This window comes from Oryctolagus cuniculus, chromosome 11 (genome assembly GCF_051225735.1).
Source record: "Oryctolagus cuniculus isolate XC-2025 breed Fujian yellow rabbit chromosome 11, ASM5122573v1, whole genome shotgun sequence".
NCBI lineage: Eukaryota > Metazoa > Chordata > Mammalia > Lagomorpha > Leporidae > Oryctolagus > Oryctolagus cuniculus.
This window is the reverse complement of record NC_142877.1, coordinates 30,133,356-30,276,988: the sequence shown is the minus strand read 5'-3', so window position 1 is coordinate 30,276,988 and position 143,633 is coordinate 30,133,356. Positions and strand designations below refer to the sequence as shown.

The 143,633-nt window shown below is 48.0% G+C and overlaps 3 protein-coding genes across 3 annotated transcripts in view; 2 read left to right on the top strand and 1 right to left on the bottom strand.

Moving 5' to 3' along the window:
- Positions 1–7,810: 7,810 nt before the first annotated feature.
- On the top strand, positions 7,811–16,569 carry PROKR2 (prokineticin receptor 2). Its single transcript, XM_002710839.6, has 3 exons — positions 7,811–8,035; positions 9,971–10,574; positions 15,543–16,569. Exons 2-3 carry the CDS (start codon positions 10,117–10,119, stop codon positions 16,237–16,239), a joined length of 1,155 nt encoding a protein of 384 aa, XP_002710885.1. The 5' UTR covers positions 7,811–8,035; positions 9,971–10,116; the 3' UTR covers positions 16,240–16,569.
- A 52,415-nt stretch (positions 16,570–68,984) lies between these two features.
- CDS2 (CDP-diacylglycerol synthase 2) lies at positions 68,985–136,215 on the bottom strand. Its single transcript, XM_008256281.5, has 13 exons — positions 135,852–136,215; positions 89,811–89,947; positions 88,243–88,339; positions 85,765–85,862; positions 85,484–85,623; positions 84,349–84,407; positions 82,461–82,543; positions 79,887–79,974; positions 79,336–79,404; positions 78,377–78,529; positions 77,619–77,738; positions 76,581–76,684; positions 68,985–76,343 (listed from the first exon to the last, which is right to left on the bottom strand). Exons 1-13 carry the CDS (start codon positions 135,906–135,908, stop codon positions 76,211–76,213), a joined length of 1,338 nt encoding a protein of 445 aa, XP_008254503.1. The 5' UTR covers positions 135,909–136,215; the 3' UTR covers positions 68,985–76,210.
- A 6,378-nt stretch (positions 136,216–142,593) lies between these two features.
- Positions 142,594–143,633, top strand: part of PCNA (proliferating cell nuclear antigen) — a 4,647-nt gene continuing 3,607 nt past the window's right edge. The window contains exon 1 of the mRNA XM_017341762.4: positions 142,594–143,000. Within this exon, the coding sequence (XP_017197251.1) occupies positions 142,780–143,000 (221 nt within the window). The 5' untranslated portion in view covers positions 142,594–142,779. The remainder of the gene's footprint in view (positions 143,001–143,633) is intronic.

The following is a 143,633-nucleotide window of genomic DNA, read 5'->3' as shown; positions in this document are numbered from 1 at the left end:
CTCTCTGCTACAGCCTGGGAAAGCAGTAGAAAATGGCCTTGGGCCCCTGCACCCGCATAGGAGACGCAGAAGAAGCTCCTGGCTCCTGGCTTCGGATCAGTGTAGCTCCAGCCGTTGCGGCCATCTGGGGCATGAACCATCTCTCTCTGTCTCTACCTCTCTCTCTAACTCTGTCTTTCAAAAAAATAATAAATAAATTTAAAAAAAAATAAATAAATCACTACGTTTTGGGACAATTTGTTATGCAACAAAAGCCAAAAGCCCTAAAAACAATTTGGTTCAAGACATAAACTGTTTCTTGTTTTTTAAAATGTCAGATTCCTTTTCATAAATTATAGCTTTAAGTCATTTCACAAGCTAAGTTCAATTGAAAGCAAAATCAGTACCTTGTGGATTTCTGTATACATATTTATTTTAGACACGTGCAACTGAAGAATATATTGAAGCATTCTAAGTGTTCTTTGGCTGCATTGTCAACATAAACACACTGTTAAGTACAAACACCAGGTCTCCACAAAGTCCAAGTAATCCAACCTCAATGAGTAAACTTGTTAAAAAGTTTAAAGAAAGGGTCACCTTCGATGCTGGCATCCCACATAGGCACCCGTCCCTGTATGGGCTGCTCCACTTCCAACCCAGCTCCCTCCTAATGTGCCTGGGAAAGCAATGGAAGATGGCCCAAGTCCCTGGGCCCCTACCACCCATATGGAAGACCTGGATGAAGATCCTGGCTCCTGGCTTTGGCCTGGCCCTCTCCTGGTCATCATGGCCATTTGGGGAGTAAACCAACGGATGAAAGATCTCTCTCACTGTTTCTCCTTCTCTGTAACTCTCTTACAAATAATTTTTTAAAATTTTTTAAAAAATAAAAATAATAAAGTAATCTGAATATGTCACATGAAAATACTCAGACTTGACTGCATATTGGAATCACCTGGGGAAGCTTTTAGATGTCCTGATTCTGGAGTGGGTGTTGTGGCACAGCTGGTTAAGCTGCCATTTGGGACATCCACATGCCCTGTTAGAGTGCCAGTTGAAGTCCCCACTCCTCCACTTCCAATGTAGCTTCCTGCTAAAACCTCCTGATCGGCAGTGGGTGATGGCTCAAGCACTTAGGTTCCTGCCACCCATGGAGGAGATCAGGATAAGGGTGTAGGCTCCTGCCTTTGGCCTGGCCCAGGGGTGGCTATCACAGGTATTTGGTGAGTGAACCAAGAGATGGATGACCTTTCTTTCTCTCTACCACCCCCCTCTCTGCCTTTCAAATAAATAATAAAACACACAAAAAAGCCCCTGGTATCCAAGCCACTCACCACACCACTTAAATCAGAGTCATGTGATTGGGCCCCAGGTATCAGCTTTTTATTTTTTATTTTTTACTGCTCCTTGGGCGAGTCCAATGTGCAGCCACACTTGAGAACCAGAGCCACGGAGTGTGCCTGTTTATAGGTGATCAGCAGATGCGAGCTGTTCTGAGCAGGCAGACCCTACATGAGCTCCTCACTAACAGGTGTTCTCCACACCCTTCCCAAAGGTGCCAGGGGACAAGTTCCTTCATCTCTGGTTTCCACTCCCAGCAGCGCCACACCCTGGTGAGGACAACACCAGTGCTCCGATGACCAAACTTCACAATTCTCTGATAGCGCCTAATTAGATTTTTCTCTCCCAGGGTATCTGCCACCCTCTGGACACTTAGTAAAAACACCCTGGAGGTTTCTCAGCTGTTTAATTAGAGGATTAAATAATTTAATCAGTTTTTTTTTTTTCAACAGCCCATTTCACTCTGACTCCCTACTCCTCTGTCTCTTTCTACCTGGCAGGAAACACTTCTAAACCTTTGTAAAGGTTGTTCTTGGCTTGCAGTTCTGGCCCCTACATCCCAGCAGTTTTATAGCTCAACCAAAGTACTCCTAAGCCATGTGCACGAAAAGTCATTGCATTACGTTGTGACTTTCCCATAAGGGTCTTTTGTTGCTCAGCGATCCTGTCTGCATTTTACAACCTGGCTCCCACAAATCCTCCACAGGTCTTTAAACCAAGGGTTTCTAACATGGTTCAAACTCGTTTTCTCTCTAGACTTTTAAAACTTTCCAAGGCACCATTGAACGGGTAGTTGCCTAAGTTACACCTACAGCTTTAAGACATGATGTATAGCCCAATAGTCCCCGAAAAAGAAAATAACACACTGGGATTGGAAGAGGTTCGAAGAAATTCAGAGAACAGTTACGCCCAAGTTGCAGATCTGACCGCGAGCACCCCCTGCTGTGATTGTCCCATCCAGCCCAAAGTTGAGCCTTGAACTGAATCAGACTGGAATTATTTTTGTAGCAGAAAATTGGCAATAAAATCTGAAACTAGAAACCTAGGGATAGCCTCAATACCTAAAGGATATTCCATGGTCCATTGCACATCGACCTCCAACTGGGAGAGGAGAAAGTGCCCTGTCATTTCACAAAGGCCAACGGACTGACACTTGAAGAGTGTGCCTGGCCGCATCATCGCATCCAGTGCAACAGTGAGGAGTTGAGGGATGGACCCTCAGGGACATTCGCAGACGAGGGAAATGTGGAAATCCCACGTCACCAGGAGGGCAGAGAAGAGAAGCGCGGGACGACCCGGGGTGAGCCTGCTCTGCAGGGAGAGGCGAGAGCCAGGCTCCAGGACACAGCCCCTGGACACAGCCTGGAGTCTCCCCAGGCACGGGAGAGAGGAGGGGGCGTTGAGAAACAAGGGAGGCGAGAGAGAAAGCTGCGGCTTTCCGGAGATGCAGATGGGTTTTTTATGTCTCACACGGGAACAAGGTTGACAATTACAAACAGATTTCAGAAAACCGCGATCCAGTTTCTAGGGACTGGGTTCGAACAGAGTTCAAAGAGGAAAATGCTGACTGCGTTCTCTGAGCAGGGTTTCCTGGCGCAGAGAGGCCTGGAGAAGCCATCCAGCCCCTGCCTCGCAGCCGCCCCAGCTCCCCTTTTCAGCAGACAAAACCCTGTACCACGAGGATGGTTCCAAAATGCAAACTCCCAAAGAACTTCTATTGCTTCCTTTGGTGAGCTATTTGTTTTTCCGTGGCAAGGCAAACATCACCTCGTATTTCACTCAGTTTTTTTGGTGCTGCAAGTTGAACCTCAGGAGTTCTATTGTTTTTCTTAGCTACGCATAGTAACATACTGATCAGCTTCTCCCCATCAGGTTCTCCAAAGTTAAACACAAGGGCTGCATTTTCTTAATGAGAGTACCTCCAGGCCCAATGCAGTATGGTCTGCCTGAGAAAGGTGCGTGGAAAGTTCTAGAGCTGTTTCAGTTCCTAAAGATGGAGGGAAGTAGTGTTATTCTCTGCCCCATTGAGGGGTGATTCTCCTGGCCCCTATCTCAGCCACAGCTGATTGGATCAGGGATGGGCAAGGGCTACCACGTACTGTTGTCTGGGTTGTGCACTACACAAGAAGAGGAGGGGGCAGAGAAGCCTGACTTGTGTGCCCTGGCTCAGGGTAGCATCTCTCAAGTAGCACAAATGCACCTGTGTGCTAACGGCCACCTGGGTAGATACTGGTCCAAGCTGGATCGGTTAACTTCTCTCTCTCTCCTAGGCATGTGAGATTCCTGAGATTTAGGACTGGGAAGTCCAGTAGCTGGGTCTGGGGCAGGGAAAGACAAGATTGGAGCAGACACACAGAGAGAAGGGGACATGGGAAGTCAAGCAGAGGCCCCAGACGCTGGGGTGGCCCTGTGGCTGTGATGCTGGCTCCCACAACTCCTGAGCTGGGACCTCTGAGTCATACCTGGCTGTCATGCAGCCAGATTCCTCTCTGTGACCCGGGCTGGTTCAAGTGCGTCCCTGGTAGCTGCGATCAAAAATGCTCGGCTGAGGCAAGGGCCTTGGAGGAAGCTGTTCCCCAGGTGCCTCTGTGGCGAGTGTCCTGAGTTCTGTGCCAGTCAGCGTGACTTCCCCTGGCACTCCTCCGCAGGTACAGCCTGGACACCAGGCGGCCTCACTCCCAGCTTCAGCTTTCCCCTCAGGAAATGGTTAGCCATTTGACCACATGGCTTTTCTTCTTATTTGAAAGGCAGAGGGACAGAGATCTCCCATGCACTGGTTCGCTCCCCCAAATGTCCACAAAAGCCAGGGCAGGGCCAGACTGAAGCCAGGAGCCAGGAACTCCATCCTAGTCTGCTACATGGGTAGCAGGGGTCCAGGGAGTTGGACCATCTTCCACTGCCTTCCCAGGTGCCTTAGCAGGGAGCTGAATTGGAAAGAGAGCTGTGGGGATTTGAATCAGTAATGTGATATGGGACATTGGCATTGTAGGCAGAGACTCAGCCAGTTATCCAGCTCCCTGCTAAGGCACCTGGGAAGGCAGTGGAAGATGGTCCAACTCCCTGGACTCCTGCTACCCATATAAGGCCAGTCCTGAATCAGGTGGTTCTTAGCCAATTGTTTGGCCATTTAAAAAATTGTGCCAAATTACCTAACTGACTAAATTCATTCCCCAAATAACACAACCAAAAGCATAGAATAACTCCAATAGTGATATTGCTATGTAAGTGGTATCAAATATCTGTGTAATTTTGGTTTTGTTTTATATGTGCATATTATATGACACAAGTAATCTATGCCATCTGTGCCTCAATTTAAAAGTAACCACAGGATGGCCGGCGCCGCAGCTCAATAGGCTAATCCTCCGCCTTGCGGCGCCGGCACACTGGGTTCTAGTCCCGGTCAGGGTGCCGGATTCTGTCCCGGTTGCCCCTCTTCCAGGCCAGCTCTCTGCTGTGGCCAGGGAGTGCAGTGGAGGATGGCCCAAGTCCTTGGGCCCTGTACCCCATGGGAGAGCAGGAGAAGCACCTGGCTCCTGCCATCGGATCAGCGCGGTGCGCCAGCCACAGTGCGCCGGCCACAGCGGCCATTGGAGGGTGAACCAACGGCAAAGGAAGAGCTTTCTCTCTGTCTCTCTCACTATCCACTCTGCCTGTCAAAAAAAAAAAAAGTAACCACAGGGGCTTGTGCTGTGGTGTAGTGGGTAAAGCCCCTGCCTGCCGTGCTGGCATCCCATATAGGTGCTGGTTCGAGTTCCAGCTGCTCCACTTCCAATCCAGCTCTCTGCTATAGCCTGGGAAAGCAGTAGAAGATGGCCAAGTCCTTGGGCTCCTGCACCCACGTGGGAAGACCTGGAGGAAGCTCCTGGCTCCTGGCTTTGGATTGGCGAAGCTCTGGCCATTGCAGCCAACTGGGGAGTGAACCAGCAGATGAAAGACCTCTCTTTCTGCCTCTCCTTCTCTCTGTGTGTAAATCTTTCTAATAAATAAGTAAATAAATCTTTAAAAATAAAATAAAAGTAACCACATTAAAAACCCCTCCACAATGCCACCACCTAGAGATGATCGTGTAGCACCTGGCCTCACTCCCAGGCTTTTGGTCATTATGTCCTAAGTACCTGGATTTGAAGAAGCTCTCATTGCAGTCACCGTCTTGGAGAGCCTGGGTGTGTTGATGTGCATGGTCTTTTTCCTTTTTCTTTCTTTCTTTTTCTTTTTTTTTCTTTTTTTCTTTTTTTTTTTTTTTTTTTGACAGGCAAAGTTAGTGAGAGAGAGAGACAGAGAGAGAGGTCTTCTTTCCATTGGTTCACCCCCCAAATGGCTGCTATGGCCGGTGCGCTGCGCCGATCGGAAGTCAGGAGCCAGGTGCTTCCTCCTGGTCTCCCATGCGGGTGCAGGGCCCAAGCACTTGGGCCATCCTCCACTGCCTTCCCAGGCCACAGCAGAGAGCTGGACTGGAAGAGGAGCAACTGGGACAGAACTGGCTCCCCAACCGGGACTAGAACCCAGAATGCTGGCGCCGCAGGCGGAGGATTAGCCTAGTAAGCTGTGGTGCCAGCCGATGTGCATTCTCATCACTGACAGTTTTTAAAGCATGGGTAAAATTGCTTAGCAGGAACAATCCTAACTGGGGTGACCTATCTGGGTGACCTTCAGACACAATGAAGATGCAGGGGTACAGACTAAGAGAGGATCAACTCCACCACTGAGTTCTTTGTATTCTGTCCACACCCATCCACTTGCCAAAAGGTCCCCCATAGGGTGGGAAAGTGCTGCCTGCAGAGGGAGAAGTGGAGAGCCTTCTACTTTAGGAAAGCAGCAACAATGGCTGCCGGAGACAGCCGACGGAGCCGGCCCCTCACCTGGGAAACTCCAGTCCACCACATGGGCCCCAGAGAGGCCATGATGCTAACCAGCTTAGGAAGGTGCTGTCTCCAGAAAGCTGACAATTCAATACCCAGAGCTGCAGAGTGGAGTATTCGCTCTTCAACAGCAGGAGACGTGCAGTGAACTGCAGCTTCACCGGTTACAAGGCTGGGTTACTTTATGGGAATGGACACACCCCTTGGAAAACAATGAAAACTGAGGAGGGCTTTTGCCATTAAATATAAAAAGTGGGCAGGGAGGTGGAGCGAAACCAGAAAAAGGAGCATGGCCCCTTTGGGGCATTCCAACATGGACACTGGCGGGCTTACGTCTTCATGTCCTACCAGTCAGTCCATTGTCTGTTGCTATAGCAAATACTAGAGACAAAGTGATTTATGAAGAACAGAGGTTTAGGGGCAGGTGCTCAGTGCAGCAGCTTGAGCCACTGCTTGGCACACCTGCATCCCCACATCAGGTACTACTCCACTTCTGAGTCAGTAACTCAAGGATTCCCCACTTACAGGTTCCACCACCTCCTCTTAGTGCCACTCTGGGGACCAAGCCTGCAGCACAAGGACCTCCTAGGGAAACTCAAGCCATATACAAACACAGCAGGTAGGAAAGGCAGAACCACAGAGTCTCACAACCCAAAGGGTTATCACTGTCATCTACCCACAAATTTTAAATTGCCAGCCCAGTGGACTGCATTCCATCTGGGATGTGTCCTTACTGGCCTGCAGAAGCTTTTTGGTTTTTTGTTTTCTTTATTTGTTTGCATTAACCCAATAGAGTATTTACAAAATGCTCAAATTCCAGATTCCCTTGAAAAATGAGAAGACCTGACCACGTGGAGTCCACATTCTGACCTGTCAGTAATGAACGGGTTTTCACACTGGAAACCCTTTAGGTCTTCTGTGTCCTGTCCCAGCTGGGAGTTCCAGCTCTGCCCACCCAGAGCTTCCCAGCTACCAGTGCTTGTAGGTCACTGGACCCCAGGAGGCCATAGGAGCCTTTGGGAAGCAAAGCAAAGGGTTCCAGCTGAGGCCCCAGTGCAACTGGGAGAGCCAAGGGAGCTGCCAAGGGAGAGCCAAGGGAGCCAAGGGAGCTGCCAGTGTTGGTCATCGCAGAATTTGCGTAGGAATCTGGGAGCTTTGTGTAGGGCCAACTGCCCCCAGCCCTGGTTTCCTCCCAAGGGTCTTCCTCCTGCTACACCATCCCCGAGACTGCACCCCCAGCTCCTGCTGAAGGAGTCACCTTGGAGGCTGGCTGTGCACCTGCAGAATACAAGTGCTTCGCTCCCACCAAGGTGACCCGGATAGGGCACCACTGCCGCGCGCAGAGAAAGGTGCTCAGTCTTTGGAATCGCACCATGGACGCCCAGCTACTGCGGTTTCATCCACACCCCTGCGTGAGGGCATAGAAACCCCGGGTCGTGGTCAACTCTGTCGCCTGGGGACCTGCACCACAGCAGCCGGAGCTACGGTTCCAGGCGCACCAACCAGCGGGGCGCGACGGGGTGCGGGACCCTGCGCCTTGGCGCGGATGCAGGCGGGGGACCCCCGGGCGGAGTCGAGCGCGGGGCGGAGCGCGAGGGCCGGTGCGAGACGGTGGGCAGAGCTGCGGGGGCGGAGCGCCAACTCCAGCGGGAAGAGGGAGACCGCCACGCGGCGGGGAAGCGCGCTGAGGCGAGGAAGAAAAGGGAGACGCACGCCCATCCTCCCTACCCCCGACACGCACACACTCAGTGCCCGGCAAGTGCAGAAACCTAGCGTCCCGACCCGCGCGCACCCAGCCCGCGATCCGCGCTCGGGCCCCTGGCAGCCAAGCGCATGGCGGAGAGTGGCCGTGGAAGGTAAGTGCTCAGGTGGGCGCAGTCCGGGCTCGACGTAGGTAGGGGAAGGAGAAGGCATCCCCTAGGCAAAGGGCTCCAACGCCCACTTCGGTCTCCCGGGTATTCGGACTGCTTTGCCTTCACTCTCGGGATGAGCCTGGAGAGTGAGTTGGCTCCGAGAGGTGCCCCCTTTACCCTCCAGCAGCGAGCAGGGGGCTGTAGGCTGGCGCGGACGGGCGCGCGCGCGCGAGGAGGAAGCCCCAGACCACAGGGAGGAGCATGGCCCTGCACCTGACCGAGAGGGGAGCAGAGGAGAGCTGGCGGCGTCCTCCCAGCGTTGTCTTGCGGTGCAGAGGCCCCGCGGGCTCCTGCTTCTCCAGTCGGCACTTCCGACTTGGGTCTTACCCTTGGCCGAGCACGCGCGCTCGGGTGGGGAGGGTGACACTGAGGAAGGACAGAGAGGCGGCTGGAGCGGCTCGGGCATGGCCGGGAGGACATCCCGCGGACGTGGGGCCGGGAGCTGGCCCTCCTGGGTGCATGCCTTGTCCTCCTGGGCCTCGGGACTGGAGAGCCGCGGAATGTGGCAGCCGATGGGGACACAAGTCCCACTTCTCTGTCTCCAGCTGAGTGGCGTCTCTGGGGATTGAGATCTCGCGGAAGGACATCTATGGGTGCAGATGCGAACTTTACCCCCTCAGAGATTTCCACCTAGGGCACACAGCTGGAGCGTGCGCCACAGCGTGGGGTGTCGCCAGCCCCCTGTGACTCCTGTCCCTTGCGCTCTGTTGCTTGCCACCTTGCAACCCGCCGGCCGGACACCTGAGTGGTCTCCTGGTGTGCGAAGGGATGTGGCCTCCTGGGGGCCCCGTCCCGCAGGTGTTGGGTGCAGGTCCTTCCTTCCACCTGCTGGTGTCGCCTTGCATCCTGGGGCACCCTGTCTCCTGAGGGTGCAGTCCTTCAGAGATCTTTCTTTTTTCCTTGCTTCCTCTCCAGTGGGTGCCTTGAAGCGCTGAGAATCTGGGGGCTTAGGTGGGGAAGGAGAGTCCCACACTCAGAGCCTCCTGGGTCCCCTTCCCCACCCTTGGGGGCTGTTTTTAGTTAAGCCAGGCCTCGGCTGCCACCACTTATGGGAGTCACAGACCTTGGAGTGGGGGAAGAGATGGTGCCTCCCATGCATGGTTGACTCTGGGTGAGGGTCTGGAACCTGGTGAAGAGGGGAGGGAACAGATCCAAGTAGTGGGGGCAAGGAGAGGGCACAGATAAAGGGCTTCTGTAGCTGGTTCCCAAAGAGCAAGGGGACAGCAGAGAATTGCTTCCCACCCACACCCCACCTCCATCTGCAGAGTCCTGGTCAGGGCCACATGCATGCATCCAGCAGGTTCCCAGCGGCCTCTGCTATGTGCCAGGGCAGTGGGAATTTGCTTTACGGGAAGACTGGGGCTCTGAGAACATAAATCACTGGTCCAGGATGATTCAGCCTCTCCATGCAAAAATGGGTTTTGTGATTTCCAAGTCCGTGGTTTGGTCAGGACAAAGGGGAGCAATGGCCTGCTTGAAGGAAGGACCCTGGAGAACCCCGGCCCTCCTGCTTCAGTGCCCTTGGCCGGCAGCTGGCCCAAGAGCGGGACGGCTGGAGACGCCGGGGCCAGGTGCCAGAAGCAGTCTTGGGAAACTTCCAGCAAGCCCTGTGGGGGCTGATGAAGTAGTGAGGGTTGGGGGCTGCCTGGGACTCCTGGGGAAAAGGACAACAGTTGCACATTCTTCGTGGGTGTTGCTGGGGTGTCCAGTCCATCCTGTCCCCTGGCCTTCCTGACAGTTTGGCCTACAGGGAAGAGCTCACATCCCCTCTCCCCAGCACCCTGGATGGCTGTGAGGGTGGGCAGTGGGTCCCCGGGATCTCTGGAGGAATGCTACCAGATGTGGTGCATGTGGCCGACTGCTTATGTCTCCTTCCAGGACCCAGGATGGCGTGTCAGTGCTCCCCAGGGATGTGGGCAGGGTGCTAGGCTCACTGTCGCTGTGAGACCAAGGTCTACAGCCCCAGCTCGGCACACTCGGACCTTCTGCAACTCTCTCATAGTGCTCCACCTGCAGGCATCACCATGGCAACCCAGAATGGAAACACTAGTTTTGCACCCAACTTTAATCCTCCGCAAGACCATGCTTCCTCTGTCCACTTCAACTTCAGCTATGGCGATTATGACCTCCCTCTGGATGAGGAAGAGGATATGACCAAGACCCGGACCTTCTTTGCAGCCAAGATCGTCATCGGCGTGGCCCTGGCGGGCATCATGCTGGTCTGTGGCATTGGCAACTTTGTCTTTATCGCTGCCCTCGCCCGCTATAAGAAGCTGCGCAACCTCACCAACCTGCTCATTGCTAACCTGGCTATCTCCGACTTCCTGGTGGCTATCATCTGCTGCCCTTTCGAGATGGACTACTACGTGGTGCGCCAGCTCTCCTGGGAGCATGGCCACGTGCTCTGTGCCTCCGTCAACTACCTGCGTACCGTCTCCCTCTACGTCTCCACAAATGCCCTGCTGGCCATCGCTATTGACAGGTGAGGACATTGGGCAGGGGGCAGGGACCAAGGCCAGGACAGGCTGCTGCTTTCCTCACTTAGGCTCTGGCAGGCTGGCCCTGATTTGCCAAGGGGCAAGTGGAGACCTTGCTTCTCCAGTTGCTTTCTGTTCCTCTAAGTATGAGTGAGAGTGAGGCTCCTGATGCCCCAGCTCTGGGCCGTGCCCCTAGATGCCAAGTCTGCTTCAGATACAGCCACCACCACACAACAGCACATGGCGTCAAGCACAAAGGCAAAAACAGAAAGTTCAGAACAGCTACTACTTAAAAGCTACGTGACAGTTAACCAGGGCAGCTTCCAGTCATTTCATATATACAAAGTTTTTCCTGTAACCACCACCCAGGTTGAAGCATAAAACTTTCCCATCACCTAGAAAATATCCTTAGGCCCCTTACATTCTCACCCTAGGCAAACTATGGACCTGATTTCGATCCTGAGTTCTGACTTGCCTGTTCTTTAATGTCACAAAACAGGACTCAGACACTGTGTGCTGTCTTTTCCAGTGACTTTGTTACAGCGCTGGTTTTAAAATAAGATAACTTGCTTTGTTGCATATATGGGCGTGCATACATTTGTGTGAAATGTTCCAAATTTACAGCAGTAGCTAATGACAAATAGGGCACACATTCTGTTTATGTGACAGGGGTGGGCCAGGGGCTGTGTTTGGAGGGGACAGTCGGTGTCACACCCTCGTCGTCACTGTCCACATCGTGAGCTATACCAAAACTCATTTTCCTGATGTGCTGAATCATCTTTTTCCCCTTTTGTCTCCTTTCAACTCTTAATTTTCCCTGTGTTCTTGGGGCTGTTTAGGCTTGTTGTCCTTTTTGATCAGCCAGGTTGTTACTTTTATTATTTTTCTCTTATGGGGACAAATACACATCATGATACAAGAAGCACCTTCTCTTTTATAACAATTCCTGCAGGAAACACTATTTTATTACAACGCTCTCTGACGTGTTCCAGCCCTGAACCCAGCATTTATGAAATGTGTACGTGGCATTCCACTGCACAAAATTCTCCAGGGGAAATGAAACAAGCTCTCATTTGATGCAAAATCAGCCTCCTGAAGGGGAACCCCTTGGGCTGGGTCCCAGGAATCTGCATTTGTACCCAATCCCTTGACTGACTCTGAAGCTCACTGAGGTGAGAGTCATCCCTGTTCTCCTCATCCTATTGAAACCTCTGCCTTCAAGGTGCTGGTTTTGTTTTGTTTTCTGTAGCATTGGGGTCTCCTGGGAAGCAATCATCCTGGTACAGTGTGGCAGAAAAGAGTGGATCCTTTTTCACCCCAAACCAGTTCTACCCAAGTCAGCCTCTGAGCTCCATTGGAAGTTCTGGCTTCCCTCAGTCACCCACACAGGAAAAGCCACCACCACCCCATGCGTCTCCCCCTGTCCCACCCTCCATCAGCCCACCCTGGCGTTCAGCCCTGCACCAAGTCCTGGCAGTTCTCCCTCCAGCTTCATCTCTCAGCAAGGAATGGCTGGATCATTATGCTCTTCTAACCTGTCCATTCCCCACCCCCACCAGCTCCTGCTGTCCCCTGAGATCCACATTCACCATCAGAATATCATCTCCCTCAAACATCCCACTGCTTACAAAATCTCTCAAAGTCCCAGAGCCTACAGAATACAGAATACAGAGCCAAATCCTGGACCCAGTACTCTGTGCCCTTTGCAATCTGATGCCAATCTCTCTTTCCAAACCCATGCTATGTAACAAGATACAGAACCTTTTCCAAAAGACCATGCATTTCCAGTGTGATAACCATGACTTCTATCTTCTGTCTCCACAGTGCATAGCACAGAGCCTTATATCTGAGTCCTAGCTTGAGTTACTTCCAAAACAGACACTGAGATGCTGAGATAAGGATTTGTGCACAGGCAGCACAGGGGGTGCCTGCAGGGGAGGGAGATATGAGGCAGAGAAGGGGAGGCATTGCGACGACAGAGGGTGCATTATTAAACAAGTCTCCATTCGGAGCCAGGGTGGACCACAGCTGAGAGTTCTCCCAGGCCTGGGAGGTGGGAGGTGGGACATTCACATACCAGTGCTCATAACTCACAGGTGAAGGCTACCCTGGAAATACTGTAGTGAAGAGGACTCTGAAAGCCCTCAGCAAAGAAACGTAAATGTTGGCAGATGGGAGTGGACAGGTGTGTACTAAGATGACAAGAGCTAAGGGACGAGAGAGGGACACTGACAGCATCTGCTCCAACCTAGGAGACCCACAGCAGACTGCTGGGTCCTGCCATGTGCCCAGCTTATGTATGTGGAAACACAGAGCAATAGAAGACATCGTCACTGGCGGCCAGGAGCTTTTCTTCCTCACCAGCACTAGACTTATTAAACATAAAGACCAGTGGAGAGATAAATCCAAGTAACTTAAAGGAAGACACGCTCCTTGTGTCACTGATACGGTCTGGGAAAGCTTCATGGAAAAGATGGTGAGACTCAAGGGTGCTGCTCTGATCACCTCCCGTTCACTTCATTTTGAAGGGGGCATTGTCTCACCTAATACCAAAGGACCAAACACGTGACACTCGATGTTGGACACCTGAGATTAACAGCAGGGACTCCGTCACATGCCCTCTAATTAGTCATACTATCCACTATGCAAGGCCACCTAGGAGTTGCACTTGGAAAAGGAGCAAACAAGTGGGGGCTGTAGGTTTTGTAGAGACAAGAGGGAGGAGTGGCCCCTGGTCCCCGTGGAGGACGTGATGGACTTGTGTGAATACTTTTGTGAGCTGGCAGGGAGAACCCTGGTTAGGATGTGGATTGCAGATGCAGCTGGTCAGCTGATAGCAGGATGGGGATCCTTTCCTGCTGGGTAGGAAGGTACATCCGGCAGGGGCAGGGGAGCCCACAGCCTGGAAGGCTCAGAGATGCCAAGGCAGCATGTGGTGTTTCAGGCCTGATGATACAAGAGCCGAGTGAGTAGCATCCCTCTTTCCTCATCAGGTTCAATTCCAGTTGAAACCAAGCAAAGTGGTAAGAAAGATGGACAGGCAAACACTCAGCTTTGTCCTGATGATGCTGGTTTTGGAAAATGGGGCTTCAGTACCGCTTAGTGAGACAAGTCTGTCCTACAGTGTAGACATGCCAGAAGGGCCACCTAGTGTCAGTTCTGTGTACTGCAGCCAGAATAGCCGGCTCGCAGGGAAGGCCTTGAGAAACACATCCAAGCAGACAGCAACAAAGGCCTTGCAGCTTCCCTCTTGCTAATGAACAAGTCATGGTAAATGGTCAAGTTAAACAAACCACCCTCAATTCCAGCATGTGGTATGTAGACATAACCTGATCAGAAATCTGCAAGATGGTCAATAAAGTTATTATCATCCCCACTTCCCAGACGAAGAAGCTATATCCCAGGAGCATGGCTAGAATCCAGATTTTCTGAATAACTTCTAGGCAGTGTTCTTTCTGATTTGTGTGGTACCAACCTTAGTTTTAGAGCACCCTACAGAATGAGGAAGGTGTTATTCCTCATTCTTCATTGTTGCCTGGTGAAAACTTTATTAGACCTGTGATGTCTGTGTCATCTCAAGCCACTAAGTTGTGGTCATCTGTTACAGCAGCAACAGGAAATGAATTCACTCAGCCAACAAGGATTGCCAGATGTCCCTGTACTGGCTGAGGAAGGGACAGCCTCATTTGTCCTCTCCAGCTCTGTGGGCCTTGTTCCACCCAGTCTAGTCACGTAGGTTCCCAAGGATGGGTGAGGATCTCCAGCAACCATGGCACATGTTAATAATCTGAGGTGTAGCAAGTGGCTGGGATGAGCTCTGGTTAGCCCTAGAGCCTCATTGCCATGGGATCTCCTAGTGGAATTCAAGGGTCAGAGCCAAGAGAAGATAAAACAACCTCCTGGCTGAAATGTTGGCAGGGACAGGAAGAAATAGCATGGTAGAAGGCCTTCCTAGCCCCAAGGGAGACTTGGGGGGGTGGCCAAAGGGCCCGATTACAAAGCAAAGGTAAGTTGGGTAGAACTTTCTACTAGCAGCTTCCTGCCCTGGGCCCCACCAGACTCAGGTACAGGGCACACATTCAGCCCCAGAGTTGATTTATTTCCTCACCCCATAAAAGGTAAAGAGATCGCAATAGGTGCTGTTGGGTGTCTGGAAAGAAGATATTCAATCCACACAAAGGAGCTCATTTCCCAGCGAGGGTTCCAGGCTCCTTCCCAGACAGTGTGGCTCACTGGAAAGAGCAGGGGAAGCCTTAAGAAGTCAAGGTGGCACCTTCTCATGTGAGCTTCAGAGGCCCTGGGGAGGTGCGTGCAGATGCCTGGATTCAGGCCCCTGCATAATGTGAGGTTGGGGAAGACATTTAATCTTGATGCAGGCTGACACCTGGTGGGCAGGGCCGACAGCCCTCAGGCCCTGACCGAGTACCACCCCCACTTCTCTCTCAGATGCAGGACCCCTCCTTCCCTTTAAACTGTAAGATAATTGAAATGAAGACCCTTGAGCATTACGTTCTTAGGCAGAATGGCAGGACTGAAAATGAAAGTTATACAATAGGACTCTTCATAGTCCTCTTTTATTTTATGGAACATCTTCTACACACTTTGCAAACACTATCATATTTCCTGCATACACCAGCCCTGCACAGGTGTTGTCCCAAGTTCCATTTGAGGAAATAAGTATCAGAGAGATTGAGTAATTCATGCTAGACCTCTACCAAAGCTGATCGGGGAAGAAGCCGGGGCAGAATTTACTCAGCCTGTTTGACCTGCAGCCTGTGTTCTCTCACATCTCTCTCCTGGATCCAAGAACCAGATGATGTTGCTAGAATAAGATGAAGATCGGAGAAGCTATTGATGGATACATGGGGTTCACTATGCCCATCAGGCAGGTTTTGTGTGTTTGGGGTCAGTTTAAAACCACTCATGTGTCCAAGCAAACTTCATGATGGCCTTTGCCTCCTATCCCCCGCCAGGTATCTCGCCATCGTGCACCCCTTGAAGCCACGGATGAATTACCAGACGGCCTCCTTCCTGATCGCTCTGGTCTGGACGGTGTCCATCCTCATCGCCATCCCGTCAGCCTACTTCACCACGGAGACTGTCCTCTTTATTGTCAAAAGCCAGGAGAAGATCTTCTGTGGCCAGATCTGGCCAGTGGACCAGCAGCTCTACTATAAGTCCTACTTCCTCTTCATCTTCGGCCTGGAGTTCGTGGGCCCCGTGGTCACCATGACCCTGTGCTACGCCAGGATCTCCCGGGAGCTCTGGTTCAAGGCCGTGCCTGGCTTCCAGACGGAGCAGATCCGCAAGCGGCTGCGCTGCCGCCGGAAGACGGTGCTGGTGCTCATGGGCATCCTCACGGCCTACGTGCTGTGCTGGGCGCCCTTCTACGGCTTCACCCTCGTGCGCGACTTCTTCCCGACCGTGTTCGTGAAGGAGAAGCACTACCTCACTGCCTTCTACGTCGTCGAGTGCATCGCCATGAGCAACAGCATGATCAACACCGTGTGTTTCGTGGCGGTCAAGAACAACACCATCAAGTACTTCAAGAAGATGCTGCTACTCCACTGCCGTCCCTCCCCCCAGGGGAGCAAGTCCAGCGCCGACCTTGACCTCAGAACCAGCGGCATGCCCGCCACTGAAGAGGTGGACTGCATCAGGCTGAAGTGACCTGCTGGTGTCTCACGACTGAAAACCCAGATCCAGTGCTCAGAGCGTCACATGCCACCCACCAGGTGCCCGGGCTGCACGGGGAGGGACAGCTGTGTTGCTGATTCTAAGCCAGAACCTGCAAGGAAAGTAGATGCAAACCATAGCGGCTGACACTCCCTGATATCTGCTGAACACCTACTGTGTGCGCAGTTTTGGCCACGAGATTAGACACAGGTGGCAGCAACTGACACGGAATCCCTACTGCGTACAAACCACACCAGTGAGATTAGACAAGGACAATAGGAGCGAACCTTTACTGATATGCACAGGCATTAAAAAAAAAAAAAAGCAGACCCTAGGAAAGTTGTCAAACTATGACCAGATATGTTTAAGTGACTAGACAGAGGCCACAAATGATCATGCGGACGCATCCTCCTTGCTTCATCATTCTCTGTCCTAGTACAGGTACGTCAGAGGTTTATAGAGGAAGGTCCTTGGATGCAATGGCGGGGGGAAGTTCATCAGTGTGGGGTTTACAGCCTCATGGGAAAAGAGTTCACACCACGATATTGGGCTTTCCCGCCCAGCTCCTGTTAGCTCCTAAGACAGTCTCTAGGGAAGGTATTTTTCTTGCAACTGGGCCAACCTGGTATGTTTATCTACAATGGTTTCATTTCAAAGGAAAGAACCAAAAATTCTTTCCCACCCATGCTTGAAAGCCCATCGTTCTTTCAGGTGAAGACAGGCAACCCCAAGACGGACACATCTAGTTCCTGCATCCTCAGTGCAAAGGATGTCAAAGGCTCTGAGGTTCGGGAGGAAAAGGACAGGGAAAGGGATGGAGGTTGCTGCTGGCAATGAATGTAATCGGTGCGGCCATCTTTCTAGAATACATCATCTTATTCCAAGACCTGCTTCAAGTCCTAACTCTCAGACTCACGGGGCCTGGATGGCTCCTCTCTCTGGGTCTCAGTTTTGTTTTCATGAAATGGGGATGAGGAAAATAATCTATTCTGCCTGCCTCAGGACCACGGGAGAGCCCACAGGGCTCGTGGCTGCCAGCCCTGCCTTTCAGCCATCAGTGTGCTGAGAAGGGACAGAGGGACAGCGACAGTGAGCAGTTGGTGTGGAGCGTGTTTGTCTGCAAACACCATCCTCTCTGGTCTAGTGCGAGAAATCGCCCCTGCTGTTTCACCCCACTCTGTTCTTTGGACCGGAGACCGCTTGACCCCTTCCCAGGGCAGCCCGAGGAATCTCTGTCCTGGATTCTAATCAGAAAGTGTAACCTCAGGGTCTCAGAGCCCACAGGCGCTCAGCCTCCCTGGGGTGTCAGAAGTGCTGGCATCTTTCCCACATGTTGCCATCAGCTCGCCCGGTGCTGTGCAAGCCTTGTTTCTGAGTCTACGCTCCTGCGTGTCCGTAGTGACCATGTGTGCGTGACCATCTCTTCCCGACTCATTCTGAAGCAGAGTCTGCGCAAATGAGGGTTGATCTGCCCATATCTGGTCCACTCCTAATTTTCTGTCGAGAAGGGATTATTATTTGTGTGTGTGTTTTAATTATCTGTGAGTTTCTTTTTCCAGCTGTGAGATTTTGACCACCGTTTTTTCTGTCACCATTCAGCTGACCCCTCTTCGGTCCAGTTACTGACCCTCAGAAAAGGCAAACTCACCACAACGTTAGCCTACGCAAGATGGCTTATAAATGGTGACTTTAAAAAACGAATGCATTCCGAAGCCAAGCAAACTATCTACATTTTCACAAACAGAATAATAACTGTACTATGTTGATTACCGAACCCTGACTCTTCTCCTGGTAGGATGCTGTAGGAGTAGACTGCACAGTGTAGCTTGTCAGTAGAATTCATCCCCTTTGCTCTTTGCATCCTAACATGTACCATCCTTCTTACATTGAACTGACTTGTAAATATCAGTGTGTATTTGTGATTTTTCCAGTGAATAAAACTGTGATGCTGTTATCAAATGAAGTCACTAACGTGGCCATCTTAACCGCGGGGTTCAAGTGTTTTCCTTGCTTATCTTTTCTGTCGTGTCAATGTACTTGGATGTTCATGAATAGCCATTTCAATAGTTCAACCTTGAAACACAGAAGACATTTCAGAATTCTGGCAGCTTGCACCAGCCCTTAGCTTCATTTTATAATGTCCCTGAAGCTTAGTGTCTGCAAATAAGCAGGGAACCACTTTACTGCGCCATTGTCACTCTTTCATTTAAGAAATGGCCTTGTTTCTTAAGTGGAAGCTGCTGTTTGAATGGCCCCCACTCATCTCTCCAACCAGCAATAAGGTAATAAGTTAATTGTACTTGTGTTTACTTTTTTCTTCTCAAGTCTAATTAAGATATATACACATTTATACCTATTGTTGCATTTTTAAAAAATAATCTCATTAGCAAGACAGATCCACTTCCTCAGCCCGAATAAAAGATGGCTCTGTGATGAAGCCATCCAGAGAAAGTTGGGCCCAAGCTGCTGGGCACTGGATGGTCCATTCACCAGAGACAAGAGCTGATGCAAGGAAACAGGTTTACTCAAGAGGTCAGTATCTTGGGGAACAAAGCAAACCTCTTCAGTCCCAAAAGTGTTCTTTCCACATCTGCAGGTTATCAGGGGCTTTAAAAGAAGAAAGGGGAGGTAGGGGGGTGCTTGTTGGACAGGTTTCTATGGGTCCATCCTGATAGCCATCCTGCCACGTAAGTGGAGGCATCTTTGATATAATGCTTGGCTATTTTCAGTTGATGGGCATAAATTCCTTCCTGGGGCCAGCGCTGTGGCATAGCAGGTAAAGCCACCGCCTGCAGTGCCAGCATCCCATATGGGCGTTGATTTGAGTCCCAGCAGCTCCACTTCTAGTTCAGCTCTTTGCTACGGCCTGGGAAAGCAGTAGAAGATGGCCCAAGTCCTTGGTCCCCTGCACCCACATGGGAGACCCAGAAGAAGCTCCTGGCTCCTGGCTTCGGATTGGTGCAGCTCTGGCCACTGTGGCCATCTGAGGAGTGAACCAGCAGATGGAAGACCTCTCTCTCTCTCTCTATCTCTGCCTCTACTTTTCTTTGCAACTCTGACTTTCAAATAAATAAATAAATTTTTTAAAAAGCACATGCCCATTAGCATTGATTTATTAAAAATATACTTTTTGAATATGTAATTTATTTTCTATATATAGTTGAGAATGAGGATTTATGTATATATCCTTATTATATATATATATACACACTCATTATATATATATATACACACTCTCTCTCTCTCTCTCTCCTCTCTCTCTCATTATTAGAGTCCATGTTTGTGAATTTGCTTATTATGGACTAAATTTTATTTTTAACCCCAAAAATCAGTATACATGATACTTTCACAGTCATTTTTTAAAAAATATTTATTTATTTGAAAGAGCAACAGAGAGAGAGGGAGAGACAAAGAGAGAAAGGGGTCTTCCATCCGCTGGTTTACTCCCCAAATGGCTGCAATGGCCAGTGCTTGGCCAGGCCAAAGTCCAGGGCCATGAGCCCCCTCTGAGTCTCTCATGTTGGTGGCAGGGGCCTGAATATTTGGGCCACTTGCAAGGAGCTGGATCAGAAGTGGAGCAGCTGGGACTCAAACTGGCACCCACATGGGCCACTGGCATTACAGGCAGCCACCACAGCTGTTCCTGTACATGCACAAACTAGTGGAAAATCTGAGTAATCCAACCCACATGATCCCAGTTGAGGCTGAACAAGCTGCCACGGCGCCCGCTTTTATAGCTCTCCTAAAGCAAATGAGTGTCCTTTTCAAGGTCTATTTAGTGGTACATATTTTACATTTCTGTGTCTTTTGTTGGTTATTTCACTGCTTACCATGGCCCTCAAGTGCAGGGCAGAAGCGCAGTGCAGTATTTCAAAGCACAAGAAGATTGGGATGGGTTTTACTGGGGACACACGTGTGTTAGACAAGCTTTGCACAGGCTCAAATGACGTTGTTGGCCATGAGTTCGGAGTTGATGAACCAAAAATACATATTCCATAAGGTGTCTTTAAACAGAAACACATGATAATATACTGATCCATTGTCCAAAGTCTCGCGACCATTGTGTGCAGGAATCTAATCTCGCACTTCTCTGAGAGCAGAGGTTCATCACTAACTCAGCACTCGGGATGGCTTTATAGAACACAGATTCTGTGAACAGTGAGAATCAACTGTAGCCTGTGAATCCAAAGCTTCTTTATCACAAGACATAACTTTGGGTGCTAGTTGAACAAAACCATAGGGTCCAAGCTGATAACTGGCCCAGCTGCCACTTAGCACAGCTTCTCTTCTGCCCCTCCCTCCCACTTTGATGCAAATTGAAACCCCTTGGAAAGCAAGGTCTGCAATGAAAATTCATGCAATTAAACAAACCACAGCCCACACTTTCTGGGGACCACATGTCTAGGAGAGCAGGCTTTTTTCAACCATTGAGAGGAAAAAACTGAACTTGAAAGCTACAGCTCATCTGTTCTACAGTGTTGCTGTGGAATAGATGGAAGAAAACCACACACTCTCCCCATCCCAGACTGAAAAGGAGCGTAGCTTTGGGCTAAGACTTCAAGTGAAATGTGGCCGTTTCAAAGCTTTTCAAAGTCTACCTCTGCGGAGCTGAGTGAACAGTTATTAACAGATGGTGCTACTTCTTGCTCTCGAGCACCTAGGTGCACATCAGGAAGGGGAGAGAGTCAGACAACAGAAAGGAAACGGTGCTCTTCCACATAAGAGAGAAATTTAACTCCACTGAAGGCATGTGGCCTTGAAAGTCATGGGGCGTGAGGAAAATGATATTCTGCCTCCCTTGTGCTTCAGCTGTCTGACAGCTGCCATTTGTCCTTGGAGAGAGGAGGTGGGGCGGCAAACAGTCACATGCTTTTCCTCCTGATCCGACAGTCACTCCTGGGAAACTGAGGGATGAAGAGACTCGCCTGCAAGGTGTGCAGATGTGGAGAAGCACTGGCAGGAGGAGCTCCTCCTGGGCTGCCCCGTGGGAGTCACTGTCCCCCGGAAGTCCCCAGGGCATTCTCAGCACCGGGGAAGCTGTGGCCTGTGGGAGACGGGTGCATCCCGGGGGAAGCACACACCCCTTGGGTGGGCAGTGCAACTCCTGAAAGCGTGAGTGGGGAGCACCATGATGAGAATTATAGAGAAGTCACTGCTCCATTAGAGGAGTGATCAAGACACCAACATCTGCGCCCATCCCTTCCATTCAATCTGTACTAGAAATCACCACAATAAGACAGGCCAAAAAAAAAGATTTGACAATTAGAAAAGAAGAATGCAGGCCGGAGCCGCGGCTCACTAGGCTAATCCTCCGTCTTGTGGCGCCGGCACACCAGGTTCTAGTCCCGGTCGGGGTGCTGGATTCTGTCCCGGTTGCCCCTCCTCCAGGCCAGCTCTCTGCTGTGGCCAGGGAGTGCAGTGGAGGATGGCCCAAGTGCTTGGGCCCTGCACCCCATGGGAGACCAGGAGAAGCACCTGGCTCCTGCCATCGGATCAGGGCGGTGCGCCGGCTGCAGCGGCCATTGGAGGGTGAACCAACGGCAAAAGGAAGACCTTTCTCTCTGTCTCTCACTGTCCACTCTGCCTGTCAAAAAAAAAAAAGAAAAAAAAAAAGAAGAATGCCATTGTCATTATTTGTAGGTAATGTGATTATTTATACAGGAAACATAAGAAAATCTAATAAAAACTAATAGAACAAAAGAAGAGACCTCAGCAGACTAGCAAAAGTCAAGCCAAGATAAATTTTTGAAGAGACTTATTCTATCAATGAGCAATATTTATTATAAGCCATATTAAGTAAAAAAGTGAGGTATTCATTTTTTATACATACAAATAGATCAATGAAACAGAATATAAAGCTACAGATTCAGCTAGGATGATAGAAGACAGTAGATATGAATAGACAAAATCAAGTTTTCTCCAAAACATGGAATTTAAGACCCAAGAGCTAATTTATTCCTAGTTATAATGAAATAAAAAAATCACCCCCTCCTACCTGCCCTTACACTCTCACGTGGAGGTGCTAGAAGGGGTAAGAAAGCAAAACTGTGAGCTGCACCCCCTCCCCATCTTTGCCCCCTGTCGAAGCCTGGAGAGAGGCAGCAGTGTTTGGGAGTTGAGAGGAGAGCTATGTGCGTATGGATCACCAGCAGTATAAATAGCAGGCATACAGCATGGAGCCTTGTGGCCTGGCTATGCCAGGTACACACCTCATCAACCATGTCACAGAAGCTCCCCTGTCAGAAGGCTGGCCCATGGCTGACCCTACCCAAACCCAGTCAAATATCATATATCACTGTCTCAGTCTGTTTTCTGTTGCAATAACTGGATACCAAAGACTAGGTAATTTATAAAGAAATTCATTTCTTACAGTTCTGAAAGTGGGGAAGTCCAAGGCCAGGTTAGTGGTGGCAGCAGGGGGCAGGGGCACATCTGGGGAGGTCCTTCTCACCCATAGGGACTTCCTGCAGAATCCCGACATATCTCAGAACATCACATGGTGAGATATAAGAGCCAAAGAGCTGGTGCTGTGGCGTAGCAGGTAAAGCTGCCACCTGCAGAGGCAGCATCCCATATCGGTGCCGGTTCTAGTCCTGGCTGCTCTGCTTCTGATCCAGCTTTCTGTAATGGCCTGAGAAAGCAGTAGAAGATGGCCCAAGTGCTTGAGCCCCTGCGCCCATACGGGAGACACGGAGGAAGCTCCTGGCTCCTGGCTTCGGATCGGCGTAGCTCCAGCCATTGCAGCCAATGGGGGAGTGAACCAGTGGGTAGAAAACCTCTCTCTCTCTGCCTTTCCTTCTCTCTAACTCTTTCAATTAAATAAAATAAATCTTAAAAAAAAAAAAAGAGTAAGAGCCAAACTGGATTTTGTGACAGAGCCACTCTCAAGATAATCCATTAGCCCACTAACCCATTAATCTATTAATAAGGGCAGAGTCCTCGTGATCTAAAACTTCCCGAGGACCTTACCTGGTCCCACCTCTTCATACCTCACAGTGTGAATTAAATTTCAACGTGAGTTTGGGTGGAGACATTCAAACCACAGTGATTACCAACAGAATTCCTCTACTCTGCACAGCACACCAGCAACTGCTTTCCTCCACTTTCCTGGGGTGGAGACACTGTTTTCAGGTGTCTTCCCCAATCTCAGTCATAATCATCCCGACCTTGTTTTACCCACTCCAAAGAGCAGGCCACAGCAGCCTAACCCATGGGCTCCAACACCCCACATCTATCACTGGTTGATTTGTGTCTACTCTGCCTGACTCTAGTCTTGTCCCTACTCAGTTGCCAAGACCATGAGAGTAACCCCCACCCTCCCTACTCCAGTTTCTGTGGCAGGACTAGCTCTCAGGACTAAGCATGTTGGCTTGTTCCAGTCTCATACCCAGCTCTGTGCTCCCCACCTCATTGGGACCAAGCCCTGCTCTATGCAGGAGGATTCCCTAGAGTGAAGATGCAGCTGTGCCCCCATTGGGAATATCTCCTGTGCCCAGAGACCTGGTTCCCTACCCTCACCAGGAGGAAGTTGCTATAGTTTGAACAGGATGTGGCTCCCCAACTCATGCAGATGTTTCAGTACCGAAGTCAAACATTGCTGGTGCTGAAAGGGTGCAAACTTCATCCTGTTGTGGTGTCTGAAAGTGGGACCTTTGGGAAGGATTAGACTGGCTTAAGCAGCTGGATGGAGCTCCATAATGAAATCATAGACAAATGGATACAGAGGCAGAGCATGCTCCATATCTCTCTGCTTCCTGGTTCACCATATGGTCCTTCCTCTGCACACCTTCTGCCCATCCACCATCCCTACCAGACACCAGACCAATGGATCTTGGACTGTGAACCTCCAAACTCATGAGCTAAAATAAACTTTCTTTTGTCCTGAGTAGCTCCTCTCGTGTATTTGTTATAGTGATGAAAAGCTGAATAATGCAGAGGACTCTTGGGTTTCAGCACCAGCCCAGATAAGTAGCAATGACCTTCCATTTAGACCTACGAGGTCCAGCTCTACTACTTTTGGGCTTGATCCCTGGGTTCTGCCAGTTTTTGCCACTCTCCTCCCTTCTCCCTCTAACCTGCATCTCTGCTGTCGCAAAAAAACCATCCCCCACCCCAAAATTTGGATCATTTCTGTCTTAGTGAGGGATGAATTTAACTGAGCTGGTCCAAATGGGAAGACTTCAATGAAACAGCTATTCACAGAAGGGTGAGTGGGGCTGAAGGAACGAACATACAAGGGGTGATTGGGGTCCCAGATATCAACAGAACAAGACACCATTACTCTCTTTGGGACTGAGGGGCAAGAGAAGGAATGGCGTCAACTGGGGAGCCAGGGTGGAGAGACTGCTCCTGCAGGGATGGTGCCACTGTTAAAGCAGGGAGTGGGCTCTGGAATACCCTGACCTCTCTTTCCATCTGGGCTCCAACTTCTGGTATCTCCCACTGGCCAAACCCATAAGAAGCCAGGTGGCAAAGGAACCTAAAATTACTATCCATAAGGTCAAGCTCTGAGGCACACAGCAGAGCAGACAAGAGCAGATAATGTATCTGTGAGGTTAGCAAAGATAATAGGCAGCTGACACCTTTCATGGCAGGCCCTTCAAGTCTCCAGCAACCCTCATAGCTTCAGCTCCAAGCCTAGATTCAGGTTCTCCTGGTCTCCTGATAGGAGAGATTCTCTTAGGTCCTTGGTGAAGTGTTCACCTGGCCTCATGGCACCCATGATGCAGATGATTCTAGTTACTCAGCTATGAGTAAGACCATGACTTTGACGCCCTCCACCCTGGGGGTGAGGTTCAGATAACGGGGATCTCTGGCACTTGTTTTATTTTTAAGATTTATTTATTTTACTTGAGAGTCAGAGTTACACAGAGAGAGGAGAGGCAGAGAGAGAGAGAGAGGTCTTCCGATGGTTCACTCCCCAAATGGCTGCAACGGCCAGAACTGCGCCAACCCGAAGCCAGGAGCCAGGAACTTCTTCTGGGTCTCCCATGTGGGTGCAGGGGTCCAAGGACTTGGGCCATCTTCTACTGCTTTCCCAGGTCATAGCAGAGAGCTGGATCAGAAGTGGAGCAGCTGGGACTATAACCGGTGCCCATATGGGATAACAGCGCTTCAGGCCAGGGCGTTAACCCGCTGTGCCACAGCGCCAGCCCCCCTGGCACTTCTTGATACTAACAGTTACTACAAACTTATAAGATAGGACAGGAAAAGCATGTCTCCCCTGCCCCCAATCCTGGGGGCCTCTCAATAGAAACACAGGTTGGATAGAAACAAATGAAAGAAAGACCACAGGACTAAAAAGCCTAAGCTGTGACCCTGTGTAAAGGAACAGTAAAGGGAGATGGTCCCTCCTCTCCTTCCAGGGGATGTTTCCCAAGGAGCAGCATGGCTCAGGAAACCCTGATAGGGAGAGCTGTGAACAAGCCCCTGTAACAAAGCTCATTCCAAGCTCACATCCTCACTCTACTCAGATCAGGACAGGTTCCCAACCCCTATTTGGACACATACAAGGATACATTATGGGCTGGGCATTTGGCTCAGTTGTTAAGACCACTTGGGATTCCCATCCCATATTGAAGTGAGTGGATTCAAGTCACAGCTCCACTTCCAATTCCAGTTTCCTAATAATGCACACCCTGGGAGGCAACAGAGGATGGCTCAAGTACTTGGGTTCCTGCCACTCACATGGAGGTCCTGGATTCAGTAACAGACTCCTGCCATCCTCAGCTGCTGCAGGCTTTTGGGGAATGACCAGCTGATGGACAATATCCTCATGTGTGCACACATGCACACACTCACTCTCTGCCTCCCTCTGTCTCTCTCCCTGTCTCTCTCTCTGCCTCTACTTTTAAAATAAATAAAAATAAGTAAATTCTAAAACTTGAAAGTGTCACTTTAAATAAATGTATACATCAGAGGGTTAGTGGAAAACTAGTCATTTTACCTAGCAGTAAAGAGGCCCATGTCCCACATCAAAATTCAGTTCCTGGCTGCAGCTCCGGGCTCCAGCTTCCTGCTAATGCAGACTCTGGAAGGCAGTGGTGATGGCTCAAGCGATTAGATTCCTGCCACACACATGGGAGACCCTGCTCCATCTGTTGGGGGATATTCAGGAAGTGAACTAATAGATAGGGATGCTCTCTTGCACTCAAAAAATTTTTAAAGTTCATAGAAAAATAGAATTGAAACCATGCATATTTTTATAATAGGCATTTTATCCATTATCTTGTACTTTCATCTTTGAATTTCATTTTCCACCAATTTTTTGAAGTACCTTCACACAATTATCCCATCCTTAATATGTTTCTGTACTGGTTCTTGTATCCTTAGCACCTTTCTCTTCTTTTTGTAGGTTTATTTATGTCATCACTGTCACTTCTTATTGTCACATAGTTCTAATTTCATGTTCTTTGCCAGTGACTTTTAAAAATATGGTTGCCATAACAACACTTGCAAAATCCAAGGGCTAGCTGCATTATTTAGCAGTTGGCATGTCCCACCTGGGAGACATCCTCTAAAATCCAAGATGGACTTCTATTTTATGTCCACACAGACTCAAGGACCAGAACCAATACACTCACCATGGCAGGCACATATCTTTGTACACTAAACCTCTTTATCACCCCCTCTGAAGTCTGCAACACATGTTTTTGTTCAATACATTGGGAACCTTCCATGTAAATCTCTTCAAAGGTCCCCAGGTGAAGACACAATCATTGGAGATTATGATGTTGACCTTCAGGAGCCCCTTCTCCTAACTCCCACCCCCTCCCAGAATCAGTGACCTAGGGTCTTTTCTAAAAGATAATTCTTTACTGAGGCATGGCTGGTGGGAGCTGGTGATACTTTGGTTCTCTTCCTTCTTGAGAACCTGGGGTTGGGGCCAGCACTGTGACGCAGCAGGCTAAAGCCCTGGCCTGAAGCGCCAGCGTCCGATATGGGCGCCAGTTCTAGTCTCAACTGCTCTTCTTCCCATCCAGATCTCTGCTATGGCCTGGGAAAGCAGTGGAGGAGGGCCCAAGTCCTTGGGCCCCTGCACCCATGTGGGAGACCCAGAGGAAGCTCCTGGCTCCTGATCAGCACAGCTCTGGCTGTTGAGGCTATCTAGGAAGTGAACCAGTGGATGGAAGATCTGTCTCTCTCTCTCTCTCTCTGTAACTCTTTCAAATAACTAAAATAAATCTTAAAGAGAGAGAGAGAGAGAGAGAGAACCTGGGGCTGTAACCAGAATGTCTTTCTGGGGATCAAACACTAGGCTGCCCACTGTCACAGTTACAGCAGAACCTAAGACAAGGACACAGCTGTAGTGGTCGACTGAAAAATGAACAATTCCTTAGTGAATTAGATAATTAATTAAGGAGAACCCAGAAAGAAAGTGTAGGAAGCAGTGTCCAGGTAAAGGATCCCTCAGCCCAGCCCCATGGGGAGCCCTGGAACATGTGTTATGCCTCAGACTTAGTCTTAACCTCAGTGAGCTAGGCTTCTGTGTTTCTACACCTGTCCTGGGCTACCAATGAAGAAGTTTGGGGAGAAGTTCATGAAACTCCCAGACCAGGTGGCTGCACTGCCCAAGACACAGTCTTCCTGAAGGCACAGGTGCCAGCATTAGCAGCCATGCCAACAGAACTGGGGGCACACAGAGAGCTGGTAAAGGAGACCCCAGGATATCTGGAAGGCATAACAGTGTCCAGACTGCTCTGATCTGAATATGTCCCCCGAAATTCACTTGTTGAGACTTAATCACCAGTGACATATTAAGAGATGAGATCCAAAGGAGGGCAGAACCCTGTGGATGGGATTACAGTCCTCATCCAAAAGGCTTGAGGGACTGAGTTAATTCTCTTCCACTCCTCCACCATGTGGGGAGGTGGTGTTCAAGGCACCATGTTGGAAGTAGAGTCTGGGTCCCCACCAGACACCCAACCTCCAGGGTCCCGGCCTCCAGAACAATGAGCAACAGATTTCTTTTGTTTATGAATTGCCCAGCCTGTGGTATTCTGTTACAGCCGCACAAACAGACTGACATGAACACATACCAACTTCTCTCCTAAAACAAAAAGCCAACACCATTCTGCGTCAGGGCAACAGACCGGCACCCCCACCCCCGCAGCCCTCCTGATGCTCCGTCTTCCTAGCAGTTCTGAAGATGCACTGGCTTGCTTTCCAGAGCTGCGGTGGGCTTCGTCCAACTCCTCTCAGTAAGTGTCTCTGTTCTGCCAAAGGCCATGATCCTAGAGTTAGGTTTAAAAGCAGAGCTTGCCGGGATGTACTTTTCTCTTCTGTTGAAGTCATCTCGCTGGCTTCCCCTTCAGATTCTGTATAGCCTTGTGTCTCGGAACAAAACTGAATGAATGAATAGCCAGGAGCTGCCTCCTGATGAGGCGACCTGAGCCCAGACACCTGCGGCAGGAGCCAGGTTCCCTGTGGCTGGCCCTTTTCAAGTTCAACTCAGTGACCAGCCACCATGTCTTTGTTCCCTTTTGCCAGCCTGCTGGATTCCAGAAACAGCAGAAACGACTTTTGTTTTCTCCAGGGAGCAAGGAGGGGTAGAGGGAGTGGAGGTCACTGGGGGAGATTGAGACAGAAATGGGGCAGAGCCCCTAATTGCCCCTTCATCTGCCACTACCACTGTGAGTACAGGAGTCATTTCCACACTACAGAACCAAAAAGCATGGCCGTTAGCTCTTAGCAAATCATTTCCAGCATTTTCTCCAGGAATGTTCCATCTCTCAACCATTGCCAACACACACACAGCCCTGGGGGCACAGGTGAATGCTTCTGCCCAGGTTGCCCTCTAAAGCTAAACCCACATGTGTTTGAAGAGTCCATAGAATCTCATGATCTAAATAGGTAAATGGGGCCCAGAGAGGCACACTGTCCTATGCAGGGTCTCTGAACTTGTTGTTGGCAGAGGGTGGTCTATAGCCCAGTTCTCCTGATCCTTGCTTCAAGGACTTCATGTTGGGCAATCACACTCCCTATGGCTCCAGGGAGCTGGGCGAGGACAGCCAAGAGCAAGTCCAGCTATATCCTGCCTGCCAGGTTAGAAGAGGCTGCTTAAAAGCCACAGAGATGGGAATCAGCCATGATTCTTATGCCAGAGAGAATCCCAAATAGGGCTGCCAGATGTACACATTAAAAACCAGGACACCTGGTTAAATTTGAATTTCAGATAAATGGGTGAACAAGTGTGTCTAAATATCTCAACTCTAGCTGATGACTCTATTCCCAATGCCCAGATTTGGGGGGAGGGTACACTCTGCCACTGACCTTTCTCCATTTCCCTGGGGTTGTTTAGGGAACACCAGGAATCGGAGACCCTGCCCTGTTTTCCAGGTTCAGTTGGAAGTCCACAGAGCATCAAGGAGCAATTGGTGAAGTCAAAGAAGTAAATAATTGGAAAATAAAGATCCCAAAACATCTAAGTGATACCACTGCTTTGCCATCTGAATCTCTGAGAGGAAGAAATGGAGTTGGCATGCTGGACAGTCTGCCTACTGGGATTGGCTCTCTCAAAAACAAGCTGAGCAGATTATCTGCAAGTAGGGAGGGAGGACCTCAAAACATATTCTTGTAAAGAATGAGTGAGTGAGCATGCCAGGGCCATGCAGGGTGGCGTGAAGTGCAGTCTCCAAGAGACAATACTCCTGTCCAGAACAGACAACCTCTCTGCTTTCTTAGCCCAGGCCTGAGCCATCCTTCAGAGTTCAGCAGAATCCCTTCCTCCTCCAAGATCCAGGCAAGCTCCTCCTGTCAAGGGTCTGGTTCACTCATTGAGAAAGCCCGGGCCTAGCCCACAGCCAGACACAAAGCGAAAATCCTTAATCCAGCTCTCTGCTATGGCCTGGGAAAGCAGTAGAAGATGTCCCAAGTCCTTGGGCCCCTGCACCCATGTAGGAGACCCAGAGGAATCTCCTGGTTCCTGGCTTCGGATTGGTGCAGCTCAGGCCATTACAGCCATTTGGGAAGTTAACTAGCAGATGGAAGACCTCTTTCTCTGCTTCTCCTTCTCTGTGTAACTCTGATTTTCAAATAAATAAATAAATCTTTAAAAAATGAATAGATGAATGAATGAATGAGTGGTCTGACCACAAGGACATCAGGAGCCCAAGAAAATATCAGCTCTCTGGGATTTGAAGTACACAATGGCAGGAACCCATTATCACCAGTCCTGAGTCCACACATTCACTCATTGAATATTAAATATGCTGAGCTTGCTGAGGTCCACGCAGGAAACAGCTTCATTTATCTTCCCATCCCTTTCTTTAAAATTGCTGCCCTACCCCTAGAAACCATCTGAGATGGATCGATCTCTTCCAATAATAAGAACAGTCTCATTCTGATATTGATTCCTTTTTCAGCTACTGAAAAGCAAGTCCAGTCCAGTCCAGATAGAAACTCCAATCTCACGTGTAATTCAAAGCATCGATTCTCCTCCCAACTCATACCCCACCAGTGGCTCGAGCTCTGTGCCTTCACTTCTTCCCTCCTCTGGGACAAAGCAGGAGAAGCAGGGATTAGAGAAACCGGGACAGGCTTTCCACCTGGTTGGAGGCATTGATGTGTCCTTTGAAAATGTCCCCGCATGAGCCTCTGTACCGTGCAGTTCTCTGGCGTGAGCAGTGTCTCCCCTACATAACTTCGCGTGTCCCCTTCTTTCTGAGTTTGTGTCCTACCACGCCATTCCAAACCCTCTTCCTGCTGGAATCCCCTCACCTTTTGGGCGAGTTCTCATCAAGACCACTTAAACCTGATGAACACCTGTTGTCCCCTCACTCATCCTTGCCACACAAGGAGTCTTTACCTCCTCACCCTGCTAACCCAGGCAGTGCCAACTAACACTCTGCCTCCTGCACAAGCTGGCAAAATGCATGAGCTTGTTAACCAGACACTGGTTAACTAAGTCCCCTACATCGAGGTTCCTCCAAGCACTCTCGTTTCCTCTTCCTGGGGGCTATTTCAAGAGGGGTCCACAGGATTCTGCGTCTCAGCAGGCCACCAGCCAGGACGTAATAGGCTGTGTGAGAAAAGTGTGGAAGAACCACGGAGAGAGGAGGGAAATCCCACAGCAGCCGCACGAGGCTCAGCTATCCTTTCCCAATGCTTTCCGATAATCATTCATATACAGTGTGTAGTCTTATTATGAATGCTGGAGATAGGACAAGGGGTTAATGGGCATTGAATCTGTTCTAACATTTTCTAGTAGAGATATGTATAACAACTCTTGTTGGAAAGGGGGTGATGTCTCACCTGGTCCATTTTTGGAAAGTGAGAGTAACTTTCACTTACTATCCTTACCCTTGAGATTTTACTAAAATCAAGAAACACTCCTTCAACTTCTTTCCTTCACTTATCCATTTATTCATTCAATATGTTTTGAGAGAGACTATTATCATTGAGTGTAGTGATGGGAGATGTGATTTAAAGGGTCTAGATGTAAGATCTCATGGTGGGAACACATGTGGTTCCAAGAGTAAGCTGAACCATCAGTAATGATGAGCCTTAAAAACAAAAGTGAAGCAAAACAGTGCAACCAGTGACCACATCATGGATGTGAAGTCTGTGTCGAGGGACATAACCACTATCCCGAACTCTGAAGTTCAGACACTTGGAGTTTGAGGTTCCATTTGGAGCATTCCCTGATGAATGTTAATAAATAGGAGTTGGTTGCCAGAAGCAGCTACCCAGTGTAGTGAAGGGTCTGAAAAGTATGATCTGGCAACAATTAGTAGGAGAGCTCACCCACAGGGCCAGAGGGAGAAGTGAATGTAGTAGATTCCTTCAAAGTCATTCAGAGAGGAACCATGCCTGAGGCACACAGTCTCAAAGAGTAGAACTAGGAAGTGGCAGAAGGTTCTCCAAACAGAGTTGATTTATATATATATTATAATCACTTCTTAATATCCAGTCACTTATTTACACAGCCTGCCTTTAAAGGTGTGAACTAAGATCTGTGTGACCATCTGCCACTGAGTTGTACAAGGAGCTTCTCTTGTTGCAGTAGTCTTTAAGCATCTTTTGCATATCACTGTTAAAATATATATTCTCAGGCCCCTGCTGTATGGCTGAAATCAGAAGTCTAGGGAGGGGCTGGCTCTGTGGTATATCAGGTAAAGCTGCTGCCTGCAGTGCCAGCATCCCATATGGGTGCCAGTTCGAGTCCCGGCTGCTCTTCTTCCGATCCAGCTCCCTGCTAAGGCCTGGAAATGCAGTAGAAGGTGGCCCAAGTTTGTGGGCCCCTGTACCTGTTCTTGGCTACTGGCTTCAAATCAGCCCAGTTCTGGCCATTGTGGCATTTTGGGGAGTGAACCAGCAGATGGAAGATATTCATTTTTTCCCTCTCTCTCTCTCTCTCTCTCTGCCTTTCAAATAAATAAGTAAATCTTAAAAGAAGAAGAAGAAGAAGAAGAAGAAGAAGAAGAAGAAGAAGAAGAAGAAGTAGTAGTAGTAGTAGTAGTAGTAGTAGTAGTAGTAGTTTGGGAGTGGGGCCCAGGGTCTGGATGTTTTGCTAACCTCCCAGGAGACTATGAACACCCAACTAGGATTGGGAATCAATGCAATGGAAGGCAGGAAGCCACACCATGGCTATGGCCAACTTCCATATTGAACAGCTCTAAGAAATATTCAGTAAGGAGCAGTAAGTGGAATTTTCTAACTTAAAATTATAGACTGATGGAGCCAGTTTTGTGGCACAGGTTAAGCCACCTTCTGCACTCTGGCATCCCATGTGAGCACTGGTTCAAGTCCTGGCAGCTCCATTTCTAATCCAGCTCCCTGCTAATGCACATGGGAAAGCAGAAGATGGCCCAAGTACCTGGGACCCCTGCCACCTATGTGGGAGACCAGGACAGAGTTCCAGGCTCCTGACTTCAGGCTGGCCGAGCCTTGGCCATTGTAGCCATTTAGGGAGTGAACCCATAGATAGGGAATAGGAAGATTCCTATTCTCTCTCTCTGCAATTCTGCCATTCAAATAAATATTTTAAAACAATTATTAAATTATGGACTTTATATATATTATATATATTATATATTTATTTATTATATATATAATTATATGGAAGAATAAGGAGCCAAGAGCAGCCAAGACCCTCTTGATAGAACAGTTTAGTGATGAGCTTCTGCTCTTCTAGATAGATATCAAGATTTATTAAGCCGGCGCCGTGGCTCAATAGGCTAATCCTCCGCCTTGTGGCGCCGGCATACGGGGTTCTAGTCCTGGTCGGGGCGCCAGATTCTGTCCCGGTTGCCCCTCTTCCAGGCCAGCTCTCTGCTGTGGCCCGGGAGTGCAGTGGAGGATGGCCCAAGTCCTTGGGCCCTGTACCCGCATGGGAGACCAGGAGAAGCACCTGGCTCCTGCCATCGGCTCAGCGCGGTGCGCCGGCCTCAGCGCTCCGGCCGCGGCGGCCAATGGAGGGTGAACCAACGGCAAAAGGAAGACCTTTCTCTCAGTCTCTCTCTCTCACTGTCCACTCTGCCTGTCAAAAATAAAAAAAAAGATTTATTAAAAGGTTGGAGTCATTAGGGTAGTGTGATATTGCCACACAGACATAGGATTAGACTGATGGAACAAAACAGAGAGCCCAGAAACAGTAGTCCAGGTCTGCAGAAACTTACCATGTGTCATGGTGGGCTTGGAGAGAAGAGGAAGTAATGGTTGTCAATCAATGGTTCCATGGTCCCAAAACAGAACTTGTGGGCTGTGCTTTTACTTCTATCCACCCATCACTCTCGAAGATCATTGCTTGTTTCTCTTTCCGTTCCTCCTACAAAACTGGTCAGCACTGACAACATCCTTTTCTTCCTCTCTGCGTTACATAGCATGGTGTCCAGCACACTGTAGAGCCTTCCCAAGATGCAGTTCCATCTTTAATGAAAACTTAGTATTTACTCTCCACAGTGAGAAATAAAAGGTAATCTGAGCAAATCTGCTAGGGTATGCTTTGCATGGAGTTGGTGGCCCCAAGTGCTGATTATAATTTTTATAAAGATTTATTTATTTATTTGAAAGAGTTAGAGGAGAGGTAGAGAGAGAGAGAGCGAGCTTCCATCCACTGGTCCACTCCCCAGATGGCCGCAATGGCCGGAGCTGTGCCAATCTGAAGCCAGGAGCCAGGAGCTTCTTCCGGGTCTCCCATGTGGGTGTAGGGGCCCAAGGACTTGGGATATCTTCTACTGCTTTCCCAGGCCATAGCAGAGAGCTGGATCGGAAGTGGAACAGCCAGGACTCAAATCAGCACCCATATGGGATGCCGGCACTGTAGGAGGCAGCTTTACCATCTATGCCACAGCGCTAGCCCTGATCATAATGTTTTTTAAAAAACATTTGTCTTATGTTTTTTAGCATTTTTCTTTCTTTTTTTTAACTTTTTGCTTATATAAAGAGAACAAAAAAAGAATACAAAAAGGACAATAAAAGAAACTATTGTCAGGGATGTGAGAGCAAAGGACAGCTTTATGCTTTGTTGTGGAAATCTGAAGTATAAACATCAATCTCTCAACATCCATTATAACTAAAATATATAAATATACAAATAATCCTTGAAAAATTCATTGAACCATGCATGTTCACTGTTTGTAAATTACTGAATAAAAAGTAAACAAGATGTAAAAATACATCTATCCTTGGGGTTGACGCTGTGGTACAATCAGTTAATCCTATGCCTGCAGTGCCGGCATCACATATGGGCGCCAGTTCTAGTTCCAGCTGCTCCTCTTCTGATCAAGCTCTCTGCTGTGGCCTGGAAAAGCAGTGGAAGATAGCCCAAGTGCTTGGGCCCCTGCACCTGAGTGAAAGACCTGGAAGAAGCTCCTTGCTTCTGGCTTCGGATCAGCCCAGCTCCAGCTGTGGCAGCCATCTGGGGAGTGAACCAGTGGATGGAAGACCTCTCTCCGTGTCTCTCCCTCTCACTGTCTGTAACTCTACCTCTCAAATAAATAATAAATAAAATCTTAAAAAAAGCACATCTACCCTTGACCCAGGAGCACCCTCCTGGAAATCTATCCCATGAATTAAAACTATTAGCACTCACACATAAGGACATTGATAGTTATTGCAACTTTAATATTTATTTATGTAGAAATCTTCTATCCACTAGTTCACTCCCTAGATGGCTGCAACAGCCAGGGCTGGGCCAGGCTGAAGCCAGGAGTCCGGAGCTTCTTCCAAGTCTTCCACTTGGGTTCAGGAGGCCAAGCACTTGGGCCATCTTCCACTGCTTTTCCCAGGTCACCAGGAGGGTGTGGATTTCGAAGTGGAGCAGCTGGGACTCAAACTGACACTCGTATGGGATGGTGATGTCACAGGTGGGGCCCAACCCCCCACATCACTGGCCATGGTTGAATATTTTCTATTCATGGTTGGTAGAATGCACACATGTGGAACCCTGGATACAGAGAACCACTGTTCTTGAACTTGTATTCCCTCATTGAATATCTGTAAAATTGAGAGGGTTATGCAGTCCAACCTCCCGTGAGTACAGAAGATTTATCTGGACCATTATCTGTGCTATGCATTCACACACTCCATTTGCAGGCTTAGCCAATTTGCCCCACTCATGTCAGTAACTCCGTAGGCTTTTGGGATCCACAAGTTAGTAAAACTTCCTTGGCAGCCCATGACAGTCTGTGTTAACACCACCCACTTCCCTGTGGGTAAAATGTGACAGCTTCAGTGACTTAATACCACCCCCATACAGCAAAGGGATCCAGGATGGGGCTGTGTTGTGTTCTGAGTTGTCTGCCACCCACCCTCACCATGGCGTCTGTTTTCACTGTCCCCTTGTGGAGCCACCCCCTTCTCAGCCCCACTTAAAATACATTGAGTTTCTATTTAAAGTTGTCTTCAAACAGTTGGAAACATTCTGGGGCAATGATCCAATAAGCATATATAATGTCTGTTGGGTCTGGCACATGGCAGGCCTCATAAGCACTGTCTGTGAGTGGCAGGTGTCGGAGGGGAGGAGATGACAGGAAGGGTGGGCGAGAGGCCAGATATCAGGAGGCAAGAAGTGGAAGAGGGTTGAGATGTGGTCATTCAGCGTGTAGATGATCCTGTTGTCAGTATTGTACCTCCTTCCCTCTCCTGTCCCTCGTGGCTCCACTTTGCTCTCTGTGGGGAGACAGCCTCCAGTCTCTGGATGACACTGGGCAGGAAATCTGGGTGTCTGTAACCAGACTCAGCCTCATTCTGTTTTCAACATCAGCCTCAATCTTGCTGCCAGTAAAGCCCAAGACTTTTATTGATTTTGTGAACAAAGCAGATTATTTTTGGGATTTCTGCACTGTTGACCTTGCTCCACTTTCTCAAGTCTGTTAATTCATTACTACTCACTCATTTTGGTACCCAGGCTCCAAAAATGCAGTGACTGCCAAGGCCTTATATATATATATATATATATATATATATATATATATATATATATATATAAAGAGAGAGAGAGAGAGAGAGAGAATATCTTTCATCCTTTAGTTCACTCTCCAAATGGCTGGGCCAGACTGAAGCCAAGAGCCAGGAACTTCTTCCAGGTCTCCCACGTTGCTTTCCCAAGTGCATTACCAGGGAGCTGGATCGGAAGTGGAGCAGCTGGGACTCAAGCCAGCACCTATATGGGATGCCAACACACAGGCGGAGGCTTAACCTTCTATGCTACAGCGTGGCCCCTCCATATAAATTCTTACTTCAGTCTATCATGTTTCAGGATAACCTTATTGGAATATCTACTGGAATCACATTGAATTTAGAGCTCATTTGGGGAAAACAGTACTTTTATCATATCACTTCTTAGGGCATTGCAAAGATTCTCAAGAGTTTATAAGAAGAAATGCCTAAACTCTACATAAATTACCCCAAGTTGTTATATTGTACATGCCACCATTTTTAAAAAATCTTAAGCTACAATCAGAAAATTTTTGAAGATTGAATAGGAAATAAACATTTAATAGATTTTATGCCAATTATTAATAGTTTATTACAACTAATCATTCTTATTAGGATAGAATTAAAATATTTATTAGTACTACTTTGAATCCAACATAATTCAACCTGCTTAATTTTTAAAAAAATAATAACTTGGGCCGGCACTGCGGCTCACTAGGCTAATCCTCCGCCTTGCAGCGCTGGCACACCGGGTTCTAGTCCCGGTCGGGGCACCGGATTCTGTCCCGGTTGCCCCTCTTCCAGGCCAGCTCTCTGCTGTGGCCAGGGAGTGCAGTGGAGGATGGCCCAAGTGCTTGGGCCCTGCACTCCATGGGAGACCAGGATAAGTACCTGGCTCCTGCTATCGGATCGGCGCGGTGCGCCGGCCGCGGCGGCCATTGGAGGGTGAACCAACAGCAAAGGAAGACCTTTCTCTCTGTCTCTCTCTCTCACTGTCTACTCCTGCCTGTCAAAAAAAATAATAATAATAAAAAATAATAACTTACAGGGCCAGCACTGTGGCATAGTGGATTAAATCTCCTGTCTGCAGCACCAGCATCCCATATGGGTGCTAGTTCAAGTCCTAGCTACTCCACTTCCAATCTAGCTCCTCGCTTATGTGCCTGAGAAAGTAACAGAGGAAGGCCCAAATCCTTGGGCTCCTGCACCCATGTAGGAGACCTGGAAGAAGCCCCTGGCTCCTGGCTTCTGATCAGTTCAACTCCAGGCGTTGTGGCCATTTGAGAGTGAACCAGTGGATGGAAGACCTTTCTCTCTGTCTCCACCTTTCTCTGTAACTTTCAAATAAATCTTTTTTAAAAATATGACATACATTTTGTGATAAAATAATTTGAAGATATGTTCTCAAAGCCCTTACTTTCCATTATTCCATTATTATTCCATTGTAATGCAATGAAAGTCTTCTTACAAAAAGTTAATGCAGGGGCCAGTGCTGTGGTGCAGCAGGTTAACGCCCTGGCCTGAAGTGCCGGCATCCCATATGGGCACCGATTCTGGTCCCAGCTGCCCCACTTCTGATCCAGCTCTCTGCTGTGGCCTGGGATAGCAGTAGAGGATGGCCTGGGGCCTTGAGCCCCTGCATCTTCATGGGAGACCTGGAGGAGGCTCCTGGCTCCTGGTTTCAGGTCGGCACAGCTCTGGCCATTGCGGCCATTGCGGCCAATTGGGGAGTGAACCATCGGATGGAGGACCTCCCTCCCTCCCTCTCTCTCTCTCTCTCTCTCTCTCTCTCTGAAACTCTCTGTGAAACTCTGACTTTCAAATAAATAAATTTTTAAAAAAAAAAAGTTAGTGCAGTGAGGACATCATCAAATATGCTTCCTTAAATTGTGATACTCATTTTTTTCATCTCTTCCACCACTAATTATGCAAAATTTCTTGCTGGCACCTGGTGAATGAGTCACTGTGTTCCCTGATCTTCTTGCAGACTAATCAGAGGGCTGTGGATTTTTTATATATTTCAGAAAATATATTTCACTTCCAAATCCACTGAGACACTTTATAGAGAAGTTTGTAAAACACATCAACATTTCTTTTCCCAAAGGTTTTTTTTTAATTTGACAGATAGAGTTAGACAGTGAGAGAAAGAGACAAAGAGAAAGGTCTTCCTTCCATTGGTTCACCCCCCAAATGGCCACTACGGCTGGAGCTATGCCGATCAGAAGCCAGGAGCCAGGTGTTTCCTCCTGGTTTCCCACACGGGTGCAGGGGCCCAAGCACCTGGGCCATCCTCCACTGCCTTCCCGGGCCACAGCAGAGAGCTGAACTGGAAGAGGAGCAACCGGGACCAGAACCCGGCACCCATATGGGATACCAGTGCCGCAGGTGGGGGATTAACCAAGTGAGCCATGGCGCTGACCCTCCTCTTATTTTTTAAAATCATCTTTAACCACCTTAACTATTTTTAAGTGGGCAGTTCAGTAGTGTTAGGTATATTCAGGTGGTTGTGAGACAGATCTCCAGTCATTTATATCTTGCAAATCTAAAACTCTACGCTCATTAAACAACTCCCCTGCTCCTCTCCCTCCAGCCCTGGTAATCACCATTCTGCTTTCCATGAATTTGACCTCCACGTGTGAGACTGGAAAATGTGTCTTTCTGTACTGGCTTTTTCACTTGGCAGAGATGGTCAAGGCTCATCCATGCTGTGGGATGTGCAGGATGCTCTTGGCTTTGTTGATTGTGTCCTTGTATACACGAAAGTTTTTAAGTCTGATATGGTCTTGTTTGTTTTGCTTTTGTTAACGGTGTTTTGATGCCATATTTGATAAATCATTGCCAAGTCCAGTAAGTTTTCTAGTTTTAGTTCTTAAATTTAAGCCTTGAATCCATATTGAGTTGGTATCCATTTTGCATGTGGATATCCAGCACCTCAAATCTATTGTTGAATAGATTCTTTTCCCCCATTGAAAGGATTTGACATTCTTGTTGAAGATCATTTGCTCATATAAACGAGAGCTCATTTCTGGGCTTTCTATTCTGTTTCATTGCTCTATTTGTCTTTATGACAGTACCATACTGTTTTGATTATTGTGGCTTATAATATGCTTTGAAATCAAGAAGTGTGAGTTTTCTGGGCCAGTGCCATGGCTCACTTGGTTAATCCTCCACCTGCGGCGCCAGCATCCCATATGGGCGCCGGGTTCTAGTCCCGGTTGCTCCTCTTCCAGTCCAGCTCTCTGCTGCGGCTTGGGAGGGCAGTGGAGGATGGCCCAAGTGCTTGGGCCCCTGCACCCGCATGGGAGACCAGGAGGAAGCACCTGGCTCCTGGCTTCAGATCAGCACAGCGTCAGCTGTAGCAGCCATTTGGGGGGTGAACCAACAGAAGGAAAACCTTTCCCTCTCTCTCTCTCTGTCTATAACTCTACCTGTCAAATAAATAAATATATGAGTCTTCCATTTGTTTTTGCTTTTCAAAATTGATTTGGCTATTGGGGGTCCCTGAGAGTCCATATGAATTTTAGGATGAGTTTTTCTACCTTCAGAAAATGCCACTGGTATTTTGATTGGAATCGCACTGACTGTAGGTCCTTTTTGGTTGCATGGAAAGCTCGACAACATTAAGTGTTCCAGTCCACGAACACAGGATGTCCTTCCATTTATTTGTGTCTCCTTCGATTTCTTTCAGCAATACTTTGTAGTTTTCATTGTATTTTCACCTTGTTGGTTAGGTTTAACTCTTACATATAAGTATTCCTTTTAATGCTGTTGTAAATGAAGTTATTTTCTTAGTTTCCTTTCCAAGTCATTCATTGTTTTTCCAAAATTATTATTATTATTATTATTATTATTTTGGACAGGCAGAGTGGACAGTGAGAGAGAGAGACAGAGAGAAAGGTCTTCCTTTGCCGTTGGTTCACCCTCCAATGGCCGCCATGGCCAGCGTGCTGCAGCTGGCGCATCGCGCTGATCTGATGGCAGGAGCCAGGTGCTTCTCCTGGTCTCCCATGGGGTGCAGGGCCCAAGCACTTGGGCCATCCTCCACTGCACTCCCTGGCCACAGCAGAGGGCTGGCCTGGAAGAGGGGCAACCAGGACAGAATCCGGCGCCCCGACCGGGGCTAGAACCCGGTGTGCCAGCGCCGCAAGGCGGAGGATTAGCCTAGTGAGCCGCGGCGCCGGCTTCCAAAATTATTTTTAAGAATGGAAGAAGGAAAGCTGGCAGATGACCCACTTGCATTTCTTTTGACAATAAAATATAAAAATGGAAAGTTTTTTTATATCTCTATATATTTCATGTCAAAGGTAATTACAAAAAGCTAGGAAAAAGCATACTTTCACCACAAAGAAGTGACAAATATTTGAGGGATCAGGTCTACTTACCCTGATTTGAAAATTACACAATGTATACATGTATTATAATACCCATGGTATTCCATAATATGTATATTTTTTCGTGTAAATTTTAAAAAAATTTTTAAAAAGTGTATTTACTTTCTACCTCAAATTTAAAATATAATATTTTTAAATATTTATTTGAGAGGCAGAGTTACAGACAGAGGAAGAGAAGAGAAGAGAGGTCTTCCAAACGCTGTTTCACTCCCCATTAATGGCTGCAACTGCCAGAGCCAGGCCAAATTGAACCCAAGAACCAGGTGCTTCTTCCAAGCACCTGGGTCATCTTCCACTGCTTTCCCAGGTGCATCAGCAGGGAGCTAGACTGGAAATGGAGCAGCCAGGACTCAAACCTGTGCTCATATGGGATGCTGGCACCACAGGTAGAGGCTTAGCCTACTACACCATAGCACCAGCAAAATATAATCTTGATGGTACAAAATTTGACAATTTATTGTTTACTATAAAAATGCTAATTTAGGGGTGTGCGTTATGGCAGGTAAATCCACCCCCTGCAGTGCTGGCATTCCATATGGACACCTATGCGAGTCCCGGCTGCCCCACTTCCAATCCAGCTCCCTGATAATATGCCTGGGAAAGCAACAGAAGATGGCCCAAGGTGGCACCCATGTGGGAGACCTGGAAGAAGCTCCTGGCTCCTAGCTTTGGATTGGCCCAGCTCCAACCATTGTGGCCATTTGGGGAGTGAACCAGCAGGTGAAAGACTCTCTCTCTCTCTCTCTCTCTGACTCTCTCTCTCTCTGCCTCTCTCTCTCTCTCTGTGTAACTCTACCTTTCAAATAAATAAATAAATCTGAAAAAATATTAATTTATTATTTACTATAAAGTCTTTATTTATTCTTTACTTATTTTAAAACATTTTCAAACACACAGAAAAGTATAAAATATGAAATAAATACCCCCAACATACCAACTACCTAGAGTTAATTATTTTTAATATTTTGTTTCACCTAACTTTTGTCAAAGTATCTACAAGAAATTACAGGCAGTGACATTTCACCTCTTTATGCTTTCACATGCCTCTTAAAAATAAGGACATTTTGTTTGTTTTTAAAGATATATTTATTTATTTGAAAGTCAGAATTACACACAGAGAGAGGTCTTCCATCCGCTGGTTCACTCCTCAATTGGCCACAATGGCCAGAACTGAGCTGATCCGAAGCAAGAGGCCAGGAGCTTCTTCTGGGTCTTCTACATGGGTGCAGGGGCACAAGGACTTGGCCATCTTCTACTGCTTTCCCAGGCCATAGCAGAGAGCTGGATGAAAGTGGAGCAGCCAGGACTTGAACCGGCGCCCATATGGGATGGCAGCAATGTAGCCGGTGGCTTTACCTGCTATGCCACAGCACTGGTCCCAGGACATTTTCTTACATCACCACTGTATCATTCGTTCATTTGGGCTGCTGTAACAAAATGCCATAGCTTTCCTACCTATAAACAATAGAATTTATTTCTTATGCTTCTGGAGGCTGCAAAGTCCAAGACTAAGACAGATCCCTCATGACTTAATCACCTGCCAAAGACCTCACCTTCCAACGCCATTGCCTTGGTGATTAGATTTCTTTTTTTTCCAACTTTTATTTAATACATACAAATTTCTAAAGTACACCTTTTGGATTATAGTGGCTTTTCCCCCCATAACCTCCCTCCCACCCACCACCATACCCTCCCCCACTCCCTCTCCCATCCCATTCTTCATCAAGATTCATTTTCAATTATCTTTACATACAGAAGATCAACTTAGTATATACTAAGTAAAGATTTCAAAAGTTTGCACCCACACAATACACAAAGTATAAAGTACTGTTTGAGTAGTAGTTTTACTGTTAATTAGCATAGTACAACACATTAAGGACAGAGATCCTACATGGGGAGTAGGTGCACAATGACTCTCATTGTTAATTTAACAATTGACACTCTTATTTATGACGTCAGTAATCACCCAGTGATTAGATTTAAACACAGGAATGTTTAGAGATCACATTCAGGCCACAGCACCCACTATACCATTATCATTTCTAACAAAACTAACAATGGTTCCTTTATATTCCCTAGTACCCAATCCATACTCAAATTACTCCAATTGTCAGCAGAATGTCTCTTATACTGGTCTTTTTAAAAAATATTTATTTATAGGCCGGCGCTGCGGCTCACTAGGCTAATCCTCCGCCTAGCGGCGCCGGCACACCGGGTTCTAGTCCCGGTCGGGGCGCCGGATTCTGTCCCGGTTGCCCCTCTTCCAGGCCAGCCCTCTGCTGTGGCCAGAGAGTGCAGTGGAGGATGGCCCAGGTGCTTGGGCCCTGCACCCCATGGGAGATCAGGAAAAGCACCTGGCTCCTGGCTCCTGCCATCGGATCAGCGCGGCAAAGGAAGACCTTTCTCTCTGTCTCTCTCTCTCACTGTCCACTCTGCCTGTCAAATAAATAAATAAATAAATAAATAAAAATATTTATTTATGTGAGAGGCAGAGTTAGAGATTGAGGGAGATACACACACACACCCCGAATCATCCACTGGTTCACTCCCCCAAATGGCCACAACAGCCAGGGCTGAGCCAGGCTGAAGCCTGGAGCCAGGAACTTCACCCAGGTCCCTCATTTGGGTAGCAGGGGCCCAAGTACTCAAAGCCAGCTTCTACTGCTTTCCCAGATGCAGTAGTAGGGAAGCTGGATCAGAAGTGGAGCAGTCAGAACCAGAACCAGTACTCTGATAATGGAATGCTGGCATCACAGGCAGTGACTTAACCCCTGCCCCACAATGCTGGCCCATTATCATAAACCCAGAAAGCGATGAGGACTCCTGGCCTTCGTGCAGAAATCTGGAGCCAGAGAGAAAAGCTTCCAAAAGGTCTGAGGGAATCTGGTGTTATCGTCCTGATACTAGATAGCCTTGGAAGATTTAGTGCCCAAGTTTGCACACATTAACTGTGTGGTCCATATCTTTGCTGTGAATTCCAACTACGCTGAACTCCCTCCCATGCACAACATGTTCACAAGTGAATTTTGTTGTTTCCTCATCAGTGTGCATTTCTGGACTTTCTTCCAACCCGAGCCCTTGCTATCATTTGTCAATTCTATGCACATTCACTTGTTCTCTGAAGAGGTTCCCAAGTTGGAAACGTGCTTTGTTGTAAAGGAAAACTGCAGAACTCATCTTTGTTAGAAGCGCTCTGAAGAACTCCCACAAAATAATGTCATGCCTGTCCCTATAAAACATCCTCACACAGCCAGCTCCATTAACAAAGCATTTCCAGCTTCTGCCTCTTGGCTGCAACACCTGGCCCATGCAGAGATGGTGAATACCTTTCTTTTTATGAGATGCATAATAATCTTACTCCCAAAATCCTTTCTGCCCCCTCTCAAATCAAAGCTTGGTAGCTATGGTTCTTTTTATTTTTTCCCCTGATTTATTTTATCTATTTGAAAGCAGAGTGACAGAGAGAGAGGAGAAGGGAAGATCCATCCACTGGTTCATTCCCAGATGGCCACAACAGCTGAGGCTAGGCCAGGCCAAAGCCAGGAACCCAGAACTCCACTCAGGTCTCTCATGCAGATGGCAGAGGTCCAAGCGCCTGGGCCATCTTTCCCTGCCTTCCCAGGCACATTAGTAAAGAGCTGGATTAGAAGCTGAGCAGCCAGGATTCAAACAGGCACTCTGATTATGGGATGCTTGCATCACAGGTGGTGCCTTGATCAGCTATACAGTAATGCTAGCTCTTTTTTTCTCTTTTTTTTTTCTTTCTTTTCTTTTTTTTTTTTTTTTTTTTGACAGGCAGAGTTAGACAGTGAGAGAGAGAAAGGTCTTCATTCCGTTGGTTCACCCCACAAATGGCCGCTACGGCCCGCGCTACGCCAATCTGAAGCTTCCTCCTGGTCTCCCATGCGGGTGCAGGGCCCAAGCACTTGGGCCATCCTCCACTGCACTCCCGGGCCACAGCAGAGAGCTGGACTGGAAGAGGGGCAACCAGGACAGAATCCAGTGCCCCAACCGGAACTAGAATCCAGAGTGCCGGCGCCACAAGGCGGAGGATTAGCCTAGTGAGCCATGGCGCCAGCTGCTAGCTTTTTTTTTTTCCCCTGCCAAATACTGTTCGTGTTCCTAAAATCCATTACTGTTGAGACTATAACTTCTCTCATTCATCTTTCATCTCATGGCTCATTAAAAAATAGTTATTTCAGCCGGTGCCACGGCTCACTAGGCTAATCCTCTGCCTTGCGGCACCGGCACACCGGGTTCTAGTCCCAGTCGGGGCGCCGGATCCTGTCCCGGTTGCCCCTCTTCCAGTCCAGCTCTCTGCTGTGGCCAGAGAGTGCAGTGGAGGATGGCCCAAGTGCTTGGGCCCTGCACCCCATGGGAGACCAGGATAAGTACCTGGCTCCTGCTATCAGATCAGCGCGGTGCCCCGGCCGCAGCACGCCGGCCATTGGAGGGTGAACCAACGGCAAAAGGAAGACCTTTCTCTCTGTCTCTCTCTCTCACTGTCCACTCTGTCAAAAAAAAAAAAAAAAGTTATTTCATCTTATTACAGACATGGCCTAACAAGCACCATTAGCTGGGACATATTGGGAACATTTGTACTTCCCACCCGTGTAATTTGTTTTAATGCTTTTGTAAATTTCCAGCAGTATTTTCTATGTATCTCACATACATTTGCCCACTGAAAATTGTACTTTAATTATGCTGCTGTGTTCTTTCAATTGCTTTTTTGCCATCAGGATGAGACAACTTTAATATACACAGTAGTGTGTATATTGCCAATTTTTTTGCTTTTACAAGAAATATCAAAGAGATTTTGTGGAGAGGGCATTGTGTTGCAACAGCATAAGCCACCACTTGGGATGCCTGCATGCTATACTGGAGTGCAAGTTTGAACCCCAGATGCTTGGCTTTTGATCCTGCTTCATGCTAAGGAGCCTGGGAAGCACTAGATGGCCAAGTACTTGAGTCCCTGTCACCATGTGAAAGACCTGGATGGAGTTCCTGGCTCCTGGCTTTGACTTGGCCCAATCCCAGTTGTTGCAGGCATCTGGGGAGTGAACCAGTAGATGAAAGCTCTCTCACACCTCCTCTCTCACTCTGCCTTTCAAGTAAACTTTTTTTTTTTTTTTGGACAGGCAGAGTGGACAGTGAGAGAGAGACAGAGAGAAAGGTCTTCCTTTTGCTGTTGGTTCACCCTCCAATGGCCGCGCGGCCGGTGCGCTGCGGCCGGTGCGCTGCGGCCGGCGCACCGCGCTGATCCGATGGCAGGAGCCAGGAGCCAGGTGCTTTTCCTGGTCTCCCATGGGGTGCAGGGCCCAAGCACCTGGGCCATCCTCCACTGCACTCCCGGGCCACAGCAGAGGGCTGGCCTGGAAGAGGGGTAACTGGGACAGAATCCGGCGCCCCGACCGGGACTAGAACCCGGTGTGCCGGCGCCCCTAGGCGGAGGATTAGCCTAGTGAGCCGCGGCGCCGGCCATCAAGTAAACTTTTTTAAAAAGATGTTTTGTGCTTAGTATTAAATTTAATAAAATTTTATAAATCTCTGAATCAAAATTCCCATGACTTTAGAAACAAAACAGTGGGAGCAGGTGTGTAGCTTAGTGGCCAAGATGACACTTAGGATGCTCGCATCCCATTTTTGGAATATTTGAGTTCAAGAGCCACTCCTGATTCCAGCTTCCTGCTAATGTGCACCCTGAGAGATAGCAGTGATAGCCCAAGCAGTAGAGTTCCTGCCACCAACACGAGAGACCTGGACTGAGTTCCTGGCTCCCAGCTTTGGTTCAGTCCAGTCCTGTCTGTTGCAGGCACCTGGTGGGTGAGCCAGCAGATCTCTCTACCTCTCAAAAAAGAAAGAAAAAGAGAAAAAGATGGAAGGGAGAGAGGAAGGGAGAAAAGGAGGGCAGAAAGAGAAAAATAAAACAATGAATAATGTAGAGTTTTGCCATCCTCTATATGTTTTCTAAAAAAAATATTAATCATGACTACTTTTGGTTGGCTGTAACTGAATTGAATTGAAAATTTTATATAAAAAATATAGCTGAGGGGCCAGCGCTGTGGCACAGTGGATTAATCCTCTGCCTGCAGCACTGACATCCCATATGGGCGCCGGTTCTAGTCCCGGCTGCTCCTCTTCCCATCCAGCTTTCTGCTGTGGCTTGGGAAAGCAGTAGAGGATGGCCCAAGTCCTTGGGCCTCTGCACCCACAAGGGAGACCTGGAGGGGGCTCCTGACTCCTAGCTTTGGATCCGTGCAGCTCCGGCTGTTGTGGCCATTTGGGGAGTGAACCAGAGGACGGAGGACCTTTCTCTCTGTTTCTCCCTCTGTCTGTAACTCTACCTCTCAAATAAATAAATATCTTAAATATATATATATATTTCTGAATTGTATCAACTTCATGTGACTCAGCCTAAATCAATACATACTTAATTTCTTAAGACATATACACATAGGTAAGGTTCAGAACTGGTAAAAAGTGGCTATAAGTGGATAATACAGAAAGATTTATTAACAATTTGATTTTTTTTTATCAACTCCTTTCTGGGTGTGAGCAGGCTGCCTTATTTTTAACCTAAAAATTTACTGAAGCTGGAGTGGGAAACAGCTCCCCATTTGCTTGCCTCTGCTGGACTCACACTGGGAATCCTTGCAGGAATCTTTGTAAGCCGCTTGCTACAAAGTAGTAGAGCCTGTGGATCTACCTGGCAAGCAAACTGAAACCACAGGGAAGAGGTGGGGATGCTACAGGCAGCCCCTATGTGTTGGGCAACCCTCTCCGAAGGCCTTGGGACCCCAGTCCAGCCCACAGCTGCCTCATACCAAATGACTCAGCGAGAAAGTCAATGTCTGCTGAGCCACAGAACAGCGGCAAAGCCTCAATAACATCAGGCCTCTGCCACCTCATTCCTGCCACCCAGCACCTCATCCAGCACAAGCACCCTTCTTCTAGAAGGTTGCCATCATGAGTCCACCCTCCCCAGCTGGCTGCCCAGCACCCACCAGCAACAGTCAGACCCAGCCTGGGGTGGCTGGCCCAGTCCCACCCTTCAGAGCCACTTTAACAAGAAGCTATCCTTTCTCTGTTGCTCTTCCTAGACTGTCTTCACTTCATATTGTGTTCCATATATATTAAATATAGATTTATATATTAAGTATATATTAAATATATATATATATATATGAGAGAGAGAGATCCTCCCTCTGCTGGTTCACTCTCCAAATAGCCACAATAGCCAGGGCTGGGCCAGGCCAAAACCAGGAACTAGGAACTCCTTCCTGGTCTCCCACATGAGTGGCAGGAGCCCAGGCACTCGAACCATCTTCTGCTGCTTTCCCAGGTGCATTAACAGGGAGCTGGATCAGAAGTGGAGCAGCTGAGACTTCACCCACTGTGCCACTGTGCTAGCCCCATATTCTGTATTCTTAAACTAACATGGACCCAAGTAGCTGTGTGTGGCTTAGGAAACCTGCATGTTTACTAAGTTTCTTACTTGCTTTGGCACTATGTGCACTTAGATTTCAGAACTTCAGTGTCAGACTCACACTACCTGCCCATCCATATTTAGGAAAATTCTAATAATGATGCATGAAATTTCATCCTTCATTATGAGGGGACTTAGGGGTGAGCATTTAGCTTAGTGGTTAAGATGCTAGTTAGGGACACCCACATCCCACATCAGGATGCCTGGATTTGATTCCCATCTCCAGCTCCTGACTCCAGCTTCTTGCTGATGTAAACAAAGAGGCAGCAGTGATGGCTCAAGTAATTGGGTCGCTGGCATTCACATGGAAGACCTGGATTGTGTCTATAGCTCCAATGGCTAATGCAGGTATTTGGGGAGTGAAGGAATGGATGGGGAGCTCGCTTGCTCTCTCTCTGCCTTGCTTTCCCAAATAAATGTTTAAAAATAACAAGAGCTGTTTTTTAAAGCCATGTAACCAGCATCACACTTATCGAATGAATAATTCCTCTGGGAGGAAGGTAACTTCGTGCACTGCTTGGCTGGGAGGAAATCAGCATTAAGCCTGGGCTTGAGGACTGTGTGAACACTAGAAGAACAAGAACAGAGGTCCAGAGCTGAAGCCAGGGAAGACTTGTGATTTTGTTGTTCTTCTCAAAAAGCTGGAAGGATTCTGTTTTCACAAAGCAAAATTATTGAGAAAACTTTCTGAACTATGGATTTAAATCCACTCTCACTGGTTCTGAAGCCCATCTTAGGTGACTATGTTTTGGAGAAATTACGTAGTGACTGTGTTAGACTGCTTCATATGGGCCCACAGGGGAGGACTTCCGTGGGGTGTGTGTTTGTCTCTAGAAATGGTTTTGGGTCATATGTCCATGCAGTGCCAGAAGCTGGGAAAGGAGGACATTCTGGACAATGTGAGCCTGAGCTGAGGCTGTGCTCTCTGCTCCAGTGAACAGTCCAGATGCAGACAGCCAGGACTGTACAAACACCAGGCTTGATTTTTGTAAATTTTCTCTAGATCAGTTTCTAGAAAGGTTTTGGAAACTGTGCAACAATAAAAAATGGGGGGGGGGGTGGCAGGCAGGCGCTGGGCACAGCAGTTAAGACGTCACTTGGGACACTGCATCTCATATTGGAATGCTTGGGTTTGAGTTCCTCCTGTTCCTGATTCTAGCTTCCTACTAATGTGCACCATGGGAGACAGCAGGTGATACCTCAGGGTAGTTGGGTCCCTGCCACTCAAGTGGGGCCAGGATTAAGTTCCAGGCTTTGTACTTTGGCCCATCCTGACCCCAGCTGTTGCAAGTATTTGAGTAGCAAACCAGTTAATGAGATCACTCTCTCTCTCAAATCAATTAAATAATAAATGATAATGTTAAGGCAACTGGGTAGATATTAGCCTATGTGTGTAAGAGGGGCCAAAGAAAATACAAAGTTTTAAAGAAAATAAATATATAGGCAACGGAACAAGGAAACAAGCGTTGAAAGCAGGACCCAGCCTCTTGTCTGTCTCCCGTAGCCTAAGGTGTCCTTGCTTGTACTTTATCAGAAGGAATTCACTGAACTGCAGGAGTGATACACAGCTGGTCCAACAAGGTCATAATCACTGGCATGAATGAATCATAGGCTCCTCCAATAGATATGAACCCTGATGTATTGACCAGAGGGGTTTGTTTAGGGGAATTCCACATCCAAAAATCCCCCACCCAGGCTTTCCCAGAAGAGGAAGGAGGGGAGAAGAAATGGGGAACCCACACTCATGTCCATAAAAACCCCAGTGTGAATTAGAGCTCTCAGTCCTTTATGGAGACACCCTCCTGGTATAAGGTGTAGGATGTCTGTCTCCTTGTTCTTTTCAATAATATTCTCTGCTAATTGTCTTCGTGTCTGTTCATTGGCCTCATACTTGGTTACCGATAGAGCAAGTTTCCAGGGTTCGAATCAGTGGTAACAGTAATAGTTACAATTAGGATAAAGAACTTTGTCAGGAACTGTCCTGGCTAGGGGAAGAAGCAGAGGAAGGAAACAAGAGTAGTAGTATGCGGGTCTTGCCACCATGACTGTCTCCACTACATAGCAGGAGACTTCTGTCGACATACCAAGCGTGGATGGGCTGAGAATCCTCCAGAAGCACCACTTGTCATGTTCTCCTTGACTTTCACCAATGAAGCCAAAGGTTATGAGACACGAGGCGTCACTGGCTTTCTCCACAATGGCTCTAGGTCATTTGAAATCTCGTGCTGCTTGCTGTTCTGACCAACAAAAACAAAGCAATCCAGAAGGAGAGGGTGGGATGCGATGGTTGTAAAATTCAGTCAACCTGGAGCTCCCTCTGCTGGGCTACAATGAAATGGGACCAAGGTATGTCCTTGCCTTAGTTAGGAGAGAGAGCCATAAAGATGGACTGGGGGCTTGTATTCGTTTCCTAGTCTATTGTCACAAAGTGTCACAAACTGGGTGACTTAACACAACAAGAATTCACAGTTCTGGAAGCTAAAAGTCTGAAATCCAGAAACCTGTACCCCTGGAACCTGTAGGGTGGACCTCTCCTTACCTCTTCCAGCTTCTGGTGCTTGCTGGCAATCCTTGGCATTGCTTGGCTGTAGCTGCATCCCTCTGTTCTCTGCCATCTTCTCCCTGTGCATCTCCCTCCCCTTCTCTCAAGAACACCTGTTATGTTGAATTAGGGCCCACCCTACTCCAGTATGGCCACATTCTAATTAACCCATCTTCAATGACCCTATTTTCAAACAAGGTCAAAATCACATTCTCAGATTTCCAGGAGTTAAGACTTCAACAGACCTTTTTGTGGGACACAATCCGACCTAGAAGACAGCTCAACAACTACCTGTTGGAGAAATGACTCTGGGTCCTCCCAGCACTGATGTGCTGTGTGTGTATAAATGAGACAGCCAATGTGAAGTGCTAAAAAGTAAGAAGCCACACAACAGCTACAGCCCCCGACTGTCACTGGAGACGATGTCAATGATAGATATTGTTCTGGTTTCTGACTCTTCCAGCAGATTTTGCTTCATCCAAGCCCAGGCAGGCTGGGTTCTGGCTGCTGAAAAATCAAAACGGTGACTCCAGCCTTCAGCCATAGATCTCTGTTCCAGGATGGCTCTTCCTCCCTGCAGAAATAACTGACATTCCTAAGAAGAGCTCAGTGACACTGCATCATCTCGAAGCATCTTCTACATCAACAAGGAACAACTAAATTATCTTCAGAAGTCTTCTTGTTGATGCATTTCAGTGATTTCTTTGCAATTTGCCATGTTAGGTTAAGTTCCTTGAAAGCAGAGATGGGATTCAGGTACATGTGATTTATTGAGGGTGATTCTAAGACAATGGATGAGAAGAGTAGGGGAGAACGGGAGAGGAGCAAGGATGTGGTCCCACCTGGATCCAGCCTCAGCCTGATTCATGGGGTGGGGGGGACTCTGGAGCATGAACCACATCACAGAATTGGTCCCATCTGAAGGCAAGGGGGCTGGCCCTTTATACCCCTGTATCAGCCAGTCTCTAGCTGTAGACTGCTGTGGGGCAGCGGGCAGAACTTCCTGAACAAGGAAGATCACACACAAGGAAATATCTCCAGGGAGGGGGAAACAGTGAGCTGTTAGCAACCAACACTCACAGCAGCTGAGAGACAGCTGCACTGGTTGATAAGAGGGATCTAAGTGGAGCATCAATGGCCTCTACAGTTGGTAATGTGTTTGTGGAAGAAAAAGATTATGTGCCTGGCCATAATCATCAACACTGACCAGCTCTCCACAGGCCAAGGTGTCCACCTGAAAGTCTCATATCCTAACCCTGCTGGAAACCCCTGGGCACAGTTAAAATCATTCCCCATGTCCAGAGGCCACCAACAAAATGAGTTCCCCTGGTGCCCGACGTCTTATAGAGGCACGGCTAATGCTCGTTCATCTCATTAGTGTATTTCCCACAACAATCTCAGAGTGGTTTGTGCAGCCGGGAATCGGGCTGCATTTTGCTAAGAATTATAAATTGGAGATCTCCTGCATTAGGAGTGATTTGAACAACAGTGGGAAGAAAAGCTATCAGACCAGACGCGTTCATTGTCTTCTGTTTATGGAATGTCTTCACTTGGTAATGGTGTGGGGATATTAAAATGTCATTGATGGGTGAATGCTTTATAACAAGTCTTGCCCAGAGACATATTGATGGTTGAATTATGAGAGAGAAGTACTCAAATATCTATTGATTTCTGCTATCTTGTGTGGGAAAAGATATTGCTAGGATTTTACCATCCACTCTTCAAAATGCCAATGACTTGCTTTTCGATAAGGAACGCTGAACCCTTATTAGATCATTAGATGGTCCCATCTGTGGGGGGAACCACAGCAACACTGCTGTTGGCAGGGGCCATCTTTAAACTAAAAGCAGTCCCCCAATTATCTAGGTAGATACACAGTATGGTGAAGGGCCAGGTCCACTTGAACTACTGGCAGTGGTGGGGTCTGATGGGATATAACATACAGAGTACATTGCAGTTTCTTCACAGGAATGGAGTCTCAGGGCGAGGAGCTTAGGTTCCAGGTCTGTTGGCCTTCTAACAGCATCCTATCCTTTGACCACTACTCCCAGGTCAGGGGAAGCACATTAGTGCAAACAAGAGAGCCCCATCTGAGGCCGATGGAAAGGCAACCAGAAGGAGGAGTAGTTTTACTCCAACTATCAATATCACAGAGCCAGGAGAAAAGATGGTATTATATATTGAAGTATCTTTCAATATATAAAAGAAAGATATGGTGGTTACTGTTGTGGCATCAAAGGTAAGCCACAGCTTGTGATGGAGAGCTGTTCTGAGTCCTGGCTGCTCCACTTCTGGATCCAGCTCCCTGCTAATGTGCCTGGGAAGGCAGTAGCAGATGGTCCAAGTACTTGGGCCCATGCCACCCAAGTGGAAGATCAGGATGGAGTTCCTGGCTCCTGGCTTCAGCCTGGCCCAGCTTTGTAAGCAAACCGGTGGATAAAAAACTGATCAATTGATCAATGATTGATCTATCTCCCTCTCTCACTGTGCCTTTCAAATAAGTCAGGAAGGGGAGGGGAGGGGAGGGAAGGAGAGGGAAGGGAAGAGGAAAAGATGCTTCGAGATTATGCAGTGTCACTGGGCTCTTCTTGGGAACATCAGTTATTTCTGCAGAGAAGAGGAGCCGTCCTGGAACAGAGATCTATGGCTGAAGGCTGTAGTCACACGTTTTGATTTTTCAGCAGCCAGAACCCAGCCCGCCTGAGCTTGGATGAAGCAAAATCTGCTGGAAGAGTCAGAAACCAGAACAATATCTATCATTGACATCGTCTCCAGTGACAGCCATGGAATGTAGCAAATGCAGAACACTATAAAAACACAAATAGTATATTCCCCAAAATCTTGCATCACCCTTTCTTCCAGTATACCTGCTATGAATGTAGTTGTGTCTACTATCCCTGTGTTGTGTGTATATAATTTTTACACAGAGTTTACACATATATGCAATTAAGCCTGTGAATGGAGGCAATTTACAAATGCACTTACAATTCCTACCTGCCTATATAATTAATTGACATGGGGACCTCCTCTACATTCTGCTTTGCAGTTTCCAATCCTCTGTGAGCATTTATCCCTAGAAATTATAATTCTTCAGAACATAGCCGTAAGGGCTGTGAAATAATTCATCAGATTCTCACATCTTGATCACCTGGCTGGACCCCAGGGTTAGACGTGTAGGTGGGCAGCCTTGCCATCTGCTGAGCTTCATTTTGTTTCCTTATCTTTGAGGCAAGGAGTTGGTCTGGGTGCCCATAATGGGTGGAATAAACTGGTTTGATCTGTAGTGTGCTTCCCCTCCTCATGACAGCTCTCTCTCAACCCCACACAGGGGCCCCTGCCCCTTGAGTGAATTAGAAACACACCAAGAGATGCCGGCACCTGACACCTCTCAGGGTTCCTTGGACCATGACGTGGCATAGCACTGTGGAATGCATTCCTTTCCAAACCCAACATGTCTCCAAGCAGGAACACAGCATTTCCACTGTCTGTCCACGATGCCAGCTTAATCAAGGATGTGCAGGCTCACATCTGTATGCTGGAGAGTCAAGAAAAAGTCGGAGTCCAAGCGTATACTTGGAGTCGGTTGACAATTTGAAGTTATGCACCAATTTTTTAAATCATAAGACTCAGAGTCCTCATCCTTACCCATTTGGCGAAATTTCCAGCAAGAAAAAACTTCATTTTCTTGTATAATTTGTCTGTATCTCTGCTTGTCATCATGCTAGCAGCACAGCGTGTCTTTGCCTGATGCTCTCTGAATGAAGAGTGCCTTCCAGCTGTGGCATCCAGCCCTCTCAGTGTATCCTGAGCTCACAAATCAGATGTGAGGAGGAAAACACACCTTTTACCCGCCAGCAGTCTGAGCAACTCAGAGGAGAAAGCCAACTGTGCAGGGAGAGGTCTATCGCTTTGTTCGCCCAAGTGTCTCGATAGGTGAAGTTGGGAAAGAAGGTCCAAATCCCCGTGGGCAGAGTTAGGCGAGAGAAGTGAAGATGGGAGGAAGGGTCTGTCAAAGGACATGTCCAGAAATAAAGCAGGAAAGGGAGCCAATGCCACAACCAGTCCCAGAGAAAGGGGAACTCACTGAGGACGTGCGTGCGGGGACTGGCACAGAAGAATGGTGCCTTAGACCTGAAGCTGAGCCTGAGACACAGAGTCAGGCACAAGATTATCAGGGAGGTGATCTCAGGAGGCACTAGAGTGAGGAATACTGGGAATATGGGGCTCAATCTTGCTGGGAAACTCTGGTGACTGCATGGAACACATCTCAGTTAGCCCACTGGAGGGGCCAAGGAGCTCAGGAAGTTATCCAGCAATTCCCACAGAGCATTGGCTGAGGGCCGCCCCCTGGAACACGTGCTCCCGAGCTTCCAGCCCGCCCCTCCCCGAGGGACAGAAAACTCTTGGGCAGGAAGACAAAGGTGTTAGCAGGGGAGTCACTCGCACATCCTGGAATGGTTAGTTCCAAGAGTCTGGGCTGGTCACAGGTGGTGCCTGTCACAAGAAGCCGAAACGGACTCATCAAAGGAAATCATCAATTGCTCTGATAATATAGCTTGGTTCTAATATAATGGCCTGGTTGGAGTGTGACTTGTTGAAGACAGAAATTAAAAAAAAAAAAATCAAAGACTTATTAACAAGCTGAGGAATTAGGGAGACTCACATCATCCTGTTCAAACACATTACTTTATAGGAAATAAAAACCCAGAGGATTCACTGGCACGCTTTTGTCCACACAGCCAGATAGATAGGGGACTGGGGGAGATCAGAACACTCAAGCTTCACACATCTGGGAATTCACAGGGGAGGGGATCTCAGTTGGCAGTTGGAAAGGCTGCTGGCAGATTCAGAGTGAGCACTTCACATGGCTTCAAAGAGCTCAAGACAAATGCATATCATGAAAAAACTATGCATTGATTTTAATCTTTTTGCACCAAAATAAACTTATATTTTTATTCCATCTTCTACAAACTTTCTGAAGTACCTTCATATTCATTCTATAAATCGTTGCAAGGCACTTATTGTGGCCCCGGCACCTAGGTGACAAGAGACACAACAACCAAGCAGGCAAAACTGTCAACCTCAGGGCCGGCGCTGTGGAGTAGTAGGTTAAGCCTCTGCCTGAGGCACCGGCATTCCACATGGGCACTAGGACATTTCCCAGCTGCTCCTCTTCCAATTTCACTCTCTCCTATGGCCTGGGAGGGCAGTGGAAGATGGCCCAAGTCCTTGGGCCCCTGTACCCATGTGGGAGACCTGGAAGAAGCTCTGGCTCCTGGCTTCAGATCAGCCCAGCTCTGGCCTTTGGGGCCACCTGGGGAGTGAACCAGTGGGTGGAAGACTCTCTCTCTGTCTATCCCTCTGTAACTCTGCCTCTCAAATAAAATAATCTTAAAAAAATCATCATCCTCAGGAATATTATTTTTCAGAGGGGAAGACAAACAATAAGCCAGAAAATAAGTAAAATATTCAGTGTGACAAGCACTAGGGGAAAAAATAGAGCAGGAAAGGCAGAAAGGGGTGATCGGAGGGTGGAGGCGTTTGCATTATTAGATGGGCAGCCTGATGAGGACTGCTAAGGAGAAGACTTCTGAGTAAAGACTTGAAGGAGGTGAGGTAGCGAGGCACCTGGACATCCAGTGCAGACAATACAGGCAGAAGAGGAGCAGGGGCAAGGGCTCAGAGGTGGGACCTGCCTGGAGTAACATGATTCCCCCCAAGGGCCAGTGCAGCTGGCACAGAGTGAATGAAGGGGACATGAGAAGGAAATGAAGCCAGATCATGAGGACTCAGGCTCTCAGCAGGGATCCGGGCAGAGGAGGGGCAGGGTCTGGGTCATTCTGGTGGTTGAAGACAGGAACAGTAGTAGAGGTGAGACCAGTTAGGAGGTCGACATCATAATCCAGACATCAGGTGAGTCGCACATTCCAAGATGGTAGAGAGGGAAATGATGAAGAGGTATCACATGAGAAGAGTGGTATGTGCAAGGGAAAATCTAAGTGGATTTGTGCTGGAAGTGATGTTACAGGTATCCATGTCACTACAAACCTAAATAACGAGAAGTGAGCCAGACAAGAACACTGCCAAGTGAGCTGAGAGCTCAGAGAGGCAAGGGGCAGTGTCCAGTCGCTCGGCCAGTGTCTCATCCTTTCCTGTTAGCTCCTTCGCTCGTTGAAAAGACTTTATTGAACTTTCACTGTTTTGCCCACGGGGCATCCATTCCTAAAGTGCCCAAAACTGGGCCCCAGATCACAACCTCCCTATTCCCTTACTTGAAGTCAACTAACTCGGTCTGTGTTCACTGGATATTGAAGTGCAAGGGGCTCTGAAGTCAACACTGTCTCAAGTACTTCTACACACCTTTCAAAGCTGTTAACCGCAAGACCTTTCTTGGCCAAACTTGTTGATCCCTGGGTTTTCCTGGGTTTCCTTCTACTCTTATTTGGGGGGGGGGGGGGGGGTGCGGCGGCAGTGTCTATTTGGTGCTTGCTATTTCTAATATTACAAAGACAAGGTGTTAAGTAAAGGCAACTGACACGATTTTCCACTTAGTCATTCTCAGGTCAACAGTTACATGCCCTCAGAAGGACCAGTCTGTATTTGAACAAATTTGGGGAGATATCTGGCAACTCCTAAAACTAATTATGACTCTCATTTGCATATCCATAGCAAAGGCCAATGCAATGCCTTCACTGTGCCAGACAGTTGCCCTAATGACATCCTGTGGGCATGAATAATTTTTCTCTTAAATTCACTTTTCCTACTTAGCACATCCATTAACCCAAATGGCAACTTTGTATAAATCAGGGAAAAAAGATGCATCCTACAGACATGGCTCCTGTGTGACACAGGACTTACTCAAGGAGCTGAGCTATGTTTTGGCACCCAGCAGCCTTGTGTAACATGTGATCTACAGCGCAGCACCTGGCAAACTGAGCCCCTGCACACCAGGTATCAACAAACTAAAACCAGACAAGGATCCAGATACCTTTCACAACATTCTTGGAGAAAATCTATCACCCCAAGCCCATAACCTCTCAGAAAAGAGTTGGGTGGGATAGATACAAGCTACTTATTTAAAAGAATAGATGAGTTGAATGAAAGATCAGGAATTCATCAGATGGTTTGGAGATGGACCCATCAAGGAAATTCTTTTTCTATTGTTTATGGTTATGAGAATCTCAAACTGGGTACAAAGCCTCAGTTAAACAGCAGGATAAAATTGTTGTTTTTTTCTTTTCTTGAGATCAACTGCACACAGTGGTGAATACAGCTAATAATGAAATACTGTACACTTAATATGAATCTGAAATGCTCTTATCACAAAAAATGTTAAACACTGGAAGTGGTGAATGTTAATTATCTTAGTCATAATATCACTTTGTACTGCACAAATATATGTGACTATTTTTTACAATAAAAACAATTAATCAAAATTTTTAAATGTTGAACTTCTTTTAAAAAGGAAAATGCCAGCAATGGCATCCTTCGTATCATCCATGGAAGGACAGTCTCCACGCCCTCCCATCAGGGACTCAGGTCCCTCAGCCCAGCTCCTCCCTAACAGTTGTCTTAGCAGCAGTCAGCGCCCCGCCCACGTCCCCACGGTCCCCATCGTTCTAGAGAATGTGATGCCTTCCGTCAGTGGGCTCTTGTGACTCACTGCCTGAGAGCTACCACTGACTGCGGGAATATTCTCAGCCTACAGGTGCAGCTGGTAGGATGTGCTAAACGCTCCCAGAAGCTCTCTTCAGCTGGAGCAACTGCTGCAGGTCCTGATGGTGACAACTTTGACAAGTGCTCTTTACAGTCTGCCAAGTTTCTGCATGGGATTAAGCCCCATTTCCCTGGCAGCACTCAGCTCATTAACACAGCCATCTTGGTCTCACTTCTCTCCCCTGAGGTTTGCCCCGGCTCCCCTCCATGTAAGTCACTTCCACTCAGATCCTTGCCTCGGGTCCAAAGCCAACCCACAGCTGCTGCTTCCTGGGCTACTGAAGCTGATCTGTCCTTTAGGACTTTAAGTCTCATTCTCCAATCTCCAGGGTAGTAATTTTCACAGGGGAATTTTAAATACACAAATGGCATTCAAATCCTACTCAGTGGGCAGAGTAAGGGCTACTGTTACTTCTACCAGTCGAATTACACCCACGCCCACCAAGAGCCAGAGAAAGAGATGATGTCAGAACAAGACGACAGAAACACAGCAAGGCAATCGGCCCTGGCCAATGCTATCAACTCCCAATAAGTAAAGTGCTACTATAGGGTATAGAGAGGAGGAGAACTGAGGAACATGACCCAGTTGTGTTCCCAACCCACCGAGTCTCTCCCCATCTCCATACAGTCCTGCCCTACAATAACTGGCAAAACTTTTAAAATTTTAGTTAGATGATTTTTTTTTACTGTTATTATTTGAAAGGCAGAGAGAGTAACAGACAGAGAGAGCCTATCTGCCGGGTTACTCTCCAAATGCCCACAACAGCCAGAGCTGGACCAAGCTGAAAGCAGTAGCCAGAACTCCATTTAAAGTCTCCTGTTGGGTGGCAGGAACCCAAGTACTTGGACCATCATCTGTTGCCTTCCTGGGTGTACTAGCAAGAAGCTGAATCAAAAGAACAGTAGCCAGGACTTGAACCTGCACTTCCATATGGGAGGTAGACGTAAGCGGCAGCTTAGCCTGCTGCAACATGACACCCACACCTTCATGAAATTTTTGTAGCCTCCTCATATGCATGGTTTTCAAAATTATTTTGTGCCAAAATAAACTCATATTTTTGAAGGTTTATTTATTTGGAAAGCAGAGTTACAAAGAGAGGGACAGACAGAGAGTAAGAATGACAGTGATATCATCCATCCTCTAGTTTACTTCCCAAATGGCCACAATAGCCAAGGTTGGACCAGAACGAAACCAGGAGCCTGGAACTTCATCTGAGTCTCCTACGTGGGTGGTGGGGTACCAAGCACATGGTTCATCTACTGCTGCTTTCCCAGGCACATCAGCAAAGATCTGGATTGGTAGTAGAGCAGCTGGGATTCAAACTAGTGCTCATATGGGAAGCTGGCATTGCAGGCAGTGGCTTAACCTACTGTGCACAGCACCAGCCCCTAAACTCACCTTTTAATTTCGTTACATGTGAACAATTTTGGGAACCCTTGTACAAGTCCAGGAAACTTAATTTGCTTTTCAATGAACAACAGGTCTTTAGCAAAAATGTTACAGCAGAAATGGCATTAAGTGCTCACTGTTTCTGTTTATTTCCCAAGGACACAAATCGCCAGCCCTGAGAAAACACTGGACCCTGCGGCGGCTTCTCAAGATGAGAAGGCAAGCGAGCTCAGGAAGACAGTCAGAGAGTCAGCCCTCTTTCCCTCCTCCTCTCTGCTCCCCTCTCCTCCTCCTCCTTCCCCTGTATGTATGTGTGCACATCACTCACACACACACACACACACACACATTAGAAGTAAAGGCATTAAAGACAGCAGTTGGATGCACAGATTTGTTCTGCTGGAAGAGCACGCTGGCTGTGACACGATGCATGTGCCAGCGGCACTGATAAAGCACCCAGGGTGCTCTCCCATCACTGTCTCCTCAGAGCAGGGTCTCACTAGGATCCAGAACCAGAGTTGCTGCTTAATATACATTCTTCCTCGTTTTCCTTAATAACAGATCTCCACTTGTTTTATTTCAGCACACTGCTGGCCAGAAGAAAGGCTATTTTCCTATCTCCTCTCCCTGCCACACTTGCTCTGGTTTTGCCAGAGAGCTATACTGTGGCCAGTGGATTATAACAGATGGTATGCATGAGGTTTCTGGGAAACCTGAAAAGGCAGTTGATTAGTAGACATCTTCTCCCTTCCTCTTCCTGCTTCCTGGAATGTAGGGATGATGATCATTGCTCCAGCAGCCGTCTTGGAGCACAATATCAAAGGCCACATCCCAGAAACAAAAGCTGGCAGGAACCTGGGCTCCTGACAATTTTGTAGCACCAAAACCATGACAATCCTACCTTGGCACTTCTATTGCATGAAGATAAACAGTTCTGTCTTGCTAAGCCACTTGCTAAAGTCACTGTTGTTTTGACTTTTCTAAAGATGTGATTAAATTGGTAACTTACTAAGATGCATCAAATATTTCAAATTGTAAATGAAAGTAGAAAAGATACATGACCCATCAAGAAACAGTGAAGGGAAAAGCAGGATTAGAACCTGTATTACTCAATCACAACTCATGCACATAAGCCCACTGTCTTACATTAAAATGAGGGGATTTTTGGCCAGCACCACGGCTCACTAGGCTAATCCTCTGCCTGCGGCGCTGGCACACCGGGTTCTAGTCCTGGTTAGGGAGCCGGTTCTGTCCTGGTTGCTCCTCTTCCAGTCCAGCTCTCTGCTGTGGCCCGGGAGGGAAGTAGAGGATGGCCCAAGTGCTTGGGCCCTGCACCCGCATGGGAGACCAGGAGGAAGCACCTGGTTCTTGGCTTTGGATTGGCGCAACGCGCCAGCCATAGAGGCCATTTAGGGGGTGAACCAACGGAAGGAAGACCTTTCTCTCTAACTCTGCCTATCCAAGAAAAAAAAAGAGGGGATTTTTAAAAGATCGTGGAAACTGGAATTGAATGATAAATTCAGGGGCAGATGTGGGAATGCCCACATCCATATCAGAGTGCCTGGGATCAAGGTCCACCTCTACCTCTGATCCAGTTCCTGCTAATGAATGTAAGAAGCACAGATGATGACCCAAGTACTTGAGTTACTGCCACCCAAGTGGGAGATTTGGATGAGGTTCTCGGCCCCTAGCTTGTCTTGGCCCAGCCCCAAGCTGTTGTAGCCATTTGGGAAGTTAACCAGCAGATGGAAGATCTCTCTCATTCTCTCTCACTCACTCTACCTCTCAAGCAAATGAATGAATGTTTATTTTAAATGTAAGTTTATTTTGGCACAAAGACATTTTTGAAACCCATGCATACAACAGGTCTTCAAAAAGTTCATGAAAGCACAAATGAAAAACTACACATGGTTTTCCAAAAATGTTTGTACCAAGTAACCCCATATCTTTTAACTCAGTTTTTCTACCTAACATGTATTTTATAAAAAGCAAGCCATCAGCTCCAGAAAAGAATGTGAGCCCTGGGAGAGCCTCACTGTCCAGGCAGGCCATCTCCCCCTCGACTGTTCAGCCTCATTATGAAAAAGGCCTCTTCTCATAACAGAGCGATGATGGGTCTGCAAGCTGAAAAGGACCATGAAGGACCTCAGTTTTGCAGAAACCCCTGCCCACCACCAAAGGAAGAGTGACTGCATTGCCATCAGTCAGCAAGGACACAGACAAGAAACAAGAGAAGTCATAAGGGAAAACGCTTTTTAAGGCCAATTTTCATGAAGTAGAATTCCGTAGTAATTACTTATCTTGAGGGCAAACCATGTTGATGAATCTTATGAGCCTCAATTTCATAATCTATGAAATGGGCACAATAACATTTAGCTCATAAGAATGTTGTGAGGATGAAAGGAAATGGTACAAAGGGTCAGTCACAATACCTGTTTCATGGAAAGCTTTCACAAATGTCACTGATAATTAACTACTAATAAACGTCCTTACATAGTGCTATGGTGGCCCATTTTAATTATTCTTTAATACATTTTATTTATTTGAAAGCAGAGAGGCAGATAGAAAGCGAGCTCCCATCTACTGATTCACTCCTTCCCCAAATGCCAGAGCTGGACCAGGCCAAAGTCAAGAGTCAGGAATTCAATCCAGGTCTCCCACGTGGGTGGCAGGGACCCAAGAACTTGAGCCATCTCCCAGCTGACTCCCAGGGTGTGCATCAGCAGGAAGCTGAAATGGAAAGCGGAGCCAGAACTCAAACCCAGGCACTCAGCCAAGGGAGGAAGGCACCCCAGTGGCAGCTCAGCTGCTGCTCCAAATGCCATCCCAGTAATGCCCCACTTTAAGGTCAGCCTCTCTAACAAGAACAGGCGGTGATCTGTCTTTGTACAGCATTTTAGTGGGTGAATCAAAGAATAACCCCAGGCCACTGAATCTTCTCTGACTCCTATCAACACTTGAGACCCCAGGCTCCTCATACTGAGCCCACGTATAAAGAAAGAGAAGGGAAGGCAGAGGAGGGGCAGGGAGGAACACCTCTGAGCTCAGTGAATGACCGGGCTGAAGGTCTGTACACTGGATTTTTCCATTTCCCTAATGCCTTCTGGTTGTGCTCTCAGAAGCCACCTCCCTTCTCCTGCCCACAGGACGCCAAGAGAATCTTAATCACCACTGATGCACACTCTCACAAGCTTAACACGTTGAGCGCAGAAATCAGCTCTCAACGATGCAGAGGCCTTTCTGGTCCCTTCCCATTCTCATTCTTGGTCTGTGGCAACCAAACCACACTCCAAATAAAGGCTGGTGTGGCAAAGCTAGAGAAAAGTCTTAGCAGTTCAGGGGCAGAGTCCACAAGTGAGGGGCAAGGCCCTGGGGGAAGCAGCCCCCTGCCCAAGGGGAGAGTGCGAGAGAGTGAGCCTGACGGCCATTCTGAATGCCCTATCTTTGGGAGCCTCTTCTTGTTGGCTGAGTCACTGAGACACAGCCTCCTGTTCTTTCACAGCTTCCTTGCTCTCTGATGTTTTGGAGCCATCAGTAACGGACAGAAAGCCCTTGGTCGGAGAAGCATTCCCCAAGGTTGAATGGTGGCCACGGAGAGGTCAGCATGAGCAGCCACTGAGCTCCAGCTGTGCTCTGGAGCAGGGAGGTCCCCCAGGAGTAACCCCCCAGCCACAATGGGACTGTCTCGGGAGGGATGGGAAAAGGCCACGCATGAGGATCAGAAAGGAAAGGGGACAGCAGGCTGTGGGGACCCTGAAACAGTAAGAGCTAATGTTTACAGACACGTGTGCCAGGAGCCAGGCCAGGCTCTTGGCATGTATGAGCTTACTGAATCCTCCCAGTGACCGCATCAGGTACATGCTGTCATCATGCTTCATCATACAGATGAAGACACGGAAGCCCAGAAAGGCTAATTAACCTGCCCAAGGCCATACAGCCAACAGGGGATGGAGTCGGGCATTGAATTTAGGCACTCCCTCAACCAACACGGAACAGGAGACCAACAAGTCCTCCTTTAAGGATTTGTTGAGGACATGTACAGGGGCAGGAACTGGACAAGGGTCCAAGATGCTCGGCCAGCCTTCCTGGGTGCATTATTCCTGCTGGCCTGGGGACCCCAAGCCACAGAAATCACTTCATCTCCCTGGCTCTTCCCCCTTCCCTGCATACCAGCCCTACCCTAGCCTTCAATGGCAGGTGCACCCCTGGGAAAGCTACTTCTCAGACCAACGTGTTACCATAACAAGTAGGGGTTTCCGTTAAATGATTAATGGGAGCTAGGAGCTAGGCAGATGTGCTATATATTTCCTCAACTGCCCCTGTTTCAGAAAGGAGGCTGAGCTGTTGAGGCTTTTGTTCAAGGTCACAGGCCAGGCGGGTACCCCACCCAGCTGTGGTCCATGCAGAAGCCCTGAGCCTCAGCCATGGCCTTCTGCTGCCCTCTGCCGGCCCACGACAGAACTGCTGTGCTGAGCTGGGGACATTTTACCAGGGCCTTAGAGCAGGGGCCACAGATGAGGGTCGGCGCAGGGGGTTATGGAGGCGGGGGAAGGATGGTATTTCTTCTTCAAAAGCCACTGAATAGCCCCTTAAAAACTGCATCAAAAATAGAGCTGTGGGGCTGGTGCCGTAGCTCACTTGGTTAATCCTCCACCTGTGGTGCCGGCATCCCATATGGGTGCCGGGTTCTAGTCCCGGTTGCTCCTCTTCCAGTCCAGCTCTCTGCTGTGGCCCAGGAGGGCAGTGGAGGATGGCCCAGGTCCTTGGACCCCTGCACCCACGTGGGAGACCAGGAAGAAGCACCTGGCTCCTGGCTTCGGATCGGCATAGCTCCGGCCATAGTGGCCACTTGGCGGGTGAACAAATGGAAGGAAGACCTTTCTCTCTGTCTCTCTCTCACTGTCTAACTCTGCATATCAAAAATATATATATATATAGATGGAAGATCTCTGTGTGTGTCTTTCCCTCTCTATGTCACTCACCCATGGGGATGCTCCAGCAGAGGGTACCCACCTCTTGGGAATCAGGGCTGGGCTCATCTGAGAGAGTTTCAATCAGCCTTGGCTGCACCTTGAAATCTCCTGGAGAATTTTTTTTTTTTTTTTGACAGGCAGAGTGGATAGAGAGAGAGAGAGACAGAGAGAAAGGTCTTCCTTTGCCGTTGGTTCACCCTCCAATGGCCGCTGCAGCCAGCACGCTGCGGCCAGCACACCGCGCTGATCCGAAGGCAGGAGCCAGGTGCTTCTCCTGGTCTCCCATGGGGTGCAGGGCCCAAGCACTTGGGCCATCCTCCACTGCACTCCCAGGCCACAGCAGAGAGCTGGCCTGGAAGAGGGGCAACCAGGACAGAATCCGGCACCCCGACCGGGACTAGAACCCGGTGTGCCGGCGCCGCTAGGCGGAGGATTAGCCTAGTGAGCCGCGGCGCCAGCCCTGGAGAATTATTTTTAAACACTGAACCCTACTTCCCACCCTCAAAGATTCTGACTTAACTGGGTCTGAAGTGCTGCTGAGGCCCTGGGTGTTAAGTTCTTCAGTTGTTTGCAACTCACAGCTTAGTCTGAGAATCCCTGCCTCTATGGCTCTTAGAATCTAGGAGAAATAGGGATCCTGTGGACAAGATCAGGGACATCATCTTTGCTGCAAGAAACTCCCACTGCTTTTGTCAAGCGAGATCAGATTTATGCTAGACCTCATGTCAGTCTACAAGACGTGTTTTACATCAAAACCGTGCTGAAGATTGGTGTTAAAATTGGGAAGCAACATGAAGGGAAGCACCAGTATGGTTTTACCCTACTTGAGAACTTCTTGAATTTTGGCTGACTTTGGAGCCGGCGATGTCCTTTGGTAACTCCAGGGAAGTGACGGCTTGTGGTTTAGCATGGCACAGCCAGGCCATCATCTGCTCTATGTGGCTGCTCACCCGACTGCCTGTTCTCTGAATAATCAAGTCAGAAGTCATTCCTGCTGTTTCCCTTCCCCTCTTCCCCTCCCTGCAAGACCAAAGGTGGACCTCCTCCTTGAGGAAAGGGCACCCAGGCCTCAGTATTCTGCCTCCCTCCCAGGAGGAAATTAACAGTTTTCTGCTGTGGGTGGAAGCCGGGCCACATCGACAGGTTCTGACAATCCGATCATCCTTCTCTGCCAACTGAGCCGAGCGCCCATCCTCTTGTGCCTGTCCTGCTGCTGTGTCCTCCTCTCTGGTCTTTCTCCTTCTGCCCTTGCCCTCTCTAGTCTTTTTTTTTTTTTTTTTTTTTTTTTTTTTTTTTTTTTGACAGGCAGAGTTAGACGGTGAGAGACAGACATAAAGGTCTTCCTTCCATTGGTTCACCCTCCAAATGGCCGTTACGGTTGGTGCGCTGCACTGATCCGAAGCCAGGAGCCAGGTGCCTCCTCCTGGTCTCCCATGCGAGTGCAGGGCCAAAGCACTTGGGCCATCCTCCACTGCCTTCCCAGGCCACAGCAGAGTTGGACTGGAAGAGGAGCAACCAGGACTAGAACCTGGTGCCCCAACCGGGACTAGAACCCGGGGTGCCGGTGCCGCAGGCAGAGGATCAGCCAAGTGAGCCGTGGCGCCGGCCTCTAGTCTTCTTACCAGAGCAGCCAAGTGACCCTTTGAAAACAAACATCAGATCAAGTCAAACTGTCACTCCGTGTTTTCCAACAGCTTCTCATCTGGCTCAGAGTAAAAGCTTGTGGAGCCAGGGCAAGTGCGGTGCCATAACAGATAAAGCTGCAACTTCGGACATCTGCACCCCACACTGGAGAGCCCGGTTTGAGTCCTGCTATTCTGTGCTTCTGATCTAGCTCCCCGCTAATGCGCCTGAGAGGCAGCACATGATGGCCCAAGTACTTGGGTCCCTGCCACCCATATGGGAGACCCAGATGGAGTTCTTGGCTCCTGGATTCAGCCTGGCCCATCACTGGTTTTTGCAGGCATTTGAGGAGTGAATCAGCAGATGAAAAATCTGTGTGTGTGTGTGTGTGTCTCTTACCCTCTGTCATTCTCGAATACATTTTATAAACACCAACTCACAATCTAGGCCCAGGGTGCTTATCCACTATCTGGGATCTTGTTTCTTGCCTCTGCTCCCACCTCACTTGCCTGCACGTATCTTTGCACTTGCTGCGCACCTGCCTGGACACGCTGTCCCAGATATCCGCATGGCTCTCTACCCAACACAGAGGTGTTCTCCATGGCAGCAAAGCCCTCTCTGACCACACTATTTAGAACTGCAACCTCTCCCCAGCAGCACTCCTTGTCTTCCTCTCCTACTTATTCTCCAACAGATCACCTTACTACCCTCCTCCCATAAAGTTCCTCCCGGGACTTTATCTGTGGCTGCATCCCGTGTGCGATGGCACCTAGCATGAAGTGGCACTCCACTTGTCTGCTGATAGTATGGAGACCACTGAGACCCACCAGGCTCCCAGGAAGGACACCAGACACCCTGGTGCTGCTGCTGGGGCCGTGTCGGAGTGAATGGATAGAACTCCCAGGTCTGAACAACGGAACCTTTGGCGGACCGACTGGAGACCAGGAACCCCTGCCCCGCCCACTTCTCTAGCACTACACAGATCCTTGGTTCCCAAGATAAAAGAGAGCAAAGTAGGCAAGGGAAATGACTAAGGTTGGGTTTCTCATCAATCTTGGAAACTGCTTGCCTAGAGTCAGATTTTGTCAGATTTAGGAAAGTACCTAAATGCAGGGTTACTTGTACCTTGAGTGCTAGCAGGCAACTCATTCCGGAAGTCCCAATGCTGGAGTCCCTCTGGGTGAGAAAGTCAGAGGCTCCTGTCAAGAGGCAAAGCATCTGGAAGTCCCACAGCCCAAGGCATTAGCCCAGACAATAGCAGCCCACTGGCCCCTGGAGAAAAGACTTAAGGACCCTTCCACCTTCCTACCGGGGCCAACCAACTCCCAGGAAAACAGCCCTGGGGTAGCAAGCACTCAGCATGGAGGTGCACAAGCCTCCCCCAGAGCAGGTGCTATTGACAGCAAGACCTGGAAAGCTAGGAGTCAGGCAGACTAAGGGCGAGCCAGGAGAAAGAAGGAAATTGGGAAGAGAGAAAGGCACCTGCTAAGCCAGGGCAGGATAGTACATGGATTAAGAAGGAAGTGACTGAAAGGGCAGGGCCGAGAGCATGGGTGACATACTGGCCAGCTCACTGCAGCCCCAGAACCCCCATTAACCAGTCTCAAGTTTAACCAAAGGCACCAAAGGGTTCTGAACAGAGAGAGCGCTCCTCTCCCAGTTCTCATGCATGGAATGCATTAGCAGAATTGGCACAACCACAGAGAGATGGCCAGGGGTTGCCACCGAAATTCTGGCAGAAGCAAAGGCCTGGCCCAGAGGTTGGGCAGTGAGGATGAATCTCAGGGATATTCAGAAGGTAGAGTGGGCAGGCCTTAGTTACCAAGGAGATCACTCCCTATCCCCGGCGTGTGCAACAAAACAGATGGTGAGATCAATACTACTGGATGCGGGGCAGGTGTCGGCAAGTGAAGAGGCTCACAGACAGATTCAGGCCCATGCAGATCAGAGACATGGACCTAGGCACTGCAGAAGGTGAGTGTGGTCAGTGGAGCCCTGCAAATGGGTGGAAATCCCCAGGAAGAGGATCTAAGAGACAAAGAAGCCGGCTGAGGCAGGCGGCAGGCTGGGAGGGCAGCCTGCCAGCACAAAGGTGTCTCTGGAAACAGGGAGGGGCCAGCAGCACCATGGCTGGTTCCATACTAGCGACTCCCAACACTCACACCAGGTCAGCTGCCCCTTCCACACCCTTGGCGTTCAAAATGCACTCCCCACCCCAAGTCAAGAACCACACGTGATCTAGCATGTAATATGTGTTTATTTGTGTAGTAGGAACAATCGGGTATATAAATAAGGTAAATATTTCCAATGTACAGGATATCGAGTTCTTACATTGTGCTAAGAATCTACATGTAGTGTTCAACACTGATCAGAAGTATACAGAGAAGGATCAGCTGTGGCAAAAACAAAACAAAAACAAAACAAACACTGCTTTAGTCAAACGCCAGCCAAGTGGGTCAATGGCACAGCAGCTGTACAGGCACACACTTCCCAGGGGAGGCCATCAGACTGTCACGTGGACTCTACCCCCATCACCCAGCCTATCTGTGTCCCTCCACACAAAGTGGGAGGGGGCTGAAGAACTGCCCTAGGGGTGCTTTGCCCCCCACCAGCCACCCCAGTCACGGAGGAGGCAGGGCCCAGGAAGACCCCCAGGAGGCATAGACGCTGGCAGTGATAGGCCATATGTGACTTCCTGGCACTGCCAGCACAGAGCACTCCCTAAAGGGGCAGGAGGACCCTTGTTAGATTTGGGGGAACTTCCTGATTAAATAAATCCCAAGTGGAGTGAATTCAAAAGACAGCCACAGCTGGGGTTCCCAAAACTCTCCAGTGGGGGTGAGGGGTCTGGTCTGCTCTTCTCCTGCTGTGAAAGGTACTGAGCATCAACCACATGAAGACTTGGTATCAGTACCACCTCTAAAAGATAATCCCCAGCTTCAAATCTCCCTACACAGGTTTTCTGAGCTATCTTCGGGCCCCCCACCCACAAGGCAGCTGGGACCAGCAAGCCCTCAGCTGGCCTGCTGCGCGCCTGTCCTCAGCTGTGAAATTCCCAGCCGCCTCCCTTACCCTGTGCTCCCCCTGCTGCTGCCCCTGTGGCTCCTGCTGTGGCCAGACAACAGTCTGTTTCCCAGGCCCTGGTGGGCCCCTTGGCTCCGAGGCCTTCTGTTTTATTGGCTCCTGACGTCTGCTCAGCTCTTCTGCTTCGTGCTCGGCCCCCCGATGCCCAGCTTGGGTGACGTGAGACAGAGCACTGGGTGTACTGAAGGCTGCTGTCTGTGTATAGAGGAGCTGAACAAAGCAGCGTAGGAAGGACACTCATAAAAACAGTTACGCAGATTCCACCCACTAGGAAACATTCTTGACCCCTTTTCTAAACTGGTGTTCCTTTGAGAAAAGCCAGCAAAACCGGTGTATGAGCCTAACGGGGGTAAGAAAACAGTACCCCAGCAGCCAGGACAGACTCAGCCATGTGGATGAACGAATGGTTCCACTTAGGACAACAGCACCAGATGGCACACCCTGCTGAGCACTGCACAGAGCCTGGGAGAGCCCTGCTGGGGTACTTCCAGGGGGTCCTCACCGGCTCTCTGCAGATCAGAGGCTGCATGGGTGCGTGCAACAGCACAAGGGAGCTCCAAACAGGGCCAGGGTCAGCCTGATATGTCTCCTGATTCATTACTTAACTGAAGGGGAGAGACCATTATTTAAATTCTAGCAATGGCATCTAGGCTCCACTGACACGCAGGAGCTACCCCACACTCGAGCCAGTCTTCTAGGTGATTATTCCACTGGCTTCAGAATTCCAGCGGTCCCAGGAGCCACCACCAGTGCTTCAAAGCCAAGAATCCTCCACTTCACCTCTCCCTCCTCCTCCACGACCCTTGTCTTCATTCAGGAGCTAAGTTAAAGAGGCAAGTGTCTGCTCATCCAGTGTCTGTTACCCCTCATTTGTCAGTCACCCAGTCAAGCCTTTGGCTAACCTAGAACCGCCAGCAGTACCCCAGGCCACATGTCCTAGGCAGGCTGCCGCTTCCGTCCCGTGAATACTTTTAAGGAAGAACAAAAACACCAGGCCCCAGACTGGCCATGTTGCAAGGCCGCATGCAGGCAGAGCTGTGTTCAGGCTTCCAGTCAGTGGAATCTGCTGTACAGCAGGTCTGTTTTCTCCACCCCCGGACCCTGAAAATTTGCACTCGTGTTGCCTATGCCTGATAAGTTTCCCGGCCACATAGGGAAGTAGGATCTGGGGCAGTCACAGGCCCTCCCTGCCCATGGAGCAGAGGCACCACCAGGCAAGAGGAAGCCAACTCTGGGTAGGGGCAGCCCAGACCACAGGCACAGGAAGCTGCAGGACCCTCAGGGGAGAGCACTTCTGGGCCTCCTCACGTCCTCTTCCAAGCTCCATCAGGTTGGCCTTCTAGAGGCCGTGCAAAGCACCAAGGTGCCACGGAGGTGCTAAGGCGGGGCTGCTTCTCTCAGAAGGGCAGCAGGCTCACTTCGCAGCCTGGCAACCGCTGGCGTGCAGGGTAGCAGCAGCGAGGTGGCTGAGAACCCTGTCTCTAGCACTACCACAGCAAGGGTCCAAGGACCAGCGGAGCTCCACGCAAGTAACTACCATTTATTGAGTGCTTACGATGTGCCAGGCGGCACGCTGAACGCTGACATGCATTATCTCCATCAATACCACAGCTGGCCTGTAGCACCTATACCAGCCCCAGCTGGGTCAGAGGTGCAGGCAGGGCGAGAGCAGCCTAGGAGCCTGCCCAGACCCAGGGCTATGTGAGCCCACGTCTGTCTCCTTGGTCATCACTCTTGGCCTCAGTTTCCTTTGATACAATGAGCATGACAATGATACCTCACCTTCTGGATAACAGAGATAATGTATGTAAACTCCTAGCAGTGTGCCTGGCACATATTAAGCACTTTGTGATTGCAATCATTACTAATCGACACCTGCTGATATTTCATTGGCTCAAGAATAAAAAGAGAAAGAACCTCAGCAGAGAGGCATTTGCTAAAGAGGGGAAGGCACGGGGTCTCCAAATAGCCAAGAGCTTTGAACCCCACTGGCCACAGAACCCTGGACGTCACACATTCTGCCCTTCTGGTTTTCACAGATCATCACGTGTTCCGAGAGCCCCAGCACATCAGCATCCACAGCACACCTCCTCCTACACTGCCCTCAGAGCCGAGGTCCCCACACAAACCACTGCTGAAGCAAGAGGCAGCCCCGAAGGAGAAGCCCTGCCCCACCCACCTGAGAGCTCAGGTGAACAAGGCCACTGCAGGTCAACCTGGAAGGGGAGCTGCTCAGATGAAAACAGCTGGCAGCCAGGAACCCCCTCCTGAGAACGGGGCCCACCCCCAAGGGGATGTGAGCAGAGCCCAGGACAGAGGGGTCAGCCAGCCGGACCTTTCAGTGAGGATTCTTTGCCACCAAAGCCTGGCACCTACGTAGGTCAGGCCACAAGACCCCCACCCACCAAGGGAAACCAAGTCAGGAAGCAGGGCGCCTGTACAGGAGGGTGATTAAGGGAAAAGGAAGTCTGGTTTGACCAAGATAAGGACAAGCGGGAGGCTCTGTCCAAGACTTAGCTGTGTCTCAGGAGCTGAACGCTCCAGCTGCTCTTTGGAACCCTGTGCTCCAGACAACACAAGTGAAGAGTCTACCCGTGGCTCCCTGCCGTGTGATGTGGCTGCGACAATCACCCACACACCTTCCACTTCATCTTTTCCTCCCCATCCTGACCTTGGTCAGGTGACGTGAAACTGCCCCTGCCGCCCCCATCCCACTCTACCCTTCCCTCAGCACATCAGCACAGTGTGTACGAGAAAGCTGGGCCCAGGACCAGCACTGGGGCAAAGTGGGGTAAGCCACTGCCTGCAACACCTACAACCCATATAGGCACCGGTTCGTACCCTGCTGCTCCACTTCCAGATCCCTGCTGATGTGCTGGGGAAAGCAGCAGAGGATGGCCCAGGTGCTTTGGCCCCTGCACCCACGTGGGAGAACCAGAGGAAGCTCCTGGCTCCGGGACCCGGCTCCCGCTGTTGCAGCCATGTGGGGAGTGAAACAGCAGATAGAGGATCTCTTTGTCCCTCCCTCCCTCTCTATGATTCTTTCAGGTGAACAGATAAATCTTTAAAAGCTGGGCCCACATGTGAGTGACTCTGAAACACAAGAGCCAGTGGAGCCCAGGCTATTACTAAACAGGAAGGGGTTTCAGCAGCACATCCCACATCTACTCTGGAAATGGCCATGGCTGTGCAGGGTTCTGGGCTAGGGCGCGCTCTGCCCTGAATCACTCACATTCTCTCACACCCCAACTTTGTCAACAGTGGGGAGAGACCGGAACCCGCCAGGGGCTCAACAACATTGTGAGGACCTGAACACAGGGCTCCCTTGCCACTAGGCTCCAGCCAACTTAGCAACTGGCTTAGACTCAGTCATGGAGTCTGTGTAGTCTCCCTTAAAATGTATGTTTGAAATGTTATTGCCTAATAAGGTCAAGTTACAGGAGAAAGGCCCAGGGTAGGGGGAGGAATGGGGAAAATACCATAAAAACGATTTCAAAGTCCACCCGGAAAAAGTCATATTCCATGCCTCTACAGACAAACTAGTTCACATACACCTCAGAACTGCACAACACTAAGAGTGAATACATTTTAAACGTAGCACTAAAATGCTCAGGATAGGAAACAGTCAAAAAAGTAACCAACATGAACAGGGCCTGGGCTGCCTTAGAGGGTTTCACTTTAAGGAGCAAAACACAGATGTGTACCTCCCAATGCTGGAAACGGAGGAGTGGCTTGGGCACACTCAGAGGGAGACTGGGTACCTGGGAGCAGTGGCAGGAACTCACCAGGGGACACCCAGGCTGTGTCTCCCTCATTCCTCAATTCCTGACTTCACCTGTGTGCTAACAGCAACTGATGCACCTCTGGCTCAAGTGAGGCCTCCTGAGCTTGAGGGAGGAGCGCTGCAACATTTCCAGTGCATTGGCGCCACGGCCACAGAAGCGGGGAGCTGAGGCCCCTGCAGTCCACGTGCCACAGGTGCAGCGCGAGACAGAGTGAGTCCCGACTCTGCCGGGAGGCCCTGGGGCAGCTCTGACTCTCACCTGAGGACTCTCAGAAGGCTGCAGTGAGAATGTATGGCACACGAGTTGGAAAAAACAAAACAAAACCTTCTAAATCGGGACTATACAACCAACACTGATGAACACATGAACAAGTGCGAAACAAAACCGTGCGTGGGTCAACAAACACCGGATTCAAGGAAAGGGAATATACAGCATTTCATTCACATTTTATTTCTGACCAAAAAAATGGATTTTTTAAAACAAGGTATACCATTCATTAGGACCCACATGGGTGGATGGTAAAACAGAGGAAAGGAACATTGTGCTAAAGAGACACAAGGTGGAGCTGCCTCCCAGCTCCTTGACTGGGAAATCCCTAGAAAATAAACCCTCTCAGGCCTAGCTCCCCTGTGAGCAACCAGTGCCACAAGCAGCGCGAGCCTCACCTGCCACCACCAGGCTCACCAGTCCTAAAGGCAGCCCTATCACAGAGAGGTCTCACCTCTCTCTCACTTAGCCCCAGCTAAGTCTCCTTGTTCTCAGGTCCCACCAGACACCCACAATGGAACACAAGACAAATGAGGATCTGATGATGCAGGTTCACTCTTCAGAGAACTGCTATTACATTCCTGAACTCTCCTCTGTGTAAGACCCGTTGCTGCAACCCCGACTCAAGAGGATGCGCAGCTAGAAGAGGCCTGAAGGCACTTCCTCGGGGTGCCCCAGGACGTGACTCAATACCCACAGGAGCCCTTCGGATGCAGAGAGCAGAGCTGGAGGACAGCTCAGGAAACGAAGGCCCTGAGAGCACGCGCCCTGCCTGGGGTCACAGCCAGGACCGAACCCTTTGCAGTTTTGTTATGAAGGGGATCTTGGACCTGAAATTTTTTAAAAAGGCCATGAGGCTGAAATGGAAGTCAAAGTTTAAGGGAAAGAAGCTGCTTCAACTCCACATGCATGAGGAGGGTCAGGCAGCGATGTGAGCTGAAAACTTGTAAGGGTTCAGTTTCCACTGGACGTTTGGGCAATCAGGGCTGGCCGAGCCTTCTGGGGAGGTAGGAAGGGGGAACTTAACCACACACTAGACCCAGGGGCTAAAGCAAGGTGATCCATGGCACCAGGTAATTTAACACATCTGGCCACCAAGTTTCCCATTCCCACACTCTGCTGTGTGTTGGCCTGACAGAGAACTCATCTGTCTTCTCAAAGTCAATTCTCACCCCTTACCAATAGGGAGGGGGAAAAATAAATCACAGTTTGAACAAAAGGTCCCCCAGGAAAATACACACTGTATTTAAACTGGTCACATTATATAAAAAGTGTACATTTAACCTGCACAGCGGTCAAGCCTCTCATCAGCTTAGGGTCTCCATAGTTTTAAGCAGGACTTTGTGGTTTCAGTGAAGAATGCATGGCACACGAGACTTCTTTAAAACACACAGACACACTCTGGCTGTAAGAACCATATATACACAACACAGCAGCTACGCGGTGTCCTGGCCGAGGGTGCGCAGACAGGGAGACCCCAGAAGGGATTCAGCAGCAGCAAGTCTACAGCACAACACGAAGAGTGCCAGCCCAGAAGACACAGTGAGCTGGCCCGCCCTACAGGAGACACCTGATCCCACCCAACACGGGAGCAGGCTCTGCGGGCGTTCTATTGCATACACTTGAACTACTACAGTGTGGATTTCTCTCCAGATTATTATAAATAATTTCTCGTGCTTTCTGAAAAAAGTAAAAACTGAAACCTCCTTTCAATCTGTGATGAAGGTGAAAGCATTACTTACTTGTAAAGCAGAGCTGACTCACACCCTGCAGGCTATCAGCATGGACAGAATGCTTATCTGATGGCTAAAACTCCCTCCCGCAGGGCAGGGCTACAGAAGACGACCTTCTTACTGCTCCACTGCGGGGTTGCTAGAGAAGCCCAGATGGAAGCTCTCCAGGAGCACAGACATCAGGACATGCACCCCAGCACCTGGGAGAGGCCCCTGAGCTGCAGGACACAGAAGAACGTCCATTCTCTGAATGAGTCTACAAGCTGTTCAGCTGATGGGACCACCACACAGACACCCTGAGCCACACAACACTGTCTTCCTGGTTGTTAAACATTTTTTTTTTAAACCTAAATGGTTTTCCTCCTGTGACTTCTTCCCAACTCAAAGCTATAATCTACTCACAACCCAAATCAAAAACACAGAGACTGTATATACAGATTTTTAAACCCACAAATAAAAAACACTCTACAGGGGGAAAAAAAGAGAAAAGACAGTGAGTCGAAGCCCTGTCATTGTCTAAGTCACACCAGCTGGGCTTGCCTTGGAGACCTGCCCCTCACTCAGTCCTGCACCTGCTCTTCTGCCCTGGGTGGCCCCTACTCGTCCTCCGTGGCAGCTGTGAGAAGCCCCTTGTCAGTCAGGTGGGACTTCAGTGTGTTGAAGATGTGGAGCTGCTGATCTGGTCGCAGGGTCAGGAACTGCTGGATCAATTTGCTTGGGTTGGGTCCCCTGGAACAGAACATGAAGAAACAGTGCTGAGCTGAGGCCCAGCGGCTTCTGAGGCCTGAATACCCAAGTGGCCACGCTGATGTCTGGATTGATAATGGAGGACAAGAGGGGGCCTCAGAGAACCCCTCAACGGCCACAACTGAAGGCTGCACTCACATTTGAGATGCTTCTCACTGGAACTTAGGAGAGGCTAAGCTTCTGGAATTGCCCCACATACCAGACAGAAAGGCAGTATACCTGATGAAGCTGGCGATGTACACATTGACAAAGGTGGCCATCAGATACTGGCAGTCAAAGCGATCCATGATGCCTCCATGGCCAGGAATGGTGTTGGCAAAGTCCTATAAGAGAGGAGCAGTGGCTGAGCCTGGCCTCGGCCTGCAAGCAGACTCCAGACTAAGGGCTCACCCCATGTCCAGCTACCACCCCAAACAGCTGAAGGCAATGAAATCAAGAAGTGTGGGATCAGATGCCAAGGCTGTACCGGCCTCTGATTATTATAATCTTATAAATTACAAAATGTTCTCTTAAGAAAGGGCTCTAAAAATGTATGGACATGCATATCATGAGAAACACCTATTACAAAAAAGTTCACAGGAAAAGATAGTACCAAAAAGAGCTATGAATGGATTTAAAAATTTTTCCACCAGAAATCAAAGTTAAGCTTATGTTTTTATTCTGTTTTGCCATGTACTTTGAGGTATGCTTATATATTAACAAATTAATTAAAAACCAATGATGGGAGGCTAGTGTTGTGGCATAGCAAATAAAAGCTGCCTCCTGCAATGCCAGCATCCCATATGGGCGCCAGTTCGAGTCCCAGCTGCTCCTCTTCCGATCCAGCTCTCTGCTATGGCCTGAAAGCAGTGGAAGATGGCCTAAGTCCTTGGGCCTCTGCACCCACTTGGGAAACCTGGAGGAAGCCCCTGGCTCCTGACTTCAGATTGGCACAGCTCCGGCCATTGTGGCCAATCAGGGAGTGAACCAGCAGATGGAAGACCTCTCTCTCTCTCTGCCTCTCCTCTGTGTAACTCTGACTTTCAAATAAATAAGTAAATAAATCTTTTTAAAAAAAAAAAAACAATGATGGAATTTTCTTGGAAACGACATCTTTTTACTGAATCCACCTAAATTCAGTGTACGGATCAAGAAGAGCACACACTCACCCCAGCGTGGACAGCCTAGTGATGTGACGGGGGTGGGGGCTGGCAGAGAGGGGCAGCAGATGGGCAAGGAAGGAGGAGAACGAGAAAACAGGGAAGAAGGTTTTCCTACTTTGATTTTAAAGGCTCGTTTGAATCCACTTGCGAAGAACCCTCCAAAGGGGCCGATGAGGGAGGCAAAGGTGGAGAGGGCAATGCTGTGAATCTGGAATGGGTACATCCGGACAGTTTTCTGACAACAAGAAATGAAGGAAAATTAGCCCATCTTTGTTACATGTTGAGCAAATAACTTATTAAACTAATTTATATACACAGAAAAATAAGATTTTTTTCAATTTTTGTAAATCTAACACCTGGCTTTAATGGGAGACATAAAGCTACTCTGTATTTAATCTGTTGCAGTATGTTGTTTTGGTGGAAGAATATATAGTTTAAAAAAGTCTATTTTATACAGCGTCAAAATATCACATTAAAATCACCACAGAGCTCATGAGAAAAGACGCTAAGTATCGGAAAGCTGTCAAATTCACAATGGTGAGCACAGGCTTTCCAAAATTCTAATTTGCACTTGGACGCCAAACATTATCACTGGTACCAGCTACTGTCGGACATTTCATTCTTCTCAATAAGACGACTGGCTAAGTATCCCAATCTGAAAAGCTCATGTGTTAGTTGCTGTCCAGTAAAAGTTAAGTTCCCAGTTAGAAGCAGCTAATCCAGCTCAAAATTCAAACAACCGCACATGTATTTCTTGGGCTTACACTCCTGGGAGGGATGAAGGTTGTTTGTTAGAAGGAAGGTAGCAGAGGAGAGGCTTTCTGTAGTCCCTGGTGCACCTATGGCTGTTCACCCCAGGTGACTGGCACATACCCAGCCAGTGACAGACTGGACCACCCCAGGAATGTTGTACTCTTGCAGCCGGAACAGGTCCGAGGGCTCACAGTCCACCGTGAAGCTGTTGGTATCATTGTTGTACTCCACAGGGCAGACGAAACATCTGTACCCAGACATCACGTAGGACAGCTGAGGAGGAGGAAGAGTCAGCAGACACTTGGATTGGCCATGTTCCCCACAGTGCCCAGAACCCCGCTAACTGACTACATGTTACATCAGAGGATCACGTTGCACCACACATGTATTTTACCTGAATTAAAAAAGAACAGGTTCATGGACCACTGAGGTCTCATCCATCTGTGCCCAAACACACAGGCCCCGAAGGAGCGCAGGGAAGACCTGAAGGAATCTACACCAAGAACTTTGAGAAGTTTAGCTCTCCCACTTTGGGGGAGCCACAGTCCATTCTGCTCGTAACAGAACGGGAGGCAGATTGTGAGGAGGTGGTACAGCAAGAGGCAGCCAGCCAGAGAAAGATGGCTAGCATACAATAAAGCTAAGAGAGGCCAACACAGAAGGACAGACAATCCTAAGAAAGGAAGAAAACTGGCCTGAGGGTCAGAAGCAAAAACAAAAGGCATCCACATCTTGGCAGGTCACTTGTGGGAGAAAATCTGGGTTGGACTACATAGCTCACCTCACCCTGATCTTGGAATATCAGATGCTTGACAAACACAGCACCTACTAAGTGTCACCACAGCTAAGCTTGAGAGACACACAAGGTGCACATGACCCTGCCCGAACACTGGTGACGGAGGAGGCTGGTCCTGATATGCCAGTTACAAAGTATGCCATGTTCACAACTGCCTTCGGACAGGGTCACCATTCAGCAAGAACACTGGCCTTGGAAGACACCGCCTTTAGCCCTACACAGGCCCCTGAAGGTGGTAGGGGCTTCTATCCACTCCCCCATCCCATTGGGAGCCACCACCTACCAGAAGGCCAAACACCACAGTAGCAAAGAAGCCCCCGATGAAGCCTTCCCAGGTCTTCTTCGGGGAGAGCTGTGGACAAAGAGCAAGTTCTTAGCACAGGGCACTTCAGCAACACTGGCTCTGGGAACAACGAGTCCTTGTGACTCAGAGCACTGGTAACCATGTCACTGTCTGAAACTTCCCTCAAATATGGTTTCTAGACCCTTCAGTTCCCTGTTTCAACTGATCATACAAATGTACTACATTAGAATACCACACACTACTTAAATAACACTCAAATCCAGATCAAAGCCTCAGAAGTGTGCATATATAATCTGAAAAAATATTTTAATAGCCCCTCTCTTCTTTTTAATAAGTAGTGGTGAGTGTTTTCTTTTAGCTTTTCTCTCACAAATAATTTAATACCAACCTTTCTCCAAGGTGACATGAAGACATGGCCACAAGGTCAACCCCAGCTGCCATTCCTCCCTATTCCCACATGCTACTCCACTTAGATGGAAAGCATCACCCTTCTTTCACAGTGACAGATCCCATTAGGGCAATCCATTTACCTTGATGAGTGGGGTCCGGCCAAAGAAAAAGCCAAACATGTAGGCCATGATGTCATTACAGATCACACAAGAAATGGGGACAATGAACCTAGGAAATAAACCAAGATGAGGATCAACCCAGGGGCTAGTACTGTGGTGTAGTGGGTAAAGCCACTGCCTGTAGTGCCAGCATTCTATATGGGCATGGGTTTGAGTCCCAGCTGTTCCACTTCTGATCTAGCTCTCTGCTATGGCCTGGGAGAGCAGCAGAAGATGGCCCAAGTCCTTGGGCCCCTGCACCCATGTTGGGGACCTGGAAGAAGATCCTGGCTCCTGGCTTTACAGGGGCTCAGCTCTGGCCATTGTGTGGCAACCTGGTGAGTGAATCAGTGGATGGAAGACTTCTCTCTCTCTCTCTGTCTCTCCCTCTTTGTAGCTCTTTCAAATGACTGAATAAATCTTTAAAAATAAAAAATAAAACTTTTCAGTGAATTCATCATAAATGAAGCTATCTTGTATGTGAAATCAAGGTTATAATAAAACCACTGCTATATGAAAAAAATAAAAATAAATAAAAAAAGTTAAAAATGGAAGAAAATACCACACAAGCTGTATCTGGCACCTGGCACACGGTAGGCATTCAAGTGTTTACTGAGTAACTGCTGAATAAATGGAGGCGGCAGTCTATCAAATGTCATTTGCTCTTTTCATTATAAAGTAACATGCACACAATAATACAAATGTAAAGGGTAAAGAAAAAACAACAAAATATCCTTCTTTCCCCTATCTCTATCCCCATTCGCAAAAATACTCATATTAAGCCTTGCTAGTCTTTTGTCAAATCTCTACAATTCTAAACATACCTTTGCCTATAATTCATTGCTTTTACTGTCTGTCACAAGGCTTGATGAACCTTATCTTTCCCCAGGATGCACTGGAGGCAAAAATCCCAATAGGAACATCTGCAGTTCTTCATCCTCACCCCTGATGACCTGGGCATCCCTACCACCAAAGAGGGGTCGTGTCCACACGCAGACCGTCTCTTTTCTCCTCTGACATACCTCCTTACACTCACCTACTATGGCTTAACTTAACACACAAATCTTGCCAGCACTGTCTGTTTGTAAAGGGGGGATTCAGAGCATCTGTACCCTCCCACCATACTCCATCCACCTCCCAATCCCTAAGGCATTTACTCTGTCAATGCTTCTAGCAGTCTGCTCTGTAACTAAGTCTTCTAGGTTGAAAACTAGTAATTATAAGTCTTAACATTAATCACTATAGAACCAAGTATATGGTATGTTTTGCCCTAAAGAGGAAGACTTGGCCCATGCCATTCTTAAACACCCAACAAAAACAGAGAGAAAGGCAAGGAGCCAATGCCTCTCCAGGCCATTATGTTTGTTTTAAATGTAGTAACACCAAGGCAAACATCTGCCTGAGCCAGTCAGTTCTAAGCATTTTATACATATTTACTGATTCACTTCCCAGAAAGTGTGTACTAGTGCATCCTAATGCTGAGGTCTAGAGACAGGTACCATCTGGGGTCTGAACTATAATCCTTACGACCTCTCTCTTACATACACCAGGTCATGCTCTACCTTCTCACTAGGATCTAGCTCCTTCAGTCAACCTGTTAATTTCTATCAATACTGACAGACTTCCTGTTGAAATCACTGCATATCTGAAATCTACTCAGTAATGGCATATTACTTTTTTTCTCCCCCCTAAGATTTATCTATTTGAAAGGCAGAATGACAGAGAGAGGGAGAGACAAAGACCTTTTACCTGCTGGTTCACTCCCTAAATGGCCACAAGAGCTGGGCTGGGCCAGGCCAAAACCAGAAGCCAGAACTCCATCCTGGTTTCCCATGTGGGTGGCAGGGACTAAAGTACTTGTGCTGCCTCCCAGACACATTAGCAGGAATCTGCATTGCAATGGAGCGGCAGGACTTGAAAGGGTGCTCCTAAATAGGATATAGGTTTCCCCAGCACTAATTTAATCTGGTGTATCACAGTGCCGGTCCCAGCATATTACTCTTTTAATACAGTGCCAGATTCTATTTGCTAATGTTTTATTTAAAATGGCTTATCTGTAATCATAAAAGGAATCAGTTTACTAATCTTGTCTCTTGCTTCTAATCATATGGGTATTAGATAAACCATTTGTTCTTTTCTTTTTCCAGATGTAGAATTTATACAACTTTCAAAGTTCTTTTATAGTTACTAATCTATTCAGGTTTTTCTTTATGACTTTTAGTACTGCATATTTTATCAGGAAACCACACTATTTCCTCAAGGTTCTAAAGCATGTTGACATATGGCTGCACTGTCTGCTTCTTTAAATATTCCCATGCCTGATCTGCTGGTCTAAGCTGACCAGCAGCAGCAGCATCACCTGGAATGTACTAGAAATGCACATTCTCAGGCCTCACCCCAGCAATCTGTACTGGAATTCACCTGCAAGGCATTCTGAGGTACCTGCAGGTGAGAACCAGCGGCTTAAAAGGGAAGGTAGGGTTGGTTCTCAGCCGACCCACGCCTAGGAAACACCCACAAAACAAAAGGGAACCACCTCCCACTGACATCACTCACCAGATCATTCCTTCAAACAGGTTGTGGATAACGAGATGTGACTGGGTTACAACAATCAGCAATGTAACATGTGTCCAGCCAAACTGCAAAAGAAAAATAAACTCAACCTATCAAGTTTACCTTGGAAGTAGCTTCAGAGAACAATCAATACCAAACAGAAATTTGCTGAGACACAGGTAGGAAAAATATCTGCTTTTATACCTGGCTTACAAAGACACAGCACAGGCCTCTGGCAGTTAATCCCATTAGTTAAGAATCCCATCAAAAGTAGGCACCAGGGCAGGCCTTTAGCCTGGTAGTTAAGAAGCTGGTTAGAAAGCCTTGGTCTCAATCACTTCAAATAACACTCCGACCTCAGAATCAGACCTTAAGGCATTCTGGTCTACCTGAAAAACCTGAGAGCACATCAGGCATGAAAAGCCAAAACACTGTGGCAAAAAGTGTCGCACTTGAAGGACTTCTGTGGGTGAGACACCAACAGAAAGAAGTGATGAGCAAAGAACAGTGTACTTTACTCTGAAGGGAGGAGAAAACTTCCACTTTGCCCACAGCTCTGTCTAAATATGGAATGAGTCAGTGGATTTAAAAGGTTTCCACAATCTAGGCAGCTCATGTCAAGAGCTTCCAGTGATCACTGACGTCATACATAAGAGCATTAAGTTAACAACAGGAGTCACTGTGCACTAACTTCCCATGTAGGACCTCTCTCCTCAGAGTTGGATTATGAGAGTTAATAGTAAAACTTGATCACAAAGATTTACCTTGCTTTAATGTATTAAATGGAGGACATTATCTATGTCTCCTAAGCTATAGTAATGTCTAAGTGCTCGCAAAAGACACACCATTCTGGAGTTCGTCTCCAAAGTTAACTCCCTCAAAAAAAAAATAGATAATCTCAGAAAGGTTTACTTTTATTGAATTAAAAAGTACTTTCTTCCATTATTGTAAAAACAAACCTGTTGGTGTTCTAGTGCACAGTAGGGTAATAATAGTTAAGAATAGCACACTGTGCTTTTCTAAATAGCTAGAAGAAAGACTTCTGAACACACTACAAAGAAACCTTGAATATATGAAGCAATGGATGTTAATTATCCTAATATGATCATTAAAATGTATGCATCAAAATATTATATTGTACCCCATAAATCTGTACAATTATTGTTTGTCAATAAATCAAACAAAAAAAAGCAAGCAAGCAAGCCTTGGTCTCACATCAGAGTTCTGGGTTCTACACCCAGCCCTGGATACAACACCCAGCTGTGGATCCTGACTCCAGCTCCCTGCTAACACAGATCCTGGGAGGCAGCAGTGATGGTGCAGGTAGCTAGGTCCTTACCACCCACATGGTAGACCTGGATTGAGTTCCAAGCTTTCAGCTGCAGCCCGACCCAGGCTATAAGAAGGCATCTGAGAAGTGAACCAGTGGATAGGAGCTTTCTCTGCTTCTCAAATAGGGACTCCATGGTCTACTAGGGAGCAGGCCCATCCGTGCTTTAAAAGTCCAAGTATGGTTCACTTTCTGAGTATTCATTGAGCACCTGGGGCACTCAAGAGAGGAGACAGGCTCAAGCTGAGACAGGGAATGACCAAAGGAATGTACCAGGCAGGACACCTGTGGGAAATACCTAACACTTCAGCTTGAGTCCTACCCACAACCGACCTGCAGGATCCTAATGGACAGACCACTTAGGACTAAAGTTCAGTACCAGTGATTGGGCCCTGGAGGATGCAGAGTCGCCAAACATGAACAGGCACCCTTCCTTCATGCTCTAGGCTCCACACGCATGCAGAACACATTGCGTTCCAGAGTTCTGATTTGTTGCAGAAAGCATGAGTTGAGCTTCTGCAGAGCTTCAGTCACACCAAGACTCCTGACACAGCCCCTTACCATGTAGAACTGCAGCCGATAATGCTTCTTGACCAGGCTCAGCACAAACATGCAGAAACCTAGATTCAGAGGGAGGGGAGAAAGGGCAAAATACATGACATTCCACATTTATCTTTCTCCTCATATTCCACTAAGTGGTTCTTTGATTTCTTCACAGCAGTTAACTAGTGCACAATTTCAAAAGTCAGAGAAGAGATGAAACTATTCATTCAGATAACAGTCTTCAAGAAAAACTGACTCCTTCAAGACAATAAAGGCAGGGCCAGCACTGTAGTGCAGTGAGATAAGCCACTGCTTGTGATGCTGGTATCCCACAACAGAGTGCCAGCTCAAGACCCAGCTTCTCTGCTTCCAATCAAGCTCACTGCTAATGAGCCTTGGAAAATAGCAGATGATAGCCCAAGTACTTGGGTGCCTTCCACCCACATGGAAGACCCTATGAAGTAAAGTCTGCAATGCCAGCATCCCATATGGGCACTGGCTTGTGTCCCGGCTGCTCTGTTTCTCATTCAGCTCCCAGCTAATGGCCAGTGGAAGATGGCCCAAACCCACATGGGAGACTTGGAGGAAGCTCCTGGCTTTTTTCTGGTCCAGTCCCAGCCATTATAGCCACCTGGGGAGTAAACCAGCAGATGGAAGATCTCTCTCTCTCCCCCCTCAACCCTTTATCACTGTAACTCTTTCAAATAAATAAATAAATCTTAACAACAACAAAAACTCACTGCAATTTAGAAAGATTAAAATCCTAGCCCTGCTGAGGCCAGAGACTTAACTTTCCCCAGGCTGCAATGTTTCTCAAGGCAGTCTCCTAAAAGCATGGCAAAGTTTCAGGACGATTTCTGCTTGGGTCATGCGGCAGAATCTCTACCATCATGAAAGTCAGGACACGGCCATGCTCTGCTATCCTCCAAGGGAGGTGGCACAGACTGTGGCCCCCCACAGCACACAACCCTCTCAGTGTCCACTTAGTGAAGAGCTGCCCCAGGACGTAGGACACAGCATCAGCTCCAATCCCCACTGGAGTCAGAGTTCATGCAACACAGCTTTACACCAACCAGGAAGCCCCCACAGTCCCGTGGCACAGACACAGGGCAACAACACAAACACAAGCACCGGGAAGATGCTCACGGCCTACCTGTCAGGTAGAGAGTAAAGGAGATGAAGCGGTGGTATTTACTGAGGATCCGCAAAGGTTCTTCTCGCTGGACCAGCGTGAAGAAGTAATCTGTCACCGTCTCGCCATAGAAGAAGTAGTTGACACACAGGAGAAAGTACCTGTAAGCAGAGATGGTGCAGTGCGGCAACACAACTGGGCCTACAAGACACTCAGGTCTTGGAGGTGTTGTGGGAGCCTGTGCTGACCTCCCTGTGAACACCTGCCACAAAGCATACCGCCCAAATCCATTAAGGGCTTACCAACTGAGGGTCCTGAACCAGGGCAGGTCATAGGAGTGGTAGACGTTGTAGCCAATAGTGATTATCTCATGGAAACACTTAATCTGAACACACATTACCTGCAAGACAGAGCATCAGACACTCACTGCCTGCCCAATTCTCATGAGCTTACAAAACCAGCAGCTCACGGGTCTTCAAGAAAAGTCATTCTACTTAAGAAAAACCTCCCTCCCACAAAGATTCTGCTTCCCTTTCTCTCACTATCCCACACAGTGTCACAGACAGATCTAATTTCTTGCAATAAAATGCACACTCCTGATGGCTCCATCAACTTTTTTTTTTTTAAAGACAGAGTTACAGAAAAAGAGAGAAAGATAAGGGTATCTTCCATCTGCTGGTTCATTCCCTAAATAGCCACAACAGACAGGGTTGGACCAGGCTGAAGCCAGGGGCTTCATCTGAGTCTCCCACATGGGTGCAGGGCTCAAAGCACTTGTGCCATCCTCCGCTTCTTTCCTAGGCACATTAGCAGGGAGCTGGATCAGAAGTGGAGCATCTGGAACACAAACCATCCACTATATGAGATGCCAGCATCACAGGTGGAGACTTAAACTTGCTACACCACAATGCTAGCCTTCCACTAACCTTTTTAAAAAAAAATTTTTTTTTAATTTATTTGAAAAGCAGAGAGACAGAAAGATATCTTCCATCCACTAATTCACTCCCTAAATGCCCACAACAGCCATAGCTGGGCCAGGCCACAGCCAGGAGCCAGGAACTCTACCCAGGTCTCCCCCAAGTGAGTGATAGGAACCCAAGTATTTGAGTCATCTGCTGCCTCCCACCTATGTTAGCGGGAAACTGGACCAGAAACAGAGGCAAGATTCAATCCTAGGCACTCTGATATCGGATGCTGGTACCCTAAGTGGAAGCTTAATCTGCTTCAGCATAATGCCTGCCCTCTCCATTACCTTTTTATTTACAGAACTTCCCAGGACTCAACCAATCCCTTCCTCTTATGACTCAGTATCAATCCTTGAAAATCCCCCACTGCAGATTCAGCTGTTGGTCATCTGACCTTGTCTATGAGGATGAGAAAATAAAGAGCAGCTCTGTGGACTGGGACTTCTTACTGATAGCTCTAAGCCCCTGAGGAAGGCCCCAGAAAAATAAAACCAAACTAGGAGGGATACACAGACATACCTAGGGTCATAGTTTAATCAAACAGCTAGAATAATAAAGTCAATTTAAAAAATTAAGAGAGTGGGACAGACCTTTATAAAGCCTAGCAGTTAAGATACCTGCATCCTGGGGCCAGCACTGTGGCATAGTAGGTTAATCCTCCGCCTGCGGCACCAGCACCTCATATGGGCGCCAGTTCTAGTCCCGGCTGCTCCTATTCCAGTCCAGCTCTGTGCTGTGGCCTGGGAAAGCAGTAGAAGATGGCCCAACTGCTTGGGCCCCTGCACCCACTTGGGAGACCAGGAAGAAGCACCTGGCTCCTGGCTTCGGATCGACACAGCTCTGACTGTTGCGGCCATTTGGGGAGTGAACCAACAAAAGGAAGACCTTTCTGTCTCTCCCTCTCACTGTCGTAACTCTACTTCTCAAATAAATAAAAAGTTTTTTAAAAAAATACCTGCATCCTGTACCATAATACCTGCCTAGGTTCAATTCCTGGCTCCAGCACCTGACTCTAACTTCCTGCTAATGCAGACCCAGGAGACAGCAGTGATGGCTCAAGTAATTGGGTTTCTGCCACACACATGGGAGACCCCCAACTGACTTTCCAGATCCCAGCTTCCAGTCCTGCCCAGCTTCCAGTCCTGCCCAGCTTCCAGTCCTGCCCACTGTGAACACGTGGGGAGTGAAGCACTGAGAACACATTCTTGTATATACTTTGTCTCACTGCTTCTTGAATAAGCATTAAAAAAAAAAAAAGAAAGAAAGAAATCTTTAACCACAAACAATTGGTCACTGCCAATGACCTCCAGTTGGCTGCTGAAAAGTGAAAGGTAGAAGTCCAGTGGTTTGCAGGTAGAAGTATTCTCAGGAGCCTGGATCCCAAGCAGTTCCCAAAATCAACCCAATATGTGGCACACAAGGCAACAGGTCCTGCAGGAAAAACTCAGGACAAAAATAAAATAGCAGAGCATGAAGGGGCAATAAGGCAGTGGCTTGGGATGCCCATATCCCATATCAGAGTGCCTAGGCTCAAGTATCAGCTCCGCTTCCAATTCTAGCTTATTACTTATGTGTACCCTGGGAGTCTGCAGATGATGACTCAAGGAGCTGGGACCCTGCCACCCAAGTGGGAGGCCCGGATGGAGTTTTAGACTCTTGGCTTCAGTCTGGTCCAGCTCTGACTCTTGTGGCCATTTAGGGAGTGAATCAGCAGATGGATGATCTCTGTGTGAATGCCTCTCCCTCTTTCTCCCTCTCTACCTCTGAAATAAAATGGAAATAATTTTTTAAATATAGCATGTAAATGACACTTACAATCATCATTAAAACCATTGGTCCCAGGTAGATGATGATGAAGAAGAATGCAATCATGGCCAAAGTCAGGATGCCTCTCACCCACCAGTTCTTCCATCTAGGTTAGAGTGTAGGGGAAGAAGACAACACCAGTTAGGATTCCAAAAAGAACCAAAACACACACCCAGGGCTCTGGCTCTTCCTGAGATTTGGGGGCTTTGTGTTCAGTCCTTTCCAGAGCATTTCTGTCACTTTGATAGAGGCAGCAGCCACATGCTGGTGGCAGCAGGGCCGCTTGGCACCTACAATCATACTCAGCAGGCGCTCCAAGAACTTCAGAAAAATACACACTCAGCTTACATCTTAAGGCAGGCATCAAACAAAATAAAAAACAGAGACCTGAGGGAAAGGTAGTGTCCTTTGGTCCTGTGTCTACTTGGAGGGTTTCTACAGTGCTGTTCCCTAAGAAAAAATTATGTTTCTTACAGCAGAATCCTACCATGCACTACCCCTGTACCACCATGGTGATGGAAAGAATATTAAGCAATGATAACAGGAGCTATCCTAGATATGCATGAGGCACTTCTCTAAGGACTTGACATACACTACACCATTCAACCCTCAGCACACTAGCTTTATAGAGGAGGAAATGGAGACAAAGGTCATCCATCTGGCCCATGAAGAAGCTGAGACTAACATCCAGGGCTCTGGCTCCAGAGGCTGCCCTTAGCCACTGCACAATACAGTCTCCCAAAAGAACAGCCAGGAGATACACAGAGCAACACTTTAGATAAAGCTTTGGGCCTTATAATTTGCAATTCTAATCTACCCAGAGAGCTGGTGTTAGAAGGACCAGCTTCTCAAGGGCCAAAAGTTTTCCTTTAGGGGCCAGGATTGCAGGGCAGAAGGTTAAGCCGCTGCTTGCTGGGACAACATCCCATGTCAGAGAGCCTGTTTGAGACTCAACTACTCAGCTTCTGATCTTTCTCCCTGCTAATGCACCTGGGAAGGCAACACAAGATGGCCCAAGTACTTGGGCCTCTGCCAGCCATGTGGGAGACCAGGATAGAGTTGCCGACTCCTGGTTTTAGCCTTGCCCAGTTGTTGTGGCCACTTGGGGACTGAATTGATAGTAGATATCTCTTTGTCATTCTGCCTTTCAAATAAATATTAAAAAGAAAAAAAAGGTATATGGGAGAAGGAGAACTAATCTTTGAGGCAGAAATGTGGGCTGCCAGTGAAAAGCAGCCAGCTCCTTAGTCACCAGCACAAGTGTGCTGTGTCTGCTGACCTCACCCACCCCACGCCTTGGTCCACACTCTTGCTCCTCCTCTGACTGCACCTCCCAGCCTAGCCCAGCCCAGAGCAGCCTTCCAGGGCCACTTCCCTGCAGGCGGGGCTGCCCTCCATCCTGAGCACCCTCTGTTATGCTGTCACTGCTAAGCAACAGATGACACTTAGTGGAGCCCAGGGCAGAGATGGGGCACTAAGGCAAGTGGGCACCCTGCACCCACCACTTAACAAGTGGGATGGCCCCATTGAGGGTCCTGGGTCTTCCATAGCACTCAGACATCACCAAGCCAGGTTACCTGGAAGACAGATTGGAAAGGGCCCTATTGAGAACTTCCGGGGTGTCATCTGCCGGAGCGGGAGGAGGAGCAAGTTCCGCTCGGCTCTCACTGTCCGATGCAGTCTCTCCATCGACCTTTGCTTCTGACTCCGACTCCTGCATGAGAGAAGCACAGAAGAGAAAAGGGTCAAAAATGATCAGAAGACAACTGAGCAGCACGTGGCTGTCTTGGGATATCTGTGGGGAGAGACTCCAAACAGGGCACAAGAACCAGGCACAGTCGGGACGCACAGCAATCCTGACATTGCTCTGATGTGTGTGGCAGTGGTGCACTCTGCTAGAAGAGCAGTCTGCTCACTTGGCCAGGTCTGAGAGGAGGGGCCCAATCCAGAAGAGAGATTCTTTTTGTATTCAAAGAACACAAAAAGGAGGCTGTGGCTCATTTTCTCCACGGTGATCCCGGAGCCAGCCCTTGCCCATGCATCCCAGGTTTATGCCATCAGGGCTGGCTGCAGGCTCCTGGGAAGAGCCATCCAGCTCTGAAAACTCTTCCCCAACAATTGAATCGAGCAGAGAGCACAGCCCCTGCTCCTCCACAGCACCCTACAGATGCTCAGAACCTCCAGAGCTCTCAGGAGAAGCCAGTGTGTGGGTCATTATCCCCCGTGGGCCAGTCAATGCCCATACCTACCCCCCACAAGTCCAGATCATCACTTCCAGACTTCACAAGAGCACCCTGTGCAAAGGAGGCTACACTTGACAGCTTATTCCAGTCAACATCTGAGCCTGGGTGCCTGGCCCTTCTCTGCTGCCAGGCCTGGACATCAGCAGACCCTGCAATGCCACTCACACAGAGCTGCCATCCAGGCCCTAGCCAAGAAGAAAACACCTACAGAAACACACCTTGACCCAGCCTGGGGAGGGAGACCAGAACCAGGCCAGCAACAAACTCTTTACCCAAAGGTCAAGGAAACGGCTATTCTGGATCCTAGCTCCTACTTAGAAATTTTACTTCTTCGGGGAATTCCAAACAGATGCTGTGAGAAGAGATAGAGAAGAAACCGAATCACTGAGTACTGCGGTCACAAGCTCCTGAATGTGTGCACAGCCCTCCAGAGAGCGTTCCCCACACCTGAGAGCCCCTGCGGAGCAGCACTGGGAGGAAAGCAGTGGCAGGACATGGGGGTGCTGGGAAGCTACATGGCCGCATGTCTCCTACTAACCTGTCTTTCTGGAGTCCATCTTACTCTTCAGCAGAAACTCAGAATGATGCAAACTAGGAATCACAACAATCACATCACCTCTTTCGAGACTGTGTTACATACGTGTGCAAGCCCAGCAACAGCCAGGCAGTTTTAAGTTGCACTAACAATTTGAATTTCCCCGAAGAATGAACACAAACATGAAATTGAATGGGATTTCATATTATGTTTAATGGCCCAACAGTTTTATCAGATTATTGGTCAGTTTTTTTGCTATCTTCTGCCTTCCTTTAGACTGGCTTATGGGTGTTTTTATGCACTCCTGTCTTCCCCCAGCCTTCTGCAAACCTCTCATCCCAGTCACTGTTATTCCCAACACTCCCTCCCAGCACTGACATGATGGGGCCTTTTTTAATAAACACTTCCCCAGTTACCCAGAAGCTCCCTAAAAATGGTTCCACATACCTTCTCATTACAGCCCCATGACTGACCCACAGAAAAACACTTACTAATGGATGCAAAGACAGGAGAGAGGGAAAGACAGGAATTCATTCCAGGTATGGCTAAGAGATACTCAGCCCCTGCCGCGTGGTGACAGCTATTTCTCCACTCACTGACAGCTGTGGTACAAACAGTGCAGACTGTGCATACAGAGACAGGCACCCACAGAGATGGCCTAGTCAGTAGGGCCAAAGCTCCTGACAACATGACTTGCTCCTTACTTTGTCCAGCTGAGCCAGGGGCCTCTGGACAAGCACTGCGGGGGCCTGTGTTGGTGTCCTCACCTCATAAAAAAGGCCTCCCTGTGGCGATGCCCTGAAGAGCTACAGCACACTCCCACCCAGGGCTATGCTGTACTCCACTGCCCCAAGAGGTTCTGAAATACTGCACCACCCCGATGCTGTCCCTCTCTATTAGAGACAACAAGGGCCATGGCTCCCATTCTTTAGGGTACATTTACACCGGCACTTGGCGGCAGCCACCTGTAATACAAGGCCTGCGACCATTTGGCTCTGACCGCTGAAGCTTGGGCCATCGAAATGTGAGCACCCCAGCTCTGACAAGGCCAGACAGAGGCTCTCCGAAGCCACAACCACTGAGCTCAAGCACAGCAGGCAGGCAGGCAGGCGAGAGGGCACTCGCTGCTCCTACTCAGAGAAGGCCCCACACCGGGTTATTTTTAACTTGTGCATCCTGTTGTCAAGGAGACTCTCAAAGGCTGCTGGCTTCCCAGGCAGGGAAGGGCCGGAACAGAGCCCAGCAGCGGCCTGCAGGGGAAGGCCTGTGCTGAGTCTCGCAGGGCCATCCGGCCTCCTTTCATGAACCTTAGCCCAGCACTGTATTCTCTTAACCCTGACTGCTCCCTTCTTGCAGGAAGAGGTGAAGAGAAGAAAGGTATCCTGAGGCAGACTAGTAGAGGAGACAGAACTATCAGACACTGTGACTGTCCTTACTACCAAGATTTCAAGGTGACTGGGATGAACAAAGAAATGAAGGAAGGGCCCAGAAGGGACAAGCCTAAAGAATCCCTCTCTGGGCTGTACCTGCCTATAAGCCAGGAACATCAGGATTCACCCAAGCCTGCAGAACAAGCACTCTCGGAGCTAGATCTGGAGTCGCTGCCTGCACAGCAGACCAGCCCTACAGAGACCACCACACACCCACAGGCAGAAATGGGACCACAGGTGGGGGAAGTCAGCTAGCTCTCCTGACCCCCAGGTGTGGACATCACAGCAGAGTAGAAACCTTTAAGAACCTGCAAGCTGGCAGCTTCCTAACTCACTCTCATACCATCCCCAAAGTGAGGTGAAGGAAGCCAAGTGCTGGTTGCAGCTTCCACGGTGGACCTGGAAGGAGGGGGTGCTCAGGCCTAAGTTCTTGCCCAGAAGAAAAGTGGCAGACGCTGGGCCAAGAATCAGAGATGCTGAGCACATCTGTCAGTCTGCTCCTGCAGGGGATGGCGAGACAGGCAGATGTGCAGCAGGAAGACTCGGTAGGAGCCGGATACTGCTTCCCTGACAACAGGGTTCTGCTGTACCATCCTTCCCAATCCCAGTCCACCAGGAATTTGACTACATAGGCGCATGAGTGCCTTCAACACCCACCCAGGCAACCTGAGCGCCCTTCCCAAGGGAGCTGAGGGGGACAGTGGCCATCAGCCTTGCTGGGGCCTGGTTGTTAATAAATTATTTGAGCTCAGCTTTTGCCTACCTGGCTTTCTCTCTCTCATCTGCAGGCCCAAGGTATCTGCAATGTAAAGGCTACCTGTTAAAGCAACAGTACTTGTCAGTGCTCTCCACAGCAGAGTGTGTGCACCACACAGTCCACTAAGGTGGGAGATCATTCTAGAGCTTACTTCTGCTTCTTTCCTGTGCATGCTTTTCATGCATATCAGTGCATGCAGATACCTTAATAAGTTAGCTGTAAACAGGGGCACATGCTGAACACAATATACACCTGCTGGGCACGGTGCTGTCAGGGGCTGTGGGCACTTGTTCACCACTGCACTGAGCAGTGTCTGGAACAGTGGGCACCCAGAGATTTGAATTAATGAGCTCATCCATTCAACTTGAATTTCCATGGACCAAAGTGTCTATCTGCACTGACAATATGCTGGCACCCCTGAGTTCCACTTCACAAGCCCCACATACTCCCCCATCTCCCCTGCCTCTGCAGAGGCTCTGGCAGCAGGACCAGACTAGTGTGTCCACTGCCACCTCAATGGTAGGGGGTGGGTGTGAAGGCCCAGCCCGGGGGCAGCACTTCCCCCTTCAGGCTATCTCACCACTCCCAGGTGGCCCCTCCTCCTTCCTTTCTGGCCCGGAACAGAGGACTATCTCAAAAAAACACCGCCCATCCTCCCACAGTTCCTCAGCACTTCCCCTAGGGTTGTGGCGTTGATGTAAACAGGAAACAAGAGCCTTGCTCTAAAAGGAAAGGGAAAGAAGCTCCTCCGGAGGCCCCTTTCCTTTCCGTTCATGCAGACTCTCATCTCCAGACAGGCAGAGGCACTGGGTGATGTGTTCTGGTACAAGGGCTTGGTGAGAGTAGTCCGCACTTCTGGAGAAACTTTTGCTCAAAAAGCTCCCCCAACCAGCTTTCCAGGGCCCCTCTAACCTCACCCCACTGTGGGGTCCAGAACAGCATGGACCTTGCCTTCAACACAGGCAAGAGAAGCAGAGCATGGGAGAGGAAGTTCCTAGTGTCAAGGTGTGGCTCTGCCCGGGACCTGGCTCAGTCCAGCACAGCGTGTGTAGCAAGGGAGACAGCAGCCAGCCCAGGAAAGCAGGGCCGGGGGCAGGCTCTGAGGCTCCTTGCACTCAGGGCAGCCCTCCACTCCAGCAGCTCTCTAGGTGGACACCTCATGGGCTCATGTCCCGCCCGCCTCTTCTCACCTCCTCCTAATTCTCAGAATTTCCTGAAGGCCTGACCTGGGCTGACAAAGTGTCATTCTGAGGTTCCCTTTAGGTTATCAGTTGGTGTCAGGGGCCTATCCTCCTACCTCAGAACCTCTAAAGATGGCACAGTGACACCGCCTGACCAAAAAGCTGTGGCTAGGGCTAGACAGAGAACCCTGGCAACCCGCCAGTCGGGCTCCAGGCAGGGGACACCCCACACCCCATTTCTTTACTGGTGCCAACTCAGCTTTATACCTTACTTTATACTTTATACCTTACTAACAACATATAATTTATAATATATATATTCTGTTCATGTTTGCCTAAAAGGCGCTAATAATTGGGGAAAGAAAATAAGTGGTGCCATTCATTAGGTTTCCCTGCTTTTTTTCTTTCATCTTCTGAGAAACCGCTTTAAAAAGTGGTGTTCAAGGCCCGGGTTGGTTACTTTTCCAACGACTCTGTCCTTTCCACTGGCATTGCATACTCTTAGGAAACTGGTGCAGTTTTAGCCTCGTGGCTACATGGCCCAGCTACCTGAGCCAGGCTCCACCCCCATCCTAAAGGGATTCGCTGCTCCTGCTTCCCTGCCCGCCCTCAGGCAAAGTTTTAAAAGGGCCTGTTCCTGAACACGTGCTCTCTAGGTTCTCTCTTGACTCTTCTCTCTCGGTTCCTCTCTCTAGCCTCCTCTGGTCTCTTGGCTCTCTCTCTCGGCTCCTCTCCTCCTCTCGTCTCTCTACTCCCTCTCCTCTGGCTCTCTCAAACTTTCTCTTTTTCCTTCACTGCCCCTTCACTTCGGTCTGTTGGGTGTTCCCCAATAAACCTTTTCCCTTACTCCAATGTCCAGTGTGTTTTGCGATGACTAACATTAATATGTAACACATAACTACAAACTATTTCTTACACAGCTTTATATGCAAATTACAAACCTCCTGCTGGAGAAAAGCCATTACTCTGAGTCTAACCTTTCTACTAAATATCTGCCATTTTCTTAATCAAGGACAGTGGCCAGATGTCCAGGCAGTCAACTCCCCGACTCAAGTAGACAGGGTTCTGGAGAGAAATTGCCAGAGACAGGAGGGTCCTTAATAAGGACCAGAGACTCACGTATCCCTCTCAGAGCCAAGTCTGAGATCCTACTGGAATAAATATGTATGTGTATGTGTGTGTCTGTGCAGTACTGATAATAACAAAGGTATTCCTAGCCCTTCCTAATGTTAACCACATCTGAAGAGTTCAATTGTCAGAACAAAAGATCAAACATCCTTTGGCACAGTGGGTTAAGGCACTGCTTAGGATAGGATGTCCACATCTCTTATCAGAGCGGCTGGTTGAGTCCTGGGTACTCTGCTTTGGATATAGCTTTCTGCTAATGAACAACCTGGAAAACAGGTGACAGGTAGCTCAAATATTGTTCCTGGCTCCTAGCTTGGGCCTGGTCCAACCCTGACTATTGGCAGGCATTTGGGGAATGAACCAGCAAATGGGAGACACCTCTATCTCTCTACCTTTTAAATAAAATAACTTTAAAAAAGTGAGGAGAGGGGCCGGTACTGTGGCTTAGCAAGTAAAGCCACCACCTGCAGTGCCAGCATCTCATATGGGCACCGGTTTGAGTCCCAGCTGCTCCACTTCCAATCCAGTTCTCTGCTATGGCTTGGGAAAGCAGAAGATAGCCCAAGTTCCTGGGCCCCTGCACCCGCGTGGGAGACCCGGAAGAAGCTCCTAGCTTCAGATAGGTACAGCTCTGGCTGTTGCAGCCATCTGGGGAGTGAACCAGCGAATGGAAGACCTCTCTCTCTGCCTCTCTGTAACTCTGCCTTTCAAATAAATAAATAAATCTTTAAAAAAAAAAAAAAAAAAAAGTTCAAGGGAAATTAATTAAAAAACTAACACATCTCATACTCTCATTACCTCTTCCTTAGCTCCACCCATCAGCATGCTTAATTCTACCTCCAAAGCAGCTTTCAGCCACATCTACTCCCCACCCCCCAAGTCCCTTAATTCAAGCCAACACCATCTCTCCGCTAGGTACTGCAGCAGCCTAATAGCATACTTTGCCTCTAAGTCCAGATTCCACTCCCACTCCTGACACTGAGCAGCAAGAGGAACTTCCCAGAAAGAAAATCTAATCGGTCACTCCTCGTCCTAAACCCTACCTAGTACCCATAGGACAGTTTTTGTTGTTGTTGTTGTTTTAAGATTCATTATTTGATGGCCTAGGAAAGCAGAAGATGGCCCAGGTACTTGGGTCATTACACCCGTACGGCAGACCCGGAAGAAGCTCCTGGCTTCGAATCAGTCCAGTTCTGGCCATTGAGGCTATTTGTGGAAGGAACCAGAGAATGGAAGACCTCTCTGTCTCTCCCTCTGTCTGTAACTCCACCTCTCAAATAAATGTTTTTAATTAATTTATTTACTTGAAAGAGTTAGAGAGAGGGATATCTTCCACCTGCTGGTTCACTCCCTAAAAGGCTACAAGGGCCAGAGCTGGGCCAATTCAAAACCAGGAGCCAGGAACTTCTTCCAGGTCTGCCGTGTGGGAGCAGGGGTCCAAGGACTTGGGCCATCTTCCGCTGCTTTTCAGGCTCATTTGCAGGGAGCTGGATTGGAAGTGTAGTAGTCAGGACTTGAACGGTGCCTATATGGGATGCTGGCAGCTTTACCCACTATGCTACAGCACCAGCTCTCACAGGACAATTCCAAACTCTCAAATGGCATACAAGCCCCTTCTAGCTGTGTCTCCTGTAGCTGCTCTAAATGAGAATCAATTCCTAAGACAGGTTGTACTCCCTCACTTTTAGCTTTTCTGCTCATGTTTTCCTGCTTAGAACACTCTGCAAACCACCTTCTTCTAAGACCTACCACTCTTCTCAGCTAATTCTGATTTATCCTCTAAGAGATCCTTTTCTCCAGGAACCTTCCTTAACTGCTTGTGTGCCCCCACCCCATTGCAGTGAAAGCAGAGCCAAATCAATGTCCTCACCACTGCACCTGCCATGACACCTAGAACACAGATGACTGGAAGCAGGCCTCACCACATCGGACTCTTATTCAGGGAGAATCCAGGGTTTACTGACATGGCAGTTACACCTGGGCTACATCTAGCTTATGTCATCGATTCAACATTTTTGCTGTTTTGAATTTTTTATTTATTTGAAAGGCAGAGAGAGAGACAGACAAAATTCTCATGCAATAAAGCCACAACCTCAATTGAGATCATCCCCATGGGCCATCACTTGCTGCACTGGCAGGAAGGCAGAATTGGCAGCAGAGCCAAGACTCAAACCCAGGTACTCCAACATGAATAAGTCCCAACTAGCATCTTAACTGCTAGGCCAAATGCCCACTCTCATTTACTGCTCTCTTAATAGCAATATAAGAGGCGTTTCACAGTTGTAGCCAGTGGTCCCCCTGTTCATCTCCTCTTCTTTCATACGTATTTGTGGTCAAATATATCCTAAATAGTATAGGAGCATTAAAATAGAGATTTGTATGTTTGAGAAAGAGTTCAATCAAGTAAGAGGACTCTTGTGAAGGTTTTCCAATTCAAACTTCAGTTATACCAGGTCTCACCTTCCTCACAACTGCCAGTCTCATATGTAAAACCAAGAATGTGCCTAACAAGGAATGAAAAGGAATCCTCCCACACCCTCTCCCACTCTGGCCATTAAGCTTTCTCTCTGGAATAGATGCATCCGTATACTTAAAGAACACACACACACAACTATAATCAGAACAGCAGCAGGAAGTACCAGCCTCCATCACAAGACATCACTTAATGCAGAACAGAGATTCCTAGAGGAAGAAGAAAAAAAATCACCTAGCTCCCCTGAGAGGCTCTGCTCTCATTCGGTTCTGATGACATCACTTGTTTCCCCATTGTCCTCCAGGGTCAGGGCAAAGACACCAAAAATGAAAAGCTCCTCCCATTACCAGGTCCCTAATTAGGCATCTCTATTTAGAAGCAAAGGAAAAATGAGTCTTCAGTCTTACTGTGGGATGAAGTAATTTTTCCCCAGTTTCCTCTAAAGAAGGGAGTATGCCAATTATTGCCAAAAGATTTAAGAAAATGGAAAGGAAACTGCATTCAGGGTACTCCCTAGCCTTTTGTCAGGAAGTAGAACCAGGAGGTGCTGCCCAGTTCCCTGACAGCTGATGTCCCCAGCATCTTGTGTCCTGACCTCTCCTGCTCCCACAGGTGGGCAAATGTTCTGGGCTGTTTACTGTACTGGAATATTTTTTAATGGCCCAAACAATTATGATATTTTCATTTCTTGTATTTAATGTTTAATTTATTTGAAAGACAGAGTGGCAGAGTAATATCTTCCATCTGCTGGTTCAATTCCCGAATGCCCAAAACAATCAGGGCTGTGCCAGGCCAAAGCCAATAGCCTACAACTCCATTTAGATCTTCCATGTGGATGGCAAGGGCCCAAGCACTTAAGCCATCATCTGCTGCATCCCAAGATGTATTAGCAGAAAACTGAGAGCAAATGAAGGAGTCAGGACTCAACTGGCATTCCAATATGGGATGCAGGTATTCTAAATGGTGGTTTAACCCATTGTACAATGCCCACAAAACAGCAGGTGATGGTTCAAGAAGTTGGGTTCCTGCCACTAATGTAAAATCTAGGGATTGCAGTTCCTGGCTCCTGGCTTCAGCCTGGCCCAGCCCTGAGTGTTGCAGGTATTTGGGGAGTGAACCAGCAAATGGAAAACTTCTCTCTATATTTATGTCTGTCTTATGTGTCTGTGTGTGTGTGAGTGTGAGTGTGTGTGTGTGTGTGTGTGTGTCTTGCTCTGCCTCTCGAATAAAAATAAAATTTTAAAAATAAATTGTGAGCATTTGGCACATTGCTTAGGGCACCCACATCTCATGTTGGAATGCCTGGTTTGAGTCTCATTTCTCTGCTTTCCAAATAAAAACTGAAAATAAATATTTAAAAATAAATAAGAAACAATGACTTAAGCACAAGCACATGAAAATCTGACTTCATAATGATAACTGTAAGAAACCACTCTAGCCATCTTTGATGGGTGCTGTAACATCAAGTTTTTGTTGCCTTTTTTTAATCACTAAAGGAAAGGAAAAATCAAGTGTTTTTACACCTTTCCTGTATAGTAAGTACAAAGGAGTTGGCTAAAATGTGTCTCTCTCATGTTTGAAAAGTTCCTTTAATACAAGAAGAGGGGCCAGCACTGTGGCACAGCGGGTTAACGCCCTGGCCTGAAGCGCCAGCATCCCATATGGGCGCCGGTTCAAGACCCAGCTGCTCCATTTCTGATCCAGCTCTCTGCTATGGCCTGGGAAAGCAGAAGATGGCCCAAGTCCTTGGGCCCCTGCACCCACGTGGGAGACCCGGAAGAAGCTCCTGGCTCATGGCTTCGGATTGGCGCAGCTCAGGCCATTGTGGCCAGTTGGGGAGCCATCAGATGGAAGACCTCTCTCCGTCTCTCTCTCTCTGCCTCTCCTCTGACTTTCAAATAAATCTTTAAAAAAAAAAAAGGGGGGGGGGGTGTAGTTCAAATCAAGATCATCCAATAAGGCAGACTGTGATCTCTGCAAGGATGAAAGGAAAGGTTTTCAATTCTAGTTTTTGAGGTTTAACCACATCTCCAATGAACAAAGGACCGCCTGGGCAGCTGAACCACAGTGACTTTCAAATATCCATTACCTCAGCTTGAGAACTCAATGTGGCTTCAGGGTGTGGGCACAGGCTCTGGGGACACAAAAGCATCTCCAATTTCAAACACACAAAATAAACAAAACAGGCTCTATGCTGCCAAATCCAATGGATTGTCCAGCCTTTATCTTATCACATCTCTCAGTAACCACTTCCTCCTTAAAATATCCATGACACCATACTCTCCAGGTTCTCACTCTACCAAGTGGCTATTTACTCTTGGTCTCCTGTGCTGTTTTTCCCCCTACCCGATCTCAAAGCGTGGGACTGGCCCTGAGCTCAAACCTGGACCCACTATACTCTCTCCCTAAATACCACCATCAGCCCTTGGCTTTATTGCCAATTCCAGGTCAATGACCCCAACATTTCTATCTCCAACCCCAACCTCTCACCCAATGCCAAATCCATATTCCCAATTACCTACTAACATCAACAAGAAAGTACTCGCAAGCATTTCAAATAGATCATCTCTAAACAGAACTTTCTATGGTGCCTGAAAAAGTGTTGATCCTGAAGTCTTGCCTAGCCAGCCAGGTGATCAGCACCACCATGTATACCCTGCATCTGCCAGAAACCTTGAGTCATGTTTAATTCTTCTCTCCCCATCTTCCCTCAGGTCCTGGACACTGCAGTTTGCTCCCTCCCAAAATCCATTCCATTCCTTCATTGTATCCTGGACAGATTAGTTTTAATCCAATCCCCTCTGCCAGGATGACAGGTTCACAAAGAGCATTTAATTCCAGACAAAGCCAATGCGCAACATGACTATTTGGGAGCAGAGTTCTGGAATTGGGTCAGAAGGCTGGTGGGGAGGGGTAATAAACGGCACACTCTCCCCAGCAGCAGGAGGGAAGAGGGCCAGGGGCTTCTGGCACAGGCCTGCATCTCCACAGAAGCCTTCAGATGACACCAGCACCTGAAAGGCAAAGTGGAATGACCACACTGATTGAAACCAATGGTTTATGTAAGCTGTTCCTTTCATAAGAACAACTGACTCAAGTCCTGTTGGTTCTACAGCCAAAACACATCAAGTCTGTCCTTCCTGTCTCCTTTGTCACTAGGTTCATCTCAGTTACCTCCTCTTGTGTGCAATGTCCTCCAAGCTGCTCCTCCCGTCGTCATCCCCATTCCACCTGTTTTCCTCACTAAATGTGTATCAGTTCATGTGTCTCCTCCATCAGACTCCTTCATGACCTTCACGGCCTTGGGACGATTTATGGATCCCAGTCCACTTCTCCCACCGCTTGCTGTGCACCACTCAACAACCCACAATATCTAGTCTTCAACAGCGAGGTGTCAGGTTCGAAGCCTGTTGACAGCAAGCGTGAACAGCTTTTGCAGCCACGAGCCTGAGAAAAGACTGGAGCATGGCCTTGCTCGGCAGAGATCCCAGCTCTGTCTGCTTTCCACAGCAGCAGCAATGCTGTGATTCCTGCAGCGTCAGATGGCTATGGTGGCAGCAGTAAAAACAGTTCAGCTTCATCATCACTTGCATACAGCTAACATACTAAAAGACAAACCAAGAGAAGCACACCAATCACTCGAAAACTCTGGCTTGCATTATTTTCTTCCTCTTTTTAAAAAGCATAAGAACACTGAATTGCCAAGATTTTTTTTTTTTTTTTTTTGACAGGCAGAGTGGACAGTGAGAGAGAGAGAGAGAGAGAGAGAGAGAAAGGTCTTCCTTTGCTGTTGGTTCACCCTCCAATGGCCGCCGCGGCCGCCGCACTGCGGCCAGCGCACCGCGCTGATCCGATGGCAGGAGCCAGGTGCTTCTCCTGGTCTCCCATGGGGTGCAGGGCCCAAGCACTTGGGCCATCCTCCACTGCACTCCCTGGCCACAGCACAGAGCTGGCCTGGAAGAGGGGCAACCGGGACAGAATCTGGCGCCCTGACCGGGACTAGAATCCGGTGTGCCAGCGCCGCTAGGTGGAGGATTAGCCTATTGAGCCGCGGTGCCGGCCTCTAAGTTCTTATGTCGTTCTTCCCAATGTGTCAGTATTTTACTCTGCTAGATGTACAAACTTTATACAGAAACATGACCCACGGTTTTTAAATAAAAACAGGGAAACAGTTTAACAAACTCAGGTTGATTTGCCTAAGTCGCTGCTTTTTTTTTTTTCACTCTAATACACACAGAGTATCCTCTGTCTGAAGGGTCAGGAGAGCCTCAGATTTGGGGAGTTTTGGAGTATCTGCACAGATTTTACCATCTGAGCTTTCCCCAACTGAAATCTAACATGTTCCCCAAAATCCAAAACTTATTAAGTATTATGTGGGCACTTAAAAAGCTTCAGACTTCATAGGTAGGCATTGTGGCACAGTGGGTTAAACTGCCATTGGGACACCTGCATTCCCTCTCATATTCCCTGGGTTCAAATCCCACCTCTGCCTTCTGATCCAGCTTCTTGCTCATGTGCCTGAGGCAGCAGATTTTGGCTCAAGTACTTGGTTCCCTGCCACCCACATGGAAGACCTAGACCCTGCATGGCCCAGCTCTGGCTGTTGCAATCTTTTTGAAAAATAAATAGCCAGCGCCGCGGCTCACTTGGCTAATCCTCTGCCTGCGGCGCCAGCACCCCGGGTTCTAGTCCTGGTTGCTCCTCTTCCAGTCCAGCCCTTTGCTGTGGCCGGGAAGGCAGTGGAGGATGGCCCAAGTGCCCTGCACCCGCATGGGAGACCAGGAGGAAGCACCTGGCTCCTGGCTTCAGATCAGCGCTGCATGCCAGCCATAGCGACGATTTGAGGGGGTGAACCAACAGAAAAGGAAGACCTTTCTCCTTGTCTCTCTAACTCTGCCTGTCAAAAAAATTTTTTTAAATAAATAAAAATAAAAAGTTTCAGATTTCAGAGCATTTTGAGTTTCAGATTTTCAGGTCAACCCATTTGCAAACAATCTAAAAAATACAAGAAACATGTTTCAGAAAGATGTAGTTTGGTACCTGTACAGGCATCACAACCTGTTGATGGTCTGTTAATCAAGAATCAAAACACTTGGGGCCGGTGCTGTGGTGCAGCAGGTTAAAGCACTGGCCTGAAGCACCGGCATCCTATATGGGAGCCAGTTCTAGTCCCAGCTGTCCCTCTTCCCATCCAGTTCTCTGCTATGACCTGGGAAAGCAGTGGAAGATGGCCCAAGTCCTTGGGCCCCTACACCCACGTAGGAGACCCGGAAGAAGCTCCTGGCTCCTGGATTCAGATTGGCACAGCTCCGGCTGTTGCGGCCATCTGGGGAGTGAACCAGCGGATGGAAGACCTCTCTCTCTGTCTCTACCTAACTCTTTCAAATAAATAAAATAAATCTTTAAAAAAAAAAAAAGAATCAAAACCTGAAATCTGCTCTCTTATGAAGATCCTTACATTTGCCTACATGGATATTAAAAAACAAGCAAAGGAAAATAAAAACTATGATAATTATATTTTTAACACTGTACAATTGTAAAAACTCAACATAATTTCTTCAATTAATTAGGCAAGAATGTGTGGCAGGAAGCACCCAACTGATGCCAACGTGGGCAGTGGAGGAGTTTTCTAGAGTAGAGAGAGCGAGCAGAGTTGATCTTTTGAACACCCTGTGAGGGAGCAGCAGGCAGGCAGGACTGCTGCCACAGGCTGTAAGGGAGCAGTGGGTAGGACAGCCAGAGGCCATCTGCTGCGACATGGACTACAACCTGAAAGATGTACTTGGAACTGCAGTATCCTTCCAGTTAGCGTGAGGTTTTCCCCATGCTCCAACAGGTTTTCCCAGGCAGGTGACCTGCATCTTTGGACAGAGCTGGGGAGGACTTTCCCAGTGCCCTGGGGCAACCCTTCACAGAATGGTTAGGAGCCATCCTTTGATTCTTCTCTGTTCTACAGTATCTGACCCAAAAATCTCAATCTGATTTTCAAAGCAGTCTGCCTATCCCTCTGTTCCATTACCACACAGGTTAAAGTATCGAGTGTCGCAGCCTCCCCTGTGCTTAGGTAGTGTGAATTAAAGTCCTAGTCCATCTTCACGGTCACCTTTAGGTTTTGCTTGGAGAGGCCCTGGCACAGCTGTGGAGAACATTCCTTGCAGGACACCCCATATCCCTGACAGTCAGTCACTACTACTTACAGATGCACTTCGGGAGACACACGCATCATCCAGGCACCAAATTCCTGTGGTACCCCCAAACAGCCAGCTGCTAAGGAATGTGCTGTGTTCTCATTCTGTTGTGAATACAGGAAACTGGGAAAGAAACTACTAGTTCTGTTTGTACCTGCCAACCTAAGGTTTACAAGCTTTACTTTTAATAGAAAGTCTACCTATCTTATAAGCTGAAGATACTTCATCTAGTGACCTGGAGACCAAGGTCCAAATATAAAACCATGCAGCTTCTATTGTAACCTGGAAGTGACTGAAGAATCCCGGTGTGATATTTCAGGTTCTTTTACATTATGATGGAAAGGCTGTCCATAGCATACTCTGTCAGAAAGAAGTAAAATGATTGGGTCAGTTCCATTGCCTGGGCCCTGGCCACGGCTCTGTCTGAAGTCCCTGCATGCTGAAGTCTGAATGTTTGTGTCCCCCGGAAAGACTCATTTAGTAAACACCAACCCCTAAAGTGATGGTATTAGGAGACGGGGCTCCCGGCAGGTGACAGGAGCTGATGCCCTCATAAAACAGGCCCCTGAGAAACCCCTCTTCCCCCATGTGAGCACACTGGGAGAAGCCATCTGGAGACCAGGAAGCAGGCTCCGGTCTACAGCAGCACCTTTATCTCTGACTTCCCAGGCTCCAGGACTCTGAAAAATAAATTTCTGTTGTTGAAAGCCACCCACGCATGGCATTGTGTTACAGCAGCTCAAGCAGACTAAAACATGGCTGGCCTGTCTTCCCGTGACCCAGACCCCATGTCTTCTAGAGTCCTCCTAGACCAAACAACCCATCCTCACTCACCCTCTACTATCTTGACTGACCGACCCTTTTTCTCTCAGATCTTATCCACTCTTCAGATGTTTCTGTCCTAAAACCATTGTTTAGACTCCGTTCCACCCCAAGCTACCAGTCCACCTCTCTCTTCACTTATAAGCCAGCTTACAAAATTTCCCACTCACCATGTGTTCTCCCTTCCCCACCAACTCTTCAAACTTCCCAAACCTGGCTTCAGCCTATACTGGATTTCAGGAACTGCTTCAGCCCATCTGTGGAACCTGAAAAACTGATATCCATCACCAGGCTCACAGCCATCTCTGCAGCACTCACCCATGCCTGCTTAGTGACCACCATTTCCCCTCCCACTCAGACCCCTGGTATACTGGACATTCAGTGTTTTACTACCCAACTTTGGTTCTCCTTTCAGCAACTGGATTTCCCTTATTTCGCTTCTGGGTGCTCCTCCCATCCCCAACTCCCAGCATGGACATATAATTTAGACCTGATTAATCTGTGCTCTGTGCTCTCTTAAGCAAAATGACCAGGTCAAGGTAAAGACAGACTCAATCACAGCAAATTCTTGTACTTCTGGAGCCAGGAGGAGGGAGGCATGACCTTTTCCATGAGACTTTACCTGCTGGCAGACATCTTCCTATGATTTAAAAGCCTAAAAATAAAGCTAATTTGAAAGTCAAGAGATGGAGGGAGAACAAAGTTTGGTGGATCAATGAACAATGTCTCTCAGTTGTATTCAACTAAAGAACTTGTCCCCAGATATTTACTAAAGCATGCTAAAACTAAAAGTCAAAATATATTGCGGATGGGCATTTAACCTAGCAGGACACTGGTTACTGTGCCACATCAGAGTATCTTGGTTCAATATCAGGCTTCAGTTGCTGACTCCAGCTTCCTGCTAATGCAGACCATGGGAGACAAGGGATGGCTCAAGTAGTTGAATCCCTGACACCCACATGGAAGACCTGGACTGAGTTCCTAGCTCCTGGCTTCACCCCAGTGGCAACTGCAGGTACTTGTGGAGTAAACCAATGGATGTTTCTAAGTCTCAAAAAAAAAAAAAAAAAAAAAATTAGTTAATAGGAAATTGTTCTAATACGTGAAGTGAAAGGGAATTAAGCATTATTTCCAAATTATGACACCACATAAATTCAGCCAAACATGAGTTTGTTGTGACAGCTTTTCTCATGGTCTTGCACTTTGTTCTGGATCAGTCCCAACAGGACTTGATGTTCTGGGTGTGCACATCAAGAGTTGACATGAAACTGAAGCTGGGGTCTTATGCTTCTCCCGGGCATATTGGAAACCAATGAGAAGCTGGATGACATTATACACAGCCCCCGAGTCAGAGCAAATGATAGAACTAGGCTGAACTATACATTGGATAACAGAAAGTTAAATTTGGGCAGATAGTATCCAATAATTTCCAAAACACCAACAGTTGGGTGATGGATCGTATCTATGATACCAAAAGCCCACGTTTCCACCTCCAAGAATTGAACCCACAGGCAGGGAAATATTGCTCAGTTGAAGAATATCACTGATAGGAATAAACTGTCCAACTGATCTGAACTTGGTAGCATTTTGGGCCCTTGTATTAAACCAGACCTGATGCTAGAATTCCCTTTCTTTCAAGTCACATGAGCCAATGGATTGTTTTCCTTTTCATCAATGTGAGTGGCTTTCACATGTACAGCTAACCACATCTTCTCAGTTCTTCCTCTCCATACCTCCTAAATGTCAGTACCCTCAAGGCACCGCACCCTTTGTGAGCTGACACAGAGGTTCAGCCTCTCTTCCCCGGACCCATCCCTGATTAACACTAGTCATACATAAGCTCCAGTGGAATTTCAATCAACCAATAAGGTACCTCAAACTCAATGGGCCCAAAACCAAACTATTCCCCTCTTTTCTCATCCACATTAACTCGTTCTCCTGCTTTCCTTCAAGCTTCCAATCTACCAGAGACAGCCCATGGGAAACATCGTCATCACCATGAGTCCCTATCCTACCCCTCCAGCAATCCTCACACCGTGCAGAGCCTTTCCTCACCAGCCCTTCCCCTTGTCCTCACTGCTGATGCCCTTGCTGACGTCTGCTTTCAATCTGTCTGCTGCGCTGGCCTCCTCACTGGTTTTTCCATGAATTCCTCCTTCTGGTTTATTCTCCACACACAGCCAATTCAGCCCCTTCCACCACTTGTTTTCCCTGGTGACTTACACACAAATATTCCCACTCAAGGTCCTCTGCAGCCCATCCCCGCTCATCCCACATGATTCCTTGTTTCTGATTACATATTCCACCTTGCCCTCCTCTCCCCCATTGCTCCTCCCTGTTCATCCTTTTAAATCTCATTTCTTTTTTTAAGATTTACTGATTTATTTATTTGAAAGGTAGAGTTTCAGAGAGGCAGAGGCAGAGAGAGAGGTCTTCCATCTGCTGGCTCCCTCCCCAAATGGCCACAATGGCTGGAGCTGGGCCAATCTGAAGCCAGGAGCCAGCAGCTTCTTCCAGGTCTCCCATACAGATGCAGGGGCCCAAGGACTTGGGTCATTTTCTACTGCTTTCCCAGGTCAAAGCAGAGAGCTGGACTGGAAGTGGAGCAACCAGGACTTTAACCAGCACCCATATGGGATGCCGGCACTGCAGGCAGCAGCTTAACCCACTAAGCCACAGCGCTGCCCTTTAAGTCTCTTATCTTAAAAGCCATTAAGGAAAATCTTCCATGATTCCTGTCTGTGGGTAACAAGAAAAAATGCCCACACCCCAAATAAATTCACTCTCTAACCCCTGAAACTGTGAATATTGCCTCACATGTAGAGCAAAAGATATGACTAAATTACAGTGTCTGAAGGGGGAAGTATAGCCTGGATTAACCAGGTGAGCCCTAAATGCAATCACATGCATCCTTGTAAGAGCGAGGCAAGGGGCTGGCGCTGTGGCATAGTAGGTTAAGCCTATATCTAAAAAGAAAAGGCAAAAGACCAGAAGCAAGAGAAGAGAGCAGAGAGGGAGACAGGGCCAAGAAATGCCACCAAAAGCTGGAATGAACAAGACACAGATATCCACCCCCACTCTAGGGCTTCCAGGCAGTAGAGCCCTGCCAACATCTGGATTTCAGACCTCTAGCCTCCAGAACTAAAAATAAGTTTCTGTTGCTTTGTTTTGTTTTCTTAAATATTTGAAAGGCAGAGTTACAGAGAAAAAGAGAGAAGTATCTTTCATCTGCTGGTTTACTCCCCAAATGGCTGCAAGGTACAGGGCTGGACCAGGCCAACGCCAAAAAATTGGAACTCCATCCAAGTGTCCCAAGTATCTGAGCCATTATCCACTTCCTTCCCAGGTTCATTGGAAGCAAAGCAGCCAGCACTCAAACCAGCACTCACACAGGATGCCGGCAGGGCAGGCAACAGGCTTAACCCACTGCACCAAGCCACCAGCCCATTTCTGTTGTTTTAAGCCATCCAGTTTGTGGTCATTTGCTACAAAAGCCCTAGAAAACTACAATTCCATCCTTCTCACCAACTTGATCTCTCTTCTGACAAAGTCCCACAGAATGATGTATGTACCTCCCCCACGTAGAACTCGTTTTGCTTTCATGTACATTTACATTAATTTCAAGACCATTTACATTCATTTCAAAATCAAAAGCAGAGAGTGCCTATTCAACTTTTACCTTCAGAGCGTCTCACCTTGAATCTGTAAGAAGCTCAAGACCGCTCTGCAAACAAATCAAATTCATCAACCTTTTAAAAGGCCTAGAAAACTGCTTGCCAGCACCTCTGTGGGAAAGACAACCCTACAGGCACAGTTACATAAACGCAACTTATGACTAAAATCACTGCACTTTAGCCCTTCCCAAAGGTTAAGAGATTTGGGGGTGCCTCCAGGGGCAACCATGAGCTCCAGGGAGATAATGCCCTGTATTTCCGAACAGCAGCTAATGCAGTGCCAGAGACAATGAAGAAGTAGACAAGTGAAGCCTAAAAGGTTTAAAGCCCTAAACAGTTTCATCACATCTTACAGAATGACTAAGTCTGTGGACATTTCCACATGCTTCCTTCAGTAATGGGAAATTTTCTAGGCAGAGTCAGGATACATCTGTTCTCTGAGCCAACTGGACCACATCCTAGAAGACCATTTAGGATGCTAATACTCCAAATGCTATCCTCCTATTAAGAAACATGGGCTGGCGCCGCGGCTCACTAGGCTCATCCTCTGCCTGCGGCGCTGGCACACCGGGTTCTAGTCCCAGTTGGGGCACCAGTTCTGTCCCGGTTGCTCCTCTTCCAGTCCAGCTCTCTGTTGTGGCCCGGGAGTGCAGTGGAGGATGGCCCAAGTGCTTTGGCCCTGCACCCGCATGGGAGACCAGGAGGAAGCACGTGGCTCCTGGCTTCAGATCGGCACAGCGCGCCAGCCGTAGCAGCCATTTAGGGGATGAACCAACGGAAGGAAGACCTTTCTCTGTCTCTCTCACTCTCTCTGTCTCTCTAACTCTGCCTGTCAAAAAAAAAAAAAAAAAAAAAAAAAGAATCACCATGTTCCTAGAGTTGTAGTTATGAAGTATATAAAGTTTGTAAGTGTAAAGCTGTATAGTTCTGCACACATTCCTACCAACTTACTTCTAAGGGTACAATTTAAAAAAAAAAAAAAAACTTGCCTGGGACCCCAAATCCCCTTAGGCTGGGTGGTAAAAATAGCATCTTAAGTTTTAAAGTGATCATATGGATAGGACTGAGTGTCTGGTAATAATAGAATTTAAAAAGGAGGGAATGCTTCAACATGGGAAGCAGTCCACACAGCAGACTCATAGAATGACAACTGCTTTAAATAGCACTCTGACCTCAGAAGCAGCACTTAAGGTATTCTGGTATGGCTGAAAAGCCCACCATTTTCAGGCATGGAAAGCCAAAATACTATGGCCAAAAAAAAAAAGGGGGGGGGGGGCTGGCACCGTGGCTCACTTGGCTAATCCTCCGCCTGCAGCGCCGGCACCCCATATGGGCATCGAGTTCTAGTCCTGGTTGCTCCTCTTCCAGTCCAGCTCTCTGCAGTGGCCCAGGAGGGCAGTGGAGGATGGCCCAAGTGCTTGGGCCCCTGCACCCGCATGGTAGACTGGGAGGAAGCAGCTGGCTCCTGGCTTCGGATTGGCGTAGTTCCAGCTGTAGCGGCCATTTGGGGGGTGAACCAACGGAAGGAGGACCTTTCTGTCTCCCTCTCACTGTCTAACTCTGTCAAATAAAAATAAAGAAACATGTACTTTATTCTTTATAGCACCATTTCCACCCAAAATGATTACACATGTGTCTGTCTCCCCCACTGCAACATAAACTCATGGTGGAAGAGCCTTTGGTTAGTCATTGCTATATTCTCATGCCCTGCAATGCTGCTTTGCAAAAAATTGTCTTGGCAGTGTTTCCAAGCTGCATCTTTCACAAAGAATTCTACTAAGGGCAGAAAACCCAGAAGGCTGAGGCTCCTAAGAATTAACGCAGCCAGTGAACTTTCATAGCTGGAGCGAGCCCTTGGGGTCAGGCAGGAATGTCTGGGCATCAGTCTCAGCAGCTCTCAGAGTATCTACTCCCGGGGATGCTGGCTGGAAGAAGTGACCTCACTCAGCACTTAAACTTCCAGGTAGCTGTTCTGGAGCCCGACGAAGACGAAGGAATAGAAAGAAATCCCTCCACAGGCAAAGCCTACAGGCAGGGGAGGAACTACAGGTCAGCAGGGTGGGGAGCTGTGACACCTGTTTACCACCTACAGCCCTGCAGAGTTTCATTCTATTAGGTAGAGGCCAGAGGACAAATGTCATAGAAGATTGCAAGTCACACAACCTGAAGAACACTGAGTAAACACATCTGACTCAGATTCACAAAAACACACTCAGTACTTAAGAATATCAGGATTTCACTAATGCTACATTAATAATGAATATCAAGCTTGCAAAAAACATTAAGAGGAAGTGATAAACTAGACATAAAACAACAAGGGCTACCTCTGAGATTCCAAAGCAAGTCATTCCTCACCTCGGGGAGAAGTATGGGTCACATAAGGGGAAAAGGGAAGCAGTAATGCTGGGTGACCTCAGGGGCAATCAAGTCACTTCTGGGCATCAACTTTTTGATCGATGAAACAAACAATTCCTTTCTCAAGGGTTACTGGGAAGATAAAATAAAGTTGTGTTTTTCCAACCATGAGTTAAGACATATTTGGTCTTGAGATCAATTCAGGGGGTCATAACTAACGAAATAGAAAAAACAGTGCCAGTAGTCAGGCCAGTGGCTACCCCGGGGCAGGGACAGCACTAAGAGGCTCTCACGATGGAGTCTTCCCAGAACTATCTGTCTTAACTGTTGATTGCAAGGATGTGCTTACTTTATGAGAAGTCTCTGTAACGTTATACGTGTGCTGCACTTCAATAAAACGTTTACACAAAAAGCAGAGTAAGATAGATTTGGGGCTGGTGTTGTGGCATAGCAGGTGTGTGACACCAGCATCCCATATCAGAGTGCTAGTTTGAGACCTGGCTATTCCACTTCCAATCCAGCTCCCTGCTCATGCACTTTGGAAGGCAGTGGAAGATGGCCCAAGTGCTTAGGTCCCTGTCACCCATATAGAAGACCCAGGAGTTCCCAGCTCCTGGTTTCAACCTTGCCCAGCCCTGGATGTTGCAGTCATTTGGGGAGTGAACCAGCAGATGGACGGTCTCTCTCTCTCTCTCCCCCTCCCTCTTTCTGTTGCTCTGCCTTTCAAAGAAATAAACTGTTGGACAAAAAAGAAGAATCGAACAGAACAGAAAGTTTCTGAATGTACCAGATAGTAAGTACTGCCTTCTGGGGCCGGCACTGTGGCATAGTGGGTAAAGTTGCCACCTGCAGTGCTGGCATCCCATATGGGTGCCGGTTCAAGTCCCAGCTGCTCCACTTCCAATCCAGATCTCTGTGATGGCCTGGGAAAACAGAGGAAGATGTTCCAAGTGCTTGGGCCTCTGTACACGCATGGCAGACCCAGAAGAAGCTCCTGCCTCCTGGCTTTGGATCAGTTCAGCTCCAGCCGTTGGGGCTATTGGGGGAGTGAACCAGCAGATGGAAGAACTCCCTCTGCCTCTGCCTCTCTGTAACTCTACCTTCAAATAAATAAATCTTTTGGGGTCGGTGATGTGGCGCAGCAGGTTAACACCCTGGCCTGCAGTGCTGGCATCCCATATGGGTGCCAGTTTGAGATCTGGCTGCTCCACTTCCCATCCAGCTCTCTGCTATGGCTTGGGAAAGCAGTAGAAGGTGGCCCAAGTCCTTGGGCCCCTGCATCCATGTGAAGACCCGGAAGAAGCTCCTGGCTCCTGTCTTTGGACTGGCGCAGTTCCGGCCATTGTGGCCAATCAGGGAGTGAACTATCAGATAGAAGACCTGTGTGTGTGTGTGTGTGTGTGTGTGTGTGAGTGCATGTGTGTGTGTAACTCTGACTTTCAAATAAATCTTTAAAAATAAATAAATTTTTCAAAAATAACTTTAACAGTACTGCCTCCTGATGTTTGTTTACAAAAGTGACAACACATCTGAGCTGGCATTAGGACTCAGAATAAAGTGTATTTACCTACATGGACCAAGGTCCAAAAAAAGCCTGAAAGGCCCTGAGGCAAGGCACAGGAATATGCTGTGAACTGAATCACCACACAAATGCTGGTTACTGGGGGGTAAAGAGAAGAGAAGGACAGGAGACTGGGTACTATAGCCCTTCCACAGAGGAGAACTAGAGATGAGAACCCCGCACCTGAGTAGTAGGAATGCTACTTTCTTGCTACCCGACTATACTTGAGACCTACCCCTACAGAGGTGCCCTCATGTAGAAGTTGCCTTCTTTCCCTGCGTAGCCCTCAAGAGAAAGAAATCCAGTAAAGCTGTGGTGCAGCAGCTTAAAGCCCTGGCATCTCATGTGGGCGATAGGTTCAGCTCTGGTCGTGGCGGCCATTTGGGTGCAGCGGATGGAAGACCTCTCTCCCTCTGTTGCTACATCTCTCTGTAACTCCCTTTCAAATAAATAAAATAAATCTTAAAAAAAAAAAAAAAAGTGAAGCACAGCTTTTGCCTGAAGATAATTCTTACACCAGTGCAAAGACTTTCCAATAATGAAACTACAGGACACCATGATGAACAATAAAGGCTGCCTCTGAAACCAAGACCACAGGACACTTCTCAAAGATGTCAAACACGAGGTGGGGTGGGATTATTTACAGACGAAAGATGAAGAGAAAGAAATGGTTTCATTATTCCCCCTTTCCTAGAGCTAGTTTCTCAGTACAGGGAAAAACTTAGTGAAAATGTTTAAATCAATGTCATCGTTGGTATGCATTTTAAAAGATCTTTGAATTTAAATCTTGGTTTTAATTTTGAATTAAATGTAGTAAAGGAAATAAATGTAGTTTAGCACTTTTCAGAAAACTCAAATGTCTGAATACAATTTAAATTTTATCTTTTTTATATACTAACCCATAGAGAAAAAAATTACGTTTGGCATTTAAAGTTTTATGAATTTAGATTTTTGCCTGATATCCTGTGTTGTGTCCAAACTTTCTGCATTTGAACCACCTGGTTTCACTTTTATTTATTTTTTTAGCTGTGAGAGTTAGTTTTATTTCTTCATGCTAAAAGTTTCAGTATGTTTTTATTTTTTTAGAAAACTTTTATTTAATAAATATAAATTTCAAAAGTACAACTTTTGGATTATAGCGGTTTTCTCACCCATAACCACCCTCCCATCTACTATCTTTTTAATTTAATAAATTCTGGGCACTTTAAAAAAAAAAAGATTTATTTATTTGAAAGGCAGTTACAGAGAGGGAGAGACAGAGAGAAATCTCCCACCTGCTGGATCACTCTCCAAATGGCCACAACAGCCAACGTGAGCCAGGCTGAAGCCAGGAATCTGAACTCCATCTGGGTCTCCCATGTGGGTGGCAGAGTCCCAAGTACTTAAGCCATCTGCTGCTTTCCCAGGAGCATCAACAGGCAGCCAGGACTACAACTGGCGTATCAAATGCCCGTCGGGCGACAGGTGTTATCCCTGCTGAACGACCACACCAGCCCCAGGATGGGTGACTGTCTAAAAGGGCTTAAAGGGTGAGTGCCTTCCTTCTATCATTTGAGGACACCTCAAGAAAGCAGTATCTTAAAAAAAAAAAAAAAAAAAAAAAAAACTACTTTTGAGTTTTGGATTAAGAGGTAGTACTTGCACAGTTTTTAAGGGCTACAATGCAACTTTTCAACACATCGACATAGCTTGAACTGACCATACCAGGCCACCAGCTTTTCCATTTGCTTATTTTTTCAATAAAGAAGGCACCACCTTAGAAGCAGAGAGTGAGCTCTTTCCAGACATCAAATCTGCTGGTGCCTTGATTTTAAGACTCTCAGTCTCCAGAACACTAAGAAACACATTTCTTTTCTTTTTTTTTTTTTTTTTTTTGTTACAGTAGCCAATAGCCCAAAAAGCCCAAGACATCTGGAAATGCCCCAGTTTCTCCCTACTATTCAACAGATGATTCTGGAGAATGTGGGTTTCTCGGCTGACACTTATTTAACCTTCCATATCTGGACTACGTAGCAACACCACGACCTTCTGGTTCTCTTGGGTTTCTGATGAGAAATCTAATGAGCCACTGACCATCACAAAGCCAGCCCTGCCCACAGCTATTACACTGGCAAGAAAGAAAAACAGATGACCATTTTTAAAAATCCTCTAATACCACAGTTTATACATCTGCTTCACATCGTAAAGTACATTCCATACGGTGTAAACATTCCATTATATAAAAATACTAATAGAACATACCAGTTAACTACTGTGGAGGGGGGCAGGAATAGGCCCTTTTTTTTTTTTTTTTTTTTTTTTTGACAGGCAGAGTGGACAGTGAGAGAGAGAGACAGAGAGAAAGGTCTTCCTTTTTCCATTGGTTCACCCCTGAGTGGCCACTGCAGCCAGCATACTGTGCTGAACCGAAGCCAGGAGCCAGGTGCTTTTCCTGGTCTCCCATGCAGGTGCAGGGCCCAAACACTTGGGCCATCCTCCACTGTACTCCCGGGCCATAGCAGAGAGCTGGACAGGAGGAGGAGCAACTGGGACAGAATCCGGTGCCCCGACCGGGACTAGAACCCCGGGGTGCCAGCACTGCAGGAGGATGATTAGCCTATTGAGCCGCAGCGCCGGCCAAATAGGCCCATTCTAAGCCAGTTATCAAAGTCATACAAAAGACAGCTGACAGAGGCCGACGCTGAGGCATAATGGGCGAAGCCTCCGCCTGCAGCACCAGCATCCCATATGGGCACCGGCTCCAATCCCAGCTGCTCCACTTCTGATACAGCTCTTTGTTCATGGCCTGGGAAAGCAGTGGAAGATGGTCCAAGTTGTTGGGCCCCTGCACCTGCATGGGAGACCCGGAAGAAACTCCTGGCTTCCGATCAGCTCAGCTCCAGCCATTGTGGCCATTTGGGGAGTGAATCAGCGGATGGAAGATTTCTCTCTGTCTCTCCCTCTCTGTAACTCTACCTCTCAAAATCTGTTAAAAAAAAAAAAAAAAAAAAAAAAAAAAAAAAAAAAAAAAAAAAAAAAAAAAAACTGACAGGCTTAGCCAAATAACAAAACTTCAAATGAAAAAACACTAAAAATGACAAATTGAGAAAAACCAAAAGCATACACCAAAGCATTTAATTTGTTTGACTATTAAAAAAAACACTTGGCCAGCGCCACGGCTCAATGGGCTAATCCTCCGCCTGTGGTACCGGCACACCAGGTTTTAGTCCCGGTTGGGGTGCCGGATTCTGTCCCAGTTGCTCCTCTTCCAGTCCAGCTCTCTGCTGTGGCCCGGGAGTGCAGTGGAGGATGGCCCAAGTGCTTGGGCCCTGCACCCACATGGGAGACCAGGAGAAGCACCTGGCTCTTGGCTTCGGATCAGTGTGGTGCACCATTGGAGGGTGGACCAACAGTAAAGGAAGACCTTTCTCTCTCTCTCACTGTCCACTCTGCCTGTCAAAAAAAAAAAAAAAAAAAAAAAAAAACTTACACATCAATAAGAAAAATGTGAACAGGTGCATGGAAAAAGACAATTTACCAAATTAAACTGCCTGTATATTTAAATACTAATCTCGATAATAATCAATGATTCAAAAAATAAGATAGCCTTAAGAAAACATTTTTGTCCTATCAGACTGAATGAATGGACAAAAGGAATAACATTCCCTGTGGCCCAGGGCTGGTGAAAACCAGCTCACGCAAATGGTGGTCAAGAAAAAGTACTTTCTGGAAAGGTACCTAGGAAACAGGTATTATAGGTGTTTAATCAAATGGTTCCCATCTCTTACCTAGTCATTCCATGTTGAGAAAAATACCCAGAGTAAGTATCTGGAGACACACCTCACTTCTATGAAGATGTTCATCACATTATTATCTATATAAAAATGAAAAACTGGAAAACACTCTGGGTCTAACAGAAGATTCTGCCAAGATCTATTTTTATTTTTTTAAAAAAGATTTATTTATTAACTGAAAGAGTTACACGAAGAGAAGGAGAGGCAGAGAGAGCGGAGAAAGTCTTCCATCCGCTGCTTCACTCTCCAAATAGCCGCAACGCCTGGAGCTGTGCCGATCCGAAGCCAGGAGCTAGGAGCTTCCTCTGAGTTTCCCACGTGGGTGCAGGGGCCCAAGGACCTGGGTCATCTTCTGCTGCTTTCCCAGGCCATAGCAGAGAGCTAGATTAGAAATGGAGCAACCGGGACTTGAACTGGCGCCCATATGGGATGCTGGCACTGCAAGTGGCGATTTTACCCACTATGCTATAGAACCAGCCCCAAGATCAATTTTTAAAAGGCAGAGGAATACCTAGGAGCCACTTTAAAAACACAGGTAAGATTAGCAGGAAACACAAATACATTGTTATATTCTGGTTAATGAAATGAAAAGTAATTTAAATTTTTCCATACCTTTCTTTCACCTCTACCTTTTCCACAAAACAAGCATTGCTTTCAAGATTTTAAGAACAAAGTGCGCTGGCGCCACGGCTCACTAGGCTAATCCTCCGCCTGCAGCGCCAGCACCCCGGGTTCTAGTCCTGGTTGGGGTGCCAGTTCTGTCCCGGCTGCCCCTCTTCCAGGCCAGCTCTCTGCTGTGGCCCAGGATGGCGGTGGAGGATGGCCCAAGTGCTTGGGCCCTGTACCCACATAGGAGACCAGGAGGAGGCACCTGGCTCCTGGCTTCGGTTCGGCGCAGCATGCCAGCCGTGGCAGCCATTTGAGGGTGAACCAATGGAAGGAAGACCTTTCTCTCTGTCTGTCTCTCACTGTCTAACTCTGCTTGTCAAAAAAAAAAAAAAAAAAAAAAGAACAAAGTGGATTCTCAAGTGTCTGACTCCCCTGTGCTGACATGCTCACTTGCTTCCCACGGACGCTGGCATGGCCTGCAAAGCCGCCCTGTCACACTTGGAGACCCCAGACTCACCCTTCCAGGCACCTTCCTTTTCCTGAGCAGCTGTAGCGGGTCCTACCCAGGCAGTGCTAAAGAGCTGGGCCCCAAAGCCACACACAAGTGAATGCAGGAGGCTGCACCATATTCCTCAAGGGCCAGCTTCCACAACCACAGTGGACTCAAGCTGATGGAGATCAGTGGACAAGTGATGAAGGCTAGAAGCTGAATTTCCCTGGAAATGCAAGTGCCCTGAAGAACACTCAAACCACCTCCCGCTTGTCCATCTGACCCTCAGGACACTAAAAGCCTTTGCCTCTTCAACTCTTGAATGGTGGCTCATTCTAGTGTTTTGGGTATTTTAAGACCAATGAGAAACAGGAGTCATCTGTTAGGACAGCAAATCCATTAATGGAGATCTAGGAAACAAGATGCCTCATCACTAGGACTCAAATAGGATCAACCCCGACTCCCCACCCGATAATAATGTCAGTCCCAAGGAAAAGCTGTTATCTCCGGAAGAAACAGTTCTTGCCAGAAGTTAACAAAATAGCTACTCCCCAGTGTTGTATTTTTAACAGAGCACTAGGTGCAGACTGAAAGTTCTCTGTACAGAGAATCCTGGGGTACAGGCAGGAGATGGAATGGCAGCTGTGCCAGAGAAAGCTGGGTGTCTGGATGACATCCCTATGAGAAAAGAGAAGATAAGGCTCACGTGGTCCTCACTCTCCCCAGACTACAGGAGGGGATAGCCTCAGTCCAAACACAACACAGATCAGATTGTGGCAGACCAGATCATAGCAAGAGATTCAAAGGAGCCAAAAGATCGGCAATTAAGCAAGCCCCAGAGCATCTTGAAGCTTCCCTCACTACAGCAGCAGTGACAGCTGAAGGGGATAGAGACAGCTTGTGCCTCATGCCTTCAGAGTTAAGGCCATGGAACAAAACAGGCCAGATACAATCAGAATGCTGGCCAATCTTTGTGAGCCTCAGAAATGTAACAAGTCGGGACTACACCTCTCAACTTGATCCTTTCATCTCTTTTCCAAAAAAGATCTCTTATTTTGAAGAGCATTTATCAATAACTGATTCATGGGGCTGGCACTGTGGTGTAGAAGGTAAAGCTGCCCCCTGTGGCATGCCAGTATCCCATATAAGCGCTGGTTCAAGTCCCGGCTGTTCTTCTTTCGATCCAGCTCTCTGCTATGGCCTGGGAAAGCAGTAGAAGATGGCCCAAGTGTTTGGGCCCCTGCACCCACATGGAAGACCCAGAAAAGCTGCTTGCTTCAGATCGGCCCAGCTCCTGCTGTTGCAGCCATTTGGGAAGTGAGCCAGCAAATGGAACGCCTCTGTGTCTCCCTCCGTCTGTAACTCTACCACTCAAATAAATAAATTTTTTAAATAACTAATTCATTTCCTAGTAGAAGGAGCCCCATCAAGCTGCTAGGACCTAACATGGGATCATCGTGAGGAATTTCAGGCAGCACAACACCTAGATTTCAATCCCAGCCCTGTGGATACCTGTGCTCCCCTCCAGCAAGTTACTGTTTTGTTTTTTAAAGATTTATTTATTTCAAAGTCAAAATTACAGAGAAGGAGAGGCAGAGGTAAAGAGAGAAAGATCTCTTCTATCCACCGGTTCTCTTCCCAAATGGCCACAACTACCAGGGCCACACCAAGCCAAAGCCAGGAGCTTCCTCCAAGTCTCCAACGTGGGTGCAGTGGCCCAAGCACTTTGGTCACCTTCCACTGCTTTCACAGGTGCATTAGCAGGAAGCTGGATAGGAAGAGGAGTAGCCAGGACTTGAACTGACACCCATATGGGATGCCAGCTCTGCAGGTGGCAGCTTTACTGGCTGTGCCAGAGTCAGCCCACGGTAAGTTATTGTTTCAACATCCAGGAAAAGTATATTTCTTTGGCAATGTAAGGTGCATGTATGATAATTTGAATCCAAAGTTGCCATGTTTGATAACAGCATTTCTGGCAATCTTCAGGGCATTTCCACACAATTTTTTAAATTTTTTTTTATTTGAAAGAGAGAGAATGTGTGCACACTTGTTTATATCTGCTGCTTCACTGCCCAAATGCCTGCAACAACTAGGGCTGGGCCAGGCAGAAGCCAGGAACCTAGAACTCCATCCACGTCTCCCACATGGGTGACAAGGACTCAAGTACTTGAGTCATCGCCTGCTGCCTCCCAGGGTGCTCATTAGCAGGAAGCTTGATCAGATATGAAGCTAGGACTTGAACCCAGGCATTCTGATACGGGATGTGGGCAGCCCAAGTGGCATCTTAACCTCTGAGCCAAATGCCTAATTCCAGCTCTTACCCATCCTAATAATGCCAAGAGCAGAAGCCCAAAATTCACAAATGTCATCAATCAAGAAGAATAATTTTTAATACCTCACACCCCACCCAAAACAAAGCCAAACAAGAGGAGCAAACGCTGTGGCATAATAGGCTAAGCATCCACCTGCAATGTCTGCATCCATATGAGCGCTGGTTCGAGTCCCGGCTACTCTACTTCCAATATGGCTCTCTGGTGATGGCCTGGGAAAGCAGAAGATGGCTCAAGTACTTGGGCCCCTATACCCACATGAGAGACCTGTAAGAAGCTCCTCAGTTCAACTCCAGCCGTTGTGGCCTTTTGGGGAGTGAACCTGTGGACATAAGACCTCTCTTTGTCTCTCCCTCTTTCTGTCTGTAACTATGCCTCACAAGTAAATAAATCTTTTAAAAAAGAAAAGAAAGAAAACAGAAAGTGTTGCAACTAGCTGCTTCTATGTTGTAAAATCAGCTTGGTTTCTTAAAACTCAAAACTTCCTTTTATAAACAGCAGACACAGCCCATGGCTTAGACCTCCAATATCCCAGTGAAATGAACGTCAGTGAGTGCAGTAAGGAATGAAACTATGGCTTTAGACAGAAATAGAAGGGGACAGGGGTCATCAGTGGATATGCAGTTTCAACAAATTCCTGGATGACAAAATGGACTGAGGAGCTGAGATGGCTGAAATAGAACAGAAAGTGTAGCCCAGAGTGTACTTCAGGAAGGCTCGGGAAGGGGGGTGGGGAGGGGGAAATAGGAGCCTTCTGCCCTCTGAAACCCTAAAGAGGCTTTGAATCAATATCTGACACACCGGATGGTGGGTGAAGGCAAGAACTAGGTTTTGTAACAGAAATTGAGGGTCTGGACCCTGAAGCAACCCTGCAAATTACACGCTCCACTACTGACTCATTTGCCGAGTACGTGGCCATTCCCCCAGCACAAATACACAGAACACATCATCAGGATTAATTTAAGTTCCCAGTGTGAATACTGGACCCTATGGTGGTACCCTGCTCATTCTGGATTTGGAGATTCTGCTCCCTATCCACTCAACCTGAAGTGAAGTCTACTGAGCAACAGGCTCCATCTAAACACACAGGGTCCCAGTTGAACTTCCACTCAGGACAGAGGTGAGCCAAGAAGCTGCCAGGTGTCTCCCTGGTTCCTTCTGGGTCAGAACAGGAAAGCTCATTTTGGATTCCCTGCCCTCTCCCTTCTGCCCCTCGTTCACAACTGCTCGGATGACCACACCGGGCATCAAATCGCAGTACTGAGCTCTGAGTCACGCACAACAACTGCTGAGTGACTGAATGGGGCTCCGTGCTGGCACCACCAGGGAGGAGGGGAGATGTGCTGCCAGCCAGAAGAAGCGAGGACCAGACTAAGCCTGCACACCCACAAACCTTCCCCAGTTAACACTTTCCTAGGAGGAAAACCTACACAATTTTATACACAACCTTCAAAATATGCACATGATCCTCAACATGATGATTTCAGTCACAGTTTATGCAGGAAAGATGTATATTTTGTCTCAAAAGCCATTCAATTTTTTTTTTAAGATTTATTTATTGGAGAGAGAGGGATCTTTCATCTGCTGGTTCACTCCCTACACGGCTACAATGGCTGTGGCTGGGACAGGCCAAAGCCAGGAACCTGGAACTCCACCTGGGTCTCCTGCATGGTGGCAGGGTCCCAAGCACTTGGGCCATCTTCCACCGCCTTCCCAAGTACATTAGCAGGGAGCTAGATTGGAACGGCATTCATATGGGATGCTGGAGCGGCTTACCGGCTTACCTCGCTGTGCTCTTCCATTCAGCATTTTTAACAAAACAGGTAGGCAGTTTCACATTGAATTTCAAATTACACTGGGAGAGGATAACAATCATTGCGGGGGAAGGGGCAGCAGTGTGCTGCAGCTAGTTAGGCCACCACTTGTGATGCTGACATCCAAACTGGAGTGCTGGTTCAAGTCCCAGCTGCTGCACTTCCAATCCAGCTTCCGGCCAACACATCTGGGAAGGTAGCAGAAGAAGGTCCAAGCACTTGGGTCTCTGCTACCCATGTGGGATACCTGGATAGAGTTCCTGGCTCCTGGCTTTGGCCTGTCCCAGAGCTGGCTATTGCAGCCACTTCAAAAGGGAACCAGCAAATGGAAGCTCTCTCTTCTCTTCCTCTCCCTTTCCTTCTCCCCTCTGCCACTCTGCCTTTCAAATACAATAAATCTCTTTTTTAAAAGAATTCTTTAAAAACTCATGTTGGAAAATAAACTTCAAAAGGGATATGTGATCTCCAACACTCTGTGATAATATGAGGAGCTTGCTTTCAGAAAGTAGCCTGAAGTTTAACAAAACATTTTATAGCACCATACAAAGAAAATGTTAATGTTACAAAGCTTTACTGGGGTGTTTTCTTCCAAACTCTGGGTCCGCCCACTATGGTCCCCAGAAGATTAACGCTTACCAGCACAGGAAGCCCTACAGAGGCACCAACAGAGATGACGCTGGTACTGTACTTACAGGAAAAACAAACCACTCTTCCTCTGCTCGCACACAACAATCAACATGGAAGAATTCCAGGACTTCAAAAGGCACGGAGATTTCTCTGCACCAGCAAGGAAGCAACTAAGCTGTGGCCATGGACACCAGCTGGTGTCCTCAATCCAAGTCAGTTCTGACATTCTACGTCCAGAACTGGCATTAGATCCCACAGGCAGAGAACTCTGTCCCCAAAAATGCCCTCACTTTTGGACCTAGACACAAGTAAGTCTAGCCTTCCAGAACTTCTGACCAACTGGTTTTACAAATTGAGTTTCCCAAGGCTCCTGCCTCACCATCAGTCAATTTGCTAGGGTGACTCACAAACAGTATACATATATTTACTGGTTTACATAAGGGAAATTCTAAAGGATACAATTAAGCAGCCCGATGAAGGGATGCACAGGGCAAGGTTTTGAAGGGAGCAGAGAGCATCAGCTTCTGCCCTGAGCAGATGGGGTGTGCCACCCTCCCAGCACATGGATGGAAGTCACCTTCACCTTCCTAGCCTCCACATGCTCAGCTGTCCAGAAGCTCTCCCAACTCAGCCTTTTGGTTTTTATGGAGTCCTCATTGTGTAAGCATGATCAGAACATGGAAAGCTGTGTCAAAATGTGTCTGGACAACAAAAGTGGAATCTAGTCCACAGACCAGGTGGGGAAACCAAAGGCTTGTCTCTGTTGGATTCTTCTTGGCCTCTGTGTGCAGCACTCCTTCCTCCAGATAAGGGGCAATCTCCCCTTCTAGAATGGAGGTCTCAGCCAGGAGAAGCACCTGGCTCCTGCCTTCGGATCGGCGCGGTGCACCAGCCGCAGCGCGCCAGCCGTGGCGGCCATTGGAGGGTGAACCAACGGCAAAAAGGAAGACCTTTCTCTCTTGTCTCTCTCACTATCCACTCTGCCTGTCACAAAAAAAAAAAAAAAAAAAAAAAAAAAAAGGAGGTCTCAGGACCTACTCCTATCAGACCAAGTATGTCAGAGAATTTCTACATGGCCAGCTCCAAAACAGAACAGGGAAGATTAGAGTGTATCCTTGGTTCTTATGATCCACTTGGGGAAAAGCAGCAATTGTTTCTATGACCTGACTTGGCGAGAAAAGGAACAGGTAAAAAGAGAGTAGGAGAAGTTTAGAGAGAGAAGAGACTGCTTTCCAAGGCCGGTTAGAGACCTTACACACCCCAACATTATTCTAGTCACTTAGGAAATAACAATAGTTACCGAAGTAATGAACCAGGTACCGTGGAGGAAAATCAAAATATACACATATCATCTCAGTTACCAAATCTCACGATCTGCCTGACACAGCCCCATCATTAGAGTGACCACATAATGCATCACCCAAACTGGGTCACTTGAGAGCTGAAGTGGTCACCCAACTGGTCCACACCAGCACTTTCCATGCCCACTGACGATGACTACTTCAACCCGGTCTTCCCTGACAAGTCCCACAGTTCCATAAAGCAGCAGTCTTTGGACCCCAAGGATTCCAAGAGGTGCTTATGTAGATAGTTTGTGTATATTTAACTTCAGTGAGTACTGTCTAACAGTTTTCCAGAGTGATTACTATCAATTTAGACTTCCATAAGCAGATTACGTGGAAGTTCCATTTGATCGACATGCTTGACAACTCTAAGCACTTCATCCTTCTTGATTTTAGCCATTCTAGTGGATATGCAATCATATCTTATCCTGTGTTTTAATTTGCATTTCCTTGACAACTAATGATATCGTGTACCTTTTCACGTTTATTAACCATTTGGGGTACCCATTTTTCTACTGAGATGTCTTTTTTATCTACTTGATTTGTAGTTAATTCTTTATAGATTCTGAAAATAAGCCCTGTGTCAAATATGATTTTTAGGGGCCGGCGCTGTGGCGCAGAGGGTTAACACCTGGCCTGAAGCACCGGCATCCTATATGGGTGCCAGTTTGAGACCTGGCTGCTCCACTTCCAATCCAGCTTTCTGCTGTGGCCTGGGAAAGCAGTGGAAGATGGCCCAAAATCCTTGGGCCCCTGCACACTTGTGGGAGACCCAGAAGAAGCTCCTGTCTCCTGGCTTTGGATTGGCACAGCTCTGGCCATTGCAGCCAACTGGGGAGTGAACAATCAGATGGAAGTCCTCCCTCCCTCCCTCACTCCCTCACTCCCTCTCTCTCTCTCTCTCTCTCTGCCTCTCCTCTGTGTAACTCTGACTTGCAAATAATCTTTTAAAAATATGATTTTTATAAATATCTGCCCATTCTCTTAATAGTTCAATAAACAGAAGTTTTTGTTGTTTTGTTTTGTTTTGACAGGCAGAGTTAGACAGAGATACAGAGAGAAAGGTCTTCCTTCCGTTGTTCACTCCCCTGATGGCCACTACAGCCAGCGCGCTGCAACGATCCGAAGCCAGGAGCCAGGCACCTCCTCCTGGTCTCCCATGCAGGTGCAGGGCCCAAGCACTTGGGCCATCCTCCACTGCCTTCCCAGGCCACAGCAGAGAGCTGGACTGGAAGAGGAGCAACCAGGACAGAATCCGGCACCCAACCAGGACTAGAACCCGGGGTACCAGTGCCACAGGTGGAAGATTAGCCAAGTGAGCTGCAGCACTGGCTAAACAGAAGTTCTTAACTTAAACATAACTCAATTTATCAATTGTTTTCTCCTTCATAGCTAGTACTCTATGTATAGAGACTTTGTTAAAAAGATTTTATTTACTTGAAAGGCCCAAGTGCTTGGGCTCTTGCACCTGCGTGAACAACCCGGAAGAAGCTCCAGGTTCCTGGCTTCAGATCGGCACTGCTCTGGCTGTTGCAGCCACCCGGGGCATGAACCAGCAGACTGACTGACTGACTGACTCTGCTTCTCTGTAACTCTGCCCTTCAAATAAATAAATAAATTAATTAATTAATTAAAAAAAAAAAAAGAACAGTGAACTAATGAGATCTTTTAAAAGGTAATTCCTTAAATACCCAATATTCAAATTTACCTAATAATTTCTAGGCTTTCTCTTAGATTGAATCAGAATCCAAATATGGTCCAGGAATTACTAATCTGCCTCAAGGATCTTACCTGGGAGGTTTTGCCCTCAGGGTATCTCCATCTCTTTTTTTTTTTTTTTTTTTTTAATGGAGGGAAAGGTCCTTCTCACCCTTTACTTACTAAAGTAACCTGTTCATCTGCCCAGTAGTGCTTTTCAATGCATTCTTCCATCTCTTCCATTTCTTATAAATTAGCACTTAGCACTAAAGCCTGATTAGGCCAAGACAGGAGTCTCTGACAAGGCTGCTCCGCTGGGAGGCGCGCAGGACCTGGCTGTGTCTGTGACGGCAGCAGCGGTGATGCTTACTGCCACATTCCACTCATTCACTGGGGCGTGGAAAACATGAATACTCTCTCTCATGTACCAGTTACACTATAGGAGAAACTCTCCTTCACCCACTATTTGGTTACTCTAAGGTACAATTCATGTGTGAGGACCTAAGAACATCTCAGAAAAAACCCACAAGGCAGATCCCCGTTGTCCACATGAGAACACCGAGGCAAATTACTGGTGGAGCTAGGCTGTAACGCGGGCAGCCCAGCTCCTGAGTTTGCTTGTGATCGCTAAGCTTGAACACCTCTCCTAAAATCAAGAAACAAGTAGGGCAGGCGTTGTGGCACAGTGGGTTAAACTTGTCTCTTAGGATACCCACATCCCATATTCGGAGTGCCTGGCACTGAATTTTGCCTCTACTTCTGATCCAGGTTTCTGCTAATGCTCACTCTGGGAGGCAGCAGATGATGGCTCAATCAGCTAGGTCCCTGCCACCCACCTGGAAGACCTGCAAGTTCCAGGCATATCCCATACCAAACTGTTGCGGGCACCTGGGGAGTGAAACAGCACTGTGTGTGCGTGTGCGTGTGCGTGAGAGAGAGAGAGGGAGGATGAGAGAGAAAGAATATACTTAGGAATATTGGATATTTAAGGAATAATTTTTTTAAAAAAATCAAGAAATAAGTGAGCATACAGTATAATTTTTCAGGGAAAAGAGATCAAAGACAGACACTCACACAGTTACGGAGGCTACAAAGTTACTGCAGAAGGAAATCTATTAATTGTATCAAAAGGCTAAACATACATCCCTTTTTGAGTTAGCAGTTCTAAACAACATGTGTCTAGAAAGGCTTTTTCAAAAGAATTACATCCTATAGTGTTCTTCACAATAGCAAAAAATTTAAAACAATTTAAACGCCCGATTAGTTCAAAAAGTCAAGGTTTAGTCTCAACTTTTTTTTTTTTTAAACAGGTACAAATAGGAGCCACAGAACGCAGGAAGTGCACATTTCAGGCTTTTTAAGTAATAAGAGCATAGGTGACACAGAAGCACCATGAGGGATGGGGGGCTGCTTAAAAGATGAAAAAGGGAGGCCGGCGCCGCAGCTCAACAGGCTAATCCTCCGCCTGCGGCGCCGGCACCCTGGGTTCCAGTCCAGCTCTCTGCTGTGGCCCGGGAGTAGAGTGGAGGATGGCCCAAGTGCTTGGGCCCTGCACCCACATGGGAGACCAGGAGAAGCACCTGGCTCATGGCTTCAGATCAGCATGGTGCACCAGCCGCAGCACGCCGGCCGCAGCGGCCATTGAGGGTGAACCAACGGAAAAGGAAGACCTTTCTGTCTCTCTCACTGTCCACTCTGCTTGTCAAAAAAAAAAAAAAAAAAAAAAAAAAAAAGATGAAAAAGGGGACAGAATTCTATCTATCCTCCTTTCTGTAACTCACAGGGAGGTCCAGAGACCCTAACAGGTGCAAAGGGCAGATAGATCAGAAGGTGCAGGGAAATGCTGGGGATGGTACTCAGCTCAGAGTTTACAACAGTGCACACATGAGAGGGTCAACAAAGGAAGCAAGAGAGTCTGATCTGAGGCCATATGAGTTTACGATGACTGAGGGAATGCACTGAGGGTCCCTAAAAAGTCTCAGGGACCACTGAATCCACAGGACTATCAGGATACAGACTTTGGGGACAGGGCTCTGACAGTCACCTTCTGATGGATCCAGCGTCCATAGCAGAGGTCTTCTCAATGTCAGACACTCAGCAGCAGAAGGGGTTGCCCAAAAATCCCAGGTCCCAAAAGCTTTTTCAAAAGCCGGCACCGTGGCTCACTTGGCTAATCCTCTGCCTGCGGCACCGGCACCCCAGGTTCTAGTCCTGGTCGGGGCACCGGATTCTGTCCTGGTTGCCCCTCTTCCAGTTCAGCTCTCTGCTGTGGCCAGGGAGTGCAGTGGAGGATGGCTCAAGTGCTTGGGTCCCTGCACCCGCATGGGAGACCAGGAGGAAGCACCCAGCTCCTGGCTTTGGATCGGCGCAGTGCCAACCATAGTGGCCATTAGGGGAGTGAACCAACAGAAGGAAGACCTTTCTGTGTCTTTCACTGTCTATAACTCTCTGTCTCTTTCTCACTGTCTAACTCTGCCTGGCAAAAAAAAAAAAAAAACCCACCTCAGCAAAGCCTTTACAGAGCTGGGCCTGTGGAGATCCTAATACAAAAGAGCTGATGCCACAGGCTGCAATTGAAAAGGATGTCTGAGCTCAGCAGCACAGGGCAAGTCTCTCCACACAGACAGCTGCGCTCCTGGGCACCACAGCCCGGCATGGGGGCTGCCTCTTGGGAGAAGCAAGTAGGAGGAGAGGCCTCACAGGATACCCTTTGTTCCCTTCAAACTCTGAACCACACATGGCCTAGTCAAAATAACATAATAAACTTTAAGAGGTCACTCAACCTGGTGGCCTGATACCATCTCTACCATTGGGCAAACATGAGAACAAAGATCCGTGACTGGCTAATGGGCACCTGGGGGAGGGCTCCTCATTACTCCCACTACCAGGCAACCACCACGTGACAAGACTTGGAAGGCAGAAAGCCTGCCCCATGCCAGGAACAAACCAGTATTCTTTCAAAGAGATTGGCAAAACTAACAGTCACCAACCAGTGTCTTCCCCTTTTCAGAACCAGAGGCCATATGATACACAAATGGCTGCATTTTCTCACCCCACACCTCTGGTGCCAGTCTGGAAGGCCAAGGAGGCTGACACAGCACAAAAAACAGGTTACCAAGCCGTGTAGGGGACACGTTCCACCTACGTAGATTCGAGAAAAGATGGAAAAGTATGAAACAGACAAACACGGACACTCATACTCTTTCCAGCAGTTTAAAAGATGATTATTTATACTGTGAAATTAGGTACAAAGATTCACCTAGAAGCTTTTTTCAGACACATTCAAAAGTACAGGATAAAAAAAAAAACTCATTTGAAAGGCAGAGTTAGAGAGAAGAGAGGGAGAGACAGCCAGATATCCTCCATCTGCTGGTTCACTCCCCAAATGGTCACAACAGCTGGGTGACCAAAATCAGGAGCTTCCTCCAGGTCTCCCACATGGCTGGCAGAGGTCCAAGTAACTGGACTACCTCCTGCTGCTTTCCCAGGCCATTAACAGGGATCTGGATGGGACATGGAACAGTTGGGACTAACTGGCACCCATATGGGATGCCAGCATTGCAGGCTGTTAGCCTTACCCACTATGCCACAATGCTGGCCCAAAAAATTATATGATTTATTTAAATCAGTACAAGAATGGATTGCTGGGAGTCGAAACTGGTAGAAAGTGGCACACAATGTGGTGTAGCAGGTTAAGTCACACTGAACTCACATCCTTCCTCAGAGAGCCTGCAATCAAGTCCCCATTACTCCACTTCCAATCCAGCTTCCTGCTAATGTACCCAGGAGGCAGCAGTTGATGGCTCAGTACATAGGTCCCTGCTATCCACATGGAGACCTGGAATGAGCTCCTGGCTCCTGTCTTTGGCCTGGCCCAGCCTTGGTTGTTCTGGGTATTTGGAGAGTTAATCATTGGATGGAAGCTTGCACACATGCATGCTCCCCCCCCCACACACACACACCCTGTCACTCTGCCTTTCAAATAAACAAATATATCATCAAAAAGAATGTTCTGGATCTCATCCTCACGAGCACTCACACAAGCCTCCCTCAGAACCACAGACTGTACCTGTTCTCAGAGAGGTGTGGAATACTGAATGACCACTGCCAGACACACAGTCCTGACACCAAGGGTCAACAGCCAAAAAGCACTTCTACACAGCCACCTGGACTGCTCAGAGAAACCAGTGGGGCCCAAGCACCCTGTGGGGAGTTCCTTTATAGGCCAGGCCCAGGTATGGGCTTCAAAGTGCATAAATCACCAGTCACACAATAATCCAGAGAATCTGACCTAATCAACTCTTGAGCTTGTTTTCCTTTGTATTTGACATTGTAAAAGAGATATCTTGCTATTTTTCTAACTTTGTAACCACATGAGGGAAACAAGTGATACTTGGGCATTTTTTGCCCCAGAAGGTAATCAACATAGAAGTTTTTAATACCTGTAAATTAATCCTGTACCCTTGAAGGCATCATTATGCAACAGGATGAGAAGATGAAGGAAGCAGAATACATTCACACACTCAGCCATTCTGCATCTAAGCAGCTGTGCGGCCCTAAGCAAGGAACTTCAATTCCCAGACCATGGCATCCTCTTCTTGAGGATCCTCCAGTATCCCTTCTCATCCTAACATATGAGGCAAGCAACTGAACATTTTTAAGATATTAAATTCTTCTAATAAAATATATTAATTTGTGCAAACAAAATATTTTAACAAAGTTAACATTCTGAATAAAACTAATATTGTAAATTGAAAAGCAGTTGAGTTTTTCAAATAAAATTATAGTGTTTAATCAACACAAATAAATTTAAACTGCTGTTAATGGGGCTGGTGTTGTGGCACAAAGCCAAGCTGCCGCCTGCGATGCCAGCATCCCATATGAGTGCCAGTTCAAGTCCTGAACGCTCCACTTCCTAACCAGCTCCCTGCTAATGCCTTGGGAAAGCAGATGAGGATGACCCAAGTGCTTGGGCCCCTGCACCCATGTGGGAGACCATTGTAGCCATCTGGGGAATGAACCAGCATATGAAGTCTCTCTCTATGGGTCTCCTTCTCTTTAACTCTGCCTTTCAAATAAATAAATCTTTAAAAAAAAAAAAATGAAAGCTGGGTCATATGAAAAATCTTTTTCACATCCTCTCCCTAATTAAATCTGGAAACCACAGTTAAGGTTTACTGACTTTTCAAATCCCAAATTATTTTTTGATGTAAAACTTTTTTGAAAGAAATAATGCATTCCTCCTACACCTAAGGGAGTTATAGCTCTTAATATTTTATTTCAGTATTTCACTCTCAAAGGCTATCATAAAACTATTTTAATTATTCACCAAGGCCCTAAAATATATCATAGTGAGTGCTATGAAAGAAGAGAATTACATGCAGCAATGCCCAGTGCTCCTTCAACAGTTAAAGCTTGACTAATTCTAAGTACTGAAACCATCAGCAAGAAAATGAACTGGAGAGGTCATAAAAGCCCATGCCCTTTCTATAAAACTTTCCTTAAAAGGTGATGAGTATGAAATTTCTTCAAAGACAACATGAAGATTTTGGGGCCAGCCCTGTAGTGTAGTGGACTAAGCCTCCATCTGCAGCGCCAACATCCCTGTGGGTGCCAGTTCTAGTCCCAGCTGCTCCTCTTCCGTTCCAGCTCTATGCTATGGCCTGGGAAAGCACTGGAAGATAACTAAAGTGCTTGGGCCCCTGCACCCATGTGGGAGACCTCAAAGAAGCTCCTAGCTTCAGATCAGCTCAGCTCTAGCCACTGTTGCTATTTGGGGAGTGAACCAGCAGATAGAAGACCTTGCTCTCTGTCTCTCCCTCTCTCTGTGATTCTACCTCTCAAATAAATAAAATATTTTTTTTAAAAAATTGAAGATTTTATCACTTTCCAAGACTAGAAGGTGAATACTAAAGCTTTTGCCTATAAAAACCGACTTTAACCAGGCTGGCGCCGCGGCTCACTAGTCCCGGTCGGGGCGCCGGATTCTGTCCGGGTTGCCCCTCTTCCAGGCCAGCTCTCTGCTGTGGCCCGGGAGTGCAGTGGAGGATGGCCCAGGTGCTTGGGCCCTGCACCCCATGGGAGACCAGGATAAGTACCTGGCTCCTGCCATCAGATCAGTGCGGTGCGCCGGCCGCAGCAGCCATTGGAGGGTGAACCAACGGCAAAGGAAGACCTTTCTCTCTGTCTCTCTCTCACTGTCCACTCAGCCTGTAAAAAAAAAAAAAAAAAAAAAAAAAAAACTGACTTTAACCAGTAGCAGCAACAGCTAACTCATTATACTGTGATAAGGTGTGCCCTAGGCACTTATTATGAGACACATATAAGCTATGAAGCACACACAAGCAATTTTATCACCCCATCTCAGGGATGGACAAATTGAGGCTTATACAACTTAAGGGACTTGCTCCAAGTTACAGAGTTGATAAGTGGCACAGCCCAAGCTCAAATGAATCTAGCTGACTCTTAAGGCCCTGATCTTAACCACTATCTTCAGTTAAAAGTTAAACTACCCTTTCTAAATGATGTCACTATTTCCTTTCCCTAACAGTTTCACCTACCTAGAAAGGAAACCTTGAAACCAGTAAAGCTCTCATTCAAATAGCACCTCAGCATCTAAGTAAAGCAGAAAACCACAGAAACTTCAATCTAACTTCCAAAACCAAAATCTCCTGAAATCCCAAGCCAATCCTAAATCTTCAGATGCCAATCTTTTGGCCCAAGTTTTATTCTTTTCTCTCCTAAGCTCCATTTTGGTGGTGGTGGGGAATGGTTGGGCAGGAAGAGAACAATTCCCAAAGCTTAAATTCCAAGTTTCTTAATTTGGCAACCTTATTGTGCATTGGGACTTTAAAATTATAAGCACAGTTCCCAGAGGAGGACATTTCCTTTATTAGAAATTGGCTTTGAAAATTCCATTCTAGGATGCTAAATATAACTAAATGCTAAAATACCTTCAGACCTTTATAAACAAATACATTCTCCAGATTATTTTGATACCAATGCTTGTCTATTGACAAGACAAGTTTGCCACAGCAGTTAAGCAACTAACATTTTCAGGAATCTTTCAACTGTGTTACAGATCTTTTAAAGAACTGACCTAAAATTGTTTTGAGATTCTTCTACAATGAAATAAGTTCCTATTTCACAATTCATTTCCCTAAAAAGACATCGTTGTTTTGTTATTTCTACTATCCTATGATTCCAACACAAGGATATTAGAAAAGACAAAATTATGGAAGTAGGTTCTCCCCCCCAGATTATAAAACAGAATAAAACTGGACTTTTTGAAATTTTAATTATTACAGCTGGCATTGTGGCATGGTGGGTTAAACCACCTCCTGCAACACTGATATCCCACATAGGCATGGATGCTATACTTTTGGTCCAGCTTCCTCCTAACATGCCTGGGAAAGCACTGGAGAATGGCCCAAGTGCATAGGCCCCTGCCTCTCATGTGGGAGACCCAGATAAAGCTGCTGGCTCCTGGACTCTGTGGTCATCTGGGGAATGCACCAGCAGATAGAGAATCTGTTTCTCCCTCTTTCCCTGTGACTACATTTTATTTATTTTAAAATATTTATATTTGAAGGGCAGAGTTACAGAGAGGCAAAAGCAGAGAGAGATCTTCCATCTACTGGTTCACTCCCCAAATGGCCACAACAGCCAGTGGTGAGCTGATCTGAAGCCAGGAGTTTCTTCTGGGTCTCCTACGTGGGTGCAGGGGCCCAAGCACTTGGGTCATCTTCCACTGCCTTCCCAGGTCACAGCAGAGAGCTGGACTGGAAGAAGAGCAGCCGGGACTAGATGCCCATATGTGATGCTGGCACCGCAGGCAGAGGATTAACCTACTGCACCACAGCACCGGCCCCAATTTTAGTTTTTAAGATTTATTTATTTGAAAGGCAGAGTTACAGAGAGAGAAGAGATAAAGATCTTCCATCCATTGGTTCACTCCCCAGATGGCCATAATCTCAGCACTGAGCTAGCCCAAAGCCAGGAGCTTCTTCCAGGTTTCCCATGGAGGTGGCAGTGGCCCAAACACTTAGGCCATTCCCTGCTGCTTTTCACAGGCCATTAGCAGGGAGCTGGATCAGAAGTTGAACAGCCCAGACTCTAACTGGTGCCCACACAGGATGCGGGCATTGCTGTCGGTTGCTTTACCCGCTACACCACAACACTGGCCTCTCTTACCATGTTCTTAATAGAATGCATAGCTGCTATATTTTAGGTAACGACATGCAACTAGTAGTCCTCACAGCCTCAGGCATCCTGTCACAGAATTGCATACACAGTGTAAATGCAGTTCTAATAAAGCACCGTTAGCTGGACAGCTCCTCCAGCCCTACCTAAAACACAGGACAGGAAAGCAGGAATCACTGACACTTTATCTTAGGGGGCTAAAAACTTTGCTTCACCTTAGAATCCTGAGGTTGTTCTTACTTGGTACTTTTTTCTAACCAGGTTTAATAATTACAGCTAGCTTTTCAAAAATGCGGCCCACCAGCTATCATACCTTCTTTCTCCTTCCTCACACCTTCTAGCCCATCAGGTTCCATTAACATCAAGTATGACAGCGCCCTTCAGAGAGCTGAACTCTCACCAGCTACGCAGAATGAGCAGGGAGTTCTTTCAAGAGGAACCAAGACATTCCAGGGCAAGAGGAGAAATTTCAAAGCAGCCTCATCACTACAACAGACTCCTAAATTTGCACTCCCAGCCCTGTATCTTCTTCAAAATGTTCTAAAAAATATGGACGGTTCTCCCGAATGAACCACCTTCAACAGCAAAAACAAAAAAGGTGTTTAAAACCTATTGGAGGCCGGTGCCACAGCTCACTAGGCTAATCCTCCGCCTTGCGGCACTGGCACACCAGGTTCTAGTCCCGGTCGGGGCGCCGGATTCTGTCCCGGTTGCCCCTCTTCCAGGCCAGCTCTCTGCTGTGGCCCGGGAGTGCAGTGGAGGATGGCCCAAGTACTTGGGCCCTGCACCCCATGGGAGACCAGGATAAGTACCTGGCTCCTGCCATCGGATCAGCGCGGTGCACCGGCTGCATCGCGCTGGCCGCAGCGGCCATTGGAGGGTGAACCAACGGCAAAGGAAGACCTTTCTCTCTGTCTCTCTCACTGTCTGCCTGTCAAAAAAATTTTTAAAAATAAAAAATAAAACTATTGGAGCCAGTGCTGTGGCATAGTGGGTTAAGCAGCTGCCTGCAGTGCCAGCATCCCTTATGGGCACCGGTTCAAGTCCCAGCTGCTCCACTTCTGATCCAGCTCTCTGCTATGGCCTGGGAAAGCAGTGGAAGACGGCCCCAAGTCCTTGATCCCCTGCACCCCATGGGAGACCAGGAAGAAGCTCCTGGCTCCAGGGGCCATTTGGGGAATGAACCAGCAGAAGGAAGACCCCTCTGTCTCTCTGCGAATCTGCCTTTCAAATAACTAAATAAATCTTTAAAAAAAAAAAACTATCTGAAACAGCATTTTTCCAACCATAACTGCTCTGTTGACATCCATCACCACATGGTGCCACTGCTTGCTTCCTGAAGTCTCCCTAATGCCCCTTTCTTCTAGTGATCTGAGTACAGGCCACAGAAGTCGGTGCTGTGGGTCTGGTATAAGGCAACAGGGACAGTGCAATAATGATCGCAGGTCCAGCCCACTGCTGCTCAAGTGAGAATGCGATGCCAGACCCTCCAATTACCCAAGGCAGGTAAGAAATTCAGTGTTGGGAGGATCTTCTGATTTTTAAGACAAAACATCATCTGTGGGCAACCCCCCAGCGTTAACCAGCCCCCATCACCCTAGCCCAGGCTCCCTCAGTGTATTCCACACACCAGGGCAAGATCAACTTCCAAATACACTGCTAACTACAAAAGCACCAATCCGACCGCCAAGTCCCAACCCTTCCGCTGCCATCCAGCGTCCACAGAATGTCAGCCCCTGCCCACCTTCCCCTAAACGAGAGGAGTCCGCTCCCCATCCTCACCCCGCCTCACAACCTGTGTCCCCGCCAAGATGGCCTCCTCCTTACCTTTCTCCTCTACCCCATCAGTGCCCACGCTTGGCGCAGCAAACAAGCCTGGCCAGGTGCACCCTGCAACACCTGCTGACCGCCGAGCCGCTCCACGGCGTGAATCAACACACCTCTCTGCTCAAAGCCAACGGATTTTTATTCCCCGGGAGAGATTTCGATCTCCCAGGAGGCAATGCCCTGTGGCCTTGTCTTGACTCCCTCAGCCTCAAAATAAATACATAACATGTTACAGGGGGCGCAGAGACTAAGTCGCGCCTCCTAGGAAGGCCTCGGGGAGCTAAGGGACCCCGACCGGCCCTGCGAGGGAGCCGCCTTGCTCGCAACCCCGGCGTGCTCCTTCCTGCGCCCCCCAGGTAGACTCGGAGCCCTGTCCCGGGCCCCGGTCCGCTGACCCGCGACGCGCGGGGGCCCCGAGGACCCTCTGCGCTGCCCAGGCCCGGGGCCGCCGCCGGCCGCGACAAAAGGGTCAGCGAGGCGACTCCTAGGTGCGCGCCCCACGCTGGGCCACCGGGGGCCGCCGCGGCCCGGCCGCGCCCACCACAACGCCGCCGCTACCTTGTCCTCGGGAACTGAGTCCGGCTCGCGGGCCACCCTCTGCCTCAGCTCCGTCATGCTGGTGAGCAGCGCGGCCGCCGGAGCGGGCAGCTCAGAGCGGGCGCGCGCGGACTCTCTCGGCCGGCCCAGTCCAGCCCCGGCGCTCTACAGCTCCGCAGCGGTTCACAGGCCCCTCCACAGCCGAGCCGACAGCTCCGGAGCTCGGCCCCGCCCAGCACCGTCGCCGCCGCACCAGCAGCAGCCCTTCCACTCCGGCCGAGCACGGTCTGCCTGCCCCAGCCCCGGCTGGCTCGCTCCTCCTCCCGGGAAGAGGGTTCGGAGCGAGCGCGCACGCGCACTGCCGCCATCACAGCCGGCGAGATCCACCAATGGTGCGAATATGCCAGGGAGGCAGGGCTGAGGGGCGGAGCCAAGCGGAGCGGAGAGGCGAGCGTTGGGTGGCAGCGTGAGGGGGCGGGAAGAGGCGTGCGTTTCCGAGCGAGATCAGCCAATGGGAGCTGCCTCTTGACCGTGGTTGACTGGCGGGACGCCCGGGGTCCGGAAGGTAACGGGTTGCTGAGGGCTAGAGGCGCCGCCCAGGGCTCTCGCGCGCTTGGTACTCATGGCCCTCGGCTTCGGGTCTTCAGTGGCCAGGGCTCTTGCTTTTCACACCTGTGGACATTTGTGCGGCCTTAATTGGAGAGCCCAGGTCGGCCAGCCTGCCTAGGAGAAGGGAATCACGTGATAAGGAAACTTGGGGCTGCATGGCTTCGCCAAGCGGTCTCCAGCAATCACGCACGGAGCGCCGATTGTGCGTTAGGCGCGGAGCGGAGGCGTAGCTTTGGTTGTTTAGCTGCTCTAGTACACGTCCCAAGTGCTTGTTGAATGGGTGTGAAACTCCTAAGGGGAAAGTGACTTCGCTTACAGCCCCACGGCTAGGCAGCGACGAGCTAGCAGGAATCCGGACGCGGAGATATCTATCAGCGAGCTCCCCCTTTAACCTGCTTATGTCCTGTCCTGCCTGTGGCCTGCCCGGACTCACGGCTGCCTCTGTTCCAGCACTGCCTTCAGTGCCTCCGATTCACTGCCGCGTCAGGGATGCAAAGCTAGGATAACTACCCTTCACCATGTTGGAATCTAACAGAGAGAGACGTCTCCTGCACACAGAGGGGTTGCTAGTTCCTATCACCAGTTTTGGCCTAAGCTGTGCGTTTTGGGGAAAGGAGTGAGAATTTCGAAAAGGGAATCAGATATTCCTGATTTCTATAGGAGCATATTTGCATGTTCCCGTAACAGTCTAAATAGATTGGAAGGAGCACTGAACTCTGAACCCTGTTTCCTATTTAACGACATTGCACAAACACTTCAGTTTTGTTTTGTTTTGACAGATACCACTCCCTTTGGGCCATAATTTATTACAAGAAAGCTTTGCTTTTTGCGTCCTACTTGGTCTTTCATTATTGATAAAAGTAAACAACATACTGAAGGTAATTTGAAAACGCCTTTAATCTGAAAACCCTGTGACCACCACTTTGACCAATGTCAGTGATCACTTCCTGACCTGGAGAGCAGTTGGCTTTTTAAGATTTATTTTATTTGAAAGGAAGAGTTTCAGACAGGCAGAGGCTGAGTGAGAGAGGGAGAAAGGTGTTCCATCTGATGTTTCATTCTCCAGATGGCTGCAATGGCCAGAGCTGTGCCTATCCAAAGCCAGGAGTCAGGAGCTTCTTCCAGATCTCCCACATGGGTGCAGGGGCCCAAGCACTTGGGCCATCTTCTACTGCTTTCCCAGGCCATAGCAGAGAGCTGGATCAGAAGTGGAGCAGCCGGACACTGCAGGCGGCAGCTTTATCCACTATGCCACATCACCAGCCCCCAGGTCGCCTCTTGAGTAAATGAAGCTTCAAGGTTTATCAGCTGCAGGCCCTGAAAGTTCATCTTCTGGAACAGGTGGAGGTGTTAGTGGCCAGAGCCGCACCTCCCTGTGAAAGCTCACGTGGGAGTGAGTGAGCCTGAGAGCCAGTCAGAAGCTCAGCTGTCTCCTTTCAAATGCAGCCTAAACCAAAGTCAGAATGCCTGTGTGATTGCCACGAAGGACAATGACCTCAAACAGACCCGTGGTGACCTTCCTCATGCTCAGCCCTCCCAGGCAGAGTTCAGAACAAGTACATCCCGGAAGTCAGTGTCTGAAGAGCAGGGATCAGGTACTCAGACATGTCTGAAAGCCATGCTGATGCTGATGGGCTTTTAGGACAGCTCTAAGACCTTTCCCTCAACTGTAGAATGAAATCTTAAAATCTCCCTCCACCTCTTGCCCAAATAAGAATTTTGTTGCTTTCCATCACTTTGCACCTCCTGTCTACCTGATCTTCCCTGTTGCTCCTTATGTGAACTGTCTTCTAGGATCATTTCTTCCAGGGTTGGGACAGCAATTTCTTTTCGTTACACTCCTTAGTTGGTTCCATTGGTTTTAGATGCTATGTTGGTTAACAGAGGTCATTAACGTGGGATTCCTAGTCCCCTAGAATATGCAGGCTGACTTCAGGTTCTAAGCAGGCAGCTATTGCTGCAATTATTATTCTATAATTAAAACACTGCCCCTCATCTTGATCCTTGAAAACTGCAGTAAACAGTACAAATGGCATGAAAATTCTTCAATTCCCTGAATAGTCATTTCCCTTCTTTAGAGAATTGTCAATGAGCAATTCTTTAAACAAAAAAGGAATAAATTTGTTAAAGGACTGTCAAAAACAGGTTTATCCCTCATTTGCCTTTCTACTTCTTAGTCTGACAAATGTTCTCTTCTGACTCAGTTTCATAAGATGACAAACAAAATAGAATTGGGACTGGAATATGCGGAATTGTCAAAATTTGTAAACTCCAAATAATGTAAAGCTGCACTCCTGTGAACTTACTTTTTACATCATTAGTCATTCCATCTAAACTATGTCAGTATCCTCTAACAAGCAAAGGTCTTTTTTCAAAGCATTAATAGTCTCCATTAGGGCACAAGTGGCTATAAGCAGAACTATTAATCACACATGCTGTGAGAGTGTGTCTCAGGTCTCAGTCCTGATTGCTCATTAGCATTATCTGGGCAGCTTCTAAGGTATGCTAATGGAGAGAACCCACCAGAATAATCAAAGAAGAATTTCTGGAGATGAGGCCTGAGTGGGGATAAGTTTCTTCTTCTTCTCTTTTTTTTTTTTCTTAATTTTCCCAAATGTGTCTAAGATATAACAAAGACAGAGTTACAGAGAGAGTTTAGAGACAGAGAGAGAGGTCTTCCATCTGCTGGTTCACTCCCCAGATGGCCACAACAGCAGGAGCTGCACTGATCCTAAGCCAGGAGCCAGGAGCTTCTTCCGGGTGCAGGAGCCCAAGGACTTGGGGCATCTTCTGCTATCCCAGGCCATAGCAGAGAGCTGAATCGGAAGAGGAGCAGCTGGGACCTGAACCAGCGCCCATATTGGAGGCCGGCACTTCAGGCCAGAGCATTAGCCCGCTGCACCCCATGAAGCGCTATTTTAAAAGTCATGTAGCATTCTGTCTTACAGATTTACTATAATTTACCTTCCAAAGGCGAATTTTGCTAGACTTGAAAGCTTCCAATTTTATGAGAATTATTAATAATTCTGTAGGAAACATTCTTACATGGGAGGAATTTAACTGCCATTTAAAATGTTTTCAAACTGATTACACTCTGATTTAGCATTAAATCAAAATGCTATTAGGTAAGCAAAGAGTAGCACTCTGAAAATGAGTAGCAGAACTTAAACATTTGTTATTAGTGAAGCAAAAAACAAATCTTTTTCAGGGAAGCTGAAACTATAACAGACCCCAAAAAGGGAAATATCCCCAAACAGATGAGACTGGATTATGTTTTTGCGCTAAGATGGGTGAGAAAGGAAATCCACTCATAAAGCAAGAAAGTGCCAGCGTCGAAGCTTACAAGGCTTGGGAGAAAATTCCAGACACAATAGAGGAGCAGCCTTGAGAAACACTGCATCATCAACACAGCGCTTAAGCAGACAGAAGACGGCATTATATGGAAAAGCAGCAATGTCAGCAACTGAGTAGGAAACTCTGAAGGTGGAGAAATAGTAGGAATGCCTAACTCGATTTTGTTTATATATTTTTTAATATATGCACAAGAGTAATATAGGATAAAAATGTGTTTAACATCCACAAAGATATTTTACAATTATAAAATAGAAAGTCTAATCAACAAAGTATTATATGATCATTTAAAGATGCTATTTTCTTTCTTGTGCTATGCTACATAAAATAACAATACATTTTACAATTGATGAAATCTCAAATAGATATGCCTAATTAGAAATTCCAGGGGAAGAGTACAGAGTAAGAAGAGACAATATTTCACGTCTTAATGGCTAATAATATTCTAGACTTGAAGAAATAAATGAATCTTCAGTGCTTTGAACAGAATAAGTAAAAATAAATCCAAGGGTGAGATGTTGTAGTGCAGTGGGTTAAGCTGCCACTTAAACTAAAACCACATGTCCCTAATCAGAGTACCTGTTCAAGACCCAGTTACTCCACTTTCACTCTAGTTTCCTGCTCATGCATCCTGGGAGGCAGCAGAAGATGGTTTAAGCAGTTGGGACCCTACCACCAATGTGAGAGATTCAGATTAAGTTCCTGGCCCCTGGCTTCAGTCTGGCCCGGCCCAGGCAGATGGAAGGTCTCTGTCTCTCTGCCTTTGAAATGCAATGAAAATAAATAAAGATAACTAAACCCACACCTAGGTAGGTAACAACAAGCTAAAGAATTCTACAGGTAGATATTCAAAGCTTCTAAGGAGAAATGCTATTGGGAAAAAAAAAAAAAAACACAAGAGAAATGAGCAAGGGATTTGTTCTCATAGATGAGGGTGCTTCAGAAAGTCGTGGGGGTGTGGGCGCTGTGGCCCAGCAGGCTAACCATGGCTTGAGATGCCTGCAGCCCATATTGGAGTGCCAGTTTAAGCCCTGTCTCCCCTGCTTTTGATCCAGCTGATGGTCCAGATTGTTGCGTCCCTACATGAGAGACTTGGATGGCGTACCAAGCTCCTGGCTATTGTATGCATTGGGGAAGTGAACCAGCGGATGGACGACCTGAGTGCGTTCATTTGTGTCATTGTGTCTTTCAAATAAATCTGTAAGTAAAGATCATGCAAAATGATATTAAAATATATCTTGGTGCAAAAATGGAAATACATGCTACACACTTTCCATAAGCTTTTTGAGGATCCCAGATATAAATGGATTTTGAAATCTTTGCCCCAAATAATTTTTTTTCCAATATTCTTTCATTTACTTGAAAGTCAGAGTGATAGAGACAGAGGCAGGGAGAAAGAGAGAGAGGTCTTCCATCCGCTGATTTACTCCGCAAATGGCCACAAGCATCTGGAGCTTGGTCAATCCAGCGCCTGGCCAATACACAGCCAGGAGCCAGGAGCTTCTTCCAGGTCTTCCGTGTGTGTGTGGGCCCAGGAATTTGGGGCCATCTTCCACTGCTTTCCTAGGCCATAGCAGAAAGCTGGATCGGAAGTGGAGCAGCCGGGTCGCCCATATGGGATGCCAGCGCTGCAGGGAGCGGCTTTACTCACTATGCTACAGTATTGACCCCTAAAATAAAATCTTCTATCTGGGGCCAGAGCTGTGGCAAAGGGGGTAAAGCTGTGGCCTAAAGTGCCAGCATCCCATATGGGCGCCAGTTTGAGTCCTGGCTGCTCCACTTCTGATACAGTTCTCTGCTGTGGCATGAGAAGGTAGTAAAAGATGATCCAAGTCCTTGGGCCCCTGCACTGGCATGGGAGACCCAGAAGCTCCTGGCTCCTGGCTTTGGATTGGCGCAGCTCCAGCCGTTGTGGCCATCTGGGGAATGAATCAGTGGATGGAAGACCTCTCTCTCAGCCTCTGCCTCTATAACTCTGCCTTTCAAATAAATAACTCTTAAACACACACACACACACACACACATCGTCAAGAAATACAAGCATTTGAAAGATACCGATCTGTAACACTGAACTTTTCACACAACTGAGCACGGATTTAAAAATGAGACTTTCAGTATCTGTAGTCAAGAAAACATAGGAGATGAGCACGCTTACACACACGATCTTTAGAAGCCAACTAGTAATTTATCTGAATGAGTATACTCTTCATTCATCACTGCTACTTCAGGGAGTTGAACTCACAAAAGCACCCAAATGCCCAAAGGTGTTCTTAATAACAGGAATTGGTCATTAGGTCGCATACATGGGACGTTACGGAACCTTTATTAAGTAAATACCGAAAAGATGTACGTGACATACTCTGTTGGAACGTGAACGTATTTCTTTTTAAATATCTTTTTATAGAAGAAAGTGTAGAAAACTGTAGACAGCAAACAGTTGAGAGATTATATGATCTTGGTATGTGTGTGCTGGGAGCCAGTGATTCTCCCCTCAAAGCGAGAGGCTTAGAAACCAACACAGCGCACCAAGCTCGACGGTCACCCGGTGCTTCGTCGCCCAGACATGTCTGGCGTCCGCCCCAGGAACTAAGAAAAACGCGGGGCGGCTGGCAGTGCGTCACCCTGTCGGCCTCCGAAGGCGCGCTGTGCGCCTGCCCCGCCCCCGCTTCAGCAGCCTCCAATGACTGCCTTTCGGGGGCGGGCTTTGCGCGGAGCAGGAACACGATTGGTCCTCAGGATCCCTTCCGCCCAGCCGGTGGGCGGGGAAGCGTCGTGACGCCTTAACACGGGGCGCAGGGGCGGAGAGCGCGCGCTTACAGACGCGGCGGCATTAAACGGTAGCCGGCGCTGCGAACCAGTCGTCGTCTTTCGGGGGGGTCTTGGGTACACGCCGCTGTATTCGTCCGCTCGTCCTGAGCCTCGCGAAGAAGTTTCAGCCAGAACTTTCTCCTTTACTCGCCTGCAGCCGCGACACTGCGACCCCGCCACCATGTTTGAGGCACGCCTGGTCCAGGGCTCCATCCTGAAGAAGGTGCTGGAGGCACTCAAGGATCTCATCAACGAGGCCTGCTGGGACATCAGCTCGGGCGGCGTGAACCTGCAGAGCATGGACTCGTCCCACGTCTCCCTGGTGCAGCTCACCCTGCGCTCCGAGGGCTTCGACACGTACCGCTGCGACCGCAACCTGGCCATGGGCGTGAACCTCACCAGGTAAGCCCGGGGCTCTGGCCCACCGCCATCCCCGGCTCTTGGCGGGAGCGCCTTCGAGGCGGGCCCTCATTGGCTGGGGTGGGCCACCGGCGCCTTCTCATTGGCCTGCCACGGCGGGAGGCGGGACCCTGGGGAGCGCGCGGTTCCGAAAAGCCCGCGCTGGCCGCCGCGCGAACCGGCTCTTTTCCGCGCCAACGTCACAAAAGCGAGTGGTGGCGGGAAAACGCCTATCGCGGAGCGCTCTGCACCCCGGAATGGGGAAACCTGTGGTCGTGTTGACTCGCACTGCGTTGTTACGTGCTCTCGTGGCAACGTGTGGCTCTGTGTCACCCTTCTTGGGCCACATGATGTTTCTGGGTCTTTATTACACGGTCGCACTGAGCATCCTAAACTGGATTTGTCCTGGGGACATTTCCCCGGGGCATTGGCTTTCAGCTTCCTGACTGCCCCCTGTCTGGTCCGTGTATACGGTTAAGTTTTAAAAGGCTCGAGAGAAATAACTCCTAGTGCGTGGGGCGTGTTTCAGGTTTGTTAGCTCACTTAATAACGGTCGTCGTGGCCCACTAATTTACTAAACCAGTGCTGTTTATGTGTTACACCCAGAGCTGAAATTGCTGGTGTGTTCCGGTGTTA

Coding starts and splice junctions, on each gene's coding strand:
- PROKR2 (XM_002710839.6), top strand. CDS start 10,117: ATGGCAACCCAGAATGGAAACACTAGTTTTGCACCCAACTTTAATCCT. Junction 10,575..15,542: donor CTGGCCATCGCTATTGACAG/GTGAGGACATTG, acceptor ATCCCCCGCCAG/GTATCTCGCCATCGTGCACC.
- CDS2 (XM_008256281.5), bottom strand. CDS start 135,908: ATGACGGAGCTGAGGCAGAGGGTGGCCCGCGAGCCGGACTCAGTTCCC. Junction 85,863..88,242: donor CAATGGTTTTAATGATGATT/GTAAGTGTCATT, acceptor TCTGTCTTGCAG/GTAATGTGTGTTCAGATTAA. Junction 77,739..78,376: donor TCCAGTCTGTCACTGGCTGG/GTATGTGCCAGT, acceptor TCTTGTTGTCAG/AAAACTGTCCGGATGTACCC.